Below are 133,347 nucleotides of genomic sequence, written 5' to 3' on the forward strand. Positions count from 1 at the left end.
ACAGCCCTCTCTGCCACACTGCCAGACAGCCCCCTAGCACGACATACGCCAGGTCTTGAAGGAAATGGTTTCCAGGGACTAGGCCACATGACAGCAAGACACAACGAGCAAGAGAGCCACCGGCCAGGCTGCAAGTCCTCCACACCGGGCAGCACAGGGGCCGTGGCCCCCACAGCCGGCTGGGGATCAGCTCAAATAGCATTCATGCATCTGACAGCAAACTTGCGCTGTGAAAACAGCACACACCTTGATTTGCTAAGGACACAAGATCAAGTCAGGTGGCCAGCTATGCCCACCCAGCGAGGTCAGCCTCCTCCTCAGAAGCCTCCAGGCCATCCATGCCCTTGGCACCCTAGGCACATGCAAGCTGCCCTCCGCGTTTCCAAGCTACGCCGAGGGGTTCCTTCACTGCACTGCCCAGAGTCCCGAACCACTGAAGTGCTAAGGTGGCTGGATTCTTTGGCTTATTGACAGTCGCCAGAGCGTGGCAGAGTTCTGACTGTTCCCTCCATCCCTGAGGCGGTGGTCACAGTTCTGTCTTTTCCAGGGGAAAGTGGCTAGTAAGGGACAGCAGTATGTTGACATGAGTTGTTTCTGGAAGTCCCCAGTTCCATGCCTGGCCAGGACTCCGGATGGCTCTGGAGGAGTTTGGAAGGCCAGTGGCTATCCACCAGCTAGGGACCAGGCTGGCCAGGCAAAGGAAGACTGTGGTGCCTGCTGTACTGCCATTGGGTAGCTTGACTCTTCTCAGGCCTGGAGGGCAGGGAGTGCCCCTCATGCCCCAGGCACTGCAACCCAGACACAGCAGAAGGACAGCGGTGAGGGCTGGGAATCCACTTAGAGCCAACAATGCAAGCAGTCTCCAGCGGGCTGACAGAGGCTTCCAAGGGCAACAAGCTCTGGGGCCACTGCCCAGCCGTTCCCACAGGGAAAGCCCTGGAGAGTTGTGATTCTGAGGCCAAGGAGCAGCTCAAGTCCCTGCTGCTTCACACAGGGCCCCCTTAGCAATTAGCAAAAAAATGTGATGCCAGCCCTGCACTGTACCCAGCAGACAGGCCACTGGGCTAACCCCCCCCCCCCCCATTTAGGCCAAAAATCAGGCTGCTCTTTCAGCTCCAGGTGCAAGGAAGTGGCCCTCCCTGTCTGGAAAGCACAGCCAACTCTGAGAAGGAACTTTCCCCACTTCCTATTCAAATTAAGTGAGACAGCAGTAACCTCTGGAGCAGAGAGAGGAGCCCTCTCCTCTAGCACTGCGGCCAGCCGCAGCCACAGCTCAGGGCTCTGCTCAGCCCATGATGGACCGGCCACATGAGGAGAAGGGCTCGTGCTCAAGCCAAGTGGGGCACAGTGGACATCTGCACAGGGGACACTTAGAAACGGGCTGCCAATTTGGTCCTGCCTTTCAAGGTGCAGGAATGAAAGAGAGTAATGGGGAGGGGGCTTAAAGTGAGAAGAGACGGAGGAAGAGGGAAGGAAGGGCCAGGAGGAGGGGAGGAGGTCCAGGGCAGAAGGTGGGAGAGGAGAGGGGCCAGGGAGTGAGTGGAGAGGGAGGAGACAGGCATGAGAGAGGGAGAGAAGAAGCAAGAGGGAACAGGAAGAGGAGATGGGTGAGGAGGGGAAGCAGGATGAGGAGCCAGGAGTGAGAGTGGCAAGGGAAGGAGGAGGCGGGGAAGCTGGAGAAGGAGAGAGGAAGAGGGGGCAGGAGAGGAAGAGGAGAGAGGTGAGTAAGGAGGTGTGAAAGGTGGAGGAATGAGAGGGGTGGGAGTGAGAGGAGGAGCCAAGGGGGAAAGGGAGGAGGGAGAGGAGGAGACAGGAGGGAGTGGCAGAGGTGGAGGGGGGGGGGAGGAGGGTGTGGGGGAGGGGGAGGGAGGAGAGAAAGGGATGAGGGAGAGAAGACAGGAGGGAGTGGAGGAGGTGGGCTGGGGGAGGAGGGCATGGGGGAGGGAGGAGGGAGAGGGAAGAGGGAGAAGAGGAGACAGGAGTGGGTGGTGGAGGTGGGCAGGGGGAGGAGGCCATGGGGAAGGGGGAGGGAGGAGAGGGAGGAAGGGACAAGGGGGGGAGGAGCCGGGTGGAGGGGGAAGGGAGAGGAAGGAGGAGCGGGGGAGCCGGCGGGGCGGAGCCGGCGCTGGCCGGGCTGCGGAGGCGCGGGCTGCTCGGGGCGGCTCTGGTTGGCTGGCCGCCCCCGTCCCTCCCCGAGCCCGCCCTCCCGGCGCGGCGGCCGCGGCGAGAAAGTACAGTGAAAAGTCCGAGTGCGGCGGCGGGCGCGAGATGGGGTCCGGCTCCTCCAGCTACCGGCCCAAGGCCATCTACCTGGACATCGATGGACGCATCCAGAAGGTACCTCCCCTCGGCCCGGGCCGCGCCCGGCGGGTGGGCAGTGCCCGCGGGTCCGCGCGGCGGCGCAGGTGTCCCCGCGCTCGGGCTCCGGGGCCCGGGGCGCCGCGCGCCGCGCATCTCTTGCATTTCACGCGCAGGGCTCTCGGGCGGAGTCCACGGTCCGAACCGGTCCACGGGGCCCGTGGTGCCCGCTCTAGAGGGCCCCGGAGCCCAGGGCTGGCAGACCCGCCGGCCACCCCTCGCCCACGTCCCCAGGTGGGCAGCGACAGCCGAAAGATGCTCGCAGCTGCGCCGTGCGGCCCCTGCCGGAGCGGGGGGGGACGCCTGCGTCCGGGTCTGCGGTACCCTTGCCCTCCGATTGGCACTACCAAGTCTTCCGGGCGTCCACGGTTCCAAGGCAACTTGAGAGACGTAGGAGAGGTGTCCGCCACATATCTCTTTTGTTCGTGGCCCCTCCCCTTCCAAGACCCTTCTCGGGCCTCCGGAGTGTCTTGGACTTAATTTCGCTTGGCACACAGGGACAATGGGAGAGCTGGTCTGGGGGAGGTGGCTAGTTTTGAGGGGCCTCGTTAGCTCCCCCTAAAGTCCCTGGAGGAAAAGCCATTGTGGAGATGTTGCATCCAGCCACCACCACCCCCACCCCAGTTGGACATTCCAGGGAAGCCGGGCAGTCGCTCACCTTGCTGATGGTGGGGGGAACCCGCAAAAGAAAGAAGCCAGGCATAGGGATGGCTGCTTAGGTGTCGGTTCTGAGGTGTGCCCTCAGCTGCCTCATCCTTAGAGGAAGCCATCACCCCCCCCACACACACACACACACTTGATCTTGGGGAAAGGGGAAGTGGGGGCCCTGTAGTGACCCCTTTGACGGGCTCAGGAGTCTGGGATGGCTTTGGTGACATCTTCACTGACCAGTGGTCAGCCCCTTCATCAGTAGGGGCAGGTGCAGATGGGAGAGACCAGACTCAGAGCTACAGTTTGGGGATGAAACAGCTCCCCCAGCCCCCCCGAAAGGTATCTTCCTTTCCGCTGCACATTCATGCACACAAGCATGTGCAGGTACACACACAAGCACGTGGGCAAACATGTGCCCGCAAACGTGTGCAAGACACATGTGTGTGCGTGCATTTTTCTACTTCACCAGGTGAGAATTGATTAAAGAATTGATTAAAGATGTTCCTCTATTTATTTATTTAATTGACTTATAATAGAGACAGAACCCAGAGCTCCCTACATGCAAAGCAGATTGTTGCTGAGCACGCTCCCAGCACTCCTGTATCCCTAAAGAGGTGAGGTAAGGTGGTGTCACCTGGTCATCGACGGCAGAGCCTGCCTAAGATCCCAGAGTTCCTTGAAGAAGTGCAGAGTCGAGGGAAGGTTAAAGAGGGCCTCGGTGAACCCTGGGCCAGGCAGGCTGGGCCATCACTGAGGGTGGGGTAGGATTTCCCAGTGGACACACCCAAGGCTTTGTGACCTCTAGGAAGGTCACCTGAAGGCCAGCCCTTGGGGTGGGGGAGTCAGACACCCAAACTAGACCAGAAGGTCATGGCCGTAGGGTGGGGGCAGAGCTGATGTCATGCCCTCTGGGATGGACAGCAAATCCCTGGGCTCCTCTGAGCTGGCATCTTTGTGAAGGGATCATAATGTCTGCTTTATAGACTGTAATGAGAAGTAAATGAGAGAATATAAACCGAGCGCCTGGAACATTGCAGCACACAAGAGATATTATTCTCCTCTCTTTCTCCGTCTGCTCCATAAATGTCCTTTTCCCTGCACCACAGGGTGGAGGCTGGAGGGGCAGCAGGCCTTGATCCTGCCATCCTGTGGCCAGTCCGTCAGGGTTCCTGGGTGCTCTGTTAGGAGCAGGTGGATCTTCAGCATGAGAACCAGCTCGCTTGGTTTCCTGGTGGATGCTGACTAGTGATCACCTCCTACCTACCTCTCCTCACCCAATAGCGCACCCCGGCGCTAGCAGCCCTGGCCCCAGCAGCACCGCCAGGACCTCGCTGGCCAGCCAAGAGCACTCTCGTGCTGTGGCTGGAAGTTCTCAGGTGCTGAATACATCCAAACCTTCCCAGCACACAGTGGGTTCTGGTCCCCTTTTCCCCACCACGTCTTCTGTCCATCAGAGGAGGCCGAGGAGAGGGCTGTGGGCCTGGGAGAGGAGACAAAGAGTCTTGCCACCTCTGGTCCACCAGTCTTAACGATGGGCTAGTCCACCACTCCTGCATTATCTCTGCAGTTTTCCCTCTCACAACCAACTCCTGGCCATGTCAGCTCCCTAGACGCAGGCAGAGATGGAGGGGACGGGGAGGCATGCCAAACACTGACTTCTGTGGGTAGATTGTGAGGGTGGAAGACCTGAAGCCATCCGGGTCTTCCCAGGGAGAATGGGTCTGCCAGCCTTTCTGGGACTCAGAGGAACCTGGGTAGACAACTGCTCAGTAATTTTTTTTTTCCACATATGTAGAACGTTCCTGACGCACACGGGTGTTGGCACCTGCTCAGTCTTCTTCAGTTGGGGTGGCAGCGAGAATTTGCGGGGTTCTGTCTCCCATCACCAGGACATTTCCTATAGAAGAAGCCGAGGGGGTCGAGAGTTTGTCCTTTCTGGCCCTATGCAAAGGCTGCAGCACCCCAGGCGCCTGGGGATCCACTCCTCAGGCCTCTGCTTCCTACCTGTGCTTTGGTTGGCTGCTTTGCCTCCCTGGCCTCTGATTTCCAGGCTGCAGCGTGGGGATAACAGTGGGCCTGCTGTGAGGATTGGCTGGGACAAGGCCCAGAGCATGCACGGTCAGCCAGCTGCACGGCGCGTGGGTTTACGGAGCACCTAGATGCCGGGGTCAGGTGTAACGGCAAGAATCGGGGTGCTAGGTTAGCTGACGCGGGGGGCGCTGTCCTTTCTGTCCAGGTCTAGCATAAACAGTAGACAGCAATAAGTTGCTTCCGGCAGGCTGAGATGTCATTGAGGGACACAGCAGGCCCTGTATTGGGAATAGCCTTGGCGGCGCCCATGGTGGGCCTACTGGGTCAGTTTCCTTTCCGTGAGAAACGGGGCTCATTCTGTATTCCCCGAGACCTTAGGACAAGCAGGGTTACAGTCTGCTGGATGGCCAAGGGACAGCATCCCATGCCCAGCTGTGCATCCACATTCTTGTCCCAGTTGACTGCTGCTTAGCTCCCCAGGGCACACGCGGGGACCAGGAGGCCCTCTGCCCAGCCCTGTGTCACCCCTTCAGGTAGTCTGCGCTGGCAGTGGGGACACTGCAGCCAGAGCCCGCAGGCCGAGCTCCTGGCTGCCCCCTGAAGCCAGGGCCCTTCATCGTGGCTCAGAGCACTCTCATTCATCGTTCCTCAGCTTCCCTGGGCCTCAGAACCTGCTGTTTCCTCTCACCCACACAGCAAGGATGCGCTCAGCGCACACCAGTGAGTTCAGGGACAACGCAGTCTGCACTGGGGAACCCGAGGGCTCTTGCCCAGTATCACAACCAGGCCTGGGTTTTCAGACTTGTGAATGAGATACAAGAGACCTTGAGGCCTCAGGCCTCCTAGGAAAGCAGGACCTGAGAGCAGGGGACACTCTAAACCCTGCCACCATGACCATGCTGAATGCTAACTGTAGGGACAAGACTGAGCCAGATGCATTCTTCAAACAATAGAAAGTGGGCTCCCCTGAGAAGGTGGAACCAGCCTGAGTTTGTAGTATAGGCTAGGAATGAAGGCGGGGGTCCTGAGGATGGGAAGGTGTCGTGAAAAGCCTGCGCAGGACAGGAGACACCAGAGAAACAGGGACCCAGATGCCCTGAGACGGATCCACCAAGGCACAAAGGGCTGAGGAGTCCCAGTGCAAGGAGCGCGCTCCAAAGAGAAACAGCTTCAAGGAGGCAGGGGGTTACCAAAAAAGGCACCTGGCCAGGCTGGGTGGAACTAGGGGTACGGTGAGAAGCTCTGGGCGGGCCTGCGCGCACTGAGCTCGGGGCTCCGGCAGGACTGGGGGCAGGCAGCAGCCGGCAACACAATCTATGACAAACAGGGCTGCTCGACAGGCTTCTGAATGCTGCGATGCCCTGTGGCTTTTCTCATGCTCTTCCTTTGCCACAGAAGCCACTCAGGAGAACTCAAGTGGCTGTTTCCTTCTTCAGAACCAGGCTCCAGCTGCAAAATCCGGCTAGGGCAAAGCCACAGGCTGCTTCGAGGGGTGAAGGGGACACACGCCAGACCAGGGCAATGGCTCCAGCGGAAGCTGCAGACCTTCACCTTTACCCGACGATGGCCTCAACCAATGCAAGGCCACCTGGCCTGAGGCCTCACTGGTTTGAGCTGAGCGCATCCTTGCTGTGTGGGTGAGAGGAAACAGCAGGTTCTGAGGCCCAGGGAAGCTGAGGAACGATGAATGAGAGTGCTCTGAGCCACGATGAAGGGCCCTGGCTTCAGAGGGCAGCCAGGAGCTCGGCCTGCGGGCTCTGGCTGCAGTGTCCCCACTGCCAGCGCAGACTACCTGAAGGGGACACAGGGCTGGGCAGAGGGCCTCCTGGTCCCCGCATGTGCCCTGGGGAGCTAAGCAGCAGTCAACTGGGACAAGAATGTGGATGCACAGCTGGGCATGGGATGCTGCTTTGCCCTTTTACTTTGGCACAGATGTGCCTGGCCAGCCCGACACTCGGTGGCCTCCTCTCACTTGGGCCGGGATGTATCCTGCGGCCAGCTGGTCTAGCACTGTCTCCTCGCCTTGGACACTGCCCGCCCGCCCTCCCTCCGTCATTTGGCCCAGGTTCAGTGGCTTCCCTTGGCCATCCACACCGGTTCCAGCACAATCCCATTCATCTTCTTGTGACGTGTTTATAACTTAAGCTATTTAAACAAATATGGGAACAACACCCTGAGGACGCTGAGCTAGGGATGGGGGGGAGGGGTGTCCTCACTTCTGGGGCCCCAGGGCAGAGCTGAGGGAGGTTGGAGAAGGGGGAGGTTGGCATTTGGAGGGCCAGCTGTATGTCCTTCCTGACCCTCTCTTGACTGCTGGCCTGGTACAGACCCTCTGTCTCTGGGTCTGAGCTGGGCTGTGAGGGTCAGGGCTTGTGAGCTTTCCATGTCTTTGGCATCAGACAACCCTCACCTCTGAGAATGCCACAGCAGGAGCATCCACGGAGGACCCTGGTATATAAGAAGTCAGCAAGTAGTTTGAGCAGGCCGTTGGTCCCTGCCCCAGCTGTGGTCTGAAGGCCTCTTAAGCCAGACATTCCCAAAGTCCTTCAACCTGGAGGGGTTGGTGCAGGCTTTTGAACCATGACTGGCACCATCAGAGGTGACATTTGGTGGCCTACAGATTTCTTGAAACATGTGCAGCTGCCCTGTGGCAGAGAGGAAGTGCTCTGCTCTTGGAGGCAGGGGAGGGGGTCGAGTCACAAAACAAAGGAGCGCCTGGCCCCTTGTGGGCTGGGAGACAGTTAAGTCACTTTCTCCTCTGGGGAAATGGACTGGTGGTGACGTCCTCACAGAGAGTCTGTGCAGAGGCTGGTGAGCCATACTGGCCATGTGTTGGGACAGGTGGGCACACGGGAGGCTTGGTGATACCCTGCTGTCCCTTGGGCCTGAGCAGCCCTGTGCCTCAACATTTCTCGTATCTCTAGACTTGGCAACCAGGAGACCCTGGGAGAAGCTTTCTGTCACTTGGTTGGTGACTCTCCTGAGTCACCGAGTTTGACTGAAAGCCTTCATGAAACCAGACCCCGAGTCCCCCTGCTCAGGACACTTATTTCTGACCTGGCAGAAGTCACACCTGTTGGAAACAGTTCACACCCAGAGAGAAGAGGGCCAGCGGCTTCTCCACAGTGCATCGTTGGAAAGAGCCTGTCTGGCCTGGGAAGCATGCAGAACTCTGCTCTAGTCAGCAAGAGCGTAGGGAGGATGTGGCGTCTCCTCAACAGCACAGATGAGCCAACGTGCCAATGAGAGATGACACAGGGACAGGAGCAACGCTGACCTCAGAGACAGCAGTGGGAGGTGGTCAGGCAGCAGACATAGGCCCCCTGGTCACTGGATCCTGCACCCATCTGGACTTGGTGCCTGGCTTGTGGGCTTGCCCATGGTCTCTTGACAAAATAGCCTTTCCCAGCCAGCCCCTCCTCTTGCTGCATGTGACCCAATGGACCGTGTCCACTTGCAGGGTCCTGGCCTGCCCTGAGCACGCTGCTTCGGCATCTCAGGAGCACAGTTGCAATCTAGGAGTTCCATCCGCACTGTGTGTGTGTGTGTGTGGCTGACTTGGTGGCCAGCATGCAAGGGGCTGCGGTGGGGCTGCAGCCGCTGACCAGGCCACAGCACCAGGAGGCTTCTGCTTTGCGGTTGCACATCCGGGCTCTGAACCTTCTATGAGTGAGCACGCGCAACTGGCGCCCATGCACGGGAGGCACAGGGTGCTGCGCCCTGGCTCTGTCCAAGGAAGACTTTTCAGCTAAGGTGCTGCGCCCCATCCTCTCCTGCTGCCCTCACGCTGCCCATCTCCACGTACCTTGCCTGAATCCCTGGACAGGTCACAGGATGGGAACATTTGCCCCAAACAGGTAGACTGACAACTTGGTTTAGAAATGGAAGAACTGGGCTGGAGAGGTGGCTTGGCGGTTAAGCGCTTGCCTGTGAAGCCTAAGTACCCCGGTTCGAGGCTCCATTCCCCAGGACCCACGTTAGCCAGATGCACAAGGGGGCGCACACGTCTGGAGTTTGTTTGCAGTGGCCAAAGGCCCTGGCGTGCCCATTCTTTCTCTCTCTCTTTCCCTCTCTGCCTCTTTCTCACTCTGTTTGTCGCTCTCAAATAAATATGCAAACAAAATTAAAAAAAAAACTATTTTTTTTTAGAAATGGAAGAACCTTTTAGATTCTCTTTCTAAAATTTGACATTGTGGTAAGTTATATATAACATAAAAGGCAGCATTTTTTTTGTTGTTTGTTTCTTTGTTTTGTGAGGTAGGGTCTCACTCTAGCCCAGGCTGACCTGGAATTCATTATATAATCTCAGGGTGCCCTTGAACTCACAGAGATCCTCTTACCTCTGCCTCCCTAGTGCTGGGATTAAAGGTGTGTGCCACCACGCCCGGCTCTTGAGTCTCTTAGTATTGGTCACAGCTGCTTCTGGTGACAATGGTAACGGCTGTTCTGCTCGGAGGGCGCCGTTCTACCAGCTACCAGTTTCATACTTGCATGGGGTTTTCCGCACCCAGGAAAAGACCACCAGGACCTCTTGTTCTGTTTTGAATGGCGCTAAGGAGGAATGTCTGGAGACGGCTCAGCCGCAGGCACAGGTGAACCAGGATGCAGTGACACTCACGTTCCAGCTGGTAGCAGCATGGGCACCTGCGTGCCCTCCAGTGCCAGGGTCATGTGCTGTAGGTTCGTTTCTGCTGCGGGGCCACAGCCTGGAGACGTTGACCATCGTGGCTCTGCAACCCTGGTGGAGAGTTGGGTTTGGAAGGAAAGTTCCATCCCAAAGCAACCACTGCTTTCTTTGGCATCGAGCTTGCCACCATGGCCTCCCTCGAGCCCACAGCCCTTACGTGCAGCTCCGCCAGAAAACAGCCAACGTGTAGAATGGTGGAAGTTGGCAGGTCGTGTCACAGCCAAACCCTCCTCTGTTTAGCTTAGCACACTGCCATGTGGATGAGCTGCTCTACCAGGGCAGGTTGACCTGACCATCTAGGAGTGACCAGGACAAGTGTCCAGGCGGGGTCTCCCAGCTGGGATTGCTTGCAGTTGCAGAGCCAGTTGAATATTGCTAATTTGCTTTGTAAGTAGCCATGCTGACAGAGGCCGATGACTCAGGCCGCCTCTCCTGTGGTGTCAGCCCCTGCGGAGTTTTGTCAGGCTCCTCTGGCCTCACGCGCCCAGGGAACTCAGTTGCTTTGGCATTGTCGCCTAGTGAGCCTCAGTGTCTCTCCACCTGAAACTCGTGCTCCCCGTGAGCCAGCCTGTGGCTCAGGAAGCGGAGTGTCCCACAGATGCCAGGGAATGCATAGGACACACAGCCCCAAACTGCTGTGGGCTGTGTCACATAGGTTCTGCAGAGGGGGCCGGGGGTGTTAAAGTGGAGCTGTGATTAAAGGTTCAAAACCAGTGATTGTTGGGCTGGAGCGATGGCTTAATGGTTAAGACGCTTGCCGGCAAAGCGAAAGGATCCAGGTTCGATTCTCCAGGTCCCACATAAGCTAGATGCACATGATGGCGCACGCGTCTGGAGTTCGTTTGCAGTGGCTGGAGGCCCTGGCGCACCCATTTTCACTCTCTATCTCTCTAAATTTTGTAAACAAAACAAAACCGGTGATTGCATGTGCTCTGAAATCTCTGCTTGTGTGTGCTGAGTGTGTCACTGTCATTACGACAAGAAAGCCAGAGCTTAGAAGCAAGCTGAGGTTTTGGAGATAACCACACTGTCATTCGGAGCCCATGGGTATGGAACAGTGGTACCTGCCTTGTTTCCGTCCCATGTCTGGCTGAGCCCCAAACACCCCGGGTGGGAAGTGTCTGCTGTCACTGCAGAGGCTGAAGGAGTGGTCCAGGGACGTGGGTCCAGAGAGAAGCATGCTGCGGCAGCACAGGGCACAGGAGGCAACGAGGAGCCAAGAACGTCCTGAGTGCTGGGTGGAAGCTCTGCATTGATAACAGACAGTGGCCGCAGCCTGCCAAGCCAGTTGCCTCATAGGACACATTCACTCACACAAGGACCACACGTCACATAAACGCACGGCCCGTTACATACATGCACTCACTACATACAGTGAGCACACACAAAGCAGGACATACACGTATCTCATACACATCACGTTAACACACACCCTACATATACCACACACTGTGAACATAACACCACCACAACATTCATACCTCACATACATCACATAAATATACATCCCACATCCCACACAAAATACACTCACTACACACCATGAACATACACACACACACACACACACACACACACACACACTGCACCCTCACACTTAATGCAGTACCTCATACCTCACAACATACCATGTAAGCCACATATACCACATACCCTTCTTGCACCATCACATACCTCAGACTCACACCTCACATCACACACACACACACACACACACACACACACACACACACACACACGGGGGCAGCATGAGGTGAGGATGGCGTGGAGCTGGCGGCACCCTGCAGGCCACAGAGGCAGAGGTGACCAGGTGGCTGCAGAGCCGAGGAGAGGTGGAGGTGTTCCCCTCCATCCTGCCGCTGAGGGAGGGCCATGGCTTAGCTCTGAGGCACGCAGGCCAGCGAGTGTGGACCTGCAGCAATAGCTGCAAGCCCCGCTCCAAGAGCTGAGATGGGCTGAGCCCTGCGCCCCACCTTCTCCACCTAGCACCCTCTCCTGGGCCTTTTCCTACGCCAAGTGTGTCTTGGAGGGTTAGACTCTGGGGTCATCTGGAGCTGCTATGGAACAGCCACCCCATCTCCAGCCCCTCCTGGGTCTGAGGTTTCTGCTTTGGCCTCAGGCCCTATGAGGAGCGCGCTGTGTGAGCTCAGCAAGGCAGAGAGCCCAAAGGAGCCCTGAGGTGTCCGTAGCTCAGTTGCCCACTGGGTACCAGGCCAGGCTTCTGGAAGCCAGCGTATGGGTCCACAGTTCTAGCCAAGTGGCGGAATCCCCCACCATCCGATGAAAGCGGTGAGTCCTTGAGGCCCTCCTGGTGCCTCGGCAGGCAACATGCGTGTAGAGGTGCCATGTAGTGTGAGCTCATTAGCGATACAGTGCTGGTCTCAGCATGGCACCGGGCACACCGCACATTTTGAAAGTACAGCGGCAGTGAGGAGAAACCTTGCCCAGACGAGTGGCAAAGAGAGTATGAGGCAACTTGAGCCCCTGCAACGGGCTCCGTGTGAGCCGTCTGGTCATCCAGGCCCCAGGCCCAGGAAGGCTGACCCAGCTCACTCCACTCACATTTCCCAGGTTCCGCTTACTCCGCCCCCGGCCTCCCCTCCCCCTATCACCCCAAGCTTGCCCCCCCCCCCAGTGCCCTGGCTGTTTCCGCCCGCTGCAGGCTGTGACCTCAACTGCAGGGCCCTCCCCCAGGAAGCCCTGTGTGTTTGCACAGGCATCCCTGAGCTGTGATAAGTAGTCCCCAGATAACACACCAGCCCTGGCCCCAGCCCTTGAAGCTCTGGTCACTCACCTTCCGGGTGGACTCAGCTCACCTTTCAAAAGGCAGTTCTTGATTTGGTGAAGAGTGAGAATTCTCCAGCATGGGTTTTCCTGTCACCTCCAGCCAGTGAGCCATCAGGCACCCTGCGCCCCCTCCTATGAGGCCAGGTGCGTGTGGAGGCAGCTTGCACTTCATGAAGAGTCTTTAGGCCTGGGCAGCTTCTGCTGGGAGGTGAATTTGGCCCCAGTGAAACTTGTTTAGCTTGGCATGGCCCCTGGGCTCTGATGACTGAGCCATGTCTGTCCAAAGGGGCAAGGGACCAGACCCAGTAGTTCAGGCCTGTAATCCCAGGAACTCAGGAGGATCACAAGTTCAAAACTAGCCTGGACAACTTAGACGCTCAAAAGGAGAGGCCAGACGGGGTGACACACGCCTTTAATCCCAGCACTAGGGAGGCAGAGGTAGGAGGATCACCATAGTTTGAGGCCACCCTGAGACTACAGAGTGAATTCCAGGTTAGCCTGGCCTAGAGTGAGACTCTACCTTGAAAAACTAAAAGAAGAAAGAGAGCTTGGGGTATAGTTCAGTGGCAGAGCACTGCTTAGCAAGCTCAAGGCCCTGGGTTCAATCCCCACCGTGATCACAAACAAGGCGAGGTGGGGAAAGCTCTGAGACTGAGGAGGGGACTGTGCTGTCACACAGGGACTGGCCTGGGGTTCAGTGGCCTCAGCCTCCTGAAGGCTCTGCTGCCCTGCACCAGTCAGCTCAGGCTGCTGTGACAAGATGCCACAGTCTGGAGCTTTAGCATAGAAACTGATTCTCCATCCTGAAGGCTGAAGGTCCAAGATCAGGTATCTGAGGGCCGGTTCCTCCGAGGAGTCTCTCTTTAGCTTGTAGGTAGCGTCTCTGCTCTGTGTTTGTCCCTCTGCGTGTGTCTACGTTTTGCCTTCCTCTTACGGTGACATGTGTCATGTTGGCTCGGGGCCCACCATGGTGACGGCCTAAACTCAGCCACCTCTGCAAAGGCCCTGCCTGAGTCATCAGTCTTCGTGAAGGATTAGGAGTCGAACACCCAGCATAGAAATTTGGGATACAAGTCAGTCCTCCACACTCCTTTTTGAGAAGTGGAAATGACTGTCACCCTTTTCTGTCTTTCAGCTTCTGGAATCCTAAGTGACAAAGGGGGGGGGGCATAGGTCACCAGGGGTCATCACAGTCCAAGAGGCTAATGGTGACCCTTGACCCTTGGCAGATGCTCCTTCTGTGTTCCAGGCTTTCTGGCTCCTTCCTGTCAGCTGTTGTGTGTACCCCCACCTGGGACCTCTCCCTTCACCCTCCCAGCTTGGGGAGGACCAGGTGGTGAAAGCACACCCCCACCATGCTTTACAGCCAAGAGGGGGTGCAAGATTATGAGAGAATGAGAAGGTCCTCTGGGAGTCCCCCAGATGCCTCACAGCCCATGAATCTGTCCACATTAAGGCACTGTAGCAGTTGGGAAGGATCCGTCTTCTGGAGTTAGAAAGATGATGTGGCTGGCAGAACCAGGAGCAGGGGCCATGGACGCAGCCCAGCTGGACTGGGTGGGTGGAACACAGTGCTTTAAAGGGCGACTTGAATGATAATGCAGGGTGAATTTAAATAGACGTGGTCCTGCATCCCTGCGGGCAGTCTGTGTGTTTGGCCTTCTCAGGCTAATACACAGAGAACAACTGTGTAGGCATGTGTCGATGTGGGAGCCACCAGTCTGTAGCTATCCCCAGCCACTCACCATGGAGGCCAGATTTGCTTCCCAGCACAGCAGAAGAGAGGGCGGGGGACGGAGAGGGACAGCGGGAAGGCTGGCCTGCTTCTCGGGTTTGTCCTGGGCTGTCTGCTCACAGAAGCTTCTGGCTTGAGGTCCTGTGCGCTTGAGACAGCTCCCACAAGGGGCCAGGCAGTAGCTTGCTCATGAGCCCCTGAATCTTCCTAGTTGGCTGTCTACACCCCCCCCCAACACACACACCTATGTGCTACCCAACCTCCTGCTGCCCCGGCTCTCCCCGGCTCTCCCCATCCCCGGAGCCCACGGAATAAATGGCCCCTCCCACTGAAGCCTCGGAGGAATCCATCTTCCGGTTTCACCTCCACTGGGCTGGATGATGAATTGGCTGTTTACTGTGTTTGCGTCTTCTGTCACTGTGACAAAATGCCCAAGATGATCGATTTACAAGGAAGAAAAGTTTATTTTGACTCCTGGTTTCAGATGCTTTTATTCATAGTCATTTAGCCCCATTGCTTTGGGCCTGGAGACAGAGCATCATGGTGGAGCAGAGTTGCTCACCTTTGAGTGGCCAGGAAGCAGAGAGGGAGGCAAAAGGGGCTAAGAATTACAGTATCCCTATCAAGAGCATGCCCTAAATGACCTAGTCCCTCCAATGAGACCTCACCTCCTAAAGGTCCCACCACCTCCCAGTTTCCCCATCAGGTGGACTTAGCCTTTAACCCATGGGCTTTTGGAGGACATTTTCAGCTTTTTTTAAAAAAAAAAACAAAAACAAAAACAAAAAAAAACATATTGATTTGAAAGAGAGGCAGATAGAGAGAGAGAGAATGGGTGTGCCAGGGCCTCTTGCCACTGCAAACGATCTCCAGACACATTTGCCACCTTGTGTGTCTGGCTTTACGAGGGTACTGGGGAATTGAACGTGGGTTCTTGGGCTGCACAGGCAAGTGCCTTCACTGCTAAGCCATCTCTCCAGCCCTGGAGGACATTTTCAAGCTGGAGCATCAATCAAGTTTATCAACACTCTGTGGGCCTCAGTTGGGGTGAGGATCTCCCCTCTGCCATGCCAAGGCAAAAGAGCAGGCGAGGCTCTGGGAAGAGGAGGTGAAGGGCCCCGGGCTTGGATTGGTTCCTGAGAACCAACCCAGAGTACCAGTTGACTGATCCCAGCTCACACCTCATCCCATCACCTGTCCCTGCTTCATACATTCACAGGCCCCCCCCCCGCACTCAGGGGGCCCTCTACTGCACTGGGATGTATGGTAAATAAAGCAAGGCAACTTGGGGGCCCTCCTCCTCCCTGGGGGTCCGTTCTCTTTCACACTCCCACTTTTGTCTGTGTACTTGCTGCCCACCCCAACCTGTCTGCCACACGGGACGTTGGGCTCTTTGATGTCTCCCTGTGTTACGGTCCAGTTTTACTCAACTCTGTAGGAGGAAGCCACTACCGAGCATGTATGTGTACAGGAAATCCATGTATGAATGCTATGCTAGAGCCTCGAGAAGGTGCGCAACCAAGAGCTGAGTTTGGGGGCAGGATGGTAGGCTTCTGAGCATTGAAGCCCCAGTGTCCCTCTGTCCCCCCCATGGCCCCTATCATCATCCAGGGCCTGGAGACCGTTGTGGGCCTGAAATCCAGTCATGCCACATACGGGTATGTGTTCCTGGGGCTCTAGGCCCCATTAGTTTGATGGGGACAGCATTTATCTGCCTGATGACACAAGCATCTTGTTGAGTGTTTTGATAGCCTCCCTACGCGCGGCCCCACGGCGCACACAGTGGCGTGAGAGGCTCCGCCCTGTCTCACAGCCTTTGTGGAAGCCTGGCTTCAGGCTCGAGAGCTTTGCACAGTATGAGTGGGCCTCTGGAGGAAAAAGTGTACCCCAGGACCAGATGGGAACTCAGCATCTGGGGCTTGGCGAGGGGCTGGAGGCAGGTGAGCTGGCATCCCACTCTGAGGGTAGGCAGCAAACCCCAGCCATCCCAAGGGCCACGCATGGGCTATGCTGTTTCTTAGAGAAGGAGCCCATGCTGGTCTTTGAACCCCAGATCAGAACAGATTCCGTCAGCTGGGTTGGTGAGTGATGTTGCTTAGACAGGAGTCCCCAAAGGCTTGGCCCCTAATCTGGGGCAACATTGGGAGGAGTTGAGACGGCTAGAAGGTGTTAAGGCCATTGGAGGTGTACCCCCTGGGCCCCTCTTGTTTCTTCCATTCACAGTCCCAACCATAATGTGAGCAGTTTCCCCGCCACGCTGCCTCACGATGGTACGCTGCCCATGGCATCCCACCAACTGTAGACTGGGCCCTCCGAGACCACGAGCCAAATCATACCCTCGGTCTTTGTAAGTCAGCTGCCTACAGGAAAGGCAAAGCCAGCTAACACGATGGGCTTATTAGATCGCTTTTTCATCTCACTGCAAGCAGATAAGCTCTCAAGGGCAGCATGGATAGCATTCATGGCCACTGTTTGTGTGTGTGGAACACCGGCCCCTCCTCCACGCAGGTGGCTGTGGACGTGTGCTCCATCTGGACTTGGTCCCCCCAGTGAACTCGCTGCGCCGTGCCGTATCACCGCAGGTCACCCGGCCCCTCTTCTGGCTGACCGTCACCCTCTGCTGGCACGTGGTCTGTCCTTCCCTTTCCTTCCCCTGCCCTTGATGTTTGGCCTTGGAAAACTTAACTCTCCGAGCCTTAGAATTTGTGCAAGTATCCACCTTTAAAGGGAGTTTTAGTGAGCCAAGATACTGTGTGTTTTAGTAAAGGAGTGGCCAAAAGAGGAAGGATTCCCCCCTCCACGGAAATAATTACCTGTTTGCAATTCAGGGCCCTAGCCAGGCTCCCCTTGCATTTGCTTGGTGTCCTAACTCTTTTTCCATCCAGTTTGTGTGTGTGGATTGAAAAGCACACATTCTATCTTTCAAATAAGCTTGAAGATAGATTGTGTGTGTGTGTGTAGCTATAGATGACAGTCTGAGAAGTGGCAGGGGGTTGTTGTTAATATTCCTGACATGCACTTACCACACTCTGTTTATCTGAAGCAGGCTGCATCCCTACTTAGTGACCCTCCTTGAAATCCAAATGGAATAGTAAGGTGCTTGGCTGGGCAAGCGTCCCTCAGTGGAGGGGTAGGAGGCAGGTGCAAGGGACTGTTGAAGCTGGGGTGGAAACCGATGTATGGCCTGCTTGCTTTCTACCTTTGCACGTGTTTTGAGTGTTTGAACATACCCCTAGAGCCAAGGTTCTTCCTTTAAAAACAAAAACAAAAAAAAAAGATGAAAGATAATTCCAGTAATGGGTGTGGGAGACAGTAATAAATGGAAATTTCTGTGATTATCTTATATTCTTTTTCAAATGCAGTGACCAGAAAAAAAAAAAAACATCATCTACATTAGAAAGGGAAATGAGGACTAATACAGATTTTATTTTAGCAAACAAAAAAGCATGATTGCCTGCTGGCTTACTGTAACCGTTCTGAATGTGACGTTGCTCTGAAAGCAAGAGAAAAAGCCGAGTGAAGAGTGTGTTCAAATTCGTGTGGAAAATTCCTCATGCGAGGTGAATCACAGGTGTGGATGGGCGATGCTTGGGTGATCAGATGAGTGGGTATTAGGATAGATGATGGGTGGAAGGGTGGATTGACGGATGGACAGACGGATAAAGAGAGGTGATAGGACACATGGTGAGTGGGTGGACATCAGGATAGATAGGAGGGGGGATGACTGTATGATGGATGGATGGATGGATAAATGATAGGAGCGATGGATGGATAATGGATAGATAACATATAGCAAGTCTGCAGTATTTTCTTTGGTGAACATGTATTTGTTTTGAATTAGAAAAAAAAAGTGGTAGTAAAACATGCGGCTTGGGGGTTAGTCTCTTTGTTAATATAAAATCTCTATTAAACACTTTTAATTCTCAGGCACTGAAAAGGTGACCAGAATCCGCCCCCCACCCACACACACACACTTCCAAAAATAACACCTTGTGAAGGTGTCACCATCAGGCTGTCCCCAAGCGCGGGTCTGGCTGGGTCTTACTCGGCACTGTGCCTTGAAGACAGCAGCCAGCCTACAAGGCGCTGGCTGCTTTGGGGATGGGCAGAGCCTGACAGAAGCCCACAGAGGTGACGTAAAACTTAATAGCTGATGGAAGCTATGCAAAACGGATTAGTCTATGATAGGCAAAATAGCAGGACTGCGAATTGGAGCTAAATCAGTCTGCGCGCTGAGCAGTGGCCAGGGACATCAGCCCCGACTGGCTGTGGGCAGAAGCTGCCTGTCTGTCATAGAGGTGAAGCACAGCCCAGAGCCAGGAGACCCTGTACCCCACCCTGACTGGTCAAGCCTGCCTTCAAGTGTGATCAGTGACCCTGGCCTCCTGCGCTTAGGGCGCGTGAATGCGGTTCGCATCAATACCAGAGCCCAGGCCGAGGCGCCCTTCTTTCTCTGCCCTCATCTGTGGAGCTGATGGTGACCCTGGGCTCCTTGAGGACCTAATGAGTTGGGAGTACAGCCAGCTAAGAGCATGAATCCCAGAGGTCTCTTAGCTAGCAGACCACCCTTGCCGCCAGCCCCATCCCCAAACAACGTCTTCTGTTCCAGTGGCTAAAGAATTTAGTGCAGAAGTTTGCACACTTTTTAGCAAATTTGTCTTTTAGCAAATTTTAGCAAAGTTGTCTTTTAAATCCTCACCTGCAAAGCATAGTGTCACATTTACAGTGCCCAGCAGGGGGTTGACGGCAACCCGGGAGGTCACGTGTGACCAATACATTTGGGATTGGGGACTGCAGGCTCACCTTAGCCTCAGAGTCACTTTGCTTCAGGGGATCATTGTGACCCCAAAATTGAGGCTCCCCATGCTTTATGAGGGTCCTGCCTGCCTTGCTGTGCAAGCACAGGCAGGCTTGAGCACGTGGGCGGTGTGACTTGTGGCTCACCCCAGACGCTCAGGTGTCAAGACAGCGGTGGTACAGCCTCCTTGTGGGCACAGAGGGGTCCTGGCCTCCAAGGTAACTCAGTCCCTCCCTGCTCAGATGACAGACGTGGGTTACCTACACAGGTGTGTGGCTTGGCTGGGTGATGGGTGCCAGAGACAGGGCAGAGCTTCCACAGCAGTAGCAATGGAGCCCAGATGCAAGGTCCCATGAACTACCAGAACGACCCCCTCCCAAGCATGGTGTGCCACACTCACTCCACTGCTCTGGACCTAGGGGGCCCTTTCCCAGGCTCTCTGCAACCCCTCTGAGCCCCTACACGCCACACCCTTTTTTAGCTCTCTGACAGTGGAGGATGGTGGGTCAGGAGCCTGTGGAGTCTTGGTGCTTAGAGGGTGGGCCTGGCTCTGGGGCTTCCTCTGGGACTCAATGTGACTGGGATGGAAAAGAGCAAGCGAGGCATCTCTCCTCCCTTTCTGTCGACAGACACGTGGCTCCCTCAAGGCCCGCAGACTTGGTGAAATAGCTCAGCCCAGCTGCATAAGCAGGCAGAACGGTGGACCTCTGTCCGGCTTCCCTCCCAGGAGCCACAGGACCTCTGACACCCTGCTTCACTTCTCTGGGTCCTGCTCACCCATGTACCGTCCTCCCCACTGCTAGCCATAAGCTATTTAAATTCCAACTTCCGTTCCTCTGGATAGCTGTCGTTTAATTTTCTCATGTTCTTGGTGTCATGACAAAGAGCGTTCTTTCCGAATAAAAATGGTAAAGGCCTTTCCTTCCCTGCTGGAGAGTTTATGTAAATGGAGTACCGCTTGCTCACACCTGGCCGTTATCAGTAACTAACTTCAGCTTCTGCACCCAGATGACTTTTTTTTTTTCCCTTGGTTATAAAAGCCCTACTGTTAGTTGCAGAAAATTGGAAAAAGGAATGCACAACACTATCAGGAAGAAAAGGAAAGAGTCCATTACCCCACCACCCAGAGAAAGCTACTGTTGATACCTCAGGACCTCGGCTGCTGGGTTCTCCTTTGTTCTCTCTCTCTCTCTCTCTCTCTCTCTCTCTCTCTGTGTGTGTGTGTGTGTGTGTGTGTGTGTGTGTGTGTGTGTGTTGTGTGTGTGCTCAGCATCGAGTTGGTAGCCCTTCCCACTGTGGCATTCAGTTGTCTTCAGAGGTGGGAGCCTAACGCATCTGTAGGGCTCTCTTTCTGGAGATGCGCTAAACTTTTTGTTTGTTTGTTTGTTTTTTCAAGGTAGGGTCTCACTCTAGCTCAGGCTGACCTGGAATTCACTACATTGTCTCAGGGTGGCCTCGAACTCATGACGATCTTCCTACCTCTGCCTCCCGAGTGCCGGGATTAAAGGCGCGCGCCACCACGCCTGGCTGAGATGCCTGACTGTTTATGCGATCAGAGCTCCGCTTCCCGAACTGCAGCAAGGAGGACGTGAGCAGCTCCCGCAGCTGCGCCACGCGGTGGGGTGGGCATGAGCCCAGGAGGTGACCCCCCGCGCTATGACGATCGGATGAGCCGATTCAGAGGATGCACCAGAAGAGTGGTGCCTGGCTGGCTCTCAGCTCAGGCTCTTGCCCCGGTGTTAGTGATTGTCGTTTTTCTGAGCAGCGCCTACAAATTGGATTCCGAGTCAAAGGGTGCGTCTTACTCTCTGGAGCTGCGTGGCGGCCCGCTCCTCAGCCAGCATCCTCCACACGCCGCAGCAGCCAGGTCTGATGTTAGTCCCCCTGCTCGAGCGTGGTGCTGGCTCCATAGGAAGCCGCAGAGAGTACAGCAAGAGCAGAGTTCTCCGCATCAGGTCCCCAGTGTGACGTCTTGCCAACCTCCCACACGGTAGCGGGTCTTGGGTACCCCCAGTGGGACGGTCCACCCAGCAGGTTCTGACCTCCGCCCCCCCCATTCTTCTTTCTGCTTAAACACCTGTTATCCGCACTGCAGATGCCCCTGTCACTAGAACATCCCTGGTTGACTGGCATCCCTTTCCAAACCATGCCCATCACTCTGCTGCACTCACGCCGCCCCTCCTGCCCAGCGCCTGTTCCCCACCTCTGGAGTTCTCGCTTTGGGAATGTTGAATGCCAGGAATTCTGCCGGACTTGACCTTTGGGCTTGGCTTTTTCACTCACTGCGATTTCCCTGAGGTCCATCCACATTGTTGTGTCTATCATTCTGTTTTCTTTCGGATTTTCAAGGTAGGGTCTCCCTCTGGCTCAGGTTGACCTGGAATTCACTATGTAGTCTCAGGGTGGCCTCGAACTCATGGTGATCCTCCTACCTCTGCCTCCCAAGTGCTGGGATTAAAAGCATGCAATACCACGCCCTCCCAGCTATCTTTTCTTTTTTCTCTTCTCCCTCTTATTTGGGGGGGGGTTCATGGTAGGGTCTCATTCTAGCCCAGGCTTACCTGGAACTCACTCTGTAGTCTCAACCTAGCCTTGAACTCACAGCCATCCTCTTACCTCTGCCTCCCAAGTGCTGGGATTAAGGGTGTGTGCCACCACACCCGGCCCGTTCTACTTTCTTGCTGAGCTGTATTCTGAGGTATGCTCCCTTTCCTGGGATGTGGTCCCAGAGAGGGTACCAATGACAGCCTAAAGGAAAGATTCACTCCAAGTCCAGCGGGGAACCTATGAATTTATTGGGCTTGCCTGTAGGAATATGAGTGTGGTGACCCGAAATCAGCTACCCCAGCATGGATGATGACTTCCCCATAGCTGCAAAGATGGGGGTCCCCCATTCAGTTTCCCTTCAGCCCACTGTGTACTCCAGCGCCTCCAGAGACCACGAGCGGATGGATGGGATTACGTGCATGACGGTGGGGGGAGGGAGTGGCTGTGATCTCAGGTGACAGTTACTGCCCCACTCCTGTGTGAGAGAGAACAGGTCCCGTCCACGTGACGATCTCACGGGGTGATCGCAGCTGCTCGGATTCCAAGAAGGTCGTGGCATTCATGGCGTACTCACTGACAAGACAGTGTTCCACAATGTGGGCTATGGGGTGGCTCTGGGTTGTTCCCACCGTGGGGCCAACCTTTGCTTTCCCTTGTTGCCAATCTGATGGTCACTAGTACTTGCCTTTCATTTCTTGGAGTCAGTACGGCTGGTTTTGACCTTGGGTAGGAGATTCCGAATGGGCGCTTTCTGATGACACACAATGGACATTGTCATCAAGGTACGAACACAAAACAAAGAGGCAGATAAAGAATGGGCGCTCGGGGACTCCAGCCACTGCAAACTTCAGGTGCAGGCGCCCCCTTGTGCATCTGGCTTTGAGTGGGTCCTGGGGAGTTGAACCTGGGTCCTTAGGCTTTGCAGACAAACGCCTTTACCACTAAGCCGTCTCTCCAGCCCCCGAAATACAAATTTCTAAAGGGACTGAGGTTGAGCCTCTGGGGATCTAGCAGGAGGGTGGGGGACTGAACTAGCAGGCAAGGTGGCCACGTACTCTGTGTCCTGGTCCCCACAAACCTGGGCTTTCATCTTCAACAGTGGCCACTTAAAAATCACTTGGGGGCAAAGGCTGCAGAAGAATCAGAAAGAGGAAGATGTTACTGGAGATTCATTACGCCGAGTTCAAAGAAGCTTTGTGAAAATTGTTGCTAAGGCAGTTGACGGCAGAATTCCAACGCTGGGGCAAGCGGTAACTGCCCGGCGTGAGCGTCTCTGCTTGTCTTACAGCGGCCGACCCCAGGCACGGCTTGCCTGGCACCGAAGTGTTTTAATGCTATTGAAAGGTACCAGATGCTTCCAGAGACCCGGGCAGGGACTCGCACTGTTCCGGTTCCCAGCCTTGTCGGATGGTCTCCCTAGTGACCACTGCAGCCGGACCAGACCACAGAGGAAGTTCCCAGGCGCTGTGGCTCCCCCGGGGGTGCTTCCTCGGACACTGCTGGGTTTGATCTGTTTTTTTTTCCCAGCCTATCACACTCAATCCAAACCCCAACTGCTATTCAGTTTTCATATTTGTCCAGGACTGGGAGCATTTCATATGTAGAGCCACAAGGGACCCGAGTCAGAAACCCACAGTTTCTGGTGGTCACCAACTTCAGGCCCATCCCAACCAGAACCTAACGAACCCAGAAAGAACTTCGCACAGAAGCTGCAGGGAAGCGCTCTAGACGGACATAGGGAGGTGAGCCAGCATGAAGGGGCGAGGAGGGGCTGGCTGCCTCTCTGCTGGCCCCCTCTCTGTCTGTTCATTTGTTTATTTATTTATTTGAGAGCCACAGACATGAAGAGAAATTGCGGGTTGGGGAAGAAAGAATGGGCGCACCAGGGCCCCCAGCCACTGCAAACGAACTCCAGACGTGTGCGCCCCCTTGTGCATCTGGCTAACGTGGGTCCTGGGGAATCGAGCCTCCAACTGAGGTCCTTAGGCTTCACAGGCAAAGCACTCAACCACTCAGCCATCTCTCCAGCCTGCCCCCTATCTCTATCTTCAGGTCCTTCTGCCCAGATTCCTCACTGCTCAAGACAGGCAGTAGTTGACTAGCCATTGCTAGACACATTTGGACTGAACAGAACTCAAATAGTGAGGATAAATGGAGCAGGGACAATGAGAAAAGTCACTTTGTACCTAGAATGCACGCCCATGGGCACTGTATCAAGCTTCTCTGGGACCTTCAAATTCCACTGCCCCCACCTATGGCCTGAACAGCCACCTGTGAGCTGCCCCCTGGAAACCAAGCTGGGCCCTAAGGAGCCTCATCTGAGGGCAGACCATTAGCCTACCAGTTTTGATCATAACGCCTTAAAAAGGAAGCTGGATGTGTGTCTGTAATTCTAGTACTGGGGAGACCAAGGACAGCTGTGGGTTCAAGACCAGCCTGGGCCTCAGAGGTAGTCTGTCTTATACATGCTCCATCCCCTGAAGAAAAAGAAGGAAGAGGCAAGAAGAAAAAGGAAAATAAAGAAAGAAAACGAATAATGGAAATTAAAAACAGCCTGCATAAAGCTTTTATGAAGTCATTTCACATACATGAATGTTATATATATGTAAGGGGATGTATCTTAAAGCGCACACTCCAGAAATCACAACTAAGCCAGGGTAAAAATGGAATTGCACACTTCCTGGGCAACCAGCCTCTCCCCAGTGTCACCCTAGAGCAAGACTTGGCCTCAGCTCTGGAGATAGACTGCTGTGTTAGTCAGTTCCGCCATGGCCAGGGTGCTGGGCTGTCACCAGCCAAGACGCAGAGGAGGGACAAGGATGGAATGCAGAGGCGCTTTGGGTGGGGTGGGCACAGGTGGCATGGGGGCGGCCACACCAGCCCCAGCCCCCCTTCTGAGGTCAGGGTGGGAGCTTTACCTGGGAGTCTTGACCCGTCACTCTCATCTGGCTCCCTGGTGTGACCCATTGCTCTACTGAAGGATGGCCCCCAAGGAACTTCACTGCAAGCACCTCTCGGATCTCTGCCAACCGAGAGAGGTGAGCTGGGAAGGATGGGGTCATCCGTGACCCTAGGGACCAGGAGGAGGCCCAGCCCAGAGTGGGATGCAGCTCCTGGTGTGGGCTCCGCACCTCTCCCCAAGGCCCTGTCTGTAGATGGAAGAACCTTCCATCCATGTCCCTGTGTGGGAGGAGGACAGTCTTTGCTAGGTGGCCTGCCTCACTCAGGCCGTGGCTGCCTTGTGTTTCTGTCCTGTTTCCCATCCAGGGCACATGTCACCCAAACTTAGTTCCACTCCAGAACCTCCCGGTGACACACCACACGCTGCCTCTCCTGTCGCCGGCCCTTCCAAGCTGTGCTGCGTCGTACGCATTTACGGGTGCAAAGTCTGGTGACCTACCTTTCCTAACCCCTCTCTTTGGTGTTATAGGACTGTGAGGCCCCCTTCCACGAGTGCGCCGGCTGGAGTTCCTCCAGGGTTGATGCGGCTTCTCGGAACCTCACGGTGGCTTTGCCCGGGTTCTGGGGATGGGTAGGGAGCTGTCACCTGTTCTCAGGCCTTGTGTGGACCACACAATATGGGGCTTGAACTGGAAACCAAGACATCCTTCCTGCACCTCGTTCTTGCTCAGCCTCTGAGTGGGCCATGCAGGGGGCAAGAGGAGCTGCAAGCCACTTGGCTCTTGGCAGGTAGAGCTATGTCCTCAGAAGGGGGCTTGTGGACGCAGAACTGGGTCCCTCCAGCCACAAAAAACCATTCTCTAGCCTTTCTCTGGACCTGTGTGTGGTCCCCGGTAACTCTGCTCCTCAGATTCCCACTCTGTCCCTTTGAGGTGTACCAGTCGCCGTGCTTACAATGCTCAAACAGATGCCCTGGCAGGGAGACCATGGGTGAGGGCACGGCCTGCGTCCCCATCAGAAGCCATGGGGCTGGCGCTCCTGCCTCCACTCCCTCCATCTAGCCGCCTTCCCGCCGGCTTCCGCTCTGAGCTTCTCCCCTTGGGGGAGCAAAGTGTTTCTTCGTCCTCATCTCTCTGGTGGCCCTCGGGTGCCTCCTGAGCAATTGCCACAAGCTCCAACCCCTATGAAAAGTTCCCGTGAGGAAGTGTGGTTGGAAACCTACCCCGATCAGCATGGTGACAAGGTAGGGTCACCAGGAGCCAGGGCCACCTGGCCGGTGCTCTAGGTCACAGGTCTGGAGAGCACTTGTCATTGGAAGTACTTCTGGTGGCTGCAGGCTGGTCTTGCTCTTAGGTCCCTACTTGGAAGAACAGTGGTAGAGAGACATTCGGCAAAAGAGCCCCCACCCAGCCAAGCTGATAGGCTGTTGTCATGACAACTGGCCCGAGCTGTGTCCCAGCCCCACTTGCCTTCCTGAACCCCTGACGGAGGTTGTCCATAGCAGTCCCTTCAGAGCCATGCATGCTCTGAGGCATGCAGCTCTCTTCCTGTCCTTGAGCGGCCACTGATCAGATCAAGGGCGGCTCCTCCCCAGGAAGCTGTGGGCACAGAGGAGCTCACTTCAGGGTCATTCTTTCCCCAGAAATCCTGTAGGATATGTATGTATGTATGTATGTAATTTTTTTTTTTTTTTTTTTTTTTTGGCAGGTGAGGGGTTCTTTTCACATTAGCCTGGGCTGACCTGGAATTTGCTGTGTAGTCTCAGGTTGGCCTCAAACTGAGTGCTGGGATTCTAGGTGTGTGCCACCACGCCCAGCACGCATTTAGATTCTTACTAAAGTGGTGTTGGGCACTGAAAAAAATGCCGCAAGAAGTGATTCTGGGTACGCTTGGCAACTTGGAGACCACAGGAGACGACGGGTCAGCATCCTAGAGGGACCATGAGTGTCCTGAGCAGCTGTCACAGAGGACCCTGGATTTGGCACTGAGTAGTTGTCAGGCTTCTGCAGTTCCTTCCCAGCACGTTCCCGTGTTTGTGGCTTACGAGCCCCAGAGGCAAGCGGCTCTGAGGCTATTGGCCCATCTATAGAATGGCAAGTCGAGGCTCTCCTGGCTGGTGTGCCCGACATGGTACCCGAGAGTTGAAAAGTCCTCCAGGATTCCTCTTGTCCAGAACAGTCTCCAGAAGGTGGCTGGTTTGAAGATGGGCCAAATGACTAGGGTCAGTAGATGCCAAGCTCAAGTGCGTGCATTTGATGGCCTGGTTCCCTGGGATGTAAAGCCCTCAGGCTCTATATGCTAGCTTTGCCTATGGGAACTCATCCATCTTAGTGTGCCTCAGTTTCCTTTTTTAAAAAATATTATAAGAGAGAGAAAGAGGCATATGTATATATATGTGTATATGTAGAGAGAGAGAGAGAGAAGGAGAAGGTGGGCACACCAGGGCCTCTAGCCATTGCAAATGAACTCCAAACACGTGTCACCTTGTGCATCTGGCTTTACATGGGCACTAGGGAATCGAACCTTGTACCTTTGGCTTTGTAGGCAAGTGCCTTAACCACTAAGCCATCTCTCCAGCCCCTCCTCATAATTTTTTTTTTTCAAGGTTAAGGTCTCACTCTAGCCCAGGCTGACCTGGAATTCACTATGTAGTCTCAGGAGGACCTTGAACTCAAGGCGATCCTCCTACCTCTGCCTCCGGAGTGCTGGGATTAAAGACGTGCGCCACCTGGCTCGGTTTCCTTTTGCGGCTGCCTTAGTTTGGGCTGGTGGCAGTGAGCGTCAGTGTTCTCAGCACCAGACAAAGCAGCTCTGTGACATTCACAGGCGCCGGCTGAACCGGGGGAAGGATCAATATCCGGCAGGGAGCAGTGGTCTGCTCTCTCATTTGTGTCTCTTGTCGTGTTTTAATATCGCAGCGCTGCCAATCAGAGCACGTGAAAGACGGGTGATTTTCCATGCTTGCTCATGAGCCGCAGCCTCGGCTTGCCTCCAACCGGAGGGCAGTATAAGATCTCCAGTGACTCTTGCGGCCGCCATATCTCACGTTTAAATTTCATCAACTTTTCCCACCTGCCCTTGGGCTCTCTGTTTCTGGATAAAAAGACAAAGGATTTGCAGAATTATTCATCATGTGGACAGACAGCCTGTGCCTGAGGGTCTCGTGACCGCACGCTGCGTCCCCCTGGTTTCCCGAAGCCAGGAACAGTTGGGCGAGGCCGACGCTTTGTCTTTAAGTCCATGAGGAGTGCGGTCATGCCAGCACCCCATCCTCCTGCTCCTTGCCACCTCTCAGTCAACTTGTCATGGCATTGGCCCTACTGGAGACCAATTAACAGCATAGAATCATGACTTCCTTCAGATATAGGTGACTGCGTGTCAAAGATTTTTATTCAACTCGTGTTTGATAGATAACTCAAAGAACTGTACGTGGGCTGTGGAGTCAAGGAATGTTGGCATGGGTATGCACGTGGATGGCACCACTGCTTTCCGCCCGAGGTGCCCTGTGTAATCTTCCTCCACAATTCCTTACGGCCTGTTTGCCTTTTGTCAGAAATCATGTCGAGAGAGAAGATTCTTGGTCAGAGAATAAGGCTGGTCTTGCTGGCCGTTTGCCCTGGGGTAACGAGTGTCAGTGCGCCATTGACTGAGGTCCTCGAGCTTGCTGTGTGGAGGAATTCTTCGTCATTGTTTCTCAGAGTCAGGTCTCAGGCTATAGTCTCACACTGCGTCCGGGGGCGCATTCCTGCCTCCCCATTCCTGGCTGAGGTTCTGTCTTTGGACTTTTTTAAAAAAAATTATTTTTTGTTTATTTTTACATACAGAGAGAGAAAGAGGCAGATAGGCAGAGAGAGAATGGGCGCACCAGGGCCTCCAGCCTCTGCAAACGAACTCCAGACGCGTGCGCCCCCTTGTGCATCTGGCTAACGTGGGACCTGGGGAATCAAGCCTTGAACCAGGGTCCTTAGGCTTTACAGGAAAGCGCTTAACTGCTAAGCCATCTCTCCAACCCCTGTCTTTGCACTTTTACAGGTATCAGTTTTTACCCTAGGAAGCCAAGCACATAAAGAAAAAGCTCTTGTCTCACATTTCACCCGCAGTTCTTATGCATTTGCGTGAACTCCGATGTTCTCAAAGTTCCCAGAACATTCCAAACCTCTTGGCTTGCCATAAAGTAAAGTTTCTTCCCACCTGAAAGGCTGGTACCCTAAGAACCAGGTCATCTCCCTTAGAGGAGTTTCCTTTTTTTTTTTTTTTTTTAATAAAGCTTAATTTGCAAGAACATACACTGCATCACTTAATCCTATTGTGGTTTGAATGTGAAATATCCCTCAAGAGTTAAGTACTTTTAAAAAAATTATTTATTTATTTATTTATTTATTTGATAGAGAAAGAAGGAGAGAGAGAGAGAAAAAAAGAAAAGAAGAATGGGCATGCCAGGGCCTTCAGCCACTGCAAACAAACTCCAGAGACATGTGCCCCCTTATGCATCTAGCTAACGTGGGTCCTGGGGAATCGAACCTGGGCCTTTTGGCTTTGCAGGCAAATGCCTTAACTGCTAATCCATCCCTGCAGCCCATAGAGGACTTTCTTTAACCCCGTGTAGTTACTCCAGCTCTGAGAACGTCTTACCCTGAACAGCTGAGTACCACGTTCAGCCCCCACTCAGGCAGAACCGTAGCTGCCAAGGCTCCCAGCGCACACTCTGAAAAGGAGAGAGGATTCTGGTGAGACCTTTGCAGATAACCCCGTTGCCATGGAAAAGGGAGCATATTTAATGCAATTTGCTGGATCTAGGGAGGAGACGGAGCCAGCAGTAAACGAGATATCGTTTAAAAATGTTCTGTTTCAGTTTTAAAAAAAAAGAAAAAAGTCTACCAGGTTGTCAAGATGCCCAAGAAGAAAAGAAAGAGTTTCTTTCTGTAGCCAGGAGGCCACAGCCTCAGTAAAGCTTCCAACGACATTGCTTCATGCCCTCACATCGCCGCCCGTTTCTCAGCGAACAAGAGTTCAGTCCCCTAGGAGATTAAGGCAGACCTCAGGATGTCTGCAGTCTGAGCGGTCTTGGGTTCCCCGTGCTTGGTGTCCTTTTCTGAGCTTCATCCTGACAGTCACAGAATTGTGGCTTCCAGCTGACTGTGGAACCTTCAGGGAGTATCAGAGACAGGCGGAGCACCTACAGAGGACAGCTTCCTCTTCTGTGGGCCCACTCTACAGAATTGAGGTGCAAAGAAGTCGGGTAGCTTTCCTGGGCTTACAAGAAGCAGGAAGCCAGGAGCCAAGGGTTCCCCACTGGGTAGCACATGGGCCCAGGGAGGTCCTGGTCTCCCACAGCGCAAACACAGAAGTGTGCAATAGACGAGGCATTACCAAATGCTATTTTTTGTTTGTTTGTTTTCATTTTGTTTTGTTTTTCTCATCATCACTGAATCCAGCATCCCCCAGGAAATGGTATTAGTCATAGGAAGGCCAAGTATTGGGGATGGGTAGTCTGTTTTCTGTATTTTACTGTTTCTAAGTTAAGCAAGGACCAAATTCATCTCAGCTAAAAGAGACAGTGTGGGGCTGGAGGGATGGATGGCTTAGCAGTTAAGACATTTGCCTGCAAAGCCAAGGGATCCTGGTTCAACTCTCTAGGACCCACATAAGCCAGATGCAGAAGGGGCGCATGCATCTGGAGTTCGTTTGCCGTGGCTGGAGGCCCTGGCACACTCATTCTCTCTCTCTTTCTCAAATAAGAAATAAATAATAAAAATATGTAAAAATAAATAAATAAAATATATTAAAAAAAATAAAAGAGAGACAGTGTGCTTGAGTACTGAGAAATAACAGTCTTCTCAGACTTGCTCCTTACTCGTGGCCAGAGTCTTTGGCGGATTATTGCAGTGCTCACAGAAATGAGCCAGGAAAAAAAAAAATGCCCAAAGGAAACTATAGTGACAAAAATAGAGTTTAGGGGTGCCTGTAGTCACTGCACTCCAGAGACAGAGGCAGGGGGAGCTCTGTTAAAAACCAAACTGGGGTAGATAGTGCAACCCTGTCCAAAAAAAAAAAAAGTCAGAGCTGGAGAGATGGCTTAGTGGTTAAGACACTTGCCTGTGAGGCCTAAGGACCTAGGTTCAACTCCCCAGAACCCACGTAAGCCAGATGCACATGGTGGCACATGCATCTGGAGTTCATTTGCAGTGTCTAGAAGCCCTGGCTTGCCCATTTTGTCTCTAATAAATAAAATAAAATTAAAATTAAATTTTAGAAAAGTCAAAGGATAGGCTGTAGCTCAGTGGTGACTACTGGCCTCAGATGCACACGGCCCTTGGCTTAATCCTCAGAATAAGAAAGGAAGGGAAGGGAATAGAAGGGAAGGAAGGAAGGAAGCAAGGAGAGATAAAGTATAATTTACAAATTCTCTTGGGACTGGGATGATGGCTCAGGACTTCCGAGCACTGCTGGACAAGGACATAAGGAGATGAGTTCAATTCCCAGCACCCATATAAAAAGCTTCTCATAACCCCAGCTGGGCGTGGTGGTGCACGCCTTTAATCCCAGTACTCACAGAGGTAGGAGGATCATTGTGAGTTCAAGACCACCCTGAGAGTACATACTAACTTCCAGGTCAGCCTGAGCTACAGTGAAACCCTAACTCGAAAAAACAAAAAGATAAAAAAATAACAAACTAGAATGATTTTATCTTTAAGTAAACACAGGCATAGCAATGCCTTCATAATGGATCTGAGAACCAAAACAGCTACTCAGTGATGCAGGGCAGGTACATTGTAGACGTGCTGGACCAAGGGTGACTCCCCTCCTTCAGGATGGAGCAGAGGAGATGAGAGTCCATCACCCTGCGCAGATTGGTGCGCCACTCAAAACTCGCCGCGTGTGTATTTCTGTGAGTGCTGGGTTAATGGATTCAGACCGTTTGATTTCAAGTTACTGAAACTGGACAGGGAAATCTCAGGTAAGAGAGAACTGTTCTTGAAATCTGCCTTCCTGAGAGGGATTCTGGAGCCCATAGTCTCAGTCAAGTCCCCTCGGATGGAAGATGCTTCTGCAAACCGGCTTCCCCTCTGGCAGGAGCTGAAGCCAGTGTGCGGTCACCTTGAGTGTGCGCAGTTGATGGTCACACCCCCCAGAGATCCAGTGAGTCCTGGACTGTTCTCTTGTCACTTTGATCTCTGCTTTGATATAGTCCTTCAGGCTCAGTTCCTTGTTCCCCAAAGACTAAAAAAAAGGCAATTTTTTTTTTTTTGTTTTTTTGAGGTAGGGCCTCACCCTAACCCAGGCTGACCTCAAATTCACTATGTAGTCTCAGGTGGCCTCCAGTTCACAGTGAGCCTCCTACCTCTGCCTACTGAGTGCTTGGATTAAAGGTGTGCACCACTTCTGTCTCTTTAAAAGGCAGTCTTTTTTGGTTAAGTTAATAAATTTAAATTTGCTCACCTTTATAATGGTGCTATGAGATGATTGGAGATTGGCTATATTCCATATCTCTAAACTTTTCTCTCTTTCTCTCTTACTCTCCTGCTCGCTCTCCCTCTCTCTCTCTCTCTCTCTCTCTCTCTCTCTCTCTCTCTCTCTCTCGCACACAGACACACGCACGCGCGCGCAGCACCAGTTTCCTGCCATTTGCACTGAGGTGACCACACATGAGCAGCGGCAGCAGTGGCTTTAGTTTTTACAGGCTGTAATCAGTTGACCAAGTGAAAGGCACGCGTGACACTTCCCGTCCCGCAGTCGCGGCTCTTCTAAAAGTCAACCCTCGAGTGAGGACGGAGAGGATGCGCGTGGCCTGTGACGGCTCCGTGAGAACGAGTCGCCCGCCGCCCCTCACGGCCCGTGTCTTTGTGCTTTGCAGGTGGTCTTCAGTAAGCACTGCAACTCCAGCGACATCATGGACCTCTTCTGCATCGCCACTGGCCTGCCACGGTGCGTGTCCCCCGGGGCTCCCTTGATGGACCCGAGAAGGGGGAGGACAGAGGGACCCTGCAGCTACGACCCAGCCAGTGACGCAAACTCAGGGGGCTCTCAGCCTCCGCAGGTGCAGCCGTGTCCCGCGCCAAACAGGATCCCCTGGCTGAATCCAGAAGTGACCCTCTTCAGAGCTGGGTTTTTCCTTCCACTTTGGCCCACTGTGGGAGGAAAGGGCATGGTTGTGTTTGAAGTGGTCTGTGCCCCCAGTCATTCTAGATTGTCTTTGCTGTCTTAGGTGCCCTGTCATAGGTCAACATTTGACGCTGGGGCTCATTTAAAAGAGTTGTTTCGGAAGTCATGTACTCACGGGACCCTTGAGTGCCCTAACACTTCTTTCCCTATCTACATTTGGATGGTCAAGGGAATTTTCTAGATACGGGGAGAGGATCCTGGTTGTCCCAGGAATCCCGAACCCTGAATTCTTCAAATTCTAAAACCTCCTTAGAGACCAACCTGACACCGAAAGTGGAAAATGGCGCGTTTTACCTTGTGTGACAGGTCACAATGAAAACGCAACACGAACCAAACAGATGTTGTCTTTAGACTTGAGTCTCCTCCCCAAGATATCTCTTTACATATGTGCAAGTGCCCTAAGATTGGAAAACAGTCCAAAAATGCAAAACACTTCTGCTCTCGTGTGTTTTGGATAAGGGATGCTTAGCCTGTGTTAGTGTTCTGACTCTGTTTAGAAAGCGACATCAAGGGCTGGAGAGATGGCTTAGTGGTTAAGGTGCTGCTTGCCTGTGAAGCCTAAGGACCTATGTCCGACTCTCCAGATTCCACGTAAGCTAAACACACAAAGGTGAGAAGCCGGGCATGGTGGCACATGCCTTTAATCCCAGCACTTGGGAGGCAGAGGTAGGAGGATTGCCATGAGTTCGAGGCCACCCTGAGACCACCTAGTAAATTCCAGGCCAGCCTGGGCCAGAGTGAGACCCTACCTCGAAAAACAAAAACAAAAACAAAGGTGAGGCAAGCACCAGGTTGCACATGCCCACTAGGTGGCACAAGCGTCTGGAGTTCAATTACAGTGGCTGAGGAGCTGGCGTGCCAATTCTCTCTCTAAAATAAGAAAAATAGAAAGAAAGAATGATCAAAGGCCAGGCATGGCGTCACATACCATTAATCTAGCATTTGGGATGCTGAGGCAGGAGGACCAAGAGGTCAAAGCCAGCCTGACTACATAGTAAGACCCTAGCTAAAAATAAATAAATAAATAAAATGAAAACAGAAAGGGCAGATCAGGAGAGGCTTTGGATGGCAGTTAGTTTTTTGTTTTTTTTTTTTAATTGTGTTTATTTAGAGCGACAGACACACAGAGAGAAAGAGACAGATAGAGAGAGAGAATGGGCGCGCCAGGGCCTCCAGCCACTGCCAACGAACTCCAGACGCGTGCGCCCCCTTGTGCATCTGGCTAACGTGGGTCCTGGGGAATCAAGCCTTGAATCGGGGGGTCCTTAGGCTTCACAGGCAAGCGCTTAACCACTAAGCCATCTCTCCAGCCCGGCAGTTAGTTTTAAAGTTAGAGTCAAGGCAGTGAAGTGACAGGGACTACAGAAGTTCTTCAAGGCCTGTGAGGAAGAGACACTGAGGAGGTGAGGTCATGTGCCAGAAATGACAGTAGTGGCAAATGCTGTCAGGATGTCCTTGGGCTTCATATGTTAAGAACTGTAAGAAACATGCTGTGTAGACATTCTTTATCACACTCCGGGGCTTGGCTCTTCCCTCCATTATACAGAGTTGAAAAGGTCTCAACTGAAGGTCAGAGGGCCCGGTGGTAACAGCTCATCGGAGACCCCAGTGATGTGAGGCTGGAGGGAGACTCTGACCTTAAGCCAGTGGTGCTTTGTAAGAGAGAACTGGAGCAGGCTCAGTAGCCCCAAGGACTCGAAAGTAGACCGGTGAACTATGAATCCCCATCTCTCCTTCTGTGTACCACAGTTTCTTTAATCTCCCAGTTCAATAAATTAGACTTGCTCCAATTCCCATTTTAAATTATTTAAAATTAGACAGGCACTTGGAAGGCACTGGGCCATTTAACTTGGTTTGCCAATGGAGGCTCAGCGTCTAGGGGGGACGTTTCCATGCCCTTGGCTGAGGACACCTGGCCAGTTCTCAGGTCCTGGTTCTTTTAGGCTCCCGACCCATGTGAAGCCTATGTGCATGTGGGCACACAGGGCCATGCTTATGTGTCTTGGTCTTTCAGGAATACCACCATCTCCCTCCTGACCACCGATGATGCCATGGTCTCCATCGACCCCACCATGCCTGCGAACTCAGAGCGGTGAGTGCTGCCTCCACTCCTGCCCGCGGCACTCCTCGGGGTTCTGTTTACCACTTGTACTGCGGGAAAGTCTGACATTTCAGCAGAGCTGGGTGGGCACAAGGGAAGGCAGGAAGGACGGGGGCTGGTGCACTTGCTTGTTTGCGTGAATCTACGTTCCACTCTCAACAGGAGCCCTGTGAAGAGGCTCTGTGCAGATAGGGGGAGTCTGAGGCCTGGGCCAGGGAGCAGTAGCCCCAGGCTGTAGGATCGCTGTGCCTACTTTAGGAAGGACCACAGGAGATACACCAATCAGGACCACAGGGACATCCAGCATCTCCTCACTTGACCCCTTACTGGAACATTCTGTGCCCAGGAGAAGGAAGAGATTGGGGCACAGCAGTGGGTAGAGCCAAAGAGGCTTAGAAGGTCAAGAGAAGTCAGCTATGTGTGTCTTTGTGAACATTTGTAAGATAGGTGAAGCCAGCTGAAGGTGCCTTCCGGGAGGCTTTGGAACAGGTCCCCTCCAGCCAGTGAGCTGCCACTTTGCTAAGTGGGCTGGAAAGTCCGCAGCAATCTCATGTCATATTTATAGTTGGGAATTTACACCGCACTTTCTCAAGGTCGGTGGGCATGGACAGGTGAACGATCAGGGAGGAGTGCCCCACAAGACCCCTCTCTGGGTCCTCTGCCCCTCCTGACCAGTCCTAAAGAGAACTCTGGGGGTTATGGAGCCCTTTGTCGATCTGGTCACCAAGGTGCCCTGCAATGGACCTGTGGCCAGCTCTGAGCCCACAGGAGAGAGCAGATATGCCACCATCCCGTGGCAGTGTTGTGGCAGCAGGGACATGCTTGCGTTCATTGAGAGGGCTGGTAAGACCTCCACCCCGGCTCCTGAGTGGCCCCCCACCAAAGGCAAGTGACCTGAGCGTTGAGGACATAGCCCCTTTGCCCTATCTGTCTCCAGATGTCTGTGCCCCAGTCAGACCTGCGCCCCCTCTTTCTGATTCTCAGCTTCTGACTTCCCTGAGACTCGCCGCTAATTGGCTCCCCAAAGGCTCCAGCGGAAGTCACGCGCATCTCGCTGTCTCCCGTCTAACCCAGATCTCTTCCGAGTGGGCAGTCACTAAGTGACCGCTCATTGTGACGCTTGGAGGACCGAAGTCCCTGCATTCGGGGGTTCTTTCAGTCCAGTGCCTTGTCAGTCTCTGAGCAGAGCTATGCAGTTTGTGCTGAACTCAGTTGAAACACTTGGTTTGCAGAGATAGTCAAGCTGCAGAGGGAGTGGGGACTGTGTACCTTGACCTGCCAGCCTCCCTTGGGCCTTCTTAACAAGAAAGCATATACAGGGCTAGAGAGTTGGCTTAGTGGTTAAGGCGCTTTCCTACAAAGCCTAACAACCTGAGTTCGAGTCCCCAGGACCCACGTAAAGCCAAATGCATAATAAAGTGGCACATGCATCTGGAGTTCGTTTGCAGCAGCTGGAGGCCCTGGAGTGCCTATGCACTCTGTCCCCTTGCAAATAAATAAATAAAAATATTTTTTAAAAAAAAGAAAAATCATACAAGCACTGGGCAAAGCCCCCATTTGTAGCCCAAATGCCCAGAACAAACACTGTTCCTATGGGATACTGAAAAATGCCTTTCGAGCTCAGAGAGGGATGGAGATGTGTGGCCACGGACAGCTGCCTGGAGCTCTGCAGGTGGATGATATGGGTGCAAATGAGAGTAACACGCATGTGAAGACAGGGACAGAGAGCTGGGCGTGGCAGCGCACGCCTTTAATCCCAGCACTCGGGAGGCAGAGGTAGGAGGATTGCCATGAGTTCGAGGCCACCCTGAGAGTCCATAGTGAATTCCAGGTCAGCCTGGGCTAGAGTGAAACCCTACCCCGAGAAACCAAAAAAAAAAAAAAAAGACAGGGACATAGGTGTGAACAGAACTGAGTGAGGGCATCGAGCGGATGTGGGTGACGTGACTGTGACAGACAAGGCGCTCGTGGAGCTGCGGGCGATGGAGACATGGCAGGCATCTAGGAGAACAGAGCCTGCCTCGTCTCTCATTACAGATGGAGCGTGGGGTGGGCGCTGTGAGCTGAGATGTGCACCCCGCTACCTCCAGGCAGGTCCCCCTATCCTCATACCGTGGCCATCTCACTTGTCCCTTCTTCCCAAGCCTCCTCCTCACCCAGTCACTGCATCAGCTCTCAGCTCCCGGCCTCAGCCCACTTGGCCGCTAGGTTCAGCAGGGCCAGACAAGACTTCCTCCACGGGGGTGTCATGGCTGGGGCCCTGAGGGTTCCCTGCTCCCCCTCGCCCCCCGCTCAGCCTTGGACATCCGTCTTCCTCGGCTCTGTGAAGGCGGCGTGTTGCCTTCTCAAGCACCGTGTGCCACCGCGCAAGCCAGTGCCGTCACTGTCATCACTTGTTCTGTTGCCTCAGTCAGACGTGGTCTCCTTGACTCACGTGGTGTCTCCCTCCGCCTGCCTGAGCCCACTGGGCCGCAGTCTTCGTCAGAGAGGACGCTGGGCTTCATGGTCAGCTTCTAAAGGAGTTGGCACCTAAGATGTCCCGCGTGTATGGTGAACATCAGGCTGCTGCCTAGCCACGCCTCGTCCAGCCCCAGATCACGACTGCCTCGGCCACTCGCCAGGCGTCACCTCAACACTCCCTGCTGTGGCGCTTTCTTCCATGCAGTTCTCTGCAGGGGTCCTGTCCCCAGCTGGGAACACCGAACAATGTCTGGTGGCATTTCTGTTTGTCGCAACGGGAACACGCTGCCCCCGCAAAGTCAGTGGGATCAAGCCGAGCCCGGCGGATCATCGGCGTCCTCTCGAAATTGCCCCCACCTTCCTACGCGGTAGTTCGGGACCACAGGAGCGCCCCCTTCCTCTCCCTGGACCCCCACCTGTGACCCCGGGGGATGCTGGGTGCAGGCGCAGGGCCACCAGAGCTCTTGCGTCCCAAGGGGATTGGTCTCCACCCTCCTTCCGCGTGGCCCTCCCTGCTCTTGACCACTTTGTCCCCTTCCCCCTCCTCGGCCCTGTTGAGCATGGCTGCTCTCAAAGGCTGGCTCCTCTGCCCTCCTCCTCCCCTGCTCTCTTCCTGTCATGGCCTCCCAGTTCCCCAGGGTCCCTGCAACACCCTGTTTCCCGCTCTGTCTTCCTGATGGTAGCACAGCATCCTGTCCCCGCCTCCACCTGTCCGGGGATGGCTTCAGCGTCCGTGCCACGCTTGGGGCCAGCCATGGCTGCTCAAGGCTCCATGTGAACTTCCCCATTTCTGTCATGCCTGCCCTAGACGCTTGCCCTTTGCATTCTAATTAATGCGCCTTTTGAATGTCATAAAGATGTGCAATATTTACTTATTTACTTATGAGAGAGAAAGCGGCAGATAGAGACAGAAAGACAGTAGACATGCCAGGGCCTCTAGCCACTGCAAACAAACCTAGATGCATGTGCTACCTTATGCATCTGGCTTACGTAGGCATTGGGGAGTTAAACCAGTGTCCTTAGGCTTTGCAGGCAAGTGCCTTAACTGCTGAGCCATCTGTCCAGCCTGTTATAGTCTTTTGTTTGTTTGTTTTGTTTTGTTTTTGAGGTAGGGTCTCACTGTACCCCGGGCTGACCTGGAATTCACTATGTAGTCTCAGGGTGGCCTCAAACTCGCAGCGATCCTCCTACCTCTGCCTCCCGTTCCGTTATAGTTATTTTAAAAGCAGGATCTCACTGTAGCCTGGGTTCACGTGGAATTTACTCTTTAGCCCGTGCTGGCTTCAAACTCATGGCAGTCCTCCTCCTACCTCAGCCTCCTGAGTACTAGGATTTTAGCCCAGGCCTCATCCAGTGACTGTCAGCCCAGCTGCGTGTTAAAACCACTGGGGTCTTTTAAAAGAGGCTGTTTGGTTCACAGGCCCCATGAGGACCCATTGATCCAGGTTTTTATAAATGTCTGGGAGGGATTCCAGTGCAAAGCCTGGGCTGAGAAAGAGCCTCAGCGACCCCTGTGGGCCTGTGCTTAGCCCTCTTGTGACCAGAGCTCTGGCCCCCAGGCTCAGGTGGCGTCCTTCGCAGAGTGTCCTGTATGGAAGGTCGTGGCCGGGTGAGTGTAGCCTGCTGTCCCAGACTCCACGTCTGCAGTGTGGCTGGTCAGTGTGCGTGTGTGTCTCTCTAACTTCCCCGCCTCTGAAGACCATGCAGTCACTTTGCTCGAACACGGTCATGACCTCCCGTCCCCAACCTCTCACTGAGGGAGGGGACTCTGCTGCCGGTGGCTGGTGTCGCGCACGCACGTGGAGCCTTTCAGTTCTCACGGACAGAACAGGCTTTCCAAGGCCCTTCGCTAAGTCCATCCTGGTCCCAGGTGGCATCTGTCACCATGTCTCAGGGCTTCACATTTTCTTGCGTCGTCCCTGCTCCCATTCACCATGGTGCTCTGATGGCTCTGTCGAGATGATTCCCGCCTCCCTGCCTTCCGTACACAGCCAAGACCGCAGCCTCGCGGCTGGGCTTTGGTGCCTGCCGTCCGCCGCCCTCAAATCCTGGCCACCATTCCAGAAAAATTGGCCCCAGACCTGGCTGTAATCTCTTGACTCCCCTAGCACACACAGAGTCCCTGGTGGCCTGTTTGCCACAGGACATGGTCCAGACCCTGCTTTGGCAATGACTGGCCCCAAATCTTGTCTTCACACCTTGGGCCAAAGTCAACCGACCTGCGTAAGTGGTTGGCCCCGGATGTGGGGCAGCTCCCCTCGGCAAGCATCCACCCACTTCTCCCACCTGTATGCCGTCTGGATTTGTGCGGTGCTCTGCGGGCCTAGAGGCTGCTCTTCGATGGCCAGGAATGCACGGATGGCTGCTTTGCCCTTTCCAAGCCATCAGGTTGCTGGGTAAAAACAAGACTGTGGTTCAGAGCAGCGTGTGGGGTAACCCGGACTGTGTCTACCTAAGCCTAGGCACTATGGGACCAAAGGCTAATTGGCTCTCACTCATAGCTGGTGAGGCAGAGTTACTGTGTGGCTCTGTCCCTCGGGTCTGGTAGTGTGAACAGGCATCTTTGTGTTTGGCCCGAAAGGATTATAGTTTCATCCTCTGAGGGGGCCCTGTGCCATCTGGCCAAAGCTTTTCTCTGTGACCAGGGAACATGCTGGATATGACGGTGTCTAGCCCACCGGGCTGCCTCTTGGCCTGTGTGTCTGTCACTGCTGTTTGTAGGGTCCTTGCTGAAGGAGAAGACCAGATGCTTAGATTGTGAGGGAAAGTGGGCCATATGGTGGGACATATGGAGAGAGGGGAGGGCCAGAGTGACACCGCACACTTGTGACATAACACAAGCGCTCCTTTCGTTTCTGATTTTAGCCAAATTGTGAGACGCGTAGCTCTGTGCAGGCCAAGGCGTCTGGGTGCTGGCAAGGGGGGTCCTCCCCCACCCCCCGTGCAGCCATCCTTCAGCTCTGATGCCTGCCGGCGCCAGGCTGCTGTCTCACATCCAGAGCCCGGGCAGTCAGATGGTAGAAACAGACACACGCAATAAAAGTCCAAGGCCGTTCCTCTGTCCCAGTGGGGGTGGGGTCATGCCACTACATTACCAGCACCAAGGATGAGGACCGAGGAGCTGTAACTCAGTTTACGTGGAACCAAGAGTTTATTCAGTCCCAGAAACAATGTCATCGGCTCTGCAGAGCATCACCACTGACCACAGTTGAGCAGATTAGAAACAGGAGCTGAGACTAGCCCCGAGTGATCACGGAGTACAGTAGCCCAGGAAGCTCTGCGTGAGGCCTGGAAGGTTCCCGCACTACCTGAACGCTTGCATTCTCCACCTGGGTCCGCGTCCTTTGAGTTATGGCACGTGCTTGCTGGTTCTGTCCCTTAGCTCCACAGAGCCCACCAAGCGTTGTCCCCTGGGCTCTTGAGCAGGGAAGAACTACTTGAGGGGAGAGTGTGGTTCCTTTCAAGGTGACCAGCTGTCCTGGATCTTGGTAGCCACAGGAGGGGCTCCATAAGCCTGGCTTTGTGTCATCGGGACACTTCAGCGTCTCTTACAGGAGATGACTTCTCTCTCTCTCTTGCATATTAATAAATATTCTTTATTTTAAATTTTGCACACCGTGCTTTAACATTACAGCCAGACATTTCACAGTGGAAGTCTACTTTGTAAAACCGTATATTCAGTTCATTGTCATTTCTGCACAGAAGTACATTACTTTTTTTGCCACTAAGTTGCTTGGTCCCCACTGCTCCAGGATGGAGTCAGGGTTACTTTCCACCCAGCCTCCCCTCCCAGATTTTGCTGCGGCTTGCCACACCCCTCTTGCCCCCAACGTTGGTTTTAGGGGTCAAAGGACAAGGACAGAAAAACCCTTTCTGCCCCTGTTGCCCTCCAGGACCCCGGGCTCCCCTCCGCTGCAGCCATTGCTCTGTCACTGGCCGGGTTTATGGAGGGAACCAGAAAAAAGTTGAAGGACAGAGGGGAAAAGGACAAGAGAAGGCCACGCCCCCACTTTCTCCCTTTGTTATGTCACCCTAGCTGACGTCAGTGCCATCATAGTGGCTTGAAGCATGGCCCCTGCTGTCACCTGTTCCAAGCAACATTGTCAGCACCAACCTACCCCCCCCGGGGGGGGGGGCTCCAGGCTCCTTGTGCCACTTAGGGCCGTGCCATAAGCCTGCGTGGGTCCTGCCAGCCACTTGTGCTGTAGAAGGCCCAAGCCTATGCCACAGTCTACAGAGCTCCAGAGCCAGGGGCAGGACCTCCCGTGGGGGCGGCAGAGACTCCCAGGGGACCCTCCAGCTGTACATTCACACCCTCCACAGGGAGGTGAGAACTGAAGTCTCCTGGAGGAGAGTGCCCATCGGCACAATACCTTGCAGCTTTGTTTTTCTGCTTTTTTTGGTATGAAAAGTTATGAGTTTCCCACCTGTTAAACCCCTGCTGTGACCCTCAATCCCAGTTAGCAGTTTGGTGCCCGAGCGCGCTGGCCTCCATATGCCCTGCACTTCCTTTTCCAGAAATGAGTTCGATGTATGCCTGCCTCCAGCTCGCCTGTCCTACCCCGTGAGATGCCTGGGCATCCCTCCAGGTCGATGCTGTGCACGTGTCTCCTTCCTCTCTTTAATGGCTGGAGGGTCCGTCTACTCTAGCACACCCACAGTGAGGGGTCTACGCTGCAGACGTTCATTCTCGCAGATCTGCGCGCCAGAAGATGGGCACCAGGGACCCAGCCTAGGGGTTTCTAGGGAGGACCCCCTTGCTTGCACGCCCACACTTTCTGGCTTTGTCTTCCTGACATGGAGTAGGGAAGAGAGGCAGAGAATTGGCTTTTTGATTCACTTATCCAAACCCAGTCATCTTCAAAAGGCTCCGCTTTCTAATCTCATCACGTTGTGGTTTGAATCTGGGCCCCTGGCTCGAGAGGAGTCACATTCAGGTAGTGACTTAGTGTTGAAGAAATCTCCGGGAGAACTGCTGGAGTATTCCGGGTGCTGAGCCAGTTACGGCCCTACACGCCCTTAATCAACGTAAACTCGGGCGTGGAACGTCAGGGCACAGTGCATTCTGAATTTGATCACTGCCAGCTTCTGCCACCGTGGGCACTCAGTGCAGGGTGAAAGAGTGAGTGAGATGCGTGGGTGAACCCAGGACCTCTGACCATAGCCCTGGGCTCTGATGCTTGTCTTCACACAGGGGTCCTAAATTCATTTGCACCACAAAGGATCACTATTTACATTTCCAGCTGTGTGGCTAGATGGCTTCCCCTAGTGGAAGCTAAGGAAGCTAAGGTACCCCACCATCAGCGCTCCTGGGGGTCCTGGTAGCATCCTTGCTGCCAAAGTTGAACTTTTGTTCAACTGCTGGGGAAAACCAAGAAGGCGAGGTCTTAGCAGGGCGCGGGCATGGTGGCGCACGCCTTTAATCCCAACACTCGGGAGGCAGAGGTAGGAGGATCACCGTGAGTTTGAGGCCACCCTGAGACTACATAGTTAATTCCAGGTCAGCCTGGACCAGAGTGAGACCCTACCTTGGAAAATTAAAAAAAAAAAAAAAAAAAAAAAGGGGGCTGGAGAGATGGCTTAGCGGTTAAGCGCTTGCCTGTGAAGCCTAAGGACCCCGGTTCGAGGCTCGGTTCCCCAGGTCCCACGTTAGCCAGATGCACAAGGGGGCGCACGCGTCTGGAGTTCGTTTGCAGAGGCTGGAAGCCCTGGCGCACCCATTCTCTCTCTCTCCCTCTATCTGTCTTTCTCTCTGTGTCTGTCTCTCTCAAATAAATAAATTAATTAATTAAAATTTTAAAAAAAAAGGCGAGATCTTAGCACTGCTTTGAACCCCTCTCCCCTCCTGGCCATTGCTGGCAGCCTATTCACCTACCTTCCATTGGCCTCAGGGTCTTGTCCCAGCCCTTGATCAGAGGTCCTGACATCCACCCAGCCATCCACATGGCCAGTGGGCCTCATGCACACGGGAGGGCTTCTGTCTTCTGGTCTTTTGGCCACCTGGGTACACTCTTGAAGAGCTACAACAGAAGTGAGGGAGGGCACCTGGGCCAGCCAGGTACTGGGATGGATTTAGGCAATAATGTCAGAATATACTACCCTACATTGGTCCTTAGTACCAATGACAGAAATTTGTTTTCATCAGCCAAATTTGAACATTATAAATAAACGTTAGTTTAACGAGATGATGAAAATATCTAAAAGTCTTCTGAACAAGGACGCTCAGACTAGCCAAAGAAACTAACTTTTGAAAAATGAGAGCGTGCTTGGGGTGCATGGCTCAGTGGTAGAGCACATTCTTAGAATGCACAAGTCCCTGTGTTCGTTCCTGATTTCCACAGGGAAGAAGCAAAGGAGGGGTGGTGGGAGGGATGGATGGATGGATGGACGGGCAAGCCTAACCCACTGAGTTGTAACTCTCCTGGCAAGCGCTTACCTCTGGCCCGTCTGTCCAGGGAGCACCCCAACAAGTTTCACAATGCACTCTCTTTTCTTGCAGAACCCCCTACAAGGTGAGACCCGTGGCTGTCAAGCAACTGTCTGGTAAGGCCCGGCTAATCATGTTTCAAAATATAAAAAAATAAAAATAAAATAAAAAAGGTTCCAGCCTGCCTCTGTGATGGAATGTGTGTTAGTTAAGCATTTGATTCTGCATTCTGATAGCACTGCAGAATCTGAAAGCTAGCTCTCCTATCTAGACGGCTGGTTCTCGGGGCACTCCTCCCCTGACCCAAAGGACGTAGCAGACAACCAGGTGACCTTCCACCTCGGGTTCCCCGGGCCCGTCCCTGTGAGCTGCAAAAGCAGATCTCCAGCCAACAAGGTTCCTCGGGGCAGCGCCTCAGCCAGGCGCGTTATTTTATGAGTCCCATTTCCGTATTTTTTTTAGCTACTTTTATTCATGTGTCTTGTGTGCACATTACGGTGCTCCTGTAGGAGTGCACACCTGGATGAGTTTTGAAAACAGTGTACAGACTCTTGTCACCAGCACCAGAATGAAGCTTCTAGAAATGTTCTCCTCCCCGTCCCTTCCTAGACTGTTCTCGGTCAACAACTGCCCTGTTCTCAGTCACCATCAATTCGATGGTCATTTCTAGAAGAAACTCCCTAGGATGTGGCCCAGTGTGAGTTTCTGAGAGCCACCCACACTGCTGCGGGCATCGGTACCTGGTTCTTCCATCGCTGACTGGCATCCGCGTGTGGGATCCGTGTTTCCATTCACCGTGGGCATTCGGGCCCTTTCTGATTTGGGTTTTGTTTTATGAATCAGTTGCTGTGGAAGAAAGGGCTAGTGTTTGTGGGGTGCATATCTCATCTCGCTTGTGTAAACACCTACGGTGGGATTCAGTGTGGGTTTTACTTTATCAGAATCTGCCCATGCCCTTATCCGCGGTGGCCGTAAGCCATCCTGCGCTCCCCCTAGCGAGGTGCCAGCTGGTTCCGGTCATGGCTTTTGCATTGTGTGTCGTCATGTCAGCGTTTCGGAGTGGAGAGCACTCCAGTTGGTTTGAATCGGTGGTTCCCTAGTGAGTAGCGACAGTGAGTGTCCTCAGCCTCCGGTGAAGGCCTGTCCAGCGCTGTGACATCGTCATAGCAGCGTTGTCCTGGCCTCGTGTGGCTTCCGGAGCTCTTGGTGTACTGAGAAGCCCTCCCTCGGTCAGGAGCGGACTCTAAGAGCTCTCTCCTACCTCCAACTTTCTTTCTGTTTTCTTATTAGTATCTTTCAATGGCCAGAAGGGGCCTTTTTGTTTGTTTGTTTGTTTTGAAGTTTTTGCATTTGTGGGAATCAAACCCGGGGCCTTGTATGTGCCAGGCAAGCACTGTGCCACGGAGCCACACTCTCAGTCATTGGTATTTTGAGACAGGGTCTATGTAGGTTACAGTTGCATTGAACTCAGTCTTCCTGCCCCTGTCCCCCAAATGCTGGGATTAGAGGGATGTGCTGCCCAAAAGGTTTTAAATTTCGAATAGGCTAAATTTAACTTTTTTCTGGCCTGTGCTTTTTGTCTCTTATCTAAGAAATTGGGTTATCCTATAGCTGTGAAGTTTTCTTCTAGGAGTTTTGTGAGTTGAGCTTGTGCATTGAGATCCTTTTTTGTTATGTTTTTGTTGTGGTGGGGGGGGGGGGAATCAAACCCGGGGCTGTGTATATGCTAGGCAAGTGGTCCACCATGGAGCTCTACCCCAGCCCGTGTGCCAGGTTTGACTTATACTGTTTGTGCGCAGCATGATATGAAAGTTGAAGTTTACTTTCTTTTGTTACGTTTAACTTGGATTGCCCAGACTTGGTGGTTGTACGCCTTTAATCCCAGCACTCGGGAGGCAGAGGTAGGTGGGTTGCTGTGAGTTCGAGGCCACCCTGAGACTACTTAGCGAATTCCAGGTCAGCCTGGCTAGAGCAAAAGCCTCCCTCAAAAAACAAAAACAACAACAACAAAAAAATTAACTTGGATCTTTGGAAGACTGATGGCCACAGGGTAGAATTTCAGCTCCCCCACGGAGATTGGGGGAGTGTGCTGCAGTGTTTCTGAGCCCCTGCTCCCAACTGTGGGGTGACTTCACACGCGAGCACCAGTTGCTGTATGTTGCTTGAGCAGTTCTTTATGAAATCCCCTCATGCAAGTATCCTGTATGCGTGTGTGTGGTACGTGCAGTATGGTGTGTATGTGTGGTGTGTGCACATGTGTATCAAGTACTGTGCCTGTGCGCAGTGTACAGGGTCCAGGGGAGAGCGTCACTGTTCCCTCCGTCTCCAACCTGTGCGCTTCCTTGGAGTAGAGTCTCTCACTGGTTCCAGAGCTTGCCATTTTCACAAGCCCCAGCGATTCTCCAGACTCTGCTCTCCACCTGAAAGGGGTTACATGTGATCATGGGTGTTTTCATGGGTGCTGAGGAATCAAACCCAAGCATTCTTAGATCCTCGTGTTTGCACAGAAAGTGCTCTTACCTGCTGAGCTATCTCTCCAGGCATCATTCAGGTGTTTTTTTTTTTTTTAATTATTTATCTATAAGGAAAGACACACACACACACAGGGTGTATGGGCATGCCAGGGCCTCCACTGCAAATGAACTCCAGATATATGTGCCACTTTGCACATCTGGCTTTACATGGATACTGGGGAATTGAACCTGAACAGTTAGGCTTTGCAACCAAGCACCTTTAACTGCTGAGCAATCTCTCTGGCCCTTATTCAGTTCTTTTTCTTATTTAATTTATTTTGAGAGAGAGAAATAGAGGCAGAAAGAAATAATGGGCATGCCAGGATCTTCAGCCACTGCAAATGAACTCCAGACACATGCGCCACCTGCATCTGACTTATGTGGGTCCTGGGGTATCAAACCTGGGTCCTTTGGCTTTGCAGGCAAGCACCTTAGCCACTAAGCCATCTCTCCAGCCCTATTCACTTCTTGTGACAGTAGATATTAGAATGCAATGCAGGTTCTAACTTTTTCTAGTATAAAATATTTTTTGAGTCAAGCCCAACAGATTGCCATGTTTATGCGAGAGTGGGAGAGAATCAGCATATTGGGGTCTCCAGCCATTGCAGTGGAACTCCAGATGTGCATGCGCATGAGTGACCTTGTGCACTTGCATCACTGTGCATCTGGGACCTGGAGAGCCGAACATGGGTCCTTAGGTTTCACAGGCAAGTGCCTTAACCTCTAAACCAGGTGACCTTCCACCTCGGGTTCCCCGGGCCCGTCCCTGTGAGCTGCAGCCATTAACCTCTAAACCATCTCTCTGGCCTTTTTGGTTTTTTCTTCTAAGCCCAGGCTGACCTGGAACTCACTATGTAGTCTCAGGCTGATCCTCCTACCTCTGCCTCCTGAGTTCAGGGATTAAAAGCATGTACCATTACACTCAACTAGTATAAAATGTTTTTATAAGTGAATAAAAATAAAAAGTTATTTTAAAAGAGCTGGAGAGATGGCTTAGCAGTTAAGTGCTTGCCTGTGAAGCCTAAGGACCCCAGTTCGAGTCTCGATTCCCCAGGACCCACATAAGCCAGATGCACAATGATCAGGCTTGGATCTGGAGTTCATTGGCAGTGGCTAGACGCCCTGGCGTGCCTTTTCTCTCTCTAACTATCTGCCTCTTTCTCTCTGTGTCTGTATGTCATTCTCAAATGCATAAATAAAAATAAACAAAAAATTATTAAAATATTTTTAATATAAACAGCTCATATCAAGCCCTTCACTGGATAGCAAAGTGTTCTATTTTTGTATTGCTACCAACTTCTAGAACCCTCCCCTCTTCATCACTATTTCATCCAGTGCTTTTTCTACTCTAGGACTCAACCAATGTCACATGGAGTTCTTGGGTCTCCCCAGCATCTCTGATCTGTGACAGATGGCCCTTGCTTATCAGAATCTTGCATGTGTCCAGGGTCCTCCACCTAAGTTTGTCTGACATCCTTCCTTTTCCTTCCAGCCTTCCTACCTTTGTTTGTTTGTTTGTTTGTTTATATACTGAGGCAGAGTCTCAGTCTGGAGCCTGTAGTACTGGCCCAGAAATCAAAGCAGTCCTCCTGAGTGCTGGGACCTGCCTGATGTCTTTCTCATGATCAGTCTGGGGATGTGCCTTGGGGAAGGAATCATGGGGCACGAAGCCCGCCTGGCTTCTCCACTGTGCCGCACTGCTCTCCTTTTCTCCCCGCTCTTCAGTAACAAGTTGCCTAGTCTAGCCGCCAAGTGGAGGAGAACGAATGGAGGTCCGTGTTCTCCACATAGATATGACCTGCTTTGACACCAGTAGGTGAAAAGCCAGGCTTGTCTCTTTTTTTCAAAATCTATCAGCCGTGTGTGTGTGTGTGTGTGTGTGTGTGTATGTTTGCACATGCAACATCCTGCTCCAGTTATTCATGTCTGTCCTGACACCAGGAACACACTGCCTGACGACCACAGATTGGTGGCAGGTCTTTTTCCCACTATTTGAGTGTGTGCTTTTATATTGTACATATATGAATACCCAGGTGTGTGCGCACACGTGTACATGCATATGGAGGTCAGTGGTTGACATTAGATGTCTCCCTCAATCCCTCTCTACTGTATGTTTTTTTTTCGAGGTAGGGTCTCACTCTGGTCCAGGCTGACCTGGGATTCACTATGGAGTCTTAGGGTGGCCTTGAACTCACAGTGATCCTCCTACCTCTGCCTCCCGAGTGCTGGGATCAAAGGCGTGCACCCCCACGCCCGGCTTCTCCACTGTATTTTTTAAGACAAGATGCCTCACTGAACGTACAGCTCATTGATTCGGCTAGACTGGCCGGCTGGCGACAGGCAGCTCCCGTCCCGTGCATCCCATCATGGCTGGCGGCAAGGAGCATGTTTTCTTCCTTCTTTTTGTCTTTATATTTTATTTATTTGCGAGAGAGAGAGGGTGGAGAGAGAGAGAGAGACAGAGAGAAAAAGAGAAAGAGAGAGAGGGGGCATCCAGCCACTGCAGACGAACTCTACACACACGCACCACCTTGTGCAACTGGCTTATGTGGGTCCTGGGGAATTGAACCTGGGTCCTTAAGCTTCTCAGTCAAGTGCCTTAACAAAACCGGAAAAATATCTGCCGCGCGCCAAGAGCTCGCAGGGTCGGTGAGTGAGGTGGTGAGGTTTGGAAACTTCTAGCGTGTGGCCTCACTGGAAACAATAGTGGGGAGCACCCAACCAGCCACACACCCCCCCAACACACACCGCGCTTGTAGAGAAGCTCGCAATGCAGCTGCTGGGGAAGCGGGTGGGGAGCGGAATGTTCTTCTGCTGGACAGGACAGAACAGGACTCTTCCTTTCGACAAGCGTCCAGGGAAGGCCCTGAGAGGCCTGGATCTCTTATGCCCTCCAGACTGCCCAGGAGCGCGGTGGGGGGCGGTGAGGGGGCTCTGCAGTGAGGTGGTACCCATCGCCCGCAGAGCTGCCCATCCCCCAATCCCAGCAGAGCTAACACTTCCTTGGAGGGTCTGCTTCCTGCGCTCTGTCACATTCCTGGTCGGGCTGATGCCCCTCTGTGGGTGCCGAGGACCCCTTCTATTCTAAGCAGAGTGCCTTGGACTGCTGAGTCATCTGCCCAGCCTTGACCCCTTCTAGTCTGATGGTCCACTAGTCCAGGCTTTTCCTTGGAGTACAGAATTGCTGTGCCAGTGACTCTGTGGCCCGAGGGTTGTCCAAAACCGGTCAGGAAAGAGGCCTGAGAGGGCTCATTTTGATAATGTGTCCCCTGGGAGCTGGCTCGCAGGCATTCTTGACTCTTAATGATGACACCTTCCCACCCTCTCCTGCACATGGCCCTGCCTCCTCTCGGATCCCTGTGACTGCCCAAGACCCATGATTAGACCTGCCTGTAGGCCTTTTTGCCCTCAAGCCATCAGGCCACATTTACAAAGGCATAAGCACTTAGCAGAGAAAGTGGAGTTATTTCCAGGCTGGAGGACCATGGGCCAGCTTCTCAGGCCCCCACCTACCTTCTCCTTCTGCTGATTCTCAGTAAATGTCCCTCTGGCCCTGCAGGACTGTGCCTTGCAGAAAGGCCCTGAGTTTTGCTAAATACTCAAGAAAGAGTCTGGAGAAGAGCCTCGTAGAGAAGATGCCTTCAGAGGAGAGAAGGGTGGGGCAGTTCTGACCCAGGCTCACATCCTACCAGGATGAGCCAGAGACAGCTGGTTTTCCTCCTTTTTCTGCAGAGTGAGTGTGCTGACGTCTGTGAATGTGGACGCTCTGTGTTTCTAAACAGTTCTCTGAGAAATGAACCCTTTTGTAGTAGTAGCACCTGTATGTAGTCCCTGATGCTCAGGAGGCTGGGACAAGGGGATTACTTGAGCCCAAGATTTCAAGAACAGCCTGGGCAGCGTAGCAGGACCCATCCAAAAAGAGAAGGAAGGGAAGCCGGGCGTGGTGGCGCTCGCTTTTAATCCCAGCACGCAGGAGGTAGAGGTAGGAGGATCGCCGTGAGTTCGAGGCCACCCTGGGACTACAGAGTGAATTCCAGGTCAGCCTGGGCTAGAGTGAGACCCTACCTCTAAAAAAGAGGAGGAGGAGGAAGGAGCTGGAGAGATGGCTTAGCAGCTAAGGCGCTTGCCTATGAAACCTAAGGACCCATGTTTGGCTCTCCAGGTCCCACGAAAGCCAGACACACAAAGTGATGCACGCACAAGGTCACACAGGCGCACAAGGGGGCGCACATGTCTGGAGTTGGATTGCAGTGGCTGGAGGCCCTGGCACGCCAATTCTTTCTCTCCCTCTCTCACACACACAATGTAAAGAAAAGGCCAGTCTGTTGGGCTTGCCTCAAAAAAATAAAAAAAGAAGGAAGGAAGGAAGGCAGTGTCAGGGGGAAGAAAAAAAAGAGGGAGAACGCAAAAGGAAGAGGATGGAGGGGAAAGACCCTTCTCACCTAGTCCTGGAAGATAGTCCTGTGGCCACATTGTTTTTCCTTTCATGAATGAAATAAAATTAATAGCAACTACCAGAAGCCATGGGACAGGCTTTTATGAATCTTTTATGCCAACTGTGCTGAATCTTTCGAAAGCCTTTTAATTATCCGTCACTTTCATTAGATTTGAGCAGCTCCGACGCGAGTAAGGTGTTGACAAGCAATGGCACTCAGCAGGGCCGTCCGCAGCTGGCTGCAGCCCACCCGCCTGAGAGAGGAGAGTTGCACATTTGAGTAACAGTCACGTGTCAGTTCATGGGACCACAGCCCCGCCCCGTGGGAAGCAAGCCCACCTGGCCTACGCCAACCTTAGCTCAAGGCCGGTGACACATTGCAGCGGCCGCACAGAGCCAACACCCCCTTCTCTTCCTGGCCAGAGGATGCCTTGTTCCTGGGGGAGCCATGTGCAAAGCAAAGTGGTCTCCTCTGTCAGGCAGGTGGGACCTGAAGAGGCCCTGTCCCCTGGGAGGGTGGCGTGCCCACAGGTTTCTCAGGATGCAGCAGCTGTTTGGTCACTGGGTCAGGCTGACCCTAAGGACGCCACCTTCAACCTCAGAACCAGAAACGGGCCCTTCAGTGAGAATGTGGGCTCTGTGTGTCCCCTACTTTCCAGCCAACTCTAGGACCCAAGACAGGACCACCCAGCTATACTCTGCCAGCTGGGTGTCCAGCTCATTGAGACAGACCCCTGGAGCCCCTCACATCAAAGCCCATGCCATCTGTTCATCGTTTGGATATGGCTAGAATATTCTACCTACAGTTCACAGTTCAAGGGTCATCCAGGACCTTCCTATTTCCAGCAGCTCCACTATTTGCAGGTGACAGGGAGCCAGCAATGCCTCGGAATTCCATCTGGGGACAGACAGCTGCCCATGGGCACGCACCTACCCCTTTGTTAGGGAGAGCCTTTTGCACCAGGGAGGCCAGCCGAAAGGGCACACTTTATCTGGCCCTGTGTACTACTCGCATCAGTGAAACCATACCCCATGGCTTATGCCACCCCTCAAGACACAGCATGGTTCGTGCCCGAGACACACCTCATGGAGACCTCACCACCTCAAAGTGCTGCCACCAACAAGGTTTCACGAGCCACATTTTTTTTTTTTTTTTTTTTTTTGTGAAACCCCACACTGCCAGCATGCATATCCTGCTGGGTGACCAAGTACATTAGCAGTCCCTCCATGGACCAGATGGAAAGCACCGTCAAGTGTAGATGCACTACAATGTTGTTTGTTTTTGTTTTTTATTTTGTCCTTTTTTTTTTTTTTTCAAGGTAGTGTTTCACTCTACCTTAGCTGGCCTGGAATTCACTATGTAGTCTCAGGATGGCCTTGAACTCACAGCAACCCTCCTACCTCTGCCTCCCGAGTGCTGGGATTAAAGGTGTACGCCACCACGCCTGGCTCACTCCAGTGTTTTAAGACTTGAGATGAGAGAAGCTGTTGCTTGGTAATTTTTGCACTGATCTCCTGTTTCCTTGATACAATTTGCATAACATTAAATCATCATTTTCAAGTATACAGTGCAGTAATTTGTTAGTATATTTACTCAGTCGTACACCCATCACCACTGTTTATCCCAAAGCCTGGATTATACTCACCAGTGGCCTTTTTTCCCCCCTGGCTCTGTGTCCCCTACCTAAGGATTTCCTCTGTGCAGGGCAGTGCTAGGGAATGACCAGCCCAGGTAGTGTCCCCCCTCCCCCAGGGAGAGGAGGCTGAGGGACAAATGCTCAGCTCACTGTTGTTCAGAGGCCAGTTCTTTGATGTGATCTCGACAGTCGCCAAAAGGACCCTAGAGCTGTGAGTCCCCACAGTGCTCGCCTGCCCAGGAGCTGTCCTCCTACATCGCTTACTTCCTCTGTTGTTTGACAAATTCCTGACAAAAGCAACTTAAGAAAAGATTGATGTTACCACATAGTTCCAGGTCCACTATGACAGCAAGGTATGGTGGCATGGCAAGGGCCTGAGGCAGCTGAGAGAGATGCATGCTGGCGCTCGGCTGTTTTTCTCCTTGATTTTATTGTTTGTTTTGTGTTGTTTTTCAAGGTTGGGTCTTGCTCTGGCCCAGACTGACCTGGAATTCAGTATGCAATCTCAGGCTGGCCTTGAACTCATGGCAGTCCTCCTACCTTTGCCTCCCAACTGCTGGGATTAAAGACGTGTGCTACCATGCCTGGTTTCTCCTTTTCTTAAAAAAAAAAGTTATTTGAGAGAGAGAGAGAAGCAGATAGAGAGAGAGAATGAGCATGCCAGAGCCTCCAGCCACTGCAAACAAACTCCAGACGCATGTGCCTTTAACTTATGTGGGTACTGGGGAGTCTAATCTGGGTCCTTGGGCTTTGCAGCAGATGTCTTAACCACCACTAACCCATCTCTCCAGCTCTCTTCCTCCTTTTGATTCAGTGGGGAATCTAGTCCACGGACTTAGGGTGGGTCTTCCCACCTCAGTTAACCTAATCTAGAAACTCCCTCACAGACATGGCGCGATGTTGGTCTCCTGTGTGCTTCTGTGTCCTGTCAAGCTGACGCTCAGTGTTAACTGTCACATGTCCCTTCTTTGCCTTAGCTCCCTTCCTGTTGAGGATTGCCTGAGATCAACTCCAGTTAGGCTAGGGAGAGCCCGGGTCACTTTTGCGGAAGCTGAGACTCGGGAAGAGGGTCGCAAGCCTCCATTTCCTTGCAGAAGAGAAGTTAAAATAGACATGTTCCAGGGTTGTGAGAGGATAAATGAAGTAATTGCTGTAGAATGCCGGCCACTTAGCAAGTGCTCAGTAAACGGCAGCTATCATTTGAAGTGACCCCCAGGGCGCTGTGAGTCGGTAACATCTCTCCCGGGGACTGTGGAGTTTTAATGAAGCAGGGCCACTTCCCGGGGGCTGAAGGGACACATGTAGCGTGTGCTCTGGCTTTTCTTGGAAGCCGAGTTAATGCTGGGAATTTGAGCGCAGATGTGTTGTTTATGAGCGGTAATAATGCTTCTTAATAATATTTGCTATATTTAGTGCAGTTTCATTCCAAAGCTTTTAAGCTTCGTGAGCACAGCCTTAGTCATCATTGCTTGCATTATTATTAAAACAAATAGGACGCAGTGTATAAGATGAAAAAAAATAACCATTTCTGGAATTGGGTGTAAACACTCCCCCATTGGGGCGGCCCAACCAACTAGCAATGCTCAGCACGCCACTGCCAAAGAGGCGGGCACAGGCAGCTGGACCGCGGCCTCCGGAGGGCATGTGTCCTGACCACAGGCTTTAGTGTTGTGACGGTGGTGGCCTTTGAACATCACCACAGGTGCCTCAAGGCCACACGCGGCCAGCTGCTGCTCTGTGCCACGGGCATTCCTGAGGTTGAACAGAGCGCTGCAGCCAGCCAGATCTAGCTGGAGCAAAGGGTCCGCGGCGCCCCGTGAGCAATGAGAACACAGGCTGCGCACAGGTGGCCACCATCCCAGTTAAAAGAAAACCTTTCCCTCATCCGAGACCCCTGCCCACGTGCCTCCTTCAAGTCCGCACCCCCCCACCGTGAGACTCCACGGTCCCTGTCGCCAGATTACCTTGCCAGATTAAATGTCACCAGCGTGGACCTGTGGTGTGAACTCCTTGGCGCCTGCACTGGTGTCACAGTTTTTTTATTTTAATTTTTTTTGTTTTTTTTTATTTATTTATTTGAGAGTGACAGAGAGAGAAACAGGCAGAGAGAGAGAGAGAGAGAATGGGCACTCCAGGGCCTCCAGCCACTGCAAATGAACTCCAGACACATGAGCCCCCTTGTGCATCTGGCTCACGTGGGGCCCGGGGAATCAAGTCTCGAACTGGGGTTCTTAGGCTTCACAGGCAAGTGCTTAACTGCTAAGTCATCTCTCCAGCCCTAGCGTCACAGTTTTAAGAGTCACCACATCCTTTGCTCACTTCTGTGAGAAGGCCACACTCACTGCCTAAGCCACTGTGGACGGACATTGGTTGCAGTCAGTGACAGACTTCATCACGGGCCAGAGTCCACAGTGCACGCATTCTCCGGTCCATGTAAATATCTAATGTTATGTGTCCCCTTACAGTATCATAAGGTCAGTGTCAAAGGATCTCACAGCCCTAAGAACTCCTGTGATACCAGAGGAGTGGTAGCATGCACCAGCAGCCCCAGCCACCCGGTATGCTGAGAATAGAGGATGTTGCACCCAGGATCTCAAGACCAGCCTGGGCAACAGTGGAAGAAAAATTTCTTCTGTGATTCCCTCACTCCTCATCCCCCCCCCCTTCCACTAGCCCCCCGTTTGCCCCATGTCTGTGGTTCTGCCTTTCCCAGGATGCATTTCCCAGAGTTGTTGGAGTGGTTCAGAGTCAGCCTTTCGCGGCCGCTACGCGGTGGGCTCTTCCTGGCTCTTTAACGTCTGCTGCTCTCCCACTGCCTGCGTGAATCGTGGGTTATTTATCAGCCACCTACCCGAGGCCAGCTCAGTGGCTTCTGGCTTCCGTAGTTAAGAATGGTGTGGCTGTACCCACCCGTGTGCCAGCGCTTGAGTGGACACACAGTCTCAACTCTGCCAAGTGCCAAAGCATCGTTGCTGGGTCCTGTGGCAAGAGCATGTTTAGCTTGGTGCAAAGCCGCCCGACTGGCTTCACAGCTCCATTGTCCCAGCAGCTGTGACCCTGCTTGCGCCTCTGGTGGAGCCCCAATGTTTGATGCCTGCCACCTGATGGGGGGGGGCACAGCAGCTCATGATTCAGACTTGCAACCCCTGTATGTCCCATGATGAAGAGGGTTTCCTTAACTTCCGTCTGTATAGATTTTCTTTATCCGGGGTGTCTGTTCAGATCCACTGCCCAATTTTGGTTCATTCTTAACATTTTGCAGCCTGTGAGGAGTTAACATGATGCCATTTTACATTTTTAAAAAAATAAGGACATTGCAGTGGTGTAATCCCGCTTAATCCTGCGCCACTCAACCTTTGAGCCGCGGCTGCCATATGCGTCGGATCTCCATACATTTTAATGCCCGTAATGCAGTGATTTTCACTTTGAAAACACTTGTCTTTCAAAGAGATGATGGAGACAAAGATAATTTTAATAATTCCCTCCACATTGCTCATTTCTGATGCTTTTATTTCTTCCCGTGTGGTACAGCTCTCCAATTCTAGTTCCTGACGCCTGGGCATTTTCTAGATTTCTTTTAGCGTTTCTTGCAGCTCAGATCTGCCAGTGCTTAATTAGTCCAGTTTTGCTTATCAGAACATAGTGTCATGTTACCTTCATGTCTTTGTTTCATTTTCAGGGTTGGTTAAATTTTAGTTGTTTGATTCCCCGTCCCCCGGTCCTCATTGATTCGGATAAAAACTCGGCTTTTATTCATAGTCCCCATATAGTGAGATGTGTCTTTTTTTTCTGGCTATTTTCAAGATATCTATCTTTCCCTTTTGGGAGGAGGTTGCATCTGTTTTCCATGCTGTGCCCAGGCCTGGGGTCCTTTTTATTTCTCCTTCCTGGTGTTCACTGAATAAATTAGTATTTTCACCAAATTTGTTTGAAAAAAGGGGGGGACCCTTTGGCCACTATTTCTTTTAAAATATCTTATAGGTGGGCAGGCCCCATCCTCCAGGGGCCAAGATCAGAAAAACGCTGGGGATCATTAGTGGCAGGTTGGGATCCATGAAACCACTAGCTCTGGGTAAAGTGAGAGACTCCATCTCAAGCAAAGAGGCAGATGAACAAAAAGAGGAAGACACCCAACATTCTCCTCCAGCTTCCACACATGTGTGCACAGGGCACAGGCATCCATGCACGCACACACACATACACGTGTGCACTACACACACATCAGCCCCTCGTACACCACACCTCCCATAGGCTGTACACACGTGCGCACACCAAAAAATTTAAATTCAAAAATAAATTAAGGGGGCTGGAGAGATGGCTTAGCGGTTGAGGCGCTTGCCTGCAAAGCCAGTGCACCTCGGTTCAATTCCCCAGTACCCAGGTAAGCCAGATGCACAAGGTGGCGCATACATTTGGAGTACGTTTGCAGTGGCTGGAAGCCCTGGTGTGCCATTTTCTCTCTCTCTCTCTCTCTCCCCTTTCCCTTTCTCAAATAAATAGTAAAATATTCTAATTAATTAATTAAGGGGGCTGGAGAGATGGCTTAGCGGTACTTGCCTACAAAGCCTAATGACCCTGGTGCAATTCCCCAGTACCCACATAAAGCATATGGTGGCACATGCGTCTGGAGTTTGTTTGCAGTAGCTGGAGGCCCTGGTACACCCATCCCCTCTCTTGCTCTTCTCTATCTGCCTCTCTGTCTCTCTTTCAAATAAGTAAATAAATAAATAATTTTAAAAATAAATAGAAATTAAAAATATTTTGGAACTGGGCATGATGGCAAACGCCTTTCATCCCAACACTCGGGAGGCAGAGATAGGAAGCTCACTGTGAGTTCGAGGCCACCCTGAGAGTACATAGTGAATTCCAGGTCAGCCTGAGCTAGAATGAGACCCTACCTCGAAAAACCAAAAATAAAAAAAAAAGAATAATAATAATACTTTATGCAGGGGCTGGAGAGATGGCTCAGTGGTTAAAGGTTCTTAGATGCAAAACCTAGTGGCCCAGGTTCAAATCCCCAGTACGCATATAAATCCAGATGCACAAAGTGGCACATCTATCTGGAATTCGTTTGCAGTGGCAGGAGGGTCCTGGGGAACACATTTCCTTTCTCTCTCTCCTTGCAAATAAATAAGTAAAATAATGTATTTTATGGAAAAACAGGCATGGTGACCAACAGACCTAGAATCCCAGCACTCAGGGAGGTGGAAGCAGGAGTTCAGGCTCCTCCTCAGATACACAAGGGTCTCAGGGCCAGCCGGGGTTACTGAGACGAAGTTCTCAAGACGATAACAAGGTATCTTGCACACCATTCTCCCTCACCTTCCCTTCAGACACCGAGTTACATGCTTGCCGGAAGTTGCTGTTATTCCCCAGTGGCTGTGGCTCCATTCTTTCTGTTCACATCACTTTTTTGTCTCTCTCTCTTCTGGTCATTTCTATCCATCTGTCCTCAGTTTCCCTTTCTCTTCTTCTGACTACCAACTACTTTAAGCACCTGCATGAATTTTTATTTCTGATCTTTTAATTTTTTTAATTTTAATAATTTTTGGGGGGTTGTTTGGGTTTTTCTCACTCTGGCCCAAGCTGACCTGGAATTCACTACGTAGTCTCAAGGCGGCCTTGAACTCACGGCGATCCTCCTACCTCTGCCTCCCGAGTGCTGGGATTAAAGGCATGTGCCGCCACCATGCCCAGCTTTATTTCTGATCTTTTTAAACGCTAAAGCTTTAACTTGGTTATTTGTAGATTTATTCCTTGAGAGTCTCCATCTGTTTATGGGTGTCTTTTTGCTGCAGTCCTTAGACATATTTACGATTGTTGCAGTGTTGTCTCAGGCTGTTAATTTTGACATCTGAGTCGTCTAGAGCCTCCACCGGTAGCTCTGTGCTGCCTATGGGTCACATTTCCCCCTTTCTTGGCATGCCTGTTTGTTGTTGTTGTTGTTTTGTTTTGTTTTGAGGTAGGGTCTCACTCTAGTCCAGGCTGACCTGGAATTCACTATGTAGTCTCAGGGTGGCCTCAAACTCACGGTGATCCTCCTATCTCTGCCTCCCAAGTGCTGGGCTTAAAGGCGCCACCACACCCGGCGACTCCTCTTTTTCTTTTTTTTTTAAATTATTTATTTATTTATTTATTTGAGAGCGACAGACACAGAGAGAAAGACAGATAGAGGGAGAGAGAGAGAATGGGCGCGCCAGGGCTTCTAGCCTCTGCTAACGAACTCCAGACGCGTGTGCCCCCTTGTGCATCTGGCTAACGTGGGACCTGGGGAACCGAGCCTCGAACCGGGGTCCTTAGGCTTCACAGGCAAGCGCTTAACCGCTAAGCCATCTCTCCGGCCCTCCTCTTTTTCTTTAACTGACAGTTTTCAAACATGAGCATAATGTATTTTCATCACAATCCCCTAACATTACTTTCTTTTGTCCCCTATCCTTCTCCTGAGCCCCTTCTTCATCTCTCTTCTGTTCTGATGTCATTTCTCCCTCCTCCACCATCCACGGTGCTATGTTGATGAACCCAATATTGTACAGGCCTTGTTGTGCACAGGTCACGGCAGCTACTGTGAGGTCATGAACGCCATGGCCACCTCTTGTCCAGAAGACAGCATCCCAGCACGCTCCTCTCCATCCTGTGCCTTGTACGTCATTTCCACCACCTTTCCACTGTGTCTCCTGAGCCGTGGAGGGTGTGATAGAGATGTCTCAGTGGTGAGTGCTTTTCGTATCCCCAGTAGTCAGTGCCACCTGCAAAAAGGAGCTGCACTGGGACTGGAAAGATGGCTTAGCGGTTAAGGCATTTACCTGCAAAGCCAAAGGACCTGGGTTCAATTCCCCAGGACCCACGTAAGCCAGATGCACAAGGTAGCACGTGCATCTGGAGTTCGTTTGCAGTGGCTGGAGGTCCTGGTGCACCCATTCTTTCTCGCTCACTCTCTGTCTGTCAAATAAATAATTTTTAAAAATTTTAAAAGTGTATCTTTAAAAAAAAAAAAGAGCAGCATAGTCCATGGGCATAAACGTAAGTATTTAGAGGACAGTGTGATGGGCATAACATACCTACTTAGTCAAATAACAATAGCTTTCCTCACCTACCCCCCACCCCAGGGCCTATGACCTACCTCCTCAGCCATAGGCTTTTAACTAGGTTTTCAGTACCAGGCATGAATTCCCTCCCATGGAGCAGGCCTCAAAGCCAGAGAGCAGTCGGTTGCCCCTGTAACAGACATGCCCCTGTTGCACCAGTGGGTGCATTTTACCTGGCTGGTCGGTTGTGTAGCTCACAGGATTCACTGCTGATTAGGACTAGCGATGGCTTTCCTCCCTGAGCAGGATGCCTAGCACTTTGCGGCACTGTTAGCAGGGAGGAGGCCTCCAGCCCACTTCCAGCTTGATCTCTCAGCGTCTCGCATGTGCCGTCCTCAGCAGCTGGGTCTTACCATGTGGTCTGATGGGAAACCAAGAGCACACGTGATCCCCGTGCTCCCGGGGGAGGACTGGCTCAAGGGCCTCCCGACCAACGCTTCACGTGGGGATATCCCTCACCTGGCGCTGGGGTTTTCCTGTAACAACGTATGGCTTCTGAGTGCAGCATTATCTATTTCCACAAGGTACTTTCTGCCCAAACTCTCTCTTTTTAATTAACTAAGAACAACGAAAATAGGTTTCCATATGGCTCATTCATAATATGCTTACTTTTGGTTAACCCTCCCCCACCCCCTCCTCTCCCCCACTTCCCTCCTCTGACATGTGTTATTCATTTATTTATTTGACAGAGAAAGGAAAAGAGAGAGAGAGAGAGAATGGGCGTGCCAGGTACTCTAGCCACTGCAAATGAACTCCAGACATGTGCGCCCCCTTGTGCATCTGGCTAACGTGGGTCCTGGGGAATCAAACCTGGGTCCTTTGGCTTTGCAGGCAAATGCCTTTAACCACTAAACCATCCCTCCAGCTGTGTTTTGTTTGTTTGTTTGTTTTGTTTTTGCATAGGAACATTATAAAAACACCTTGTAGAGACTTTAGGTGCTTTTGTTTTTTTCCTTCCCGTGAAGGAGGTTGATTTGCTCTACAGTCGAGTTATCCACAGACCACCTTGAACTTGTGTGTGCTTGGTGCCGTGGTTCGGTTGTTAAGTGTCCCACAGTTTCATGTTTGAAGATTCGGTCCTTTCCTGATGGTCTTTGGTAGATCTCAGTGAATGCCCTGTCATTTGTCCAGTTGTTTATTGGATCCCTTTATCATAAAACTTTCCGGAACTAACCCTGTGGGGTCACTGGACACAAGGTTAAAGCCCCAGACACATGAGGTGAACAGGAGTTACTTCCCTTTGGCCTCCTGGTAATTCAGTTTTCCTGGAAGATTACCAGGTTGCAGTGACACACAAAGGCCTTAGCAGTGTGGACAATCCGCTGCTGGTCCCCAAAATCTCTGAGAGAGTGGCTCTCACCCATACCTTCTTCCCAGGAGTGCACAGGATGGAGGGCACCCAACAAGACTGGCACCTGGGAGAGGGCCAGGCATGGTATCGCACAACTTTAAATACAGCATTGGTGTGGCTGAGGTAGGAGGATCTATATGAGTTCCAAGTCAGCCTGGACTAAAATGAAAGCCTACTGATCTGGAGAGATGGCGCAGTGGTTAAAGGTGCTTGCTTGCAAAGCCAAGATTCAGTTCCCCCAATACCCGTGTAAAGCGAGACATACAAAGTGGCGCATGCATCTGAAGTTCGTTTACAATGGCAAGAGGCCCTGGCACGCCCATTCCCTCTCTTTCTTTCTCTCTCCCCACTTACAAATAAGTAAAATACCAAAAATAAAATAAAAATAAGCTGCACATGGTGGCACACGCCTTTAATCCCAGCATTCCGGAGGCAGAGATAGGAGGATCTCCGTGAGTTCAAGGCCCCCTGAGACTACATAGTGAATTCCAGGTCAGCCTAGGCTAGAGTGAGACCTTACTTGGGGGGGTGGGGGGAAGACAATAAATAAATAAATAAAAGGAAGGACCTCCTCCCTGTGGATAAACGTGGCCATAAACATGCCGCAGCCCCAAAGGGAAGCCTGACTGGGGTGTAGTGAAATGGGTTTGACTGTTGAACTTGGCCTTCTGTGAACGTCATGTGACTCCAGAAGGTGAGGAGGGCTAAGTGCTTCACTTTGGCACAGCCCCCCGGGGCCCCGTGAGGTCAGGAAAGATGTGCGGTGGCGAGGCCTATGGGACTGTAGAGAAGACGGTGGGCCCACTGTCTCAGATGCCACCCATGTTCTCCTAGACCTGCCAGGGCTTCCGCAGCTCCGGAGTAAAGAGAACACAGGGAGAGTGTGTTTCCGCGCCTCTGAAATGTGCCAGTGATGCGAGCTGATCCCCAAGGAGAGGGGTAAACACGGCCCAGCACTGCCTGGTGCCCTGTGGACTTGGAGCGCAGGGGCAAGCTGCACACTGTCCCGGGGACCGTCACCCCGGGACGTCAGAGGCCTGTCAGACCCCATGAGCTGAAGCTCTCTGGGACAGTCCCTAGCGTCATGGTAAACTGTATGATCTCCTAGCAGAACAGGCCAGAGAATAGCCCCTGTGTGCCTTTAAGGAGCAGGGCGAGGTCACTGTTAATCATATAACTTTTATTGTCCTCCGGAGCTATAAAGGAACCGGTCCAGCTCTGGTTTTCAGTGTCTGTTTTATGACGTCCATAAACAGAGAACTGCCAATGACCCGTCCAGGCTTAGAACATCCCCGAGGGCTGCTTGGAGGGCAACTGCAGGGGCCAGGAGAGACCAAAGGTGGGACCGGAGGTAAGTCGGGCTCCTCATGGTTCCTAGGAAGAGGACCAAGTGTCTCCTCCCCAACTTGCACGGGAGGCTACCAGCCCATCAGTGAGGAGCCTCCTGGGGGTGAGGTGGAACGAGCGCTGTCCGCTGTCTTCCAGGCCTCTGAAGGGGTCTCTTTGGAGCCAAGGGCTGGCGCTTATTTTTATTAATGCAAGGGATGGTTAACACTCAAGGGGCTCGCGGGGTTTAGTTTGTGGTTTGGGTTGGTTTTGGTTTTCAGTGCATTAGAAAGTATCTGTAGAAGGAAGAAGGTATGTTCCTGGAAGAGCGCCCACCCCTGTACCTGCTGCTCAGGGTTGAGACTCCCAGGGTGGCACGCAGCTCCTTGCATCATCTGAATAGCCTGTGATACAAGCCCAGTGGAGTCACGCACCCATGGCTGACCGCCAGGAGAGGCTGGGATGGTGTGTCAACTCCAGGGCAGCACCCGCCAGCCCTGCAATAATATGTGTATGTATATATATATATATATATATTATTTTTTGACAGGGTCTCACTATGTAGTCCAGGCTAGCCTACATCTCATCATCCTCCTGCCTCAGCCACCCCAGTGCTGTGATTACAAGCACATGTCTCCATACCCAGTGTCCTGAGATGTTCTTAATGCTGCTATGGTAGGGTTAAGGCGTAAGACACAAATGTCTGTGCGGGCATCCCCAAACCACCTACCAAGGCATGCAGGAGGTTGGGGCTGGCCTGTCACTGTGGCTGGGTTTGCTCCTCAGAGCAGGACAGGACAGGTCCAGACCAGCTCAGGTGTGAGAGGACATGGACCTGGTGAAGCCGTCACTGTCCTCTGTGGTGAGAGAGAGAAAGGAGGGCTGCAGGTCATGGGGTGGCCAGACCTGGTAGCGTGCTGTGTGCGATTGCTTGTGAGGGCGGGATGACCGGCTTCCTGCCTGTCCTTTCAACCTGATCCGCATGTCCTCCTGTCGTCGAGTGACTGGAGCTCTGGGAAGACTCAGGAACTGTCTGACGCGGTAAACAGTTCCTGGAAAAGGGGATGAGGTGGGGGTAGGTTCCTTGAATGTCCCCTACAGCCGAAGGCAGGGAGGGTAAGTTCCGTCAGCCTGTGCCCTGATCTGCTACCGAGAAAACCCCATGGGGCAGGGTTCCCACCCCACTGCACACACGTACACACTGGTTAAATCCTGTTCAGGAGCCTCAAGCTGGCACCCCATGATACCCCCCCCCCCGGAATGTCCAGAGATTCAGTTCACCCAGCCCCAACCCATTCTCTTAAAGCAGGCGGGGGGTCTCTATGCTCCAAATGGATGGCGTGAGGCTGAGTTGCTATGACAGCGTCCTCAAGACAGACCTGCCCTCTGCCAGCCCCACAGATCACCCTCAAACAGAAGTCAGCTCCCCCACCCCACCCCCACCCAGCATTTGCCCCAGGGGTGCTCATCCCAGGAGCAGGCCCGTGGATGTGGCCCACTAAAGGAGCTGAAGTGACCACTCATTGGGGTGCACAGATCTGCCCGTATCACTCTCATCAGTGCCTGGGAGTACCCCAGGGGTGCTCGGAGCAGCTCTCCCACCTGCTGCCCTGTTCAGCATGCTCTGGGCTTGCACACACTCCTCATGGTATGTTAGTTCTTCTCTGGTGACAGTCTCCCTAGAGAACACAGACTGACTGTGAATGTCTGTGTCATCTGCATGGGTCAGCGCATGACAGCTGACTTCTCCTCTCAGGCTTTTTTTTAAAATCTTTTAGGGCTGGAGAGATGGATTAGTGGTTAAGGTGTTTGCCTGCAAAGCCAAGGGACCTCAGTTCAATTCTCCATAACCCACATAAGCCAGATACACAAGGTGGCGCATTCATCTGGAGTTTGTTTGCAGTGGCTGGAGGCCCTGGCATGACATTCTCTCTCTGTTCTCTCTGCCTCTTTCTCGCTTTCTCATATAAATAAATAAATCTTTTATTAATTTACTTTTTTGTTTTTGTTTTTCGAGGTAGGGATTCACTCTAGCTCAAGCTGACCTGGAATTCACTTTGTAGTCTCAGGGTGGCCTTGAACTCACAGCAATCCTCCTACCTCTACCTCCCAAGTGCTGGGATTAAAGGCATGCACCACCACGCCGAGCTTATTAAGATTTTTAAATTGAGACACATACACAGAGAGAGAAAATGAATGAGCGCAACAGGGCCTCCAGCCACTGCAAACGAACTCCAGATGCATGCTCCACTGCCTTGTGTGTCTGGCTTACCTGGGTCCTGGGGAATCGAACCTGGGTCCTTTGGCTTTGCAAGCAAGCACCTTAACCACTAAGCCATCCCTCCAGCCGTCCTCTCAGCCACTTTTTTTCCATCTCTCTTGTTGGCTCAGAACTCTGGGGCTAGAGGAATCCCAAAGGCAGCCCTGTCCAGTTGTGCTCTGTCAGCATCCCTGCCTCCTACCAGGTATTCTCAAAGCTTGAAAGAATCCTCAAAGCAAAATTACTTGCATGTGCTTTGCCTTTTAAATTCAGCGCATGGCCTACAACCCTGAGGGAATATTGACAGGCTTCATACGTAATAATGAGCTTTGGTTGCAAGGTATAGTTTTGCCACCAGGAATGACTTAACATTTGCAATTGAAAGCCGCTGTCCTCAAATCCAGGGGCTCTAAGCTCCCTTGTGAGGTCAAGGAAGTATCACATGGTTTCGTTCATGTGTGGAAACAAAAAGGGTTTTTTTAAACCCAAGGGGCTGCAAACAAACTCCAGATGAATGCGCCACCTTGTGTATCTGGCTTATGTGGGTTCCTCCGAGGGGAAAGAACGTGCTTTGAAAGCATGAGCTCCTGAGGTTGGGTCCCCGGCACCCATGTGGAATGCTGAGTGTGCTGCTGATCCCAGCTGGGGTGGGGGTGGAGACGGGTCAATCCCTAGGGCTCACTGGCTAGTTTGTCTAGCCAGATTATTAAGGTAGGGCTGAAGAGATGGCTCAGTGGTTAAGGTGCTTGCCTGCAATGCCTAATAACCCAGGTTCAATTCCCCAGTACCTTCGTAAAGCCAAATGCATAGTGGCATGGGCATCTGGAGTTTGTCTGCAGTGGTTAGAGGCCCTGATGACACCCATTCTCTCTCTCTTTCTCTCTCTGTCTCTTTTTCTCTTCTTGCAAATAAATAAATAAAATAAATCTAAAATAAATACGGTAAAAATCAGGGCTGGAGAGGTGGCTTAGTGGTTAAGGCACTTCCCTGCAAAACCTGCAGAGTTCCCATTTAAAGCCAGATGCACAAAGTGGTGTGTGCATCTAGAGTTTGTTGGTAGCAGCTAGAGGCCTGGATGCGCCTGTTGTCTCCCTCTCTTTCCTTGGAAATAAATAAAAATAAATTAAAAGATACGGTTAAAAAAAAAAAAAAGCAGTTGAGGGGCTGGAGAGATGGCTCAGCAGTTAAGGCGCATGCCTACGAAGCCTGAGGATCCAGGTTCTAGTCTCCAGATCCCATGTAAGCCAGATGCACAAGGTGGCGCATGCATCTGGAGTTCGTTTGCAGCGGCTGGAGGCCTGGTGTGTCCATTCTCACACATACCCTCTCTCTCTCTCTCTCTCTCTCCCTCTCTTTCTGTCTCTAATAAATACATTTTTTTAAAATAAAGAATTTCCTTTAAAAAAAAAAAGCAGCTAAGAGGGACACCTGGCATCAGCTTCTGGCCTCCACGAGCACATGCACACACATGTATGAGGCGCCTCCACACACATGCAAACACACACGTATGTGCAAAGGGAGGAACCCTGACAGCAGCAGAGGGACCGTCAGGGAAGATGGGGGAAGACGAGAGATGTAGACGGGAGAGCGGCCGTGACCAAAGCGCACGTCACCGTCACCGTGAGACGCTTCCTCCGGACAGTCAGAATGCATGAGCAGTCACCGTGGAAGAGTCCATTCCTAACGTGGTAGGCAGAAGCTGGGCCTCCTAGGGCAGATGGTGGTTCCCGTCTCCCCAAACACCGTGACGCTCCAGGACAGGGTGTGTGCAAGCAGAGATGTCAGGGAGAAGCTCCGGCTGCCAGCCGGCCTTAGTGACCCTGTGACAATAACAGCGGCCAGACGGGGACTCTGCTCTGCAGCCTCGCACTGCCCGGAGGCTCACTCACGCATGCCCTGGTCGCTTTCAAGTTCTGAAATCTACTGGAAGGAAGCAGTGACGGCTGCAGAAATGCCAGTGAGCAGAGGGTGGGATGGGGCACCATTGCCCGATCAGGGCTGTGTTTATGGATGTGTGGGTGGCTGGCCTTTGTGCACAGAGGTGGACTTTTACTCTTTTTCCTTGGAAAAGAATGCAGACTTTGCACTCAGATATATATCCAGTGAACTCTCTGTGTCGGGGTGTATAGCATTGAATGAAGCGGGTACTCCACTCACTTTGTTTCTGGGCCCTTTATTAAAAAAAAAAAATTATTTTTTTGGTTTGTCAAGGTAGGGTCTCGCTCTAGTCCAGGCTGACCTGGAATTCACTATTGTAGTCTCAGGCTGGCCTCGAATTCACGTCGATCCTCCTGTCTCTGCCTCCCAAGTGCTGGGATTAAAGGCATGCGCCACCAAGCCCAGCTTCTGGGCCCTTTCTGAGAACCATGGATATGGTGGCATGGTGGCATACAGGCTGAGGTGTACCTATACCATGGACCAGAATGCCAATGGCTGCCCTGGCCATTGAGCTGAGGAGAGAGACCGGGTCAGGGAAACTGGAACAAAGCCTGAGGACTGTTCATGCTGGAATAACCATGCTGTGAAGCCCAAGGAGTCCCAGCTCAGAAACCCCTTCCTGCTGCCCTTGGTAGCCACACCACTTCCCATCTGTCCCCACCAGCTCCTTCACCGTGGCAGCCATTGATCTGATCTCGTCCGTACTGTAGTTTTACACCGCAGGAGCGGCCCGCAGATGCAGCCAGGCGGCGTGGCTGTCTGATGCACGCAGGTTGATTCTGCAGCAAGGTTCGCTGCTTTTTATGCGGCGTGGGAGGAGCATGGCTGGTGTGTCCCTCACCCTGGAAGAGTGGTGTCTGGCCCATTTCCAGGTCAGGGTGACTCCAAGTCAAGTTGGTAGCACACCATGTGTACAGGCTTGTGGGAACATGGACTTTCATCCCTCTGCCCCGAGGATACTTTGCTCGTTTAGTTGTGATCGTTTTCTTCCCTGGTGTGCCCATTCCCTCTCTCTCTTTCTCTCTCTTCCCCCCACCCTTTCTTTCTCTCTCAAATAAATAAATAAAAATGTTAAAAGAACTTTAAAAAGCTTATATATTAAAAAAAAGTTTGAGCCAGGCGTGGTGGTGCACGCCTTTAATCCCAGCACTCGGGAGGCAGAGGCCACCCTGAGTTCGAGGCCACCCTGAGACTCCATAGTTAATTTCAGGTCAGCCTGGGCCAGAGAGAGACCCTACTTCGAAAAACAAAAATAATGTTTGGCAAACTTTTCCGGAGTGACTGACTGTGCCATTCTACCTGCACCATTCTACATTGCCACCAGCAAGGCATGAGTGACCCATGGTCTCTGCATCCTCCCCAAGTACCAGGAGGGATCACTATTTTTGGTCTTAGACATTTGAATAAATGTGCAGTGAAAACTGTGTGTGTGTGTGTGTGTGTGTGTTGTATGTGCACATGTGTGGAGGCCAGAGGAAAACCGTGGGTGTTGTTCCTGTCAGACTCTGTCCCTCAAAGGCCTGGAGGTCACCAACTAAGCTAGAATGGCTAACCAGTGGACCCCAGGGATCTGCCTGTCTCCACCTCCCCAGGGCTGGGATTACAAGTATGAACCACCAAGCCCGGCATCCTTACCTGTGTTCTGGGGCTAGAACTCAGGGCCTCGTGCTTGCAAGGCGAACACTTTATCCACTGAGCCATCTCCCCGACGCTCTACTTCCCACCTTCTGGTGCCTGCGGGTCCTCACCTTCTTCCCCATGCTTACTTTCCATCTGTCCCCTCTTCGGGAGTGGGCCTGCTGGTCTCTTGCTGTTTTCCCGTTGCGTTGTTTCGCTTTCTGCGGTTCTAGTAGCTCTTTAAACGCCCTGTATTCAAACCACTGTCAGATACACGCGGGGTTTGCAAACCCTCCCGCCCTGGCCGAGCTCATTCTCTTAACAGGATTGTTCTCAGAGCACGACTTTGGATTCCATGGGGTCCTGTTTAGCAAGTTCCCCCTCCATGGCTTGTGCTTTTGGTATTCCATCTAAGAACTCCCTGTTTTGCCCAATATCCTAAGGTTTTCTCCTGTGTCTCTATCATAAATGTTTTAGAGTTCTGTATTTTGTAGCCATGGGCCATTTTTTGCATTAAGATTTGTATAAACTCTGAAGCTTAAGTAGGAGATGTCTTTCTGCCTGTCTGTTTCTGCAAAAAAAAATAATAATAATACTGCCCAGATTTTGATAGGAGTTTCATTCAATTCATAGACAAATTTGAGAAGGTTTCCTATCTTTCCAATGTTGCATCTGCCAACCCATTAACATGTCTTGCCATTTATGTATATCTTTGATTTCTTTCACTAGTAATTTGGAGTCTGGGCATATAAATTCTGCGTATATTTTTTTTAGGTTTATACCCAAGTCATGGGGCTTTCTTGAGTGATTATAAACGGCACTGTATTTTTAATATAACTGAATTCTACGTGCATCATCTTCTGTCTTGTGACCCTGCTAACCTCATTTACTAGCTCTAGGAAGTCTTCTGTTAGCTTTGTGGTTGGTTTTGTAAATTCCTTTGAATTTTTGGGTTTTTTTCCAGACAGACATGTTAGTGGTAGTCAAGGGAGTTTTACCTCTTCCTTTCTGACCCGTATTCCTTTTCTTGCCTCATTGCACCAGCCAGAGCAACTTGAGGCCAGACGTCTTGCATTGTTACATTCAAGGGCAGAAATAATATCTATTTCTTTTAATCAGTTAAAGCAGTCTCTGTCTCTGTGGTAGTGTGAATGTATGCTCCCCCCGCCCCCCAGAGGTAGATCCTAGGGTCCAGCCCTAAGACGGGTTTGGGGGTGGACCTGATTTCCAGCCCAAAGGCGTGCAGACAAGGGGTCCCTGCTGTTTGCTGCCCATCCATGCTTGTTGCTTTGGGTTCTCACGGGCTGTTTGGCTGTTTCTCTGCCTAGATGGATGAAAGCAGCTTCTTCCAGCACACATGGAATATCCCCCTGGGTCTGTCAGCCTGAAATAAACCCCTTCCTCCCATAAACTGTGCCTGCTCAGAAGTTCACCCCAGCAATGTAGAGCTGACTGCAACACTCTCTATGTCTGGTTTTCTGAGAATGTTGTCGTAACCACATCTTGATTTTTTTTTTTAATTTTTAATTATTTATTTATTTATTTCAGAGCGACAGACACAGAGAGAAAGAGGCAGATAGAGAAAGAGAGAGAATGGGCTCGCCAGGGCCTCCAAGCCACTGCAAACGAACTCCAGATGCGTGCGCCCCCTTGTGCATCTGGCTAACGTGGGTCCTGGGGAATCGAGCCTCGAACCGGGGTCCTTAGGCTTCACAGGCAAGCGCTTAACCGCTAAGCCATCTCTCCAGCCCACACATGTTGATTTTTGTCAGATACTTTTTATGAGTGAATTGATGAGATCATGTGATTTTTCTTTCCTCTGTAAATGCCATTGATTAGTTTTTTGAACATGGGACCCACCTGGTGACGTCCCTAGAACAAACCTCACTTAAACCTGACGAATTTCTTAAACTGTTGGATATTTTCTTCCTAAAATTTTTCAATGGTTTTGTATGTGTGTTGGTTTGTAGTTGTTTTTGGTGGGAGTCTCTGTGGATTTGGTATCAGGCTCATGATAGCTTCATAAAATGGGCTAAGACATAGCCCCTCCTCTCCCGTTTCTTTCTCTTCCTGTTTTGGAGAGATCATTTAGAATGGTGTTAATTATATATTATTATTTGGTTGAATTCTCCAGTGATAGTATTTGGACCCACAGATTTCTTTTGGGGGAAGCTTTTAAATTATGAATCCAGGAGTCAGGTGCAGTAGCACATATCTTTAGTCCTAGCAATTGGGAAGCTGAGGTAGGAGGATTGCTATGAATTCAAGGCCAGTCTGGGCTACAGAGTGAGTTCCAGGTCATCCTGGTCTAGAACCTGCCTTAAAAAAAATCCCCCCAAAATTTTAATTTCCTTAAAAGTTTTTAATTTCTTAATTTCCTTAAGAGTTCTAGGCTGTTCAGATTACTTGTTTCCTCCGTGATAAGCAGTGGTGGCTTGATTTTTGTAGGAATTGGTCCATCTAAGGTGCTCTCTGTAAGTGTGACATTGTCACCTCATGATCCTGTGGTGACCATAGGGTGTGTATGATGAGATTCTGTGGTGATTTCCTCACGGTCTGTACTTGTGTCCTTGGGGTCTGTAGTGATGACTTCAGGTTTTTTACTAACATCTGCAGGGTCTGTAGTGAAGTCTGTGGAGCCTCTAGTACTGTCCCCAGGATCTACAGTGTTGTCTGCCAGGTCTTCAGCGACGTCCTCGGGGTCTGTGGTGTTGTCTGCCAGGTCTTCAGCGACGTCCTCGGGGTCTGTGGTGTTGTCTGCCAGGTCTTCAGCGACGTCCTCGGGGTCTGTGGTGTTGTCTGCCAGGTCTTCAGCGACGTCCTCGGGGTCTGTGGTATTGTCTGCCAGGTCTTCAGCGACGTCCTCGGGGTCTGTGGTGTTGTCTGCCAGGTCTTCAGTGACGTCCTCAGGGTCTGTGGTGTTGTCCCCTCTACTTTCCTTCTATTGGTAATCTCTCTCTTGTCTATCAAGCTTGCCAGAAGTTTGTCAATATATTGATCTATTCAGAGTCAGATCTTTGTTTCGTTGACTTTCTACACTGCTTAGTTTCTATTTCACTGTTTTCTGCTCTTGTCTTGATTATTTCCGCCATCCAGGCCTCCCTGCCTTCTTTCCTTCCCCAGTGCCGGGGGTACCAGTGCATGCCACACCTGACGTTTACGTGGGTTCCGGGCCTTGAGCTCAGGATCTCCTGCTTGCAAGAAATGTTCCTTCCTTCTCCCCTGATGTCGCGAGCTGATTTCACTCTTCTCTCTGTGGAGTAGTGAGACCTTAACTCACCAAGGTGGGGTTCTTCCTCTCTTCTAACCTACGTATTCAGTGCTAAGAATTTCCCTCTTGGCATTACTTTAGCTGTGTCCCACAGCAGTATTTTGATGTGTGTATTTTTGTTTTCATTGTGTTTAGCATATATATATTTTTTCATCTTGAGACCTCCTCGTTGACCCGTGAATTATTTGGAAATGTGTTTAGTTTGGGGGTGTTTAGAGATTGTCTTGCTATCCTGCTTTCTAGTACAGATCTCTTAGGGTAAGGGAACATACTCCATATGGTTCTGATTGTTTTTTAAACTTGTTAAGGTTTTCTTTATGGCCCAGGGTACTGTCTCTCTTGATACGTGCCTGGTAGCACCTGAAAAGAATGTGTATTCTGTTACTGTCGGGTGGCAGAGTCCATAAATGTTGATTGCTTGGTGGACTTCTAAATGTATCCAAGACTTTGAAATCATCAACTCTTAAAGTTTATGTACGCTATCACTTTTCCTCAAGATTTCACAGAGTTCACTGGGGAGGCAGTGGGCGCCTGACCTGTTCCCTGGAGGCAAGTCCTTGGACTAGCCAGCAGCATAGCCCGTGGCTGTGTAAATACTTCCTGGGTGACGGTTTTACTATCATGGTTCCAAGAGATATAACAGAGTCATTTATCTTCTCGTAGGATGTGAAAGCCAGAGTGCCTGGGGTTGTCTCATCCACCCACTTATCTGGTGATGTTGTAATTTGGGGTGTTAGAGAGCACCCCTTTAGTAATTAAGAGACACGGTTTGTTATTACTTACAGATCTGGGTGATAAACCGGGTGCCACACACAGAGGTCAGGAGTACAGGGAGAGAGACAGAGGAGGACTCATGGGCTAGCACCTCTTTGAGGACCTGGAAATTCATCCTACCAAGTTTTTTGTGGAGACTATTTATTTATTTACTTATTTGTTTGTTTGTTTATTGAGGTAGGTTATCAGGCTGACCCAGAATTCACTGTGTAGTCTCAGGGTGGCCTCGAACTCACAGAGATCCTCCTGCCTCTGCCTTCCAAGTGCTGGGATCAAAGGCTCGCAGCACTGGGCCCAGCTTTCTTGTGGGGACTTTTAACAGGTAGCTTAAACCAGGAGGCACGCGTTCCAGGAGGTTACACAGCGACTGCGAGACAGTCATGTGGCCTAGGACTGCGCATGGCGTTCAGGGTGTGGGGATCGCGGGGTGAGTTAAGCCAGCTGTGTTTAGCTGCACCACAGAGAGGTGGGGACTAAGAGGAAGTGGTTTAAAGCTGGTGTCTGTTCTGTCGCCTGACAAGGTGGGAAGTGGAGAACTAGAGGTCGGGGCGACTGCATCCTGCTCTGGGATGAAAGTCTACCTTGTACCCACAGGATATGCCACACCATGTGGCACTGGACTTCCCTACAGTGAGGCACTGAGCCCTTACTGCCCCGGCCAGTGGGGAGTTGAACAAGGACCCGAGGGGAAGTTAACCTGAATGGGAGAAGGCAAACAGACACAAGAAGGAGACCATGCTAGGTGTTTGTCAAGGCCTCGAGATTTATTCAGGCAGACATAGCTTATATATAGAAGACAGAACTTTTTTGACAATGCTTACGTGCCTAAGGTCAGTTTCACCAGGGTTGTATGTTAATCCCTCTGTCAGGCGCCCACTCCACCTAGGCTGTAGACTAAACAATGCCTTTTCAAAAATATGTTCACAGGCTGGAGAGGTGGCTTAGCAGTTAAGGCTTTTGCATGCAAAACCTAAGAACTCATGTTCGAATCTCCAGGTCCCACATAGCCAGACACAGTGATGCAAACTCGCAATGCCTCACATGCACACAAGGGGGTGCACACATCTGTAGTTTGCAACAGGCTGAAGGTCCTGGTATGCCCATTCTCTCTCTCTCAGAAAAAAAAATATGATCACTCTATGTTATTGTGATCTTTAATTTTTAATTATTTGTACGTGTGTGCGCACGTGCACGCAGGCGTATGTGGGGATGTGCATGTGCGCCAGACCCTGTTGCTGCTGCAAACAAACACCAGATGCTTTTTACCTCTGGCTCATGTGGGTGGTTTAGGAATTGTGCCCAGGCCATCAGGCTTTGCAAGCAAGTACCTTTAACCACTGAGCCCAGCCCCCTGTTACTGTTTTAAATGTTACTGTTTTAAAAGGCTGTTTTAACTCTAATAATAGGCATTATTTCTTGTTCTCTTTAGAGATAGGGAGCTAGGGAGTTGACTGAGCAGTTAAACATGCTTGCTTGCAAAACCTGCAGGTTCAGTTTCTCAGGACCCACGTAAAGCCAGATGCACAAAGTGACACATGCTTCTGGAGCTCATTTACAGGGCCAAGGGGCCCTGGTGTGTTCATATTCTCTCTTTTTTTCTGTCAAGCACAAGAAAGAAAGAGAGAAAGAAAAGAAAAGAAAAAACTTTTTAAAAATTTAAAAATAGGCCTGGTGGTTGAGGCACTTGCCTGCAAAGCTAAAGGACCCAGGTTCAATTCCCCAGGACCCACATAAGCCAGATGTGGTGGTGCATGCATCTGGAGTTTGTTTGCAGTAGCAGGAGGCCCTGGTGCGCCCATTCTCATTCTCTTTCTGTGTGCCTCTTTATCTTTCACATAAAATTATATATATATATATAATTTAAAAATAGAGACAGGATTGGAGAGATGGTTCAGTGGTTAAGGTGCTTGCCTGCAAAACCAGATGACCCAGGTTCGGTTCACCAGTATCCATGTAATGCCAGATGCACAAAGTAGCACTTGCATCTGGAGTTCATTTGTAATGTCTGGAGGCCCTGGCAGGCCCATATTCATTTTCTCTCTCTCCTCCCTCTCTCTCTCTCTCATATATCTCTCTCTGTTTGCAAATAAAGAGATAAAAATATTTTAGGGCTGGAGAGATGGCTTAGCTAGAGGTGCTTGCCTGCAAAGCTTAAGGACCCATGTGCGACTTCCCAGGTCCCACGTAAGGTAGACAAATTAGGTGATGCATCTGCAAGATCACACATGTGCATAAGGTGGCACATGCGTCTAGAGTTCTGTTACAGTAGCTGGGGGCCCTGTTGCACCAATTCTTTCTCTCTCTCTCTTACTCTTATTCTCTCTCATTAAAAAAGGGGGGGCCAGTCTGTTGGGCTTGCCTCAAAAAAAATTTTTTTTAATATATTTTAAAACCCTAGGCAGAGCTGGACATGGTGGCGCACACCTTTAATCCCAGCACTCAGGAGGCAGAGGTAGGAGGCTCACTGTGAGTTTGAGGCCACCCTGAGATTACATAGTGAATTCCAGGTCAGGGCTAGAGTGAGACCCTACCTCAAAAAAAAAAAAAAAAAAACACAGGCAGGGTGTTTCTCTGCAGCCCATCCTGGCCTCAGACTCATGTGTAATCTTCCTGCATCTACCATCCGTACAGGAATTTTCTTTCAAGATTATTATTTATTTCTCTTTTTCTTTCTTTTTGAGACAGAATCTCACCATGTAGGTGAAGCTAACTTTGAACTTGCTCTGTAGCCCAGCCGACCTCAAACTCAAAATCCTCCTGCCTTAGCCTACCAAGTGCCGGGACTCTAGACAAACACCACCATGCCCAGCCGAGGTTACCTCTCACAGAAGAGCATGATTCCATGGCACAGACATTGTCGTCTGGGCTGTGGGTCCCCACTTCACGCACAGATAGGCCGTTCAGTTTCTACCATGTTACATCATGCCGTGATGCACATCTCTTTTTTGTGCGTGTGTGTGTGTGTGTGTGTGTGTCACCATCACCAGGAGGGAGGCACTGCTCAGAGCACAGAAACAGTTTTAGCTGTCCAGTCCCATTGCTTGATTGGATTATTGAACCACTTTTTGGTTTGGTGGTTTTATTTGTTTTGACCATTGTGGAGTGTTAGACATCAAGTCAGCATAGATTCCTTGGGTTAGGGTCTCGGCATTTCGGGGCATGGACAGATGGCCGGCCGTGATGAGAAACTCTCCACTCTCCCGAGAGGACGGTGCCCTGGGCATCTCCATGTTGAGCGGGTCAGGAAACAGGAAAGAGGCAGATTACTGTCAGCCCAGGCCCTGAGCCTTGTAAAACCAGCCCTCCAGCCCGGTTTTACAGGACAGGCAACAAAGGGCCCAGCTTGCCCCACCCAGCCCGCTTCCTCTCCGCAGACCCATGCAGAGCATTGTTTTCACTCAAGAGGTGCAGTGACCCCACTTCGTCACAGTCTCTGCCCCCATAAACGGACAGTAAGGGAAAGCATCCCATATTTAGAGACCCAAGGCTTGCTTGCAGCTCTCTTATACCCGTGCTGGTACCTGGAGAACACAGGTCCGAGCTGCTAGCAAGGAACCACTGAGGACAGGCTGAGATTGGGAACATCCCAGCGAGGAAAAGGAAACTCCGGGCCCAGGGTGGCCCCAAGTGGGTGGCTGACAGAAGGCCAAACTTCCCTCCCAGCTCCCAGACCTCAAGCTGGGGTTGTGTCTGCCATCGCCTGCCTCCCCAGCCTTTGCCGCATCTGTTCTGTTCTTTGGTTTGTAGAGAGAGAAGAGCTGATCCAGGGTGTGCTGGCGCAGGTGGCAGAGCAGTTCTCCAGGTACGGTCGCCTCTGTGTGTGCATGCTCCCAGACAGGCTGTTGACGCGGGGGACTCAGGCCAGCCCCTCGCTGGAGCTGTCTGGCCCCAGCAGTCTCTGTGTGGCTGCTACACCGAAGCCAGCCAGCACTCCAGCAGACCCTCACCTCTACCTCGCTTTATCCCAAAGACCACGTCTAGTGGCCACTTGAGAACATGACCTTTGGGGCTGTGAGTTCTCACCTGGACCTTCTGGGACTTGGGGCAATCTATAAAACTCAGCATCCTTTTCCACTGAGAAGCTAGGTCCATGGAGGGCTTCCGTTTCGATCCCTGTCACTCCACCAGTTCTGAGTCGCTGTGCTAGCTTCTCACGCTGATTTCTGAATGGCACATAGATAGCATTGTCCAGAGCCCACGAATGGTTGACATACAAGATGGCACCACCAGGAAACTTAGCTGTGTCCCAGAGGTGTGCCAGGGGCTGGGCAGAGTGGGGTGTGGGGCTGGTTCACCTCAGCTGGATGAGCAGAGGACTTGAGTCTTCCAAGGGAGCCCAGACCAGAGGAAGAAAAGCCACCAGTCCCAGGGACATAGGAATTCCTTGAAATCACCTCGTAGCATCTTGGTCCCCTACCCTCCCGGGTCTCCTGGGGGCGGGGGAGGGGCCTTGCTCCTGGCAGGGAGCCATAAACATTTGCTAGGCCAAGTTCAGCTCTCGGGACTTGCTGGCTCACGTTTGTCTCTCTCCTGTCTTTTTCAAAAACCCCAGAGCATTTAAAATCAACGAGCTGAAAGCGGAAGTTGCGAATCACCTGGCAGTGCTGGAGAAACGGGTGGAATGTGAGTGGAGTTTCTTCCTTTCTGTGTTTTTGTCTTTTACTTCTGTCAGAATTAACCGCTGGGAACAGTGGCCAGGTTAGCGCCAGAGGCAAATGCGAGTGTCTTTTTCTTTTCTTATATGTGTTTGATAGAGAGAGGGAGAGAAAGAGAGAATGGGCACACCAGGGCCTCCAGCCACTGCAAACGAACTCCAGACGCCTGCGCCCCCTTGTGCATCTGGCTAATGTGGGTCTTGGGGAATCGAACCTGGGTCCTTTGGCTTTCCAAGCAAATGCCTCAACTGCTAAGCTGTCCCTCCAGCCCCCCACCCTTTTCTTTTGTACAGTGCTTGCAAAGCACTTTGTGCTACTGAAGGTTAAACAGGGCCAAACCTAAGCACATGTTTCTATTGTAAAGTAATGCAATGTATCGCACAAAATGTTGTCTTAGACATAGGAGCCCAAGAGGCCCAAAGTGCCCCACCCTGGGCTCCTCCAGAGCCTCTCCAGGGCTCAGCTGCCACTTTTGCGTAAGGGAAGAGACTGTCAACACACTACCTGCCTGCCTGGGTCTGTGATTTTTTTTTTTTTAATGTCTACAAATCGTGATCTCTTGACTTTTAATCACCACAAAAGAAAAGCACAGTGAGCAAGGGAGAGTCAATTCCAGTCTCGATTCAATTTACCAAAAATGCCTAATTCTTGGAGGGAAACAGCTTCAATGTCACTTGTGCTCCGCATCCTGGTCCGTAATGAAGGATCGATGCTTCCAGCCCACGCACCTGCCGATCCTGCAATCCGCCCCCAGCTCCACAGCCGAGGGCTCTCTGTCACTGTCAAAATCAAGCTCAGTGATCAATGAGCCCCTTGTTTATTCACTCAGGCTGAGTAAACAGGATTCAGACAGAAGGGCCATCAGAGCTGGGCATCCCAAGCCCGTCGGGCTGACCATTTTCATAAGATTTGGCTGGATGTTGCTTTTTGTACTGTGTTTCCATTGCTTGCTGTCCTTCAAGAAAAAAAAAAAAAATCTCATACCATGCAAGACCTGATTCATCGAAGTAAGTTACACTTGTTTCGTAGTCCCATACGTACTTTTCAAAGTGTTGGAGATGTTTTTCACATCCAACCTGGTCACTGGATCCCCAAAGACCACCTTGTTCTGAGGACAAAGAGGTCGCATGACCTGCTCAAGATCATAGAGTGAATGAGACAGGTAAGGCCAGTTCCCAGAACCCTGGGAGAGGAGTCATCTTCCTGCACACCTGGTGAGGAGAGGCGGCTCCGTGGGTTCCTGCACGGCACAGGTTAGGGAAGAAGTGGATTGAAGCTACCCACTCAGAAAAGGATTTTTTTTTCCTTAAGGATTTGGGGCAGGTTCCCCCTCCCCCGCTCTCCCAGAGGGGTCAAGGTCTGTGTGACATGTGTGACATTGGGGCTGCATTGCCCCTCCGGCACACCTCCCTTAGGACCTCCTCTGTCCCCTCTGCGGACATCAGAGCTGAGCCCCCAGCCTCCGTGCAAGAGAAGCCGGAGCTGGGGGTGGGGGTGCGCTTCCTGGGGCCTCCTCAGCGAACCTCGGGCCTAAACCACCAACCAAGGCTGTGTCCCGCACAGTGCTGGAGACCAGGTGCTCGCTTGGGTGCCAGCAAAGCGGGCTTCTCCAGGTGCCTGTCTCCAGGCAGCTGCCAGCCATCCTTGGTGCTTCCTGGCTGGGAGCATCTCACCCCTGCAGCGTGCCTCTGTCTTCAGCACCCTGGCCTGCCTGTCATCACGGGGCGTCCTCCCAGTGACTATGTCTCAATGCTCCCTCACACAGACACTGATCTTTGAATCCAAAGTGGTCTTATCTCAGGCTCTATCCGATTGTACAGACCTTTGTCTAAATAAGGGGCTTAGGATATAAACACTTTCTGCAGGACATAGTCCAACCTGCTACAGTGAGTGCTCGTCATTCCTGTCTTTGTCACGGGAAGCCAGCTGAGCCTCCTACCAACCCCTGATGAATGGTGGGGGGAGGTCTCTCCAGACTTGGTAGAGCCACAGCTGAAAGTCATGGAAAGGTTTGCTGGCGAGACACCGCCCAAACCTACAGACGTGTAAGATCCCCACTGCATGCATGCATGCCACACATAGCAGGTGCCTCCAGAATCCTATCTCCTGCGCCACCGCTTTCTTTTGGCCTCTTCCAGACCGGGTATGGCGTCAGCTGTAACTCTCGCCACTGCTACCTGGCACGTCCACATCCTCCTGTCCCCACAGGAGTGGCCCTGGACACGCTGGCTCTCTGCCATTGAACCCTAGCTGGCTGTAGGCACAACCTCTCCTGGCACTTACAACTCCCCATTTTCCAGTCTCCTGAGAGCTCTCCTGTAGCGTGGATATGGCAGAGGCTGCCCAGCCATCATGAGCCTGGGGGATGTGAGCACCAAAGAGAAGCCCAGAGATGCAGTGCTTCAGCTTAAAGATGAGAGTAGGGACCAGGCGTGGTGGCGCACGTCTTTAATCCCAGCACTCGGGAGGCAGAGGTAGGAGGATCGCCGTGAGTTCGAGGCCACCCTGAGACTGCATAGTGAATTCCAGGTCAGCCTGGACTGTAGTGAAACCCTACCTCAAAAAAACAAAAAAAAAAAAGAGAGAGAGAGAGAGAGAGAGAGAGAGCGAGAGCAGGGTCCTGGAGAGATGGCTTAGTGGTTAAGGCGCTTGCCTGCAAAGCCAAAGGATCCCAGTTCAATTCTCCAGTACCCACATAAGCCAGATGCACAATGGGGGTGCATGTGTCTGGAGTTTCTTTGCAGTGGCCTCTGGCACACCCATTCTCTCTCTCACTCTCTCTCAAATAAAGAAATAAAATATATTTAAAGGATGAGAGTAGGGCATACCAGGTACCTAGGGGTGAAGTGAGTGAGGCCATGTCAGGTTCCGGGGAGGAGTATGGTCTGAGGGAGGGGCTGCGGACTCTCCTGCCACATAGGCCCTACCCAGGTGGTCTGGATCTACATAGCTGGCCCATGTAGACTTACACCGTGCATGCTCACACAAACATGCACATGCATGTCATACATATATACATAGGCACACACAAACACTTAGCGTGGGCATGCAGCTCTACCTGGTCTGGGTGACTGTCATCATCTGTTTTTCTGCTTCTTAGGGCAAGAGACACTCGGCCAGCATGGGCCATCTGTAACCTCTTCCCACCCCAGTGCTGAACTTGTTGACGGGAATCCCTGCTTACTCATTGACCCTCCTCAGCTCCCTTTCCATGTAAATGTTTAGCCCTCAAGGTCCGGGATTTCTTGTGGGTTAAAGGTGATTTCATAAACAGAATAGCCAGGCTCCGGCCCTGACTGGAGAGTTAACACACTTCCTTCCTGGTGTTCTGTGGCTGGGGCATGGGGCAGCCCTGCTTGGTCCAGCCCTTTGTACCCATGCCCTGGACCTTGACCCAAACCTAAACAGTGTTGGCCATGGCCAGAGCTGACCTGGAATAGAGGTGGGCGAAGACCATGCAAACAATCTGGAAGGCTCCTTGCAGAACCAAAGCAGCTTTCTTTATCCCTCAGGAAGTGTACTTCGGGCCAGCCTTCAGAGCAGTCCTTGGAAGAAGCATTGAGAGACAGCTCTGTTCACACATCTTTAAGCACCCAGGCTGTGTTGACTCTGCAGCCAGGAGAGGGGGTTCCCTGGGGTTCCCGGAGCCTCTTTGCCTCCACCACAGGGAAGTGGAGAGGGGTGGAGGACAGGCCGTGCACAGAAACTTCTTACTTCCACCCCCTGAGACCTCTTCCCACCACGCCAGAGTCTCTTCGAGGAAGTTGCCCTTCAATTTTTCCTCAGGAGATAGTGACATGCAGAATCCCCCTGAAATCCTTTCTAAAGCCCACGAGGACAGTGCAGGGATTCCGGCTGACTAGCCCAGCCTAGGGTCCCGTGCTGATCAAGGGCCATAATGGGCCAGTCCTGGGCTAACCTCCCAGGACCCTAGCAGGACTGAGTGGCACGGGGGAGCTGTAAGTTCGGTTTGGGGTGCTTGTGCCCATTGGATGTGAGGGTTGAGCGGTGTCGAGGGGTGACACTTGTGTCTAGCCTTGGCCCAAGCAGACCCCCCCCCCCCATCATCTGTGAAAACCTGTAGGCGAAAGCGTCTGTGCCGGGTTCAGCTCTCAGGGCAGGCTTCTCTCTCCCCGATGGACTGAAAGAAGGGATGGAAAGGGCCCCACAGTGAACTGTGAGCCACTGTGATCTCGGCTCCTTGGGAAACTGAGACAAGGAGGATTGCAAGTTAAACCAGGGCCGTACAAAGGGGGAGCTCATCTTAAACGCATACGGCAAGCCAACCGGACATGCATATTCATCTCTCCTTAGATCTGCTTATTTTCCAGAATTTTCTGCCTGTCAAGATAAAGCTGCTTCGTGCTGCCGTTACTAACTTAGCCCTCCCTCCCTTTGTGCTCTGGTGCCAGAGCCACAGCTGGCAGGATGCCTTTGGAGGCGGCACCGAGACCACCATGGCCTTAGCAGCCTCTTCGGGAGTCCGTGATGCAAGAAAGCAAAAAGAACTCCACTCCAGGACCGGAGGGATAGCTTAGCAGTTAAGGCGCTTGCTCACAAAGCGAAAGGACCCAGGTTGGCTTCCCCAGGACCCACATAAGCCAGATGCACAAGGGAGCGCATGCATCTGGAGTTCATTTGCAGCAGCTGGAGACCCTGATGTGCCCATTCACTCTCTCTCTCTCTCTGTAACAAATAAATAATAATTTTTTTAAATAAAGAACTCTAGGGCTGGAGAGATGGCTTAGCAGTTAGGCGCTTACCTGTGAAGCCTAAGGACCTCGATCAGAGTCTCGATTCCCCAGGACCCACGTTAGCCAGATGCACAAGGGGGCACACGCATCTGGAGTTCGTTTGCAGTGGCTGGAGGCCCTGGCACGCCCATTCTCGCTCTATCTGCCTCTTTCGTTTCTCTCTCTGTCTGTTGCTCTCAAATAACTAAAAAGAAAAAGAAAAAGAACTCTACTGCAAAGGAGGGGTGACGCAGCATGAACAAAACGTGATGGACCTCTGTGTGGCCCACTCGCCTAGACTTGTCTCCACACAACAAGCCCTGCGCATGTCGGGCCTGTGTTTGGGTGTGCGCGTCCTCCCACCATCCAGGTAGAGGAAGAGCAGAAGTCTCCCTGGCCCAGAAGCAAGTCACCAGGACCAGAGCCAAACATGCCCTTTTGGGCAGAAGACACAATGTCCCTGTGGATCCCTGTCTCAGCTTGGCCATTTCCCCCCCCCACACACACACACACTTGGAAAGTTCCAGAAAAACCAGGAGGCTGAGTCTCACCTCTACACACAACTTGGGGCTGCAGCTCCCCTCCTCGGATGTGAACATTGTCAGGAACCCGCCAAGTGTCTCGGTTGCTGTTTTTTCCTGTAGAAAGGTTCTTGCTTATTTTTAGCAGTTATTCTGAGCCAAGCTTGATGAGAAAGGGAAGAGGATGGCATCGTGGGAAGTGTCCTTTTGCATCAAACTGAGGTGGCATTATGAAGTCGCACGAATCATCTGGGAAGAACTGGCTGATCGGGAGCTCCGTGGGAGGCCTGCCCTGCTCTCATGGAGACCTTTGTGGTGGCCCTGGGACTGTGACCCAGCCTGGCTCTGCTTGTCTTTAACATCGCCTGTTTCTTTCTGGCTAGTAAGGAGATGGGTGCAAACCAGTACACCAGTGCTCTGGGAAAGACAGTGAACCCAGGCAGGGAGCCAGAGTTCTGCCGGGACCCCTGGCTACCAGCATGGTGCGATTCTTCATGTTTATTATCCGTAGTAACCTGTTTCTGTGTCTCTTTGTCACCAGTGGAAGGACTGAAAGTGGTGGAAATTGAGAAATGTAAGAGTGACATTAAGAAGATGAGAGAAGAGCTGGCAGCCAGAAATAACCGGTGAGCTTTGCACCTGGGGAGCCCAGGGTCGGGCCAGGGAGGGCTCTGCGTGGGAATGCGTGGAAGCCATGGAGGGCTGCATTTCCCCCAATGAAAGGCTGTTTTTACCTGTTCTGGTTCCACCGTAAATGACACAGGCTGGAAGCAGCCCCTGCATTGAGATCAGCTTTTCTTCTCTTCTCTTTAAAAATACATATATACTATTTGAGAGGGAGGGAAGGAGAAAGAGAAAGAATGGATGCACCAGGGCCTCCAGCCACTGCAGACAAACTCCAGACGCATGCGCTACCTTGTGTATCTGGCTTACGTGGGTCCTGGGGAATTGAACCTGGGTCCTTAGGCTTTGCAGGCAAGTGTCTTAACTACTAAGCCATCTGTCCAGCTGACGATTAGCTTTTCTTTTTCTTTCTTTCTTCTTCTTCTTCTTCTTTTTTTTTTTTTTTTTTTGTTTGTTTTTCGAGGTAGGGTCTCACTCTGGCCCAGGCTGACCTGGAATTCATTATGTAGTTTCACGCTGCCCTTGAACTCATGGCGATCCACCTACCTCTGCCTCCTGAGTGCTGGGATTAAAGGCAGGTGCCACTACGCCAGGCACGATTATCCTTTCAATCACGTCTTATCATAAAGGGACGGTTATAGCAGGTGGGGGCTGAAAGATGACTATATGTGAGTGAGAATAACCCTTCAGCAGACCTAAGTGTTCTAGCAACTTACCCAGCTTGAAGGAAGTTGAATCTGTTTTTTTTTTTGTCAGGGGCGGGGGGCGATGTGGGAGTTGTGTATATGTGCACATGTGTGCGTGTAGAGGCGAGAGGACAAACTGAGATGTCTTCCCTCAGGCACACTGCCTCTTTTATATATATATATATTTCATTTGTAAGCAGAGAGAGACAGACAGAGAATGGGCACACGATGGTCTCCAGCCAGCCTCTGCAAACAGAACTCCAGATGCATGTGCCCCAGCAGGCTTGGGGTTCCCAGCAGGCAGCGGGGTTCCCAGCAGGCTTGGGGTTCCCAGCAGGCTTGGGGTTCCCAGCAGGCAGCGTCACACATCAGTGAGAGACCATGTGGCTCCTCAGTCCTGACAAGAGGGTGAAGCTCTCAGGCTTTGCCTCCCCATGGGAAGACATATCCAGAGCCCTGGGCTGTGTCTAGTCCATAGCAGACCCTGACCCACGAGCCTGCTGGTCTTCTTACTCCACATAGCCTCCTTCCCTGGGCATTCACCCACAGAGGGAGGACAGAGAATACAGCATCTGTGACACCCCTTGTGTCTTGTTGATGGAAGGAATCCATTTTTGTAATTTAAAATATTTTGTTTTTATTTATTTGAGAGAGGGAAAGAGGCAGAGAGAGAGAATGGGTGCACCAGGGCTTCCAGCCACTGCAAACGCACTCCAGATGTATGCGCCACCTTGTGCATCTGGCTTATGTGGGTCCTAGGGACTCGAACCAAGGTCCTTTGGCTTCACAGGCAAGCGCCTTAACCACTAACCCAGCTCTCCAGCCCAGGAATCCATTCTAATCACAGTTAGTGCACATGGAAATCCTGAATCCCTAGGAGGAAGCTCATTTACTTGTAGCCTCACCTGAATTGTGGGAAGGGAGATTGCACCCAAGCTGAGGGGAGAAGTGGTCAGTCTTTCTTCCCTGGGGAGCAGAGAAGAGGGGGCAGGGCAGGGTAAACCCTATCGCTATAACCACATGAGTCACCATGGGCCTGAAACACTGACCCCCATCCACCCACACATACACACACCCCGGCAGGGCTTCAGAGCCAAGATCCTATGAACGGTAGGTGCGTGTGCTGGGCCCATCAGTTCCCTGAGCTGGCTGCCCTCCCCTGACAGTCAGTCGGGTTTCTCTTAGGGTGTCCCAAAAGGAGGAGGAAAGAGGCTTAGCAGGCAGCTCACGTTTAGGACAGGATCAGCTCCTACTAGGACCGGCAGCTGCTTTGGTCCCCAGAACCATGCAGGCGGGGGGAACGGGGTGAGACATGGGTGGCTCCTCAAGCAGCATGAAGTGGCGAGAAGGGCGTCTGTGATCCCTGCCTTGACCATTGGCTGATCCCCGGAGAAGGGAGGGTGGGCCACCCAGGAAATGAAGGGGAGAATGAGCTGCAAATGGAATGAAAAGAAAGGGCCACTATGCCAGCTGCTCTATCAGCTGGAGGATGCTCGTTCCCGTAGCAACAGAGCGCGGAGAGGTGGGGTAGCTGGCCAAGGGAGGGTGGATGAACACCCGGCATCCCTTACCTGCTCCCGAGACCTCGGTTTCCAAGAAAGAGCTGGGTTTTAACAGTCAACATCCTGCCTGGTGAGGCCCTCCATCAGGCTCCTGGGGTGCAGAGGACATGCAGAGATGTGCCACGTGCAGGGTCTATACACGTGAGGCTACGGAGATCGTGGTGCTTCGTAACCTGCACGGCTGAGCTCGTCGCTGCACAGAAACGGAGATGGGTGGCCGAGCGTAGAGTAGCAGTAAATGGACTGGGACACTCGAGCGGTTTCGTGAATCGCCTCAGCACACCTGCCCGTCAAAACGGCTCTGATGGCTTGTCCAGGTGCAGAGTAAGGAAGGAGATAATGCCAAGGCTCCCTGTTGAACAGATTTATGATTCTTTTTGTTTTATTTTTTGTTTATTTGTTTGTTTGGTTTTTGTTTGTTTGGTTTGGTTTGGTTTGGTTTTCTGAGGTAGGGTCTCACTCTAGCCTACACTGACCTGGAATTCAACATGTAGTCTCAGGTTGCCCTCCGACTCATGGTGATCCTCCCAAGCGCTGGGATTAAATGCGTGCGCCACCACGCCCGGCTCAGATTTACGATTCTGAGTGTGAAAATAGCATAGCCTGATGGTAAAACTCCCAGACTGTCTGGATGTGATGTAAATCTGAAATAAAACTTTCCAGGAGCTGGAGAAATAGCTTAGTGGTTAAGGCACATGCCTGCAACCTAAGGACCCAGGTTCAATTCTTCAGGTCCTACGTAAGCCGGATGCACATGATGGTGCATGTCTGGAGTTCATTTGCAGTGGCTAGAGGACCTGGCGCACCCATTCTCACTCACTGTCTATCTTTCCCTCTCTCTATCTTTAATAAATAAATTAATTAATTTTAAAAAGAGAAAAAGAAAACCTTCCGGGTGTTTTTCTGTGTATATACATCTAGTTTTGGAAAACAATGAAAAATACTGCTTTAGGATATTTTTTCCCTAATAAAATTATGAAAAACAAATTAACTTTTAACCAAAATACATATTTTTCCCACAAGGCCATAATCTAATCCTCTGTTTTTTAAAGCATATTTTTAAATATTTTATTATTTATTAGAGAGGGAGAGAGAGCGAGGATGGGCAAGCCAGGGCCTCTAGTCACTGCAGATCAACCCGACTCATGTGCCACCATGTGCATCTGGCTCGTATGGGTTCTGGAGAATTGAGCCTGGGTCCTTAGGCCTTGCAGGCAAGCACCTTAACCACTAAGCCATCTCTCCAGCCCCAAGTTTTTGGTTGTTATTGTTTTTTGAGGTAGGATCTTGCTCTAGCCCAGGTCAACCTGGAATTAGTCTCAAGCTGGCCTCAAACTCAGTGATCCTCCTCCCCCAGCCTCCCAAGTGCTAGGATTAAAGGCATGAGCCACCACACCTGGCTAAACTTATTTTTATTTATTTATAAGGTGAGAGAGAGAGAATAGGTGTGCCCAGGGCCTCTTGCCCTTGCAAGCCAATTCCAGATGTATGTGCCCCTCTAACATCTAGCTTTAAGTGGGCTCTGGAGAATTGAACCAGGCCATCATGCTTTTGCAAGCAAGCTCTTTTAACTGCTAAGCCATCTCTTCAGCCCCTTAAATCTTTTTTTACTTTAATTTATTTTTCTTTATTTGAGAGGGAGAGAGAATGGGTGTATAAGGGCCTCCAGCTACTGCAAACAAACTCTAGACTTGTGTGCCTCCTGTGCATCTGGCTAGCGTGGGTCCTGGGGAATAGAACCTGGGTCCTTTGGCTTTGCAGGCAAGCACCTTAACCACTAAGCCATCCCTCCATCCCAAACAAGCACTTTTAACTGCTAAGCCATCTCTTCAGCCCTCACTCTCGGGGTTCTGTTTGTTTGTTTAGTTATTCATTTGCAAGAAGAGACAGACAGACAAACAGAATGGGTCAGCCAGGGCCTCCTGTCACTGTATACGAACTACAGAGGCGTGTGCCACTTTGTGCATCTGGCCCTATGTGGATACGAAAGAATTGAACCCAGGCCATTAGGGGCAATCTTTAACTGCTAAGTGGTCTCTCCAGACCACATCCTTGTTTTTAACCCACCAAATGTGATCTTTTTTTTTTTTTCTCATAGCTTGGTTTTTGGGGATTAAAACACAGCAATAGGTCTGTGTGCACAGGGCAAGGTTAGCCCTGAGCATGAGGCCACAGCTAAACTCTACCTCTGCTCTCCAGGACCAGCTGTCCCTGTAAGTACAGCTTTTTGGATAACAAGAAGTTGACACCTCGACGTGATGTCCCCACTTACCCCAAGGTAAGATGGAATTCTGGCCCAGGCACAAATCAAGCTCTATGTCCCTGGCCCCAACCACAAGAGCCTGTGACTGGGCCCTTGCCCTACCCTGGGTCTTCCTGGTCCCCGGATACGGAAGGGGTGGGAGATCCTTAGGCAGAACATTTTTCTCTTTGGCATGTGTTTAGCAGCAGTGACTCCAGACCATTCTTTACTTGGTAAGGAGATGAGAGCTCTTCTGGCTGCCCTTCCCAGGCCCATAGCTGATTCTCTAAAAGGCATTTGCACACAAATGTTACATTAAAGAGCTTTAATTTTTAACTAGGTTATTAAAAATCCGCTTCAAAGCCGGGCGTGGTGGCGCACGCCTTTAATCCCAGCACTGGGGAGGCAGAGGTAGGAGGATCGCCGTGAGTTCAAGGCCCTCCTGAGACTACATAGTGAATTCCAGGTCAGCCTGGGCTAGAGTGAGACCCTACCTGGGGGAAAATAGAAATCCACTTCAACTCCTAAGGCTCAGGGAACAGAAAGGTTATGTGAAGAGCCTCAGGGTGGGTGAATAGTCTGAGGCACTGTAACCCCTCTCCCCCCGCCCCCTTGCCCAAGGAAGACTGTCAGCAAAATAGGGTGGGGAAGAGGTCTAAAGAGTACAACCTTTTTATTTAAAAAAATCAATCAATAATAAATAAATAAAATCTGTTTCATTGCATCCCCCTGTCCCCTGAATGATACTTATTTTTTATGGTATTTTGTTTTGGTTTGGTTTGGGGGTGTTTTTTGTTTATTTGTTTGTTTTGTTTTTTTGCACCAAAGTGTTCTTTGTTTTGAGAGAAGCCAGGCCCTTGGTCAAGTAGCTATGCTTGAAAGTCACTTCAAACAACCAGAAAAGAAGGTCTTGTTGCCACAGTGGCAATAAATTCCTTTTTAATATAATTCATTCTACCGGTTCTGTTCCTCTAGAGAACCTGACTGATGCATGCTCATTGGAACCAGTTTCCGGCTCCTATAGCACCAAATGTGTGGCCTAACTTATGGCTGAAACTGGGGGCGGGGGGAAGGGTGGTGAGCCAAGTTCCAGCATAATAAACTCAGAATAGCTTCCTACCCAGCATTTGAATGTACGTCCCGTGAACTGTCCCCTTCACTTCACTTGACTGTAGCTTTCATTGTTGGATGGACACACTGAGATCTGAGTCACCAGCCTATAGCCCATCTCAGAAATGTAGTCCTATGAGTTCTTACAGCTTTATACAGTCGTGAAGCTTCCATGCAGATCAGGATAAAAAATGAAAAAAAAACATCGCCATCACCCACACACTTTGATATGCCCCTCAAGACCTGGTCCTGGTCTCTGCCAATGGGCGTGTGCTATTAGATTGTTCTTCCAGAGCAAGGCGGGCTTGAGCCTGCTCTATATCTGTGACAGGGGCAGGAGAAAGGAGCGCGTGCTGGCCCTGGGCACCTGAGACCGTAGCCTTTTATCACTGTGCGGGAGCCCACGGGGTCTGACTAACCCACAACTCCTGTCCTGTTTAGTACCTGCTTTCTCCAGAGACCATTGATGCCCTCCGAAAGCCCACCTTTGACGTCTGGCTTTGGGAGCCCAATGAGGTAGGTGGGGGGCATCCTGGGTATCAGGGCCACTAGCGAGGGTCACTCAGGACCACAGGCCCCCCAGCAGGAACCACCTGAGACTGCTTTCTCCTCTCCCATGCCTTCTCCTGTCCTTTTGATTGATTGATTGATTGATTGATTGATTGAGTAACGTTCTGCTTAGTTATTTGCAAGAGGTATAGAAAGAGAATGGATGAGAATGGACATACAAGGGTTTCTTCGGACTGCAAAAGAACTCCAGGTGCACGCACCGCTCTGTGTATCTAGCTTTACGTGGTGTTTACTAGGGAATCGAACCCAGACTGTCAAGCACCTTTAAACCATCTCCTCAGCCCTCCTCCTCTTTAAGTTAGAAGTTCGTGATGTCCAGATTTTAGCTCACACTTCATGGACCAGAGGGATCCGGGAGGCAGAGTCCAAGACTAGAGGAAGCCTCTTCTCCAGCTGGGGCTCATATCAAGAGCCTAGGAGGTTGTCTGAAGGAACTGGGCAGGGAGAGCTCCTACTTTGGAGCAGGTGTTTCCTTTCAGAAAGAGGGTCCACAGGTGTGTTCGGCCAAGAAGAATCACCAGCAGAGGGTCCACGCTAACAGCCGCATCAATACACAATAAGTGGGCATGTGGCAGATGGAGCCTTTGTTTTGTTGTTTTGGTTTGGAGGTAGGGTCTCACTCTAGCCCAGGCTGAACTGGAATTCACTACATAGTCTCAGGGTGGCCTCGAACTGACGCCGATCCTCCTACCTCCGCCTCCCGAGTGCTGAGATTAAAGGTGTGCACCACCATGCCAGCCCGAGATGGAGTCATCCTTTTTTTTTGGTTTATTTTTATTTATTTATTTGAAAGCGACAGAGAATGAGGCAGAGAGAGAGAGAGAGAATGGATGCGCCCGGGCTTCCAGCCACTACAGACAAATTCCAGATGTGTGCGCCCCCTTGTGCATCTGGCTAACGGTCCTGGGGAATCGAGCCTCGAAGCAGGGATTGCCAGGGTCCTGTGGGACTCACCTCTCCCTTCCAGCAGAGACGGTGCTGGCGTCAACCAATACCTCTGCCCAGCAGCCCGCCCATCCCTAACCAGACAGCGAATGTGACCCCGTGCCGCTCCGGTGCCTCTGATCCACTGGGGACTTCTTCAGGTCTGCGGGCAAGTAAGATGGCTGCTGTGTCACACTACAGGATGGTCCACCATCACCTATGGTCCACTACCTCCCTTGACCAGTGTCCTTCAGACCAGTGCCCACCACCACATCTGGGCACCACCCGCTCACTCCCTTACTCCACCAGGGTCCAGGGCTGAAAATGCGGGAACAGATGCATCACTCCTGCTCCCATGCCACCGTGCCCACCACTGAAGTGGCAGCAGATGGTTTCGTCTGGCATCTGTCTATGTCTCCTCACTCTGATTTCACAGCAAACATTTCAGCTCTTCACGTTTGCCAAGAGCACTGTCTGAGTCATTGAGGTGGGTGCAAGGGGCTTGGAGGCTGAAGATCCAAGGGTCCCAAGGACTGCATCCGGGACGGGGGGAAGGCTGGCGGCTCTGGACAGCAAGACCCCGAGCTGGGTGACCCAGGCAGCAGCTGCCGGCAGCCTGGCAGCCCGTCTTCCTCCTGACAAGGCCTAGATACATGTCAGTCTGCAAAGGATGCCTTCTGGAGCCAGCATCTCCCAAGCCTGGTGCTCTGCTTGTTGACCTGCACCAGACCGAAGTGTGGTTGGTGTGCTCTGTGGACAACCTGAGATCCTTCACGAGGCCTGCATGTGGGGTCATACCCGCTTTTCCAGACAAACTCGTGCGGATGCTACAAAACTCCCTGCTCCCAAAAGGATGAGAGGATTGGAGTCACAGAACTTCTCCGGATCTGCAGCATCTCCAGTTCCCCACGTCACATAGCAGGAGAGATTGGATTTCAGTAGCGCACGCCATACTCCTTTGCGCAATCCACCATGGCCGAGCACCCCACAGACTGGGCTGCTGAAGCAACAGAAATGTGTCTTCGGCTCGCTGCCTTGGAGCTGGAAGTACGAGGTCAAGGTGTTGCCGATGGTCTTTCCTAAGCCCTTGCCACAGCTTGCCGATGGCTCCTCCCCCACCGTGTTCTCGTGTGAACCTCTAAATGCGTCTGTGTCCTGAATGATAAAACATATTTATTTATTTGAGAGAAAAAGAGGGAGAGAGGCAGAATATGGGCGCGCCAGGGCATCTAGTCCCTGCAAACGAACTCCAGACGCATGTGCCACCTTGTGCATCTGGCTTACGTGGGTCCTGGGGAATCAAACCTGGATCCTTTGGCTTTGCAGGCAAGTGCCTTAATGGCTAAGCCGTCTCTCCAGCCTGTGAATGACTCTTACAAGGACCAGGTCAGACTGTATTGGCCCCATCCTAATGACCTCATTACTCTTTTTTTATATTTTTGTTTATTTGAGAGTGACAGACAGAAAGAGAGAGAGAATGGGCATGCCAGGGCTTCCAGCCACTGCAAACGAACTCCAGATGTATGCACCCCCTTTTGCATCTGGCTAACGTGGGTCCTGGGGAATCAAGCCTTGAACCGGGGTCCTTAGGCTTCACAGGCAAGTGCTTAACCGCTAAGCCATCTCTCCAGCCCATGACCTCATTATTCTTAGTGGTCTCTCTATAAATTCTATATCCCCATATATGGTGACATTGAGGCTCCAACCTATTACTGACGTTGACAGGACACAATTCAGTCCCTTTTATGGATGTTGTGACTTAGTACAACAGGCACAGGGTAAACCAAGCTTCAGCAAGGACAGCCCACTGCCCTGGGCAGGGCCCCAAGACACAGGCATGGGTATGTGGACCCTAGGGAGGGGCTTGCTGCTGGGGTCACGCCATGTGCCTGTAGGATGTCTCTCCCCTATGGCAGCTCTTCCTTCTGCCTAGGTTCCACCCCCAAGACCCACATCTCCCAGGCCCAAAGCCCACTCTGGCCAGGCTGTTAATTTCAAACACTTCAATCTCTTCCTCCCTGGCTAAGTGGACACCAGACTCTGGGCAGTGTTTACAAAGGTCTCAACCACAAGAATGTTTCACCTTGCACAGGGTGTCCACAGATGGCAGAATTTCTGGGCATAAGCCACCCTTCAGACCAAGTTTAAAACATTAGAAAGCATCTTTGGGGGCTGAAGAGATGGCTTAGCAGCTAAGGCACATGCCTGAGAAGCCTAAGGATCCAGGTTCGATTCTCCAGGTCCCATGTAAGCCAGATGCACAAGGGGGTGCATGAGTCTGGAGTTTGTTTGCAGTGACTAGAGGCCTGGTGTGTCCATATTCTGCCTCTCTCTCTCATTCTCCCTCTCTCCATCTCTAATAAATAAATAAAAATATTTTTTAAAAGCATCTTTGGTCCTGACAAGGCCCCAGAAGATTGTATTTCCACTGTCATAGCCCTTTGAATCTCCTGCATCAAGCAAGCAGAAGGCTGTCCGCACTGGACTTTCTCCTACTGTGCAACTGTACTGTGTGCAAAACACACACACACACACACACACACACCCCACACCAGGGCCTCTTGCTACTGCAAATGGATGCCAGAGCCTCACATCACTTTGCACAGAGCTGGCTGATTTGGGTGACTTGGGAATTGAACCCAAGCCCATAAGCTTTGCAGGCAAGTGCCTTAAACGACTGAGCCATCTCCACAGCCCTTCAGAGTGTTTCCGTGTGGACAGACCAGTGAGGTCGTTGTGCTGTGTTCATTTGGAGGCAGAGGAGCCCTGTCAGTGCTCACCCTTCTTGTTTGAAGTGCTCGTGGGTGTGGGAGCCAGCTGCTTCCCTCCCAAGAGTCCTGCTGGCTCGCATGCACCCCTTCCCTGTCTGGGTGATCTTGTCCTACCCAGAGGCGGAGCCGTCCCCACCCTGGTTGGCAATTCGTAGAACGGTGCTGGGGGAAGGAAGGGACAGCCGGCCTCCCTGCTCCCTCTGCTGACCACCTGTCTCTGTGCCCACAGATGCTAAGTTGCCTAGAGCACATGTACCATGACCTTGGCCTTGTCCGAGACTTCAACATCAACCCCGTCACGCTCCGGAGGTGGCTGGTAAGTCCCGAGCCCTCATTTTGTCTTGCTAATTCCCTCCCTCGGGTCTGGAGTGGACTGCTCGCGCTCTCTCTCTCTCTGGTGTCCTGGGAGCAGTGGGCTTCCTGCAGATGGTCCCATCTGTCTTCCCATGGCATTCAGAGGAGCAAAGAACCAGCACAGCTCAGAGAGGGCCCTCGAACTCGAGGCCGCATTGCAAAAGCAGCCAGAGGCGTGTGTGTCTGGGACTGTGGAAGAGGGCTGTGAGGGGGCGGGGGAGCGACTTTGTGAGCGTGGGGTGAGCGGGTGGGGAATGTGGGAGCGTGTGAGGAAGGGGTGTGAGTATATAGGGGTTGTATACATAAGTGTATAAATATATGAATGTGCATCTGTTTTTGGAGCTGTGGGGAAAGTGGAGTGTAGTGAGTGTGATGGTGGTGTGCATGGTGTGGGTGTTTGGGCACATGGAGTTTATATGTATGAGTGTATACATGTGACTGTATACACGTGTGTGTGTGTGTGTGTGCGTGCGCACACGTGCGCGTGTGTTTAGTGCCAGACCGTTTTCTAAGGAAATAGCTAGAAGCCTGTTGACTATTCCATGGAGGTGGAGACCTGGACCCTCTCACGGAATGTCCCTTGCCCACTCCCAGCTTCTTGTCCCAATGAATCTGAGCAGACACAACTCACAGGGACATCTCAGCCCCCGCCCTTAGGTGCTGTGGTGGAGCCGTATGATCTCCTCTGGCTCCTGGGGCACCCTATCGATGCTGTTAGTAAATCCAGGAACATTCGCGGCCTCGGGGTGGCCCGTGGGTCTGGCCGCCAGTTTCCAAAGCCTTGTGAGCGTAAGGGGTCAGTGGCCGACGCTTGGAGCTCAGGCTTGCCTCCCCACAGCTCTGCGTCCATGACAACTACAGGAACAACCCCTTCCACAACTTCCGGCACTGCTTCTGTGTGGCACAGATGATGTTCAGCATGATCTGGCTCTGTGACCTCCAGGTGGGTCCTGCCAGGCCCCTGCCTCCATCCCTGGCCTCCCCGGGGATCCCCCCCATCACTGCCTCACAGCCTGTCCCCCACCCCGCCCACTCTCGTGCAAGGAGGGCAAGACACCCGATTATACCCTGATGCAGGAGAAGTTTTCCCAAATGGACATCTTGGTCCTGATGACCGCAGCCATCTGCCATGACCTGGACCACCCTGGATTCAACAACACGTACGTATGGGTGGCTTCTTGCTTCCTATTTGAAAAGTGCCCCTCTGCCAGGAACCGGGAACCGAGCCGTCAGCTCCGCCCTCTGACAGCTTGCAGCCAGGCTCCCCAGCCCTGTGGGACACAGCTGTCCGCTTTCAGACTTTGTCCAGGGACTCTGCTGAGAAGAAACCTGTAGGCCATGAAACCCTGTGGGCAGCCACACCCCTTATATTGGCTTCGGGTTCAGCGGGTCCATTCCAGTGCCAACCTCTCCCCTCCTCCGGGACAGGGGAGCCGCAGGCCCTCACCCAGCTCGGAGTCCTTGCCTCCCAGTCTGCTGCCAAAGAAATGGGCAGGGGCCAGGGAGCGGGACAAGGCAGGAGGGCCAGCAGGAGGACACGTCCAACTCTGGGGACACTGAGCCCCTCCTGCCTCTTTCTGATGGGCAGAATGCTGTGCCACAGAACCAACATAGTCCACCCATGTGGACACAGCAAGCCTTTCTAAGGCAGCTGTGGGATGGCCTCAGGTGTGCCCGAGACCCACGCCCCAACAGTCAGGACAGAGTGGGTCCCAGAAGTGGCCGTGAGCACTTCTCAGAGGAGACAGTCCCTAGCACCCACCTGTTTCCCTTTCTGCACATAGTCACCACAGCTGCCCAGCCCAGCCCAGCAGAGGCATTCACCTCAACATGGCCTCCAAAATGCAGCAGTTCACCCAGCAGTGAACATCTTAGCCCCCAAAGAGGCTGAGGCAGGAGGATTAGGAGTTCCAGGCCAGCCAGGACTACAAAATGAGACCTTATTTCAGAAACCTAAAAAAGAGAGAGTGGGAGGGGCCGGAGAGATGGCTTAGCAGTTAAGGCATTTGCCTGCAGAGTCAAAGGACCCAGGTTCAATTCCCCAGGACCCACGTAAGCCAGATGCACAAGGTGGCACATGCATCTGGAGTTTGCAGCGGCTGGAAGCCCTGGCATGCTCATTCATTCTTTCTCTCTCTGCTCTCCCTCTCTCTGCCTCTTTCTCTCAAATAAATAAAATATTTAAAAGAGAGAGAGAGAGAGAGAGGCATATGACTCATGCCTATGTACACCCAGGACTCAAGAGGCTCGGGCAGAACAGGTATAAGGCCAATCTGGACTGCACAGTGAGTCTCAGGACAGCCTAGACTAGAGTGAGACTCCTGAAGAAAGAAGAAAGAAAGAAAGAGAGAGAGAGAAAGGAAGGAAGGAAGAAAGAAAGAGAAAAAGAAGGGAAGGGAAGGAAAGGAAGAAGGGAATGGATGATAGGTAGATAAGAGTGTGCCTTCTTCTTTTCCCAAACATCTGTCTTTACATAAACCCTGGTGCCTTCAATATACCGTCCTAGGGAGAGGGCTGAGATCACAGGTGGCGCCTAAAAGTACGGGACAGCTACTTATAGGGACCCAAGCATTAGGGATCTAGCAGAAGTGAGCGTCCTGTGCACACGGCTGGCACCAGCCCCATGGCATTTCCACCCACCCTCCGTAGGCCCCCACCAAAAACGCGGCACCCACGTGCCAGGTGCAGGGTTCTGAGCCTCCCGTTTGTGCGCCGCAGGTACCAGATCAACGCCCGCACAGAACTGGCCGTACGCTACAACGACATCTCCCCGCTGGAGAACCACCACTGCGCTGTGGCCTTCCAGATCCTGGCACAGCCAGAGTGCAACATCTTCGCCAGCGTGTCGCCCGATGGCTTCCGGCAGATCAGACAGGTGCAGGACCTGGGTCCTCTGACTGCCAGGGAGCTTTGTAGGGACAAAGCACACCACTCCTCTTGAGCAGCTAGGGCCCTGGCCACGGCCGTGCCCACCAGGGGCCCAGAAGCCAGCCCTCCCTCCCTGCCTCCTCTAGGGCTCAGAGTGTAGTGTACAGAAAACAAAAGGACCCTTGCCATGAGTCCCCATTGTCCACTAATATAGCGTGTCTCCTCCCTTTGAGATGAGCCCTGGATCCCCCAGCTATTGTCACCTGCCACCTATAGCCTTGTCATCTCCGACGCCACCTGCACACAATGATTATTCTCCTTAGTGGCCTGCCCTGAGGCAGACCCTTCCAGATCCTTAAAAGAGTGCTGCCTCCACACAAGAGGTCCCCTCTGAGCCACGGCGTGGGGAGCCACCAGGGACCTTTGCAGAGGCAGGAGGGAGCCAGTGTAGCCCTTGGGCAAAAGTGTAGTGGGTTCAATGATAGCTAACCCCTAGGGCCTATAAATAGGACCTTATTTGAAAAATAAATAAAGAAATAAAAGCATCTTAGTATACCTGCTCAAGCTAGGATCTCCAGATACCACTGTGGATTACCCAGATTGGCCCTAAACCAGTGATGAGTGTCCTTTTGACGGACATCTGAGAAGGAGGCTAAGGCACAGGAAAGGGCCGTAGGACAATAGAGGCAGAGGTTGGTGTGGACACAGCCAAAGGGCGTGCCTGGGACCTCCAGAAGCTGTGAGAGTCAGGAAAGACCTTTGCCTGGAGTCTTGGGAAGGAATACAGCTCTACTGACACCTTGATCTTGGCTTCCCAACCTCTAGAACTGTGAAGGAGTGCATCTCTATAGCTCTTAACCACCAACATGTGATGCTTAGTGTGGCTACCCAGGGGCATACATGTGGGGAGCAGCTGAGCTCTCTGAGTGATCAGTCACCTGCTGCCATCCGTCAGGGGCCTATAGCAGTTACCATCTCATTGCTGAGACAAAACTCCTCACCAGAAGCAGCTTATAGAAGAAAAGGTTTATATATATGTATACAAGGTATATATATATGACAAAAAAGAATGAGACTTAATCATAAACACATGAAGCTATGGGGGACATTTCACATTCAAACCACCACAGGCACCTTGCAGAACATCTTTGCAATAGAGTACATGACTCAAAATGCAACCAGTAACTCCTCCACACACACACACACACACACACACACACACACAAATAGATGTTTGAGATTCTTTATGTGGACTGACTTTTGATGCTGTAGTTTTATTTTGTGGGCAAAGTAGGTCAGTGCACCTGGCACAGAGATGTCCTGCAAATGTGGGTGGGATGGAGGATGGATGGATGGCAGAAGGCAGGAAGGGAGCGGGAGGGAGGGAGGACAAGTAGACGGATGCATGCACGGAGAGACGGGTGGATGAATGGGAGGCAGGAGGAAGGGCGGGGAGGAGAGAGGGTAAGTGGGTGGCTGGACCATGGAGGTCTGTTTGCATGGAGAGATGGATGGGTGGGTGGGTAGAGAGGTGAAGGGGTGATGGGTGGTTATGATTTTGGATTATACTAAGCCAAAACCTAAGCCAGTATGCAGTTAACAAAGTAATTCTTTTAGGCCATTCAGTTGCTCTACCGTACACTGGGTAATTTGTAAACAGAAAAGCATTGTTTTGGATCATGGCTGTGGAGGAACTCAAGGAGCGTGGTACCCGTATCTGCTTAGCTCCTGGTGAGGGCAACATGCTTCATCATGGCATGGCGGGTTAAAGGGCAAGAGAGAGAGAGAATTGCCTCCATAGAGAATTAACCCAGTGCTACGAGAGAGTGACGCTGATCCCCGTGTGAGGGCACGACCCAAACACTCCTTAAGGATCTCACTGTCTCTCAGCACAGCCACAGGAAAGACCAGATTTTTTTTTTTTGAGGTAGGGTCTCACTCTAGTCCAGGCTGACCTGAAATTCACTATGGAGTCTCCGAGTGACCTCAAACTCTCGGCGATACTCCTACCTCTGCCTCCTGAGTGCTGGGGATTAAAGGCGTGTGCCACCACGCCCAGCAAGACCCGATTTTTTTTTCCGGGTTTTGAAGAGGCCCATTATATTCAAACCATAACAGTAATGAGGCATTCATATTTCAAAAACTACTGTGTCCACAGTTATAAACTCATAGTGGGAATGTTATTAAATGAATTCTGACTTCGATAAATCCCAAACAGTGTGTACGCAGGTGATCACATGTAGCTGAGATCATCAGAAAAGATACTGTTGGGAACTCAGTTACTGATGTGCACTAACAAGATCTGGAAGGAATAAGCCATAATATCTCCATGGCCAAGTCTAGAAGACACTTCTGTCCTTGGCTGCAGTCGGCTAGGTTTCACAAGGGAACACAGTGATCTGCCCATTAATCTGTCCACCTGTGGTCTGCAGGCCTGGGGACATGGCGCGAGAACCCGGCATCCGCAGGAACAGCAGTCACACGAGGGCTCAGTGCGTAGCTTGAGCTTTGCGTGCTGAGGTCCCCCCCACCCCGTAACACCGTGTCCTCTCGCCCTTCAGGGGATGATCACGTTGATCCTAGCCACTGACATGGCAAGACATGCTGAAATCATGGATTCTTTCAAAGAAAAAATGGAGAATTTTGACTACAGCAACGAGGAGCACCTGACCCTGGTAGGTAGTTTCGTTTTTGCCTCTTTGGGAAGCTGGACCTCAGCTCAGACTGGAAACCCAGAAGCCCAAATAGCTCGTCTTGGAACAAGGTGCCCATATGACTGGCTTTTGGAATCACAACTCCAAGGCAGACTTAGGGAGGACCACATCTGAAAGAACAGCCCCTCCATGGCCCAGTGGTGGCATTCTCTCATACAGAGAGGTACAGAGGTGGGCTTACATTTACCCAGCATCTGGCCTGCTAAAGAACTACGTGAGTGTGTCTGGAGAGATGTCTTAGCGGTTAAGGTGCTTGCCTGCAAAGCCTAAGGACCCATGTTCTGTCTCTCCAGGTCCCACATAAGCCAGACACACAAAGGTGAGACAAGTGCAAGGTCACACATGCCCACTAGGTGGCGCAAGCATCTGGAGATTGATTGCAGTGACTGGGGCCCTGGTTTGCCAATTCTCTGCCCCCTCTCCACTCTTGCTCTCTCTAAAAATCAAAAGCTAAATGAGGGCCTAGGGAGGTGGTTTAGGGGTTAAAGCTGTTTGCTTCAAAACCTTCCAGTCTGTGTTCAATTCCCCATCCACCCACATGAAACTGGATGGGCATTCATTTGCAGCCACAAGAGTCCTTGGTTTGTAAACACACACACACACACACACACACACACACATAAATAAATAAAGTTTTATATAAGAGAGCCTAATGCTGTGGTTCATGCTGTAATCCCCTGCACTTAGGAGACTGGGGCAGGAGGATTGCAGCTAGCTCAAGTCCTGCCTACGCTACATATATAGTAAGTTTCAGCCAACTTGGACTGCAGTGTAAGATCCTGTCTTGAAAATTAATTCATAGCTGGGCGTGGCGACTCCCAGCACAGAACACAGTGGGAGCCCTGTGGCAGAGAGTGCTTCAGAAGGGGAAAAGCTCTGTCACCCGCGGCCCAAAGTCACCATCACCAGCTCCTCTGCCCCTCTGTGCCTGCGAATCCAGTCTGACCTACGCGGCTGTGGCCACGCCGGGTCTCCCGTTGTCTGAATGTTGCAATCTCTTCTTTCAGCTGAAGATGATTTTGATAAAATGCTGCGACATCTCCAATGAGGTCCGTCCCATGGAGGTGGCAGAGCCGTGGGTGGACTGTCTGTTAGAAGAGTATTTTATGCAGGTAGGACAGACGCATAGCCATCAATCTCTGAGCACTACTCTCCGCCCCCACCCCCAAACCCATGGACAGGGCCAGGTGGCCTCTGGGTTCATCCCACACCTCCGGAGCGACACCCCCTACAGCATGCAGCAGAAACGATGTCGGCCATGAGCTAGATGTGAAAGCCCGTGGCCACCCATAGAAGTAAATGTCATGAAGCTGCCATCCGTGGGGACGGGGAGGGGCCGAGGCACAGCGGGTCAGCCCACAGGGTAGCTAGAGAGACGGAAGGTCGAGTCCCGGGGACAGTAGCTCCTAAGTTCTGTGCGAGCAGCCCTGTGAGGCACCTCAGGAAGGCTGCACCCCCAGGTGGAGGTTTATGGGTGGCTCATACACTCCATCGGGGCACTTCCTTTTTGTCCTGGCTGTCACGTGGCCACAGCATCCTGGGCAGGCTGGGTGAGGGCAGTAGCTGTTGTCTTCTCCCTCCAGGACCACATTGTCCAGCGCGCCCCGGGTCCCCTAGGCCTTTGTGTCTTTAACGCCCCTGTCCACCGCACTCCCTGCAGAGTGACCGGGAGAAGTCAGAAGGCCTTCCTGTGGCCCCGTTCATGGACCGAGACAAAGTGACCAAAGCGACAGCCCAAATTGGGTTCATCAAGTTTGTTCTGATTCCCATGTTTGAAACAGTGACCAAGGTGAGCGGCCGTCACCACGCGCTGATGTCACAGCGTGACTCGCACATGCACACACACACACTCGTGCATGCGTGCGCACACTGACGCGCACGCCCCTTCCACAGCTCCTCACCCTCTGCCGTGGTGGCAGGTGCCCAGCAGCCATTCCCTCCCTGCTGCGTCCAGAGCCACCCCCCCACTGCTCCGTACCAAGTTCCCTGCCTACCTGCTAGGCCCTCAGTGCTCCTCTCTGCCAAGCTCAAGACCCATCCAGCTGTACCAGCTGTTTTCTGTCATGGCCTCCCAGGCTTCACCCTAAAAGAACAGCTAGAACTGGCGCCCTCAGGCTGGGGAGCCCTCCCCTCCCCCGAATCCAGCCACTACTGTCTGCACCCAACCCTTGCAGCCCTGGAGCCCCCCACTCACCTTCCCATATAGACCATCCAGAACCCCAGAGCTGCCTGCCCAAGACGTCTACCTCCAGTCCCCCCAGATCCCAGACAGACTCCTCTCACTACCGCACTTAGCCCAGCCCACCTCCTGCCCATCCTTTCCCAAGGGGTCTCAAAACCACTGGCCCCTTTCCATTCCATTCCCGGGACCACCACTAAGAATCTTGTCAGCCCTGTCCCTAGCATAAGACCTAGAGCCATGGCCCCCCTTGCCCCATGGGGTGTGGGCACAGGGGAAGAGAGTGGGATTTGCAAGGTCCCGCGAGGACTGACAGGACAAAGAGCCACATTGGAGATGGGAAAGATGGGCTGAACCTACAGCTGGGTCTGACCAAGAAGTTTTCACCCCACCATCTTGGGTTTCCCTGGGGATCTTTGACGCTGAATCCCTTTAGGGCCCACTGAGGAGGAGCCCCTGGGACTAATGGGCACCACAAGGGCCTGGCAGCTCTCCTCTGCAGCATTCCTTTCTGTCTAAGAGCGGTAGACTGAGGCTTGGGCCCTCTGCTCCTAGCTCTTCCCCGTGGTGGAGGAAACCATGCTGCGGCCGCTGTGGGAGTCCCGAGAGCGCTACGAGCAGCTGAAGCAGCTAGACGACGCCGTGAAGGAGGTAACGGGCGCGGGGGGAGAGCAGAGGAATCTGGGACTTTCAGGCAGGCAGCCCAGAGGGTGACCATGCACTCCCCTTGTCCCCAAAGCCTGGCTCAGGGAAGCAAGGCCTAGACCCCCCCCCCCACACACACACACGAACCCTGAGCTCTCTGGTGCGCTCCTTGGAGTTTACAGGCCTTGTAGAGCCCAGCATCGAGCCACGAGGAGGCTCTCCTTGTCTCGGCTTAGCTTCCTATTCATTGAGCGCTTCGTGGAAAGAACCATGGGATGAGGCAAACTGCCAAGTCCCCACTGAGGTGCACACCACACATGCCAGGCAGCCTGACTCCCCCAGAGGTTCTGAGGTGTTGCGGGGTTGATGCTGGATCTCAGGAGAGGTCCCAGGTTCAAAGCCACTACAGTCCTTCCACAGAGCCCCATGAGTGGGTTCAACTATGAAGACCACTGCGCACGTCCACTTCAGGAAGCTGTGCCCCCCATGATGTGGTCGCCCTTCTGAGGGACTCAAGTCTTCAAGTTCAACACCCTACTGTCCAGGGTGGGGACACCAGCCAGCATGCATCCTGTCCCTTAAAAGGACAGTACACAAAAGAGGCAAAGGGGCGGGCTGGAGGGATGGTTTAGGAATTAAGGCGTTTGCCTGCAAAGCCAAAGGACCTAAGTTCAATTCCCCAGGACCCACATTAGCCAGATACACAAGGTGGTGCATGTGTCTGGAGGTAGTCTGCAGCAGCTGGAGGCTCTGGCACACCCATTCTCTCTCCCACTTTCTCTCTGTCAAATAAATAAAAATAAAAATAAATTTTAAAAGAGGCAAAGGGGCTGGAGCCTGAGCAAAGAACTTGGCTCCCACCACCAGTCCCTGTGGCTATGGGGCGGTGACCAGCCCAAGCTGGACATGGGTGCTCAAGGTGATGCCACCAGTCACAGGCAAGGCACAGGCACACAGGCTGCCCCTACCTGTCCCGGTGCAGGGACACAGGCAGCACTCTTTGGCATTTGAGCCTCGGGAGAGACAAGCAGCTGCCTGCCCCCCCCCCCACTCCCAACCCCCGCCCCTGCCCGCGCTCCTGGAGCCGGCGCTGACCTGTTCTGCCCTCTGTCCTACTTACAGAAGAAGGTGGAGACCCTGACATCCGGGGGCACTGAACAACCCACGGAGCCGAGCAGAGATGCAAAAACAAGCGAAGGTCACGGTCCTCCGAAGTGATGTCTGGATGCAAATGGTAACTCAGAGTGGGAAGGGCAATGACGTTGTGTGCATGGGAAGAGCAGGGGCTGAGAGTGTGTGTGGTCCCCAGAAACTCGGGCATGCCTAGTGTGTTCTTTTTTAATTTCTTATCAACAGCTTCCATAAGTATAGACAATAAACTGTGATGATTCCCTCTCACTGCTCTATTTTCCTCCCAGATCCGCCCTCCACCGAATACCTTCTTCTTTCCCATTAGTCTCTCTTCTGGTTTGTTTTGTTTGGTTTGGTTTTTGAGAGCATGACAGAGAGAGAGAGCCAGACAGACAGACAGAGACAGAGACACAGAGAGAGGAAGAGAGAGAATAAGTGCACCACGGCCTCCAGCCACTGCATATGAACTCCAGACACATGTGGCCCCTTGTGCATCTGGCTTATGTGGATCCTGGAGAATCGAACTTGGGTCCTTTGGCTTTGCAGGCAAACACCTTAACTGCTAAGCCATCTCTCCAGGTCTCTCTTCTGGTTTTTTGTTGTTGTTGTTGTTCGTTTTGTTTTGTTTTTGTTTTTTTGAGGTTGACCTGGAATTCACTACATAGTCTCAGGGTGGCCTCAAACTCACAGAAATCCTCCTACCTCTGCCTCCTGAGTGCTGGGATTAAAGGCGTGCGCCACCACGCCTGGCTCTCTCTTCCGTTTTGATGTCATCATTTTTTTCCTTCTATTATGAAGGTCTTGTGTAGGTAGTGTCAGCCACTGTGAGGTCATAGATATCCAGGCCATTTTGTATCTGGAAGATTGCATTGTAAGCAGTCCTACCCTTCCTTTGGCTCTTACGTTCTTTCTACCACCTTTTCTGCAATGGACCCTGAACCACTGGGTGTCAAAGAGGTGTCTCGCTTAGTGCTGAACACTGCACTGTGTCTCCTTCTCAGCGCGGTGGTGAGTTTTTAGTCACCAACCCAGCGGTCACCACCATCTGAAAAGAGAAGTTTCTCTAACCAAAAGTGAGAGTAGCATTAATATGTGGGCATAAATATGTGTTCAGAGGGCACTTTGGTGGGCATCATTTATACATTTAGCAAGACAACAGTAGTCATTATGCCCCTAGGGATTATGACCTCCCTTGACATAGGCTTTTCAGTGCCAGGCATGTGTTCCCTCCTGTGGAGTGGGCCTCCACTCCAATCGGACAGCAGTTGGTTTCCCCCATAACAGACATGCCACTGTGGCACCACTTGGCTCATTTGACCTAGCTGGCCAGCCATAGTGCTTGAGGGCTAATATGGCTGGTGACTTCTCCCAGAAGGCTGCAGGCTGCACAGCTCTCTCCCGCATTCTGACAGCTAGTCAACAGGAAGGAGGCCTCCAGCTCAGCTCCAGCTTGATGTCTCAGTGACCTGCAGCCCAGGCATGTGGAGTCTTCAGCTACAGGGTCTCACCGTCTAGTTCTGGTGGGCAACCAAGAGGCTTAGCAAATAGCCTACAATGTTTTGGAGGCATCGGAGGCCTCCCTGGCCAACAGCTCCCTACCGTGTATTTACTTACTTGTCTGTGGGGAGAGGGGGCGCACATGTACATGGCACACATGCGCAAGTCAGCTCCACAAGGCCTTTTGCAAGATGGACTTTGGATTACATGTGGCTTTATGCGGGTGCTGGACAATGGAACCTCAGCTGAAAGGCTTTGCAAACAAGTGTCTTTAACAACTGAGCCATCTCCATCCTAGCCCCTACCTAGTCTGTCGCCTCCCTCAGGCCACCCCCTCTAAACACCGTGATCAGATATATGTCTGCCTTCTTCAGTGAGGATTCAACCAGCACACGAACCCTTGGAGAGTCAAGCAAACCATACCATCTGCCTGGTAACGCTTCTAGGGCTAGGGCGAGTGCTAGATTCCAACCACAGCATGCCAACCTCTTGTAAAGAAGTGGAAGTTGGACCCCATTCGTATTCTAGTGAGACTTGTGCTCTGGGGGGAGTTCATGCTTCGGTTACTAGAAAAAGATCGCTTATTGAGATGCGGGCCACTCATTGGACAGCGGATCTTGTAGAGTGCAGTTAGTATCTAGGGGTTTCCCAAAGCTGCAGCACGGCCCCCCACACCTGCCGAGGCAGCCCTCCCCTCAGCACTGGGGAGCCAGGTGCAGCCGGAGACCGGCTTCTGCTTGTCTGTCAGGATCCCAGGGCTCCTTGCTTGATGAAGGGGTCTAGAGCTGGACAGGGAGCAGCCTTCAGCATTGCCATCTAGTCCCGGCTTGGCAAGTAACAGCCATGTGTCGCCAGCTCTGCAAACCTCGGAGTCCTCCGCTCTGAGCCATAGGTCATAATGCCATTCTTGTGGTTTTACCAGTGAAGTGAGCAGAGGACCAGGCCAGACCGAGTGCCCGGTGAATGGCGGTGTTGCAGTCAGGTTCGCATTGCTGGTTGCTGGTAGAAATCACCCAACCAAGAGCAGCTTCTGGGAAAAAGAGTTTTATTTTGGCTTACAGGCTCGAGGGGAAGCTCCACGATGGCAGGGGAACATGATGGCATGAGCAGAGGGTGGACATCACCCCCTGGCCAACATAAGGTGGACCACAGCAACAGGAGAATGTGCCGAACACTGGCATGGGGAAACTGGCTATAAAGCCCATGAGCCCGCCCCCAACAATACACTCCCTCCAGGAAGCGTTAATTCCCAAATATCCATCAGCTGGGGACCTAGCATTCAGAACACCTAAGTTCATAGGGGACACCTGAATCAACCCACCACAGGCGGCATTTAATATTAACATTAACATTAAGTCAGGTCATGTTCTTGGGAATGAGGCCCTGATGTTGACTGATGTCTGCTTGTGTTCAATACTGTGGCTGACAACCTCACTATGTGTTTTGTTGTTTTAAGTTCCTTTTTCATTTTTGACAATTTCGTACAAATATATAAATGTATTACCCTCTCTCACCCCCTTCCCACTCCTGTTAAGCCCGTTCTTCTGTCTTGTATGCCTTTTGCATGCCCTACCATGTTTCAGCACGCCCTCCTCACTTATGCGTTGTGGCTTTGTTCTCATTGAGACCCCTCACCCCTGGTTACATCTTCCTGCGGCTGGGGCTCCCCCTCCTCCCGCTCCCCTTGCCTGGTACATGCACTGTCGTCTCTGTCCTGTGGGTCACGCTGCTGCCCTACAGAAACCGAATGACCGTCCTTCCTTTCAGGACACAGTGTCTGAAAGCGCGGCAGAGCTGCGGCCGCTCAGCTGGGCCTGGCAGAGCTTCGCGGGACCCTCCACACGGGGGTGATCCGGGCACCCACAGCCCGCTGCCACCCGACCACGTTTTCTAAGGACCGTTTTTGTTCGCTGATGCAACCACCACAACAGAACAGGAATTCATGATGCTGTACAGAATTTTTATTTTTAAACTGCCTTTTAAATAATATATTCTTATACAGAAACTGGTCTGTATTTTTCTTCGGTAGAGTTCGGCAGCCCAGGGCTGCTCCCGACAAGCTCTTAAGCGGAGACCAAGGACACTGGGCTTTTCCCACAGATGCAGCTCACACCCGTTGGGCAGTGTGATGCGATGCATACGTCTGGGTCAGTTCCACATTAAACATCAGGATGGTGCCAGAGAACGAGGACATGCGCATGTCCCGTGTGTATGAGCAGAAGGGACATCGGTGCCTCGTGCTGAGGCGGGCTGAGGGGAGAGGGTGGACTGGGTGGACTGGGTGGGGCAGTGGTGATGTGGAGGAAGGCGTGGGGACCCTGAAGCCTCGTAGGTACAGGGGAGGCGGGACTTGTCACTCACGTTCTCAGAGGGGAGGCTCTCTATCAGGGGAGGAGGTGCCCCGTCTTTCATAGTTGGAGGACAGGCACTGGGGACATTTTGAGTGGCGCTGTGCCTGCCAGGGGAGAGGGACAATCCCCCACTTGTCACAGTTGAGATGGTCACATGCACCCCTGCTTAGGTTTCCCTCCATGCACCTGGACCTGTGAATAAGAAGCACAGAGCAGGGACTGGAGAGATGGACCAGTGGTAAGAAGCACTTGCTTGCAAAGCCTAATGGCCTGGAATCGATTCCCCAGTGCCCACATAAAGCCAGCTGCAAAAAGTGGTGTGTCTGGAGTTCATTTGCAGTAGCAAGAGGCCCGAGTATGCCCTTACTTTCTCTCTCTCTATTATCTCTCCATCTATAAATAAATTTTTTAAAAAGTTTTTAGAGAGGGCTCGGCTGGAGAGATACCTTAGCAGTTAAAGCACTTGCCTGCGAAGCCTAAGGACTCATGTTCAAATCTCCAAGCCCCACGTAAGCCAGATGCACAGTGATACAAATGCACAATGTCGCACATGTGCACAAGGGGGCGCATGTATCTGCAGTTCATTTCCAGCGGCTAAAGGCCCTGGAGCACCCATATTCTCTCTCTCAAGTAAATTTTAAAAATTAGGGCTGCAGGTTTGATTCCCCAGGACCCACGTTAGCCAGATGCACAAGGGGACGCCTGCATCTGGAGTTCGTTTGCAGCGGCTGGAGGCCCTGGCAACCCATTCTCTCCCTCTCTCTCTCTTTCTCCCTGCCTATTTCTCTCTGTTAAATAAATAAAAATAAAAAATATATTTAAAAAAATGAAAGGCTGAAGAGATGGCTTGGCAGTTAAGGCACTTGCCTACAAAACCAGAAGATCCCAGTTCAACTCTCCAGGACCCACGTAAGCCAGATGCATTGGGGGGGGGGGACAGGCGCGTGCATCTGGAGTTCATTTGCAGTGTCTAGAGGCCCTGGCATGCCCACTCTCTCTCTCTCTGCCTCGTTCTCTCTCTTAAATAAACTAAAATAAAATTAAAATAAAAATTAGGGCTGGAGTGCTCACTTTGGCAGCACACACACTAAAAGTATCACTTCTTTCTCAAGTGGAATGTTTGCACCTTGCTGTAACATTTGATCTTTCACAAGAAATGTAATAATTTTGATAATAAAAATTCTTAACCATAAAAAAAATATAGGGCTGGAGAGATGACTTAGGGGTTAAAGCACTTGTCTGTAAAGCCTAAGGACTCAGGTTCAGTTCCCCAGTACCCACATAAGCCAGATGCACAAGGTGACAGACGTGTCTGAAGTTTGTTTGCAGTGGCTGGAGGCCCTAGCACACCCATCTAACTGCCTCTTTCTCTCTGTCTACCTCATTAATTAATTAATTAATTAATTTGAAAATTTGTGAAGAAGGAGACCATCAGACTGCCCAACTTTGTCCCTCCCTGCCAACAGCCATGCCTTTGTGGCCATGTGCAGGATCCTACCAGGGGACAAGAGAACCCTCGATTGTCCGCTCCCCCTCACTGCCTTAGGGAGTGTTTGCAGGAACTGAAAAAACAGTTACAGGCCCCCAAGACTGGTTCTGATGAGCCCCCTAACTTCAGAGCTGCAGGCTGCCTTAGAAACACTTACTGCCCACCTCTTGTGATTTCGGCTTTGCAGGTAAGGGGAAAACATACCGAGAGGTCTTCGAAGGGGTCTGTGCCGTTACCGCTCCGACCTCGATCACCTTCCATACCTTCCCTCATGCGTCGTGTCTGGCCAGGCCCACAGGACACGCTGCACTTGCCACATCTGAATCAGGTCGCAGGGAAAAGCACAAAGCAGAACCAGCGTGATGTGCAGGTCAGGCGAGCACAGAACATATGAAGCATTTAATCCTGGTCTACAGACAGTGGCAGATGGCTTCCAGCACAGGACAGCAGCCACTCCACATGCCCGGGCACCTCCAAGCCGCCTGACTCGTCACCTCTGGGGACACTAGTGCGCTCTCACCCAGGACAGCACCTGAGACCGTACTTCCTTAGCCTCAGAGTGCCACACGGAGGAAAAGCTGAGTGAGGACATGGTGGGAAGGGGCCACTTCAGGACCCAGATCTGGTAAGCTGCTTGATCTTAGATTTCTGACCTCCAGAGGTGAGGAAAATAAATTTCAGAGCTGACACCGCCTGGTGTCCGGTATCTTGATATGGCAGCCCATGTTAACCAAAACACCCACCCGCTTCCAGAAAGGGGGTGAGCAGCTTTCTAAAGAAAGTTCATAGGAGCCGGGCGTGGTGGCACACGCCTTTAATCCCAGCACTCGGGAGGCAGAGGTAGGAGGATCCCGTGAGTTCAAGGCCACCCTGAGACTATAGAGTTAATTCCAGGTCTGCATGGACTAGAGTGAGACCCTACCTCGAAAAACCAAAAAAAAAAAAAAAGTTTATAGTACACCAACAGATGTAATGGCAAAGACAGCTCCTGTCCCTGAGCCAGGCTGCACACAAGCACAGGTGGTGTGACATTTCTAATCACCTGCAGCCTCCTCCTGAGAGGCAGGGCAGCCTCTGATGCCCTCCATCTTACAGGAAGGAAAACACACCACACAATTATTTTGTAATGGAGATAATTTTCTTCATACAGTTTATAAAACTTTATGTAACTAGCTGGGTTTAGTGGCACACCCTTTGATCCCAGCACTTGGGAGGCAGAGGCAGAAGGACTGCTGTGAGTTCGAGTCTATCCTCAGACTACATAGTGAATTCTAGGCCAGCCTGGGCTAGAGCAAGACCCTACCTCGAAAAAAATCTTTATGTAACTTAATAAAAGACCGAGTATTTAGGAGTTGAAACAAAAGATGAAAGATGGAAATATTTTTTGGAACTTTTGTTTTTCCCAGTAAATCCCATTTCTGCTTTTACAGATTTTTTTTTTTTTTAAGGCAGGGTCTCGCTCTAGCCCAAACTGACCTGGAATTCACTATGTATTCTCAAGGTGGCCTTGAACGCATGGTGATCTTCCTACCTCTGCCTCCCAAGTGCTGGGATTAAAGGTGTGTGCCAGGTCTGAGAGCTGGCTCAGTCTGGTAGGGAGAGTGTAGAAGGAGGTGGGTCTGGGCATCCAGACGACAGAGCTGGCTGGCTTCCCCTGTGTTTGGAAGAACACGAGGACAGTGAAGTGCCCCCTACACCAGAGTCCAGGGCCACATACCTTGCCCTGAGGAACACAGCTGGGAAAATGAAACAATGCTCCACTCATCCCAGGAGAACCAGGGAGAGGAGCCCTGGGTGGCATTGCCCAGGAGGCTGCAGGTGACGCCAGTCTACCAGTTTTGCTTTGGTGATTTGCCTCTTGGCACTGAGGGCACTTTGCCACCCGTTAACAAACTCACAGTAGTGACTCCCTGCCTGCCAACCCCAGGCCAACCCTACTGGGATAATGGAAGCCCTTCCACCTCCCTGGTTCCCTCAGGTCAGCTCTCCGATGATCAGATTTTCGCTGACGTCAGAAGGCTCTGGCCACCCTTCTCCCAGGTGTCTTTGATCAGTCATTCTTCTGACTTCCCTGTCAATTCTGCCCTATGAAGGGCACCTCTGCCCTAATTTGCACCTTGCTAATGGCCCATGATGGGCCATCATTCCTATTTTCATTTATTTGTTTACTAGAGAGACACAGAGAGAGAGAGAGAGAGAGAGAGAGAGAGAGAGAATGGGCTGCCAGGGCCTCCAGTCACTGCAAAGGAACTCCAGACATATGAACCACCTTATGCATCTGCCTTATGTTATGTGGGTTCTGAGGAATCAAACTGAGGGCCTTAGGCTTCGCAGGCAGGCTACTTAACCACTAATCCATCTCTCCAGTACTCTTTATTTATTTATTGATGGGCATACCAGGGCATGGAGCCACTATAAATGAACTCCCAACTCATGTGCTACCTTGTGCGTCTGGCTCAAGTGGGCACTGGGGAATCAAACCCAAGTCCTTAAGAGTCCTTAACCTTTGCAGACAGGCAGCTTAATTGCTAAGCCATCTCTCCAGCACTCTTTGTTTTTGGGTTTTTTTTTTTGTTTTTTTTTTTTGTTATTGTTCTTGTTGTTTTAAGAGGTTAGGTCTCTCTTATTTGCCTACTGGCCATTTACTTTTCCTCCCTTGTGAAGCCTTTGCTCATTTTCCCCTTGGGAAGCATCTTTTTCTGTCAATCTTTTCATGTCCTGATCTCTGAACCCTGTGGTTAGTACATATTATCACAACTGGTGGTCTGGCATTCCACAGTGAACTAAGTGTCTAAGGGGAAGGCAATGAGGACAAAGGACAGAGGGAGCCCATGGAATGGGGTTGCCCCCCACCCCAGCCAAAGAGACCCAGAAAGCTGTCTACTCTTCCCTCTAGGGTAGACACAGGAAATCCATCCTCCAGACAGCCTGCTGACCTCCGATCTCTGCTTCCAGCCTCTGGAACTGTGAAGAATCCGTGTCTTGTCATTTGGAAGCCCCATGGACAGTCCAACCTCCCTTCACCTCCACTCTCCGCTTACTTCACCTTTCCTCAGCCGCTGCAGTCCAGCCCCTTAATGGCAACTGGCTTCTGCGGTTCTGGGCTCTGGGCCCAAGGCCAGCTTCACTGGACTGAAGTCAAGGAGTTGGTGCCACTGCTTCCTCTCTGGAGGAAACCCCGCTTCCAAACCTTTTCCAGGGCTCAAGGGCAAGTTACTCCCTTCACTTCAAAGCAAGCACTTCCCCTATCCCTTCTCTTCCAATCTACTCTTCCCTTCTGTCCTATCCCCTCTCCAAGGCCTCCTCCTCCTGTGTCCCTTGAACATGGGCCTTGCAGTGACCTTGGACCGCCTGGATAACGCGGGATGACCGCCCCCTGCCATCTTAAGGTCCTGCACTGAATCTCCTCTGCCCAGCGTCCGGGGCTGAATAAACTAACTGATCCCAGGTTCCAGGGACAGCGCTCGACCATAGCTGCGGAGAGTTCTGTCCTCGCTGCGCCTGCCCCGTGGTCAGGACTTCTCCCCGACAGCCCTGCTGGAAACTGCAGCACCAGCCCCCTCCCCACTTGCTTCCCAGGCTTTATTGTCCCTCGTCACACTTAAAGGTGGTCAATCCGGGCTGGGAGGATGGCGTAGCGGTTAAGGCGTTTGCCTACAAAGCCAAAGGATTCCGGTTCAATTCTCCAGGCCCTACGTGAGCCAGATGCACAAGGGGGCACACGCATCTGGAGTTCGTTTGCAGTGGCTGGAGGCCCTGGCGCGCCCATTATCTCTCTCCCTCATAAATAAATAAAATATATTTTGGGGGAAAAAAAAGTAGTCAATCAAGCCCTTGGCCCAGTACTGAGTACAAGATTTTTCACCACCCAAACCGGAAGTCCCAGAGAAAGCCCCGCCTGCGATTCACCCTCCCGCAGCTCCCACACTACTTGCTTATCCGCCCACTCGCTGTCCGGAGCCCCCAGAGCAAGGCACGCCGTGAGCACTGCACCCTGGGGCCCCCCTCAGCATGTTAATGCCACCGCAATGCCCAAGAATGCTAAGTTGCCTGGGCCGCCTGGACGGGACCCACGTGGATTCCTTCTCACATGTATCTTTAGAGCTGCTCCGTGACCTGTGGCCTGTCTCACACCTAGGAGTCAGCCTGACTCCGGGAGCTCTGGGTGCAGACACCTGTGGCTGGCTGCAGAGGGTGCCCACTGCCCAGCACCTTCTTCATGGACTCACAGGACATGCGGCCACCACAGTAGTGGCATTCAAACTGCTCTTGTAGACAAGCACCTGCCAAGACAGCTTTCCACGATCTGGGGAGACGGTCAGTGGGTGAAGTACATGCCGGACGGAGTTTGATCGCAAGCGCTTACACAAAACGCTGGGCAGGGTGTCATGTGCTCCTAACCCCAGAGCCAGGGAGGCAGAGACAGGTAGCTCATGGGGCTCACTGGCCAACCAGTCTAGCCTAAGTTGGTGATCTCCAGGCGTACAGAAGCCAGGCATGGTGGCACATGCCTTTAATCCCAACACTTGGGAGGCAGAGATAGAAAGTTCACTGCGAGTTTGAGGCCACCCAGAGGCTGCATAATGAATTCCAGGTCAACCTGGGCTAGAGTGAGACCTTACCTTGAAAAACCAAAAAAAGAGGCGTACAGTGTTCCTGAAGATAACACCCAGGGTTATCACACACTCACACACAGCTGCGTGAGTTCAATCCCAGCACCCACATAAAAAGTGGAGCATGGCCACACACACCCATAACCTCAGTCCTGTGAGAAGGAAGAGACTGCAGAGTCACTGGGGCTCGTTGAAGAAATGGCAGCTCCACGTTCAGTGAGAGACTCTGTCCTAAGGAAATATGGAAGATCCACAGAGGGAGACACCCGACATTCTCCTCTGGCCTCCACACACATATGCCCCCATCTGTATACACTCACACAAATTCTATCTATGCGTACACACACCACACATACTACACCCACAAAAGTAGACAGCTTTGTAACCCTCCTCACGTCACCTCTGAAACTTCCCCTGGCATCACTTCAGTGAACACACCCGTAGTTTACTATGGCACATGTGATGGCTGGTCTTGGGGATAAGTTAAAATACAGTGATGAGGGCCGGAGAGATGGCTTAGTGGTTAAGGCGCTTGCCTGCAAAGCCAAAGGACCCAGGTTCAATTCCCCAGGACCCATGTAAGCCAGATGCACAAGGTGGTGCATGCATCTGGAGTTCATTTGCAATGGCTGGAGGCCATGGCACTCCCATTCTCTCTCCCTTCCTCCTCTTCCTCCTCCTTCTCTCTCTCTCAAATAAATAAGTAAATATATTTTTAAGAAAATGAAGTGGTGACAACACCAACTACTAGTGAAGAGACAGAGACTCCAGCTCACTCCTGCTCTGCTGGTGGGAATGAGAAAGGGACAGCTACTCTTGACAGAAGCTGGGCAGTCTCTCAGAAAAGCAAACATGCAATCACTATGCCATCTAACGACTGCTTATGTCAAAATCCAGTCAGCACAGAATTTCCAAGGAAAATTAATTTTTTCTGGGATAGAACAGTGAGGTAACACAGGGAAAAAAGAGCAAAGAAAATGTATTGTGAGTATTTATTTTATAAAAGGGAATTCATCGGATCCTGTACATGATAGTGCTGGATAGCACAATGGCTGGCTGCATGCTGAGATTTTATTTTTATTTATTTATTAGAGACAGAGAGAAGGAGAGAGAGAGTGAGAATGGGCACACCAGGGCCTCTAGCCACGGCAAACAATCTCCAGACGCATGCGCCACCATGTGCGTCTGGCTTATGTGGGACCTGGAGAATGGAACCGGGGTCCTTAGGCTATACAGGCATGCGCCTAAACCACTGAGCCATCTCTCCAGCCCTAGCTGTGGCCTTTTACTAAGGCCACAGCTCCCACTGGGAAGTCCTCTCCATAGGACCACCAGCACCGGACCCCATAAATTCTTCTTCATCCCTTTAGGCCTGCGGATGACAGCAACTGCCCGCTCTTTTCATCTTGGAATACTGGCTTCTCTAACCCTCCTGCCTCTTTTTCAATAGCATCCTTATAAACTTTGCTCAGTGACCTAGTTTTTGGTTCCATCTCTCCCACTGCGACCTTATCAAATGATGCACAGCCCATGGGTCTAATGCCATTACCCAGGACCCCTAGGGAGGAAATTCCACTGAAAGCAAGCTCAAAGAGCTCTCTCTCTCTCTTTTTTAAGGCACTGGCTATGTAAAATGAATGAAAGAGGGCTGGAGAGATGGCTTAGTGGTTAAGCACTTGCCTGCGAGCCTAAGGACCCCAGTTCAAGGCTCAATTCCCCAGTACCCACTTAAGCCAGATGCATAAGGGAGCGCATGCATCTGGAGTTCGTATGCAGTGGCTGGAGGCCCTGGTGTGCCCATTCTCTCTCTCTCTCTCTCTTCCTCTTTCTCTGTCTGTTGCTCTCAAATAAATAAATAAAGTAAAAAACTAAAAATAAGAGACCTCTCTCCCCAGAGACAACATTGACAGGGAAAAGGGTCAGATGGTCCTCAAAGCCAGGAGAGCCACGAGTCATGAGCAGCAGGGAACAAAGAACCCCAGCTAGCACACAGTTCCTCACAGCGAGAAAGGAAAGTGATGCCCTGATGCCTTTCAAAGCCCCGAAGGCAGGCCTGCTCTGAACAGGGACCTCGTGAGCTCAGCAGAGGGAGAGAGCGGCTGTCCTCCCAAGGAGAGGGAGAATGGGGACTTCACAGCCCAGGAGGGGACAGATAGCCAGTAGAAAGCCCGCTAAGAGGAGACATGGGCTAGGGAAGGGGACAGAGATCTGGCAAGCTGGGTGTGGTGGCACACACCTTTAACCCCGGCACTCCGGAGGCGGAGGTAGAGGAGCACTGTGAAACTGGCCAAATTGAATCTTACGGAAAACTGGCATTTAGCAAGGTGTGAGTGAAGCAATGGCTAGGAGGGAGGGGGTGCTGTCCTTCAAGACAGGGGTGCTTCCCTAGAGAGGCCAAGGACAGGGACAGGCAGAGCTCATGACCGAGCAGCGCCCCCTGGGGAGCCTGTAAGCTGCGTCCTGTGGCATGAAGCGAGCCGGGCACCGCGGAGCACGGGAGAGCGCAGACTCGGGGATGCAGGGGCCTGGCTCCTGGGCAAGTGCGGGGCACTTCTGGAGGGGGTCCGACCCTTGCTGGAAATGCTGTCTGGAGGGAAGGCGCGGGACAGGCGACTGCAGAGTGCAGATGCTGCACACCGACGCACAGGGACACACACGTGTGCCACACTCACACACACGTGCCACACACCCCTCTCAGTTCATACACACACTCGCTCAGTGCATGTCACACACTTATACACATACATATATACATCACACCCTTCTCACACATGTACACAAGCCACCCACTCACACGCACATCACACACGTGGCACACAACCCTCTCAGTTCATACCTGTATGTCACACACTCGTCCGCCACATACATCCCCCATGTACACACGTGTGCCACACATAACACATCACAAACCAGGCACACATGCTAAACACATGCCCCACTCACACGCATACATGATCACACACATGCATGCTCACACACATGTGCCCTGTCTTCCCTGCAGCCATTGGTTTTTCTGCTGCTGGGAAGGGGTGGGAAGGCGGCAGCCATGTTTCCCTCCCCACGCTTGTTTCCCAGCTGAGGTGACCTGGAGAAGAGCCTTTGTCACTGTTTGCCATCCCTGCAGGAAGCACCACACCCCAGTGGCCAAGGGCATGCACGCTGGCCTCCTGCCAACAGAGGATCCCCACTAGAGAAACACCTGCATTCCATGGGATTCCCCCCCCCCATTTCCATTCTTTTTATTTATTTGCTTATTTGAGAGAGAGTTCCACAGGATTTTTAAGCCAGTGTGATCCCAGTACTTGGAGGGTTGCAAGTTCCAGACCAGCCTGGAACTCACAGACTCACAGAGACCTTGTCCCTCCAAAGAAGAGGATTCCTTTCCAGCTGACACTTCCTTATGGGCAAGCACTATTTTGTTTTGGTTTGGATTGTTTGTTTGTTTTGGTTTTTTGAGGTAGGATCTCACTCTAGCTAAGGCTGACCTGGAATTCACTATGTAGTCTCAGGGTGGCCTTGAACTCACAGCGATCCTCCTACCTCTGCCTCCTGAGTGTTGGGATTAAAGGCTTGGGCCACCATGCCTAGGTGACAATTATAGTTACACTTTTGTGGTGGTTTGAAAGTATGGTCCCATAGACTTGGGCATTTTTTGATTCAGATAAGCTTTCTATTTAGGTCTCTAGCAGTCTGCTGGAGGAAGTGTCACTGGGGGGGGGGGGGACAGCCCAGCCCTGAGGTGTATAAACAGTCTTGCTGGTTGTTTGCAGGGCCTCTCTGCTATGGATCTATATAAGTGAGCCAGTTTTTTACACCATGATGAAACTACCCCGGATTCTGTAAGCCTGAAATAAACCCTGTCCCCCTGTCAGCTGCTTCTGGTAGGATATTAGTCCCAACAACAAAAAGTAACTGTGACAACTTCCTAACATTGAAAACAGGAGGAAGGTAGAGCCCACATAACTTGTAGTTAGCACAAGAAAAGCTACAAATGCCTCCTGACCCTTTCTAGGGACTTAGAAGGTCTTGCCTGTGAAGACATTGAATATTTGGAAGCAAGAGTGATGAAAAAGAACATGATATTGTTGAACTGGAAATTTTCTAATGGTTTAAAAAAAAAAAAACAAGAGCTGGGCGTGGTGGCGCACACCTTTAATCCCAGCACTCGGGAGGCAGAGGAGGATCTGTGAGTGTGAGGCCACCCTGAGACTACATAGTTAATTCCAGGTCAGCCTGGACCAGAGTGAGACCCTACCTTGAAAAAAACAAAAAACAAAACAAAACAACAACAACAAAAACCCATACAAAAAGGGGCTGGAGAGATGACTTCACAGGGTGCTTCCCTGCAAAGCCTAAGGATCTAGGTCCGACTCACCAGAACCCATGTAAGCCAGATGTAAATGATGGCGCATGCATCTGGAATTCATTGGCAGTGGCCAGAGGCCCTGGAGTGCCCATTTTCTCCCCTACCCTCTCTCTCTCTCATGAACAAATTTAAAAGATATATATATTTTAAAAATACATTCAAAAGCCGGTCATGGTGGTGCACGCCTTTAATCCCAGCACTTGGCAAGAGAGGTAGGAGGATCTCCATGAGTTCTAGGCCACCCTGAGACTACATAGTGAATTCCAGGTCAGCCTGGGCTAGATTGAGACCCTACCTTAAAAAAAACAAAAACAAAACAAAAAAACATACAAAAAGCAAATGGTGAGCTGGGCGTATAACCTATAAACTCAGCACTAAGGAGGCTAAGGCAGGAGGATTTTGAGTTCAAGACCAGCCTGGACTACATAGCATGACTCTGCTAATGAGAGAGAGAGAAAGAGAGAGAGAGAGGGAGGGAGGGACAGAGGGACAGAGGAAGGAAGGCAGGAAGGAAGGAAGGAAGGAAGGGAGGGAGGGAGGGAGGGAGGGAGGGAGGGAGGGAGGGAGGGAGGGAGGAAAAAGGCAGAGAGAGAACTCTTTGGCCATGGTCTGAATGTGAAGTGTCCCCCACCGGTTCATGGTTGCGCACTTGGTCCCCCCATTAATGGGCACCATGCTGAACCCCCACCCTGCTGAAGGTGCTGTCTGGGAGGCTGTGGAACTTTAGGGGTTGGGAGGAAGTGGGTCACTGGGTGACTAGGGGTTAGCCTTGAGGTTTTATGGCTTAGCCCTGATTCCAGTACACTCTGTTTCCTGATCCTCCCAGATGTGAGCAAACAGCCTCAGACTCCAGCTGCCACGCCCCCTGCCATGCCTTCCCCGCCAGGATGACCGTACCCATCAGCCACAACTGATATGCCAGCATTGGTGAGCTGATGAGTCATTGACAAGTCACCAGAATTGGCTCCTCGGATCATTTCTGCTTGTCTGACAAGACCGGGAAGAGACCAAGAACACGCGAGACCACGACCTGCACTTCTGAGCATGCCTCTAAGGAGACGGCATGCAAGTGTGGCCATGGGGCCCACCGGATAAAGTGCTTGCCGCATAGCACGGGGGCCTGCATGCGGACCCCAGCACCCACACATGTTAGGGCATGGCTGGAGTCACCTGCAATTCCACTACTCAGGGGGTGGACACAGGAGGATCCTGGGCAAGCTGGCTGGCTGGACTACCTTAATCGGTGAGCTTTGGGTCTCAGTCAATAAAGCGGCGAGGTCATTCAAGGAAGATAACGAATGTCAACCTCCGGCCTCCACATTCATGCGCACATACATCATGTGCATCCACACACACATGCGCATACATACACACACGAGAGAGAGAGAAAGGGGACTTTGTAGGCGAGGGGGAGTGCTTCAAGGAAAGGTGGCACCAGCTGGGGGATGCTCTCTCTGTCTTTGGTGCCAAATGTTTTTAAGCAATTACGTGGTTGATTGCATGAATGGCACCCACTTAGCTGTGATATGACTCTGGAGAGAAGTCCACCTTCTCTGGGAGAGTCACAGGTCACCTCACTAGTCCACGCAGCAGGCCACTGCCCTCAATTACTGGACATAAGACACGTGAACCCAAGAGCTGGCGAGACACTCAGAGCATGGGGGTGAGGGGGCCCCCGCTGGCTTCTGAATGGACCTCTGAAGCTTCCTTCCCACACACACAGCACCACCATCGTGGGCCCTCGCATGTCCTGGGGGAATCTCTTCTCTGCTGGAGGCAGCCAACTCAGAAACCCTCCTGAGATGACTTCCCATGGCCGAGCTCCCTGGTCATGCGGTCGGCACGCCTGTCTGCAGGGTCCTGTGAGACTTGCTTTCTCTAGTCTGTCTCTCAAACATCATGAACCTGAGAATTTTGTTTTTTCTTTCTTTTTTTTTCTACATTTTATTTATTTATTTTGAGAAAGAGGCAGATGGAGTAGAGAGAGAGAGAATGTGTGCACAAGGGCCTCTAGTCACTGTAAACAAACTCCAGATACATGTGCCACCTCGTGCATGTGGCTTACGTGGGTCCTGGGCTCAGCCATCTGAGAATTCTCTCTCTCTCTCTCTCTCTCTTTCTCTCTCTCTCTTTACGTTTTTTTGAGGTAGTGTTTCACCCTAGCCCCGGCTGACCTGGAATGGACTATGTAGTCTCAGGGAGGCCTTGAACTCTTACCTCTGCCTCGCAAGGGCTGGGATTGAAGGCGTGCGCCACCACACCCAGCCTGAGAATTCTGTTTGACAGGCAATAAACCGTAAGATTCCTGAAGCTGTGCTTAGACTGTTTCATTGCACCCAAGCAAAATAGGGATCGATCTCAACTTACCTCCTACAGCCTTGGCTACCCTTGGTTAACAGCAGGGTACGGTGTGACCTCAGCAAGTGACCAAGCAGGACAAGGTGTACGGCTCCAAGTGGCCTTACCTCACCAAAAATTGACTGCCCCCTCCAGACACTCAGCTCTTGCTACTCTCATGCAGGAGGATGGGAACACTGATGTTTCTAGAACAGGTGGCTGAGTGCTCAAAACAGGGACTGGCTCACGCTGGGCACTCTGCTAGCATTTTTTGAGAAGATAGCTTCCGGGAATGGCCACCATCAGTCCTACGTAAAAAAAAATGTGCCTGGCTGGGCGTGGTGGCGCACGCCTTTAATCCCAGCACTCGGGAGGCAGAGGTAGGAGGATCATCGTGAGTTCGAGGCCACCCTGAGACTACATAGTGAATTCCAGGTCAGCCTGAGTGAGTGAGACCCTACCTCGCCAAAAAAAAAAAAAAAAAAAAATGTGCCTGTACGTGAAAATATGTTACCACGTTAACCATTTTAGGTGCCCAGCTCAGTGACTCCTGTCGTCACGCAGCCATTGCCGCCACCTCCAGAGCTTCCCATCTTCCCCAACAGCTCTGGCCCAGTGAAGCCTAACTCCCCAACCAGGTACTTCCCATTCTATTTCTCTTTTGTTGTTGTTTTTATTAAATGTATTTATTTATTTGCAAGCAGAGAGAGATAGAAGACAGACAGAAAGAGAGAGAATGGGCACACCAAGGCCTCAAGCCACTGCAAAAGAACTCCAGACACATGTGCCCCTTGTGCATCTGGTTTACGTGGTCCTGGGGAATTGAACCTGGGTCCTTCGGCTCTGCAGGCAAACACCTTAACTGCTAAGCCATCTCTCCAGCTCATTGTTTTGTTTTCTAAGGTAGGGTCTAACTCTAGTCCACACTGACTAGGAATTTACTATGTAGTCTCAGGGTGGCCTTAAACTCACAACAATCCTCCTACCTCTGCCTCCCAGGTTCTGGGATTAAAGGCGTGTGCCAACATGAGTGGCTTATTTCTCATTTTTATTTTATTTGGTTTTGCAAGGTAGGATCTCCCTCTAGCCCAGGCTGACCTGGAATTCACTAGGTAGTCTCAGGCTGGCCTTGAACTCACGACAATCCTTCTACCTCTGCCTCCTGAGTGCTGCAAATAAAGGCATGCGCCACCACGCCAGGCTTGCTTTATTTCTCTATGAATTGGTCGAGTCTAGGTATCCCATTGGAATTCATCTTTTGTGTCTGGCTTATTTTGCTAAGCATAATGTCTTCAAGGTTTATGCTGTACCAAGTGTCAGACTTTCCCCTCTGTAAGGCTGAATAACAATCTTCCACCACATGGATGAACCATATCGTATGTAAATATTTGTTCACTCACCATCAGACTGAGGCTGCTCCCTGCTCCTGGCTGTTGTGAACACTGCTGTGCAAACATGGGTGTGCAGAAATGTCCAAGTGTCCCCTGGTAATTTAGAACTTCTGTGCCTGGCCCGGAGCTCCCTGTCCTACCGAATCTGCCCAATCCCCCAGGCCGGGATTCCTATGCAGAGTAATACTGAAGAAGAGGGTGGCCGTGGAGGGCTCGGCATAGCCAACATCACGAGCAAGGCGGGCGGACCTCACTTGTACGCAAAGCCAAAGATTTTTTTTTTTTTTTTTTTGGTGATTAAAAAAAAAATTTTTTTTAATGACATCTTCCATAGCCGTAGACAATAACCCATGGTAATTTCCTCCCTCCCCCCATGTTCCCCTTTGAAACTCCGCTCTCCATCATACCCCCTCCCTCTCCCAGTCAGTCTCTCTTTTATTTTGATGTCATCATCTTTTCCTCCTCTTATGATGGTCATGTGTAGGTAGTGTCAGGCACTGTGAGGTCATGGATATCCAGGCCTGGAGGAGCATGTTGTAAGGAGTCCTACCCTACCTAAAGCCAAAGACTTTGTAGAAGGATCTCTCTCTCTTCGAGAAGAACCCAAGACCAGCTGGACGCGGTGGCACACACTTTAATCCCAGCACTTGGGAGGCAGAAGTAGAATGATGGCCATGAGCTCGAGGTCTCCCTGAGAGTACATAGTGAATTCCAGGTCAGCCTCAGCCTGGGCTAGAGTGAGATACTACCTCGAAAAACAAAAACCAAAAAAAAAAAAAAAAGACTCCAAGATCCTGAGCCATCCCTTCCCCTCCACTCCCCGGGACCAGCTCTGGGTCTGCAGATCCTTCTGTCCTGTGCTTTGATGACAGTGTTTGCGTTCTGCGTAAATATGCAGCCACAGGCCATACCTGCCACCACTATCCACGTCTCTATAATCTGGTTCCTCTTGAAGGTAGCTAAGACTGCTGTCACACAGGGCCCCAGGAAGAGCAGAAAGTCACCAGACTTAACACTTAGCATGATGAGAGCACAAAATATCTCATTAACTTTTATATCAACTACTTATTGGAATGAGACCACTTAGGATGGATTGCTTTAATTAAAGAGCTTATTAAAATCAATTTCTCCTGGGTTTTTGTTTTTTAATATGGCTCCGAGAATGTTCTATCACACGTATGGCTCACATCGTGTGTGGGGGACAGCTGAGCCTAGATGGATGCGACCTGACCCTGAAACACAAGAAGGATACGTTTAAAAACAGAAAGGAGGGGCTGGAGGGATGGCTTAGTGGTTAAGGCGCTTGCCTACAAAGCCAAAGGACCCAGGTTCGATTCCCCAGGACTCACATTAGCCATATGCACAAGGTGGCACATGTGTATGGAGTTTGTATGCAATGGCTAAAGGCCCTGGCATGCCCTTTCTCTCTCTCCCTCATTCTGTGAAATAAATAAATAAAAATAAAATATTTTTTAAAAACCAGAAAGGAGGAAACTGAGGCAGGAGAGGAGGGAACTAGCCAGGAGGTGACGCCAGATGGGAAGGCAGCAGGGGTGGGTTTGACCCTCAGCTGGCTACATAGGGTGGGGCAGGTGATGGGGTCCGGAGGCCAGAAATAAGACACGGTGTGGGAAGCCGGGCGTGGTGGCGCACGCCTTTAATCCCAGCACTCGGGAGGCAGAGGTAGAAGAATAGCTGAGTTCGAGGCCACCCTCAGAATGCATAGTGAATTCCAGATCAGCCTGGGCTAGATAGAGTGAGACCCAACCTAGAAACCTCCCCCCCTCAAAAAAGACACTATGTGGGGACCTCTCTACCTTCCAGCCTGTTTCCAAGTTTAAGAGGACAGGACAGGAAGAGATGGTGACCCCCCAAAATAAAATAGCCGGATGATGGCACATGTCCTAGCACTCGGAGGCAAAGGCAGGAAGAGTTTGAGGGCACCCCGAGACTACATAGTGACTTCCAGGTCACCCTGGGCTACAGTGAGACCCTAACTCGAAAAAAAAAAAGTTAAAAATTAAAAAAATACAAAGTTTGGAGGAAGCTGAGGGGCTGAGTGAAGACTCTCCAAGAGAGGAGTGAAGGGAGCTGAAAATGGATATGATCAGAATAAAAATAAGGAGGCAAGACGGAGTGCGAAGGCCCCAGTGATTACATTTCACATAAAGACACCAAGCTTGTTGACTGAAAGATTTCTTAGAGTAGAAAAATACACACCAGCCATGTGTTGTTTACAAAAGGCTCACCCAAGATACCCGCACAAGGCTGCGGGAGCATCTGGGACAGACTGGGAAAAGCTCCAAGAAGACAGGACCAAAGGAAGCTGGTGTCTACCACGGGCATGTGGAAGGGACTAAGGAAAAGAGGATGATCAGCGTGATGCCCCCTTCCTAATAAGGGGAACTGACCTCTAGGAAGGACAGACAACCGCCAGGTATTTTCAGGATGTTAACCAGTAGACATTAGCAAATCTCCAACTTCCCTTCTCACCTGTACTCTCTCATGGTTCAGTCCAAAGGTCTCCAGACTGCACAGGGGCAGGGAGCCCAAGGGAGGAGGAAGAGAAGTTGGGGGACAAAGGCAGAGGGCAGTAGCAGGTGTAACAGACCTACCCCAGACAGACCTGCCCCAGACCTCAGAGCCCACCCGAGGTGCTATGGACCAAACTGTCTAAAACTCACTCGGGCTTTGGGAAGGTCACCAAGATGCAGTGAGGTCACAACAGGGAGACTTTGGTCCTTAGGAGGAGACATGGTTCTGTGAGGAGACTGCAAAAAGGCAGCTGTCTACGGTCAGACGGGGAGTGGCCGAGGAGCCCTCCACGTTGCGCCCTGGCCTCACACACCAACATCCAAAACGCGGCCCACAGCTTCTGAGGTCAGGGTCTTTGCTACAACGGCTGGAGAGAAAGCTGCGCTGTAGAGCCCACTGCGCTCCCCGGTGGTGGCCGCAGAGCCTGAGTGGCCACCGGATCTGCAGCAGTGGAAGCCGAGCGCAGCGTCCCCAGGAGCTGCACACAGGAAGACTGGCATCTTCCTCAGCATGCCCTACCTGGGCACGTGCAGGTCTCATACCAGGGTCCTAATTGATCGCAAGGTCAGGGTGATCGCTACCTCATGTCTGTTGTAATGTCACTTTTCCTGAGTCAGATTGTACGCCTGTGATTCTTCCTCATGCTCACCTTGCCCTCTGAATTTAGCACCCATGGGGGTGTTCGGGTTTGGACACGACACGGGGACTTGCAGTCCTCAGCTGGCGGATCCAGTCATTAGAGGTGACTTGATCTTGAGGGTGCTGACTTCCAATGGACTGGTCCGCTGGGGGACCGCTCTACTGGGCCATGAGCTCTAGTGGAAGAACCACCTCCAGGAGCATGTGCTGGAGCGATCCATCTTGTCTAGACCCTTCTTCCCCTCTCTCTGTTTCTGGGTTCCATGAGCTAAGCGGATTGGCTCCTCCCACTTCTGCCGCAACGGTCCCCTCAGCACAGCCCGGAAACCAGCTCCAGCTGCGCACTGAACTCCTCTCTCCTCCCACTGCTTTCTCTCAGGAACGTGACACAGGGGTCTCACCTGCAGGAATCTTCACTGTGGTGTTCACTGATGACTTGTGTTGTTTTGGGTGTGATGTGTGGCTTATATGTGCATAAGGTGTGTTCATGGGTGTGAGCAGATTCACACACATGCAGAGGCCAGAAGGTATCAGGTGGCCTCCTCTATAGAAGCTGGAACTCACACCACTTTTTGTTGATGTTGATGTTGTTGTTTTTGTTTTTTTGATTTTTCGAGGGAGGGTCTCACTCTAGCCCAGGCTGAACTGGAATTCACTATGGAGTCTCAGGGTGGCTTTGAACTCATGGCAATCCTCCTACCTCTACCTCCCGAGTGCTGGGATTAAAGGCGTGTGCCACCACGCCCAGCTTGTTTTTATGTTGTTTTTCAAGGCAGGGTCTCACTCTAGCCCAGGCTGACCTGGAATTCACTATGTAGTTTGAAGGTGGCCTCAAACTCATGGTGATCCTCCTACTTCTGCCTCCCAAGTGTTGGGACCAAAAACGTGCACCGCCATACCTGACTCACACCACTTTTAAAAAAAAATTATTTGTTAGAGAGAGAGAGAATGAGGCAGATAAAGAATGGGAGTGCCAGTGTTCTCTCTCATATGTGGATCCTAGCTACAGATGACTGGGCTTCTGTGTGAGACAGAAAAAAACTCAGTAGCAGAGGCCAGTAAGCTAACAAAGAGCTATACAGGGAAGAGAAAGGGAGGGAGGAGGGTAATTAATAGGTTGGTATTGTATAAACGTAAGTAGAAGACTAGATTAATGGGGGTGAAAAGGCCCAAAGTGAGGTCAGGGGAAGAGACTGAGTAAAGGAAAGGTGGAGGGAGGGCTAATCAAAATCTAAGAGGATATAAGTAAGTCATATGGATACCTACTTTTTTGGACAATGGAACACTCAGGAGCCGAAGATCGTTGCTAGAAAATTTTCAGTGCCAGGGATGGGATACCTTCCAGTGAGTTGTTGGCCAGGGAGGTCCCTGATGCCTCCAAAAACATTACAACCCATTGCTGAGACCTTTGGTTTCCCACCAGGAATAGATGGTAAGACCCTATTGCTTAAGTCTCCACATACTTGGGCTGCAAGGCCACTGAGAAATCCTGCTGGAACTGAGCTGAAAACCTCCTCCATGTAGACCAGCTGACAGAAAGCTGGAAGAAGCCATTCTGCATGCAGTTCAATGGGAGAAAGAGACACCACCAGTGCAGATACTCAACAGTGGACACTGCAAGCCTTATAATTGGCCACCAGGCCAAATGAGCCAACTGGTGCAATAGCCATGTCTGTTATGGGGGAAACCAACTGCTCTCTAATTGGACTGGAGGCCCACTCCTTTCAAGGGAATACATCCCTGATACTGAAAACTCAAAACAGGGGTAGTTATGAGCCCCAGGGGTATAACATCTGCTGATGTCTGGATAAATTATATACTATGCTTATCAAACTGCCCAGTAAGCACTTCTCTTAATATTCGTACCCTTATATTAATGCTACTCTCACTTTGGGTAGAGAATCTTCCCTTTGCAGATGGAAGTGACCTTGGGACAATTCAGAAGGTACCATAGTGCTGGAAAGAGGTGACTGGAGTACTGAGTAACATCTCAATCACACCTCCCAAGGGTCAGGGTCTAATGTGGAAGAGGTGGCGGAAAGAATATAAGAGCCAAAGGAAGGGTAGGACTCCTTACAACTCCTCCAGACACAAAATGACCTGGATATCCATGACCTCACAGCACCTGACACTACCTACACCAGACCATCATAAGAGGAGGAAAAGATCATGACATCAAAATAAGAATGACTGTTTGGGGGTGGGGAGATATGATGGAGAATGGAATTTCAAGGGGGAAGGAGGGGGAGGGAGGGTATTACCATGGGCTATTTTTTATAATCATGGAAAATGTTAATAAAAATTGAGGAAAAAAAAAAAAAGAATGGGAGTGCCAGCTCCTTTAGCCGCTGCAAATGAACTCTGGATGCATACACCAGCTTGTGCATCTGGCTTTATGTGGGTACTGGGAATCAAACCTGGGCCCCTAGGCTTTGCAGACAAGCACATTAACTGCTGAGGCATCTCTCTAGCCCCTCACTTCACTTTTTGGATTCGACTGGTTGCCCAGCCAACCCCAGCAATTCTCCTGTCCTCGCCCTCAGCCCTGGAGTTATAGGTGTGTGTGGCTCTTTACACAGGAGCTGGGCACCCAGCTCTGGTCCTCACGCCTGCACAGCAAGTAGCCTCACTCATTGGCCTCTGCCCCGGTTCTGTTGTGACTCTTTACCCGGAACATCTCTATAGAGCGAGCTCTCTTCTCTGTGTGCTGTGCTCAGTTGTTTGACTTCAGTGCTGTACTGCCCGGGGAAGACACTGCTCTCAACATGGACTGGAGCTGCTTCCTTGCGCCACCTTCTGGAGCTCACTGCTGAGATGAAATACCTGCCCAGAAGAGGCTTATGGAAGTTAAGAGTTTATTTAGGGGGCTGGGGAAATAGCTTAGTGGCTAAGGCATTTGCCTGTGAAGCCTAAAGACCCAGGTTCAATTATCCAGGTCCCACAAAAGCCGGTGGCACATGCGTCTGAAATTCACTTGCAGTGGCTGGAGGCCCCAGTGTGCCCATTCTCTCTCTCCCCCTCCCTCCCACCCCTCTTTGTCTCTAATAAATAGATGAATAAAAATAAAGCATCTTAAAAAAAGAATTTATTTAGGCTCACAATTTCAAGAGGAAGCTCCTGTCTTAGTGAGGAATGTGTGGCAGGAACAGGCAAAATGTACTGGTCCAGGGCTGGAGAGATGGCTTAGCAGTTAAGCGCTTGCCTGTGAAGCCTAAGGACCCCGGTTCGAGGCTTGCTTCCCCAGGTCCCACGTTAGCCAGATGCACAAGGGGGTGCACGCGTCTGGAGTTCGTTTGCAGAGGCTGGAAGCCCTGGCACGCCCATTCTCTCTCTCTCCCTCTATCTGTCTTTCTCTCTGTGTCTGTCGCTCTCAAATAAATAAATTAAAAAAAAAAAAAAAGGCTTGCGGCACCTGCCCGGCTCAGGCTGACCTTTAAAAAAAAATAAATAAATAAAAATTAAAAAAAAAAAATGTACTGGTCCATGCTGGGTGTGGTGGTGCACGACTTTATCCCCAGCACTCGAGAGGCACAGGCAAGAGGATTGCTGTGAGTTTGAGGCCCCGCTGAGACTACATAGTGAATCCATGTCAGCCTGGGCCAGAGTGAGACCTTACCTAGAAACACCAAAATCAAGCCAAACCAGAGTAAAAACTTGCCTAATACACGTGCATGTATCTCCTAGTGTGTGTGTGCGGTACACACACGTTATCTCCTAGGAGTGTCTAGTGCACGTGTAGTTTCTCCTTTAACTTCCTAGTTAGAATTTCATGCTTGTGTATGGTTGAGACAAATCATCCCATTGTATCTTTTCCCAGCCACCCAGTCATCCCAGCAGTGTCTGGACCCACCTTTGCCTAGCCTTGAGAGCACCATAGGACACAATGGATTCCTTTAGTGCCCTATTGTTTATTCCTGTGCTGGTGCCAGTTTTAATCGCAGCAGTGTGAGCGTATTTTGACACTATCAGGGTTAGATCCCTGTTTCTGTGTTTGCCTGGATATTTTGTTGTTGTTTTTGAGATAAAGAGTGTAGCCCAGGCTGGCCCTATGCTTGCAATCCTCCTGCTCAGCCTTCCTACTTAAGTTCCTGGGATCACTGGTGCACACCACATCATTTCCTGGCTATTCCTGTTTTCCAGCAAATTTCAGTATCATAAAAATGCTCAGCTCTGTCCAATAACTTGCTAATGTCCTTGAGACAGCTGAGTTTAGTGTGGAGAGAACAGACATATTTATCTAGCCCTCTTCTCCAAGAGGAGGAAATGTTCCCACCTTTTCAACTTGACTTCTGTCCTTTCAAAACTATTTAACAGGCTGGAGAGATGGCTTACTGGTTAAGGAACTTGCCTGGGAAGCCTTAAGACCCAGGTTCAATTCCCCAGTACCTAAAGCAAGCCAGATGCACAAGGTGGCACATGCATCTGGAATTTATTTGCAGTGGCTGGAGGCCCTGGCGTGCCCATTCTTTCTCATAAATAACTAAATAAACATTTAATATTTTCAACGCTGGGGTCTGAATAGCTCTCGTGAAATCTATCCCTAAGCAATCTCCCTTGCTGCTATTGTACACAGGCTTTTTCTATACTAGGTCTTGTTTCCTGTTCCCATATACAAGGGCTGCTAACTCTTGTCTCTTAGTCTTATGCTCAGCTACCTCACTGAATTCACTCCACCATCTCTAATGCTGTCCAGTTCATGTGTCATCTGCCAAGATAGCTTTCCTCCTCATCTGTACACAGAACCACTGTGTCAATGCTGTTTTTAATTTGTTTTCTAAAATTAAAAAAAATTACTAGAGAGGGAGAGAATGGGTGCACCAGGGCCTCTAATTACTACAAACGAATTCCACACATGAGCCATCATGTGCACCTGGTTTACATGGGTTCTGAGAATCAAACCTGGGTCCTTAGGCTTCCCAGGCAAGTGCCTTAACCACTAGGCCACCTCTCCAGCCCAGCACTGTTTTGTTAATCTGACCTGTGCCTGTCTCTGGCTTCCATCTCCGAGCCCTGGTGTGCACCCCACTTGAGCCAAGTAGGGGCACTTGTGCCTTGTCCTGGCATACAGGGAAGGCTTCTGCTCTCCTTCTACAGTACAATGCGTGCGTTAGGCCAGGGGAGATCTGGTCATCGCACCAAGGTGTCCAAGCGCCAAGCAAAGGCTACTTTCTTCTGTGATTTTAGGCTCTGAATTTTGCTCACATTCAAAACAAGCCTTGTAGTCAGGGACCTTGACCGCACACTGGGACAAAAATAGGCTCCACGGACAAATTCAAGCAGGCACGGGGCCATGATGTGGGGGAAGAGGGAGTGCCAGCTCCAGCTCCGAACTCTGACGAGGTTAAGAGAGCAGCAGCACTGAGGGCCATGGTTCCAAGGCCAGGGCAAGCTCAAGCCTGTTTCCCTTGCGAAACAAATCTGGTTGTCCCCAAAAAGTCTTGAGGCATCAAGATTTTTGCAGTGGTTATAGCCCATGCAGTTGGTCACTAGGTTTCATAAAGGAACTTACTTACCTGGGCAGGCTGATAATGGCCATTTCACATCAATCTGATTTTTCTAGCTCATTGTCTGAGGAGATGGCTCACCCCCGGGGCTCAGGGAACTCTTGATCTCCACTGATCGCTGGCAACACACAGAGGAACCCACCTTGGTTTCCGGCCTCTGGCACACCCACTCGCACAGGCCCAGAGGAACCATGGAGGGAGGCTGCTTGTCACTTCTGTTCCTTCACATGTCATGGAACTGAAAACAGCCGGCTTAATGCCAAAGGTAGCCTTGTACTTTTTCTGCTTCAAACACTAGCAAAGTGAATTGTGAGTCCTTGAGAATTCTACTTTCATTTCACAAGAGAGGCTTGCAACAGCTAATACACGTGGGCACATGCACACGTGCCCTGGCTCAACAGCCTCGCGATAGAAGGCAGCCTCCTCACCCTTCTGCCCCCTGTCCTTCTGTCGCTGTCACCCGCACCATTTCCTTGGTTCTGCACTTTTGAGCAACCGTTTCATAGCCAGAGTGGGGAGCTTTCCAAATGCCACACTGAGGCATCATGAGCACTGACAAGTGTGACCACAAACATCTGTATTAGGAAAGATTTAAAATCACGTCAAAGGGGGAAAACTGCAATTCACAGAAAGGCCACCTTCAAGTCAGCCCCCGATCCTCTCAACCACCACGACAAAACACTGATGTATAACTCAAGGGCACAGGAGCGCTGCTGCCCAGGCCCGACACTGCAAGGTGCTCTTCTCTGCTCCTGGTGGGAAACCATAGCTTCTCCGACAGTAAGAGCAGCATCTGTGCCCAGAACCAGTTCTCTGCAACAGCAGCACCACAGAGCTCCAGGAAGAGAAGCTCTGATAAAGCCAATAACATCCCCAGGGAAGGAGGCTGGACCCACAGGCAGGGAGAACCTATGAGACAAGGGATGTGGAGGTAAGGAAAGTATCAGACTGTGGCCACAGACCAACTTTCCCATGAAAGGCCAGAAAAGGCAACTTAAAAAAAAAAAAAATCTTTCATTTATTTACTTGAGAAAAAGGGAGGGAAAGAGAGAGAGGAAGAGGCAGATAAGAGAGTGGGCATGTCAGGGCCACTGCAAAGGAACTCCAGATGCATATGCCACCTTGCATCTGGCTTATGTGGGTACTGGGGAAATTGAACCAGAGTCCTTAGGCTTCACAGGCAAATACCTTAGCTGTTAAGCCATCTCTCCAGCCCTCCCTTTTTTTCTTCAAGGTAGGGTCTCACTCTAGCCCAAGCTGACCTGGGATTTTGTAACTCCATGCTGGCCTTGAACTCACAGCGATCCTTCTACCTCAGCTTCCTGAGTACTGGCATTAAAGGTATGTGCCACCATGCCTGGCCACAACTTTTGATCAGGAACAATTTCTAACAGCTTAAGACTAGCAAGTTACAGACCTTGCATAGCCCTCAAGAGCAGATGCCTGGGCACACAGGACAATTAACAGGGACCCAGCGCAGGCAGCTGAGCAAGTCCCCCTCTAGCCAAACCTCATGTTGAGAAGGCCAGGTAAGTTCACAAATGCTGACCTACAGGGGAAAGGGTGATATACCCTCCAGGGAACATAATGACGCCCACCCCAAGCAGAAACTGGCCCCAATCCAGAACATTCTCTACACAGAGAGGTGTCCCATGAGCACTGGATAAACTGGTCAGCAGACAGAAATGATACAGGTGATGGAAAGAGCAAAAGAGGAAACTTCCAGATATGCCACTGCTCAGAGGTGACTTTTCAAAGCCCAAGATTATGATTACCAGAGCAATGGAAGACATTAGGCCAAGCAAAACCTAACTGACGTAGGGAATCCTCAGCTTCAGATCACAGCAGCCTGGAGGTCACAGGAGAAAGATCAGTCACTTGGAAGACACACACGGAACCTACTCAAACCCAACCTGAAGCACAAAGGAAGGAAAGCCAGAAGATGAGCAGAGGCACGTGGGCCTGGGTCAGATTGGAGCCCAGAACTGCAGAAGGAGGGGGCATACTCGAATAGCTGTCCATATTTCATAAAAATCTAAGATCGACAGGAGTCAAGAGCCCCCAAGTAGGACACAGAGACACGCGCGCACACACACACACACAAACACAAACACAGACGGCACAGAGCTGACGAGACTGCAGAAGTCTTAAAGCAGCCAGGGAAAACACCCACCCTGGACCCGGGGGACAGAAGACAGTGCGCTCTCCGGGACAGCCACTGACTTCAAGAGGCACTGGGTGCGCTGGTACTGCAGCAACCCCGGGGGGTCTCACTGTGGCCAAGATACAACCTCTGAAGGAGCTGGACAGCACGGGGAGACCCTTCCCCCTCTGGAAGGTGGTGATTTCACTGGGAAACCACCCTCTGGGTACTGCCAGACTTTAGAAGGGGGTCACTGAGTGGGCCCCTGCTGGCAAGCATGCCACAAAAGCCAAGAAAAAGCACTGGGAACCAGGACCCCTTCCTCCTTGGTGCTTCTCTAGCTCCCTCTAGTGGCAGAGCTTGGTGCTGTGTCAACAGGCAATGGAAATGCGTATGAAACCTCACCTCCAAGATCACAAAACGGGATGAGAAGTTAGACGAGCAGAGCCTCAGAACTCACGCAAAATCATCTTAAACAAATGTGGGCTTAAATGTGAAATGTAAAACCATGAGCCATTTCGAAAAATAAGAGGAGAAAATCTTTGGGATGTAGGGCTTACGCTGGACACCAGGGCTAGGGAAGTGGCTCAGCAGGTAAGAACAACTGTACACAAGCTTGAGGACCCAAGGTCAATCGCCAGCAGCCACTGAAGCAGCTAAGCATGACCACACACACCTATAACCCAGGTCTGTGGGGGAAAGAGAAAGCGGAATCACTGAGCTCGATGGCCAGCCAGTCTGACCACTAAAGGAGCTCTAGGTTTACAGAGAAACCCCACTTCCAGGAAACAACATGGAGGAGCAACAGAAAACACTTGATGTTCTACCCTGTCCTTTGCACGCACGCACACAGCCTCGCCTATTTCCACACACAACCATATGCTACACACCCTCCCACACACAACACTCACCAAAAACAGAAACATAACCAAAGCCAGTGCAGGGGCACACATCTGTTAATCCCACATGTGGGAGGCCAAGACAGGAGGATCATGAATTCAAGGCCATCGTGAGAACATACTGAGATCATCTCGAAACAGAAAAATGAAAACAGTTAATTGACCCAAATCAAAATTCAGAGTATTTCCTCTATAGAAGTAGTCCTGGGTTAAAATGATAAAGAAATCACTCACAGCTGGGCATGGTGGCACTCACCTTTAATCCCAGCACTCGGAAGGCAGAGGTAGGAGGATCTGTGAGTTCAAGGCCACCCTGAGACTACAGAGTGAATTCCAGGTCAGCCTGAGCTAGAGTGAGACTCTACCTCAGAAAGCCAAAAACCATAAACAAAACAAGAGAGAGAGAGAGAAGGAAATCACTCCCTGGGGAAAAAAATACCTGATAACCGAAGAAGAACTTGAAGCCCTCTCAAAACTCAGCAGCAAATCCAGTCAGAAAAGGGCAAAGCGCACCATGGCCAACACCCAGCCCGCAGGGCGCAAAAACACCGCAGCAACATAGGAAGCAGGAAGGAGCATCAGTCACCATTGGCAGGAATCAGGCAAAGCGGAGACAGCAGGGCGGGTACGACGGCAGTCTCACAGAACTACGCAGGTTTCATGCAACCCCTCACCCAGTCACAGGGCTTACTCCAGCACACACACGCATTGCACGCGCACGCACACACATCTGTACATGCGTGCTCGCAACAGTCGAACTTCACGTGGTCCAAGGTGACCACCTGGCACGTGTGACCACAAGCACTGAAACACAACTGGTAAGAATCCAAGCAAATTTCTAACAACTGTTGAAAACAATGCGAAGCAGCCCTTCAATAAATTGATTCCCCTGCTTTGTAAAAAATTTTTAAATTTTTTTGATTTTTTGAGGTAGGGTCTCACTCTAGCCCAGGCTGACCTGGAATTCACTACAAAGTCCCAGGGTGGCCTTGAACTCACAGCAATCCTCCTACCTCTGCCTCCCGAGTGCTGGGATTAAAAGTGTGTGCCCCCGTGCCCGGATGTAAAAACTTTTTTTTTTTTTTTTTTTTTTTTGGTTTTTGAGGTAGGGTCTCACTCTGGCTCAGGCCGACTTGGAATTCACTATGTAGTCTCAGGGTGGCCTCGAACTCACATCAATCCTCCTACCTCTGCCTCCTGAGCACTGGGACTAAAGGTGTGTGCCACCATGCCGGGCTTGTAAAAACTTTCAAAAGCTACTCTTAGGAGTTTTATTTGTATGTGTGTGATAGAGAGTGAGAGAGAGAGAGAGAGAGAGACAATGCATGTGTGCGTGTGTATGGGCACACCAGAGGCTCTTGCCACTGCAAACAGCACTTTGTGCATCTGCCTTTGAGTAGGTCTAGGGCATCAAACTTAGCCCTGGTGTCCAGCGTAAGCA

At 51.6% G+C, this 133,347-nt stretch overlaps 1 protein-coding gene across 1 annotated transcript; it reads left to right on the forward strand.

Annotated features, from left to right (window-relative positions):
- The first annotated feature begins 2,203 nt into the window (after positions 1 to 2,203).
- On the forward strand, positions 2,204 to 105,839 carry Pde9a (phosphodiesterase 9A). Its single transcript, XM_045149628.1, has 19 exons — positions 2,204 to 2,337; positions 32,351 to 32,421; positions 34,673 to 34,750; positions 43,719 to 43,762; positions 75,601 to 75,655; positions 76,406 to 76,476; positions 82,304 to 82,388; positions 86,834 to 86,912; positions 88,428 to 88,502; positions 92,481 to 92,567; positions 93,444 to 93,548; positions 93,683 to 93,765; positions 95,324 to 95,480; positions 98,035 to 98,148; positions 99,195 to 99,299; positions 99,848 to 99,976; positions 100,922 to 101,017; positions 102,134 to 102,245; positions 105,407 to 105,839. Exons 1-18 carry the CDS (start codon positions 2,269 to 2,271, stop codon positions 102,227 to 102,229), a joined length of 1,599 nt encoding a protein of 532 aa, XP_045005563.1. The 5' UTR covers positions 2,204 to 2,268; the 3' UTR covers positions 102,230 to 102,245; positions 105,407 to 105,839.
- The last annotated feature ends 27,508 nt before the right edge of the window (positions 105,840 to 133,347 follow it).

Source organism: Jaculus jaculus, chromosome 5 (assembly GCF_020740685.1).
Source record: "Jaculus jaculus isolate mJacJac1 chromosome 5, mJacJac1.mat.Y.cur, whole genome shotgun sequence".
NCBI lineage: Eukaryota > Metazoa > Chordata > Mammalia > Rodentia > Dipodidae > Jaculus > Jaculus jaculus.

Bases quoted from the DNA above. Each gene is read 5' to 3' on its own strand.
- Pde9a (XM_045149628.1), top strand. From the start codon at position 2,269: ATGGGGTCCGGCTCCTCCAGCTACCGGCCCAAGGCCATCTACCTGGAC. The intron at 82,389-86,833 runs GTGAGCTTTGCA...TCTGCTCTCCAG, and splicing joins CTGGCAGCCAGAAATAACCG to GACCAGCTGTCCCTGTAAGT. The intron at 93,766-95,323 runs GTACGTATGGGT...TGTGCGCCGCAG, and splicing joins CACCCTGGATTCAACAACAC to GTACCAGATCAACGCCCGCA.